This window comes from Bos taurus, chromosome 9 (assembly GCF_002263795.3).
Source record: "Bos taurus isolate L1 Dominette 01449 registration number 42190680 breed Hereford chromosome 9, ARS-UCD2.0, whole genome shotgun sequence".
In the NCBI taxonomy this organism is placed as follows: Eukaryota; Metazoa; Chordata; class Mammalia; order Artiodactyla; family Bovidae; genus Bos; species Bos taurus.
This window is the reverse complement of record NC_037336.1, coordinates 6,825,858-6,970,036: the sequence shown is the minus strand read 5'-3', so window position 1 is coordinate 6,970,036 and position 144,179 is coordinate 6,825,858.

Genomic DNA, 144,179 nt, shown 5'->3' with positions numbered 1-144,179 from the left:
TAAATTTGAATTCAGTGGAGTTGTGTGAAAAAAGGAGAAGGGCAATCCTGACTACACAAATGTTACTAATATCTGCACATTTAGTTCCATGATGCATAGTGCAATGGGGGCCCTACAATTAAGGTGAGCCTGTGTTATTTAGAGTCACAAACACCAGGCAATTAGACCATTGATAGATATTTCCTAAATAGAACATTTCCATAATGTTCATGGGTCTAAAACAATTTATATAAAAAATATAAACCATGACTAACTTGTGTGTGAAGTGTGAAGTTGCACAGTCGTGTCTGACTCTTTGCGACCCCATGGACTGTAGCTTATCAGGCTCCTCTGTCCATGGGATTTTCCAGGTAAGAGTGCTGGAGTGGATTGCCATTTCCTTCTCCAGGGGATCTTCCCGACCAAGGAATCGAACCTAGGTCTCCCGCATTGCGGGCAGACGCTTTACTGTCTGAGCCACCAGGGAAGCCCATGACTAACTTACCCAATGACTAACTTACCCAATTGATATCTTGTTTTGCTGCATCCTACAGGCCTCATGAGAAATCTGTATGCAGGTCAGGAAGCCACAATTAGAACTGGGCATGGAACAACAGATTGGTTCCAAGTTGGAAAACGAGTTCATTAAAGCTATATATTGTCACCCTGCTTATTTAACTTCCATGCAGAGTACATCATGAGAAATGCTGGGCTGGTGGAAGCAGACGCTGGAATCAAGAATGCCAGGAGAAATCTCAATAACCTCAGATATGCAGATGACACCACCCTTATGTCAGAAAGTGAAGAGGAACTAAAGAACCTCTTGATGAAAGTGAAAGAGAAGAGTAAAAAAGTTGACTTAAAACTCAACATTCAGAAAACTAAGATCATGGCATCTGGTCCCATCACTTCATGGGAAATAGATGGGGAAACAGTGGAAACAGCGTCAGACTTTATTTTTGGGGGCTCCAAAATCACTGCAGATGTTTATTGCAGCCATGAAATTAAAAGACGCTTACTCCTTGGAAGGAAAGTTATGACCAACCTAGATAGCATATTGAAAAACAGAGACATTACTTTGCCAACAAAGGTCCGTCTAGTCAAGGCTATGGTTTTTCCTGTGGTCATGTTGGATGTGAGAGTTGGACTGTGAAGAAAGCTGAGGGCTGAATAATTGATGCTTTTGAGCTGTGGTGTTGGAGAAGACTCTTGAGAGTCCCTTGGACTGCAAGGAGATCCAACCAGTCCATTCTAAAGGAGATCAGTCCTGGGTGTTCATTGGAAGGACTGATGCTAAAGCTGAAACTCCAATACTTTGGCCACCTCATTGAGAGTTGACTCATTGGAAAAGACCCTGATGCTGGGAGGCATTTGGGGCAGGAGGAGAAGGGGATGACAGAGGATGAGATGGCTGGATGGCATCACCAACTCGATGGACATGAGTTTGAGTGAACTCCGGGATTTGGTGATGCACAGGGAGGCCTGGCGTGCTGCGATTCATGGGGTCACAGAGTCGGACACGACTGAGTGACTGAACTGAACTGATTTTTAGCACCTAATCCAAAAAACCTGGTAATACATTAGCCTGTGGCATAATGTAATTAATGTTTCTAGTCATTTTACTTTAATTTAGTTAGAGATCCTGGATGATCTGGATGGACCCAATATAGACACAAAGATTTTAAAAGTAGAAGTGAAAATTGGGAGAGTGAGCAGAGAGAGAGAGAGAGAAATATGAGAGTGACTTGGATAATGTTGCTGGCTTTGGAGCTGGGAAGGAGTTATGAGCCAGACATGGAAATTGGTGGCCCAGAAAAAGGAAAGAAAACCGTTCCTACTTCAAGGATACATAAAAGGGCACAGGTATGCTATGACTTCATTTGAGCCTGGTGAAACTTATGTTGATATTCTGATCTTGAGCATAGTAATATGATAAATTTGCATTAAGACACTAAACTTGTGGTAAGTCAGTATGACAGCAAGGAGAAATGAGTACATACTTTGGTGTCTGCACTTGATCTTAGCCAAAAGTCTGAGAAGCAATGTACTTTGGTGTCTGAAATTGAGCTGTAATAAATACCTAAACTGTGAAAGTGAGTTTGCAATTGGTCAATGGACAGAGGCTAGAAAAAAATGAAGGAGCACAATAGCAAAAGCTCAGATTGCCTTAAATTTACTGTTAGTATAAATTTGGATAACAATGTCTCTGCTAGGGAGGACTCAGAACTAAAGACTATGCTAGATAAAACATTTGTTGCCTTACAGAATGTTTAAGTTGTCTTGTTGACTATTGGTAAACAATGTCAAAGGTGCTGCTGGAGAAGTCTCAAAAGGATTTGAGAGGTTGTTATTGGAAACTGGAGGAATAGACATCTTTGTTATCTAGTGGCTGAATCTTAGCACAATTATATCCTGCAGTTATATGGAATGTCGAATTTATAAGTGATAAAACTGAACATTGTCTGAGAAGATATGTAAGTGAAGGATTACAATATATCTTAGCTTCTTTTTTAGTTTCTTTTTTCTAATTTATTTTTTATTGAAGGATAATTGCTTTACAGAATTTTGCTGTTTTCTGTTGAACCTCAACATGAACCAGCCATAGGTATACATATATCCCCTCCCTTTTGAACCTCCCTCCCATCTCCCTCCCCATCCCATTGAAAAAGACACATGTATCCTATTGTTCATTAGCTTCTTTTTTATGCTTAAGTAAAAGATAAAAGAAATAATTGGAAGAATAACTTTTAAACAAAATAGAACCATATCTGGATGATATGAGGAAAGCATGTCCAGTCTGCAAAAGATGCTAGAATTAAGAAGTTCAATGCTGAAAAAGTAGGCTCTAGGGGAAAAAAAGCCAAGTGCATGGATAGGCAATCTTTCATTAATACCTCAGAAAGATTAAGAGTTTATAGTGTGATTTTGCATTAAGAGCTCTGAAAACATCAAATGTATGATTCAGAGTCCCTCAACCATATCAGAAGAAGGCAATGTTAGAGACTGAGTTATCCACAAAGATCTCTTGTCTAAAGGAGTAACAAGGCCTTGACAGGTCTAGGTGTCAGTCAGTGGAATGGCATATCCTTGGTTCTCTGGTCTCTTAACAAGCAGCAGCATAGTGATACAGAGAACTGTGCTGAAATCTTCCTAAGATGTTTGGCTCATTGCTCACATTCTATGCTGATACTACCTCTGGTCCTTGTTTGATCTTTGTATCTTCACATTTGAGAAATGAGTTACCCTACACATGGCCAATCTTATGCTTATCTGATTAAAATATTGTATAACTCAATATGGCAGGAACTAGCAAAGTTGTAACAGAGAAGGCAATGGCAACCCACTCCAGTACTCTTGCCTGGCATTCCCATGGATGGAAGAGCCTGGCATGCTGCAGTCCATGGGGTTGCTAGGAGTCAGACAGGACTGAGCGGCTTCACTTTCACTTTTCACTTTCATCCATTGGAGAAGGAAATGGCAACCCACTCCAGTGTTCTTGCCTGGAGAATCCAGGGATGGGGGAGCCTGGTGGGCTGCCTTCTCTGGGGTCGCACAGAGTCAGACACGACTGAAGCGACGCAGCAGCAGCAGTAGCAGCAGCAGCAGCAGCAGCAGCAGCAAAGTTGTAAGATGTTAGAGCTTCCTATATATCGTGAGAGTATGATAACTACACTTCCTAAGCAGATCTTTCCCTCTGAGGAAGTTCTGGCAGGGGACAGTTTTACATCTGGCAAACAATGGTGCCTTTCACATGGTGATGATGAAATCTTTCTCCAGTTTCCACTGTCCTATATTTTACCAGTGGAGGAATGACGGCATCTTATACTTTACAAGAATTAAACATGCTGTCATTTGAGGGTTTTGTGAAACTCATTTTAGCTTTATGATTCTGAATTCATACTCATGAATATAATATCTAGTCCTCATGACCAGGCTTTCTACTCCTGGATTTGAAAGCACATAACACATTATAAATAATTTTTCAGTGCAGATATAGCCCAAGAGCATTGCTTATAGTCTTTTCCCAATATAATCTGATTTAGTGGTGAATAGAGAAGTGTCTACACAATAATTGAAGGAAATCAATCTAATTTGGTCAAGATGATAGAGAGAGCTGACATGATATTTTAACTGTAACAGTAGGAAACTAAAGATCAAAAGGTGTTTTTATCTGTACAAAGAATTGAAAAATTTTTTTCTTACATATTATTGCTGTTGCTAAGTTGTGTCTGACACTTTGTGACCCCATGGACTGTAGCACACCAGGCTTTACTGTCCTTCACTCTTTCCCAAAGTTTGCTCAAACTCATGTCCATTGAGTGAGTGATGCCATCCAACCAGTTCATCTTCTGTCATCCCCCTCTCCTCCCTTCAATCTTTCCCAGCATCAGTGTCTTTTCCAATGAGTTGACTCTTTGCATCAGGTGGCCAAACTATTGGAGCTTCAGCATCAATCCTTCCAATGAATATTCAGGGTTGATTCCCTTTAGGATTGACTGGTTTTGGAATTGAGAATTCCTTGCTGGAATTGAGAGTTCTTTACTGTCCAAGGGAATCTCAAGAGTCTTCTCCAACACCACAGATTGAAAGCATTAACTGTTCAGTGCTCAGCCTTCTTTATGATCCAACTCTCACATCCATACATGACTACTGGAAAAACCATAGCTTTGACTATATGAACCTTTGTGTGGCAAACTGATGTCTCTGCTTTTTAATGCACTGTCTAGGTTTGTCATAGCTTTTCTTCCAAGGAAGAAAAGTGTCTTTTAACTTCATGGCAACAGTCACCATTCACAGTGATTTTGGAGCCCCCCAAAATAAAATTTGCTACTGTTTTCACCCCCCCCCCATCTATTTGCCATGAAGTGATGGTGCTGGATGCCATGGTCTTAGTTTTTGAACGTAGAATTTTAATCCAGCTTTTTTGTTCTCCTCTTCCACCTTCATCAAGAGGCTCTTTTGTTCCTCATCAATTTCTGCCGTTGAAGTGGTGTCATCTGCATATCTGATGCTGTTGTTATTCCTCCCACCAATCTTGATTCCAGCTTGTGATTTATCTAGCTTGACATTTTGCATGATGTGCTCTGCATATAAGTTAAATAAACAGGGTGACAATATATAGCCTTGACGTACTTCTTTCCCAATTTGGAACCAGTCCATTGTTCCATGTCTGGTTCTGTTGCTATCTGACCTGAAAGCATTCTAAGGAGACAGATAAGGTGGTCAGATATTCCCAATGAATCGTCAATCTAGGTTCGATGCACGATACAGGGTGCTCAGGGCTGGTGCAGTGGGATGACCCAGAGGGATGGGATGGGGAGGGAGGTGGAAGGTGGGTTCAGGATGGGGAACACATTTACACCCGCAGTGGATTCATGTCAATGTATGGCAAAACCAATACAATATTGTAAAGTAATTAGCCTCCAATTAAAATAAATAAATTTATATAAAATAAAATAAAAGCAGAGTATGAAAAAAAAAGACAAAAGTAATCTTAAAAAAAATAAAAAATAATTTTCCACAGAAAATTTCAACCAAATTCCACAATTTTATTGTGATCCACACAGACAAAGGCTTTCATGTAGTCAATGAAGCAGAGTAGATGTTTTTCCGGAATTCCCTTGCTTTTTCTATGATCCAGCAGCTGTTGGCAATTTGGTCTCTGGTTCCTTTGTCTTTTCTAATCCAGCTTTTACATCTGGAAATTCTCAGTTCCTGTACTGTTGAAGCACATGAATGTTGTGTTCACATACTGTTGAATACATACTTACATATTAACTTTCATTAAATTATTGTTTCACTATGTTCAATTCAATAAATTCCAAAGAAAAGACACATTGTAGTTACTATATCAGAGCAGAACTTTTAAAATGTTTTACATTTTCCTAGTATTTGGGCTTAAGTCCTCCCTTAATGCTGCATATTTTTTGTAAACTTTATGAAAGATTAATGATAAATCTTTGTTACATGATTTTGGGTGATATAGTATCTTTAAATATGCAAAACATGGAGGGTAAAGTCCAAGTTATTAATTTATAAGAGCCAGAGTCCTCTGATGCTTCTCCCATGTGCTGTCATTTCTATTAGAATTGAAAATATAGCTTTCTTTCCTTTGGATGTGAAGTGCTGCTTCTAATAAAAGGGCATTTTGGAAAATAGAGATCACATCTCTCAGATTTTCACAGAGTTCTCAAACCAAGTGGTTATTTTATGGAACAGGCACTCTGGATGCAGTATACTTTTCAACTACCTGAAAAGCCCTGCTGGGCAATCATTCCTTACATCTGGAAACAACAGCAACTATCTCTTATGGTCTTAGATGTTCTTGTACCTGTAAACATGTATACACAGATGCAGTAGAGATCCTGTCATACTAAGAAATCTCTTTCTCCCTGCACTTCAATCTATTTCTTACATATTTATGTTCCTGAGTCCTTTCTTCAACCATAGTGGTTTTGGAAACAGCAACCAGGATTGGGTTTCATAAGGTATAGTATACAAAAATAGAGTGAAGCTAAAGCAAGTTATACTCCACAATACCTGCTCATATCCCTTAATTTATTAATGGTTAGCATCTTAGCTTTTGACCTTTAGGATCCCACTGCTGCTAGGAATATACAAATACCATTGTAAACATTAGAACATTAGCTAGCTCTTGGCTTCCTTATACACCACAAATTGACAGACATTTATGTTATAATGGGAACGACTGAAATTAAAATGTCCCACCTTATTCTACAAATGACAAGATACAGCACAATTATTATAGTATACTGAATGTTATACTACAATAAAATATGTCTTTTAAAGGTAATCTTTAGTTCTTCTAAAGCAATTTAAATTTCTAGGGACACTGGAGAGTGTTGAAAGGTAGTCATGTAATAAAGAATGTATTAAATAGTAACTTTTTTTTTTGAGAGGGGAATACAATATGGAATATGAATCAATATATTTGGTTTAAAAGGCTTAATTTAACAATTTCATCATTTTCTTCATATATATAAACACCTGAGTAAAACATTAAAAGTCATTCAGTTGAGTCTGACTCTTTGTGACCCCATGGACTGTAGGCCACCAAGCTCCCCCATCCATGGGATTTTCCAGGTAAGAATACTGGAATGGGTTTCAATTTCCTTCTCCAGGGGGTCTTCCTGACCAGGGATCGAACCTGGGTCTCCCACATTGTGGGCAGACTCTTTGCCATCTGAGCCACAAGGGAAGCCTTTTATATTAACATTAGTAAAACTCTATAACATTAATATAACATTATAGCATTATGTATACATAATGTTATATTATATTATGTTAATGTTACATTAATATGACACATATTATTTAATATAGATTGACATAACACATATATTACATTTAATATACAGTTTAATATATATTAACATTTAATATACATTAACATAACATTTACATTACATTTAATATAACATAACATTATGCTACATGTAGTATAATGTTAAGTTACATGAATGTTACATTAATATATCATTAATGTGTAACATTTATAAAACGCTATTATGCTATTTTACCAGAAAAAAGAGAAGATACTGCTGTTTTTCTTTTTACAGTTTAAGAAACCAAGATTCAAAGAGGCTAAGTTCCACAAATTACATCTTGAAAATATTCCATTTTGAATTCCAAAACTACCAGCTGCCTCCCGCTTTAAGGGACACTATGGTAAGGAAAAAAGGAAAAAAAGAAAGGCCAAATGGACTTATGGTGTCAGTAATCATTAACACCTTCAGATTTTTCCTTCAGGTAAAATATACTTAAAAGGCTTCAAATTCTCACTAGTTGAATTGCCTCTGAAAATCTTACTAATTTAACGTGTTACTTACCTCACTCTAATCCTGTGACATTTCTACTGCACCCATCTGTCAGGATAAACATATGTAAGTATTATGTGATTTCCTCCAACTCTGGAAATATCTGTATAGAAAACTGACAGTTTTTCGTTTAGTAGCAATTGCATTTTATTGATTCTAAATGTTAAGTTCTTGTAATTTTAGATTTTTGGCACTGCAGCTATAGATGACTTTAACTTTCAAAGCAATGACCAAAATCCATTCATTTCTATAACAATCTTATACTTCCATAAAACATTCCTATTTACAAACAAACAAAACAACAGCAACAACAAAAATCAAAAGGAAGAATAACCACTGGTGACTTTGTTCAAATTATTTGACTTATTAACAGGCTAGTCCTGGGAGGTCCTTTGCGCTTCCAGTAGTCTTCATTCTCCTTTCTAAACTCTAGGCTGTCACCTCGTGTTTCTAAAAGGGCACATTTAGGTATCTTTTGAGTTGAGCCGGGATGGGTTTAAGAAATTGCTTTCTGTTCTGTGACCACTTCATCACATCTTCTTAGGGCTTGCACCCCTGGACACAGAACATCTTCTCCCATGAATATGGTTTAAAGGGTTTGTAATGAGAGCTTCTGTTTTAGTAGCAGGTTCTGGATCATCAGGGGGCAAACCATTAGGAGGCATGAGGATGAGAATCTTTGTAATGTCCTTGGAGTCCAACTTGTTACCTCCTATTTGCATAGGGATGACCAAACAGGCCCTTTGGTTCTTTAAATAAAGATAAAAGACACATTTTTCATAGTCACCAAGAACTTTATTGAACAATGTATTCACCAGTTTGGTCTACTACCTTCGGCCATTTTTAGGCAACTTTATAATTCCATCTTCCCCAAATTTTTAATCTTCTTGACAAAGAACTCTTCCAGGAACCTGTTAAGGTCTTCCAAGGAATTGAAATCTTTTCCATTAAGAGAATTTTGTAGACTGAAATAAATGGGAACCCAAAGGTGGAATGCCTGATGAATATGGCTGATGAATCAGAACTTCCCAGCCAAGTTGTAACAGTTTTTGCTTGGTCATCAAAGAACCATGAGCCCTTGAGATATCCTGATTGAAGATTATGTGTTTTCTGTTGGCTAACTCCCAATGCTTTTTTTAAAAATTTATATTTATTTATTTTAATTGGAGGTTAATTACTTTACAATATTGTATTGTCTTTGCCATACATCAACATGAATCTGCCACAGGTATACACATGTTCCCCATCCTGGAGGCCTCCCTGTACCATCCCTCTGGGTCATCCCAGTGCACCAGCCCCTAGCATCCAGTATCATGCATCAAAACTGGACTGGCGACTCATTTCATATATGATATTATACATGTTTTTTGTCAAGTGCTGCTTTCAGTTGGTCTATCGGTAGCAGTATTTGGAATTATTTGTTTGGTTTTCCAGAAGCAGCTCATAATAGATGACTCCCTTCCATTCCCACCATACTTTCCAATCCCACAGCATCACCTACTTTGAATGAAGATGGGCCTTTGGCATGGTTGGGTGGTTCATTTCTTTTTTTTCCATGATCTCATCCATTCAACACTGTTGTACAGTATCCACTTTTAATCATCTGTCACAATTTGTTTTAAAAGTGGAATCTTTTAATGTTAATATACTAATCTACTAATGTTAATCTACTAATGTTTAAGTAGATAATCAAATGTGGAAATACAATCAAGGAATTTTTTTTTCCCACTTAACTTATGTGTAATATAAATATCAAAGCTATGGACGTAAGTAAGATGATGTAAATATTTTTTGAAACTTGATTCAGATATTTTGAGTATGTTGGCTGTCTCTTGCATGGTATAACATTGATGGTTCTCAATTAATGTCTCAATTTGGTCACCATAGCTTCCACTAGTCTATCTGACCATGGAAACATCATCCAATGAGACATCTCTTGCACAAAGTTTGCACATTCAGTCATAGCACCTTCTCTGTACACTGTACAAGCTTTTTTTTTTTTTTTTTTTTGCATTTCAATTGTTTTTCTTACCTTTGTTGAAATAGTAGAGCATAATATGCTGAAACATTGCTTTTTTCTTCCATATTCAATATTAAAATGGCTACACAAAAATTCACCAATTTTTATGTTTCTATTTTAAATGCAGACCTATCTGCCAAATGTCAGTATCTAAAAAATTGTTTCAAATGACATTAAATAAAATTTAGTGTTACTAGAGCCATCTTCAGAGAAGGCAATGGCACCCCACTCCAGTACTCTTTTTTTTTTTTAATTAATTTTATTTTTAAACTTTACATAATTGTATTAGTTTTGCCAAATATCAAAATGAATCCGCCACAGGTATACATGTGTTCCCCATCCTGAACCCTCCTCCCTCCTCCCTCCCCATACCATCCCTCTGGGTCGTCCCAGTGCACCAGCCCCAAGCATCCAGTATCGTGCATCGAACCTGGAATGGCATCTCGTTTCATACATGATATTTTACATGTTTCAATGCCATTCTCCCAAATCTTCCCACCCTCTCCCTCTCCCACAGAGTCCATAAGACTGTTCTATACATCAGTGTCTCTTTTGCTGTTTCGTACACAGGGTTATTGTTACCATCTTTCTAAATTCCATATATATGCGTTAGTATACTGTATTGGTGTTTTTCCTTCTGGCTTACTTCACTCCAGTACTCTTGCCTGGAAAATCCCATGGATGGAGGAGCCTGGTAGGCTGCAGTCCATGGGGGTCGCTAAAAGTAGGACACGACTGACTGACTTCACTTTCACTTTTCACTTTCCTGCATTGCAGAAGGAAATGGCAACCCACCCCAGTGTTCTTACCTGGAGAATCCCAGGGACGGGGGAGCCTGGTGAGCTGCCGTCTATGGGGTCACACAGAGTCGGACACGACTGAAGTGACTTAGCAGCATCAGCAGCAGCAGAGCCATCTTACAAAAAAAAAAAAAAAGAATGAACACTTTGGCCAACTCATCTTTAGTTTTTGAAAGAATCTTGAGCAGTAGGAAATAAGATAAAATATATGCATATTCAGCCATTGCTAAATCATGTCTTAAATGGAAACTTTTTGAGGGAAAAATTGAGCCCTCAAGAATATAAACAGAAAATAATAAACCTATAACATTCTTCATGGAGCACAGTTAGGAAAGAAAACTCTAAAGATACATATAGGTAATATGTTCTACTTGATTTTATGCAGACAATATGCAGATAGAATTTTCTTTCTTTATTTGCTACTTTCCCCCACATTCTGATTCTGAGTCCTATTTAAAAAAAAAAAAAATAACCACCTGTTAGTAATTAAATACAATCTATAAGACAGATTCAGACATTTGTCCAGAAGCATTAATCTTAAAGGAAATCAATCCTGAATATTCACTGAAAGGACTGATGCTGAAGCTGAAGCTCCAATACTTTGGCCACCTGATGAGAGGAGCTGACTCATTAGAAAAGATTCTGATGCTGGGAAAGATTGAAGGCAGGAGGACAAGGGGGCAGCAGAGGATGAGATGGTTGGGTGGCAGCACTGACTCAATGGACATGAGTTTGAGCAAGCTTCAGGAGATGGTGAAGGACAGGGAAGTCTGGCGTGCTGCAGTTCATGGGGTCACAAACAGTCAGACACAACTGAGCCACTAAACAACAACAAATCTTTAAAACCCAAAGAAATTAGAATATTTTACATCAGTAATTTTAATTTCATATTTATAAATTTTTCATGCATTTAAGATAATTGGATGCTTCTTCAGTATTCAAGTTTGTTCATTTACATATTGAATTTTACTAATACTTAAAGACCATAACAGATTAAGAAATTGGAAGGAAAGTGATAAAAAATATAACCTTAATTCTTGAAATATCAATTACATTTTAATTTTATGCTATCTTTAGGTTCTATTTCCAAATAATAATTGTGCATAAGATGAACAATGTCTTTTACATGTGATAAAGTTTTAATTTGTCAATTAGTACATTTTGTCATTTATTCATAATTTAATTAGAAAAAAATGTGTTTTATTACACCCAGGTTCAGAAAAAATATCAATGTTCAGATTTTGACTTCTACTTCTGTGGTGATAAAATATAATTTAAAATCATACTTTATGCTATAAATTAATACTCTAAACTCTGATATTAGATAACCATTAATTAAAAGCATATACTTACACTAATGTAAAGTTACCTGTGCTTGCTCAGTCTTTCAGTTATGTCTGACTCTTTGCAACACCATGGACTGTAATCCACCAGGATCCTCTGTCCATAGGATTCTTCAGAGTAGAGTGCTGGAATTTCCTACTACAGGGCATCAAACCTGTATCTCCTATGTCTCCAGCATTGGAAGGTATATTCTTTACCACTGAGCCACCAGAGAGGCTCATATCACAGAATATCAGTTCAGTCAGTCTGTCATGTCTGACTCTTTATAACCCCATGGACTGCAGCATACCAGGCTTCCCTGTCCATCACCAACTCCAGGACCTTGCACAAATTCATGTCCATGGAGTCTTTGATGCGATCCAACCATCTCATCCTCTGTGGTCCCCTTCTCCTCCTGCCTTCAATTTTCCCCAGACTCAGGGTCTTTCCCAATGAGTCAGTTCTTTGCATCAGATATTCATAGTATTGGAGCTTCAGATTCACCATCAGTCCTTCCAATGAATATTCAGGACTGATTTCTTTAGGATTGATTGCTTTGATCTCCTTGCAGTCCAAGAGACTCTCAAGAGTGTTCTCCAATGCCACAGTTCAAAAGCATCAATTCTTCAGTGCTCAGCCTTCTTCACAGTCCAACTCTCACATCCATACATGACCACAGGAAAAACCATAGCCTTGACCAGACAAACCTTTGTTGGCAAAGTAATGTCTCTGCTTTTTAATATGCTGCCTAGGTTGGTCATAGCTATTCTTCCAAGGAAAAAGTGTCTTTTAATTTCATGGCTGCAGTTACCATCTGCAGTGATTTTGGAGCCCAAGAAAATAAAATTCATCACTCTTTCCCCATCTATTTGCCATGAAGTGATGGGACCAGATGCCATGATCTTAGTTTTCTGAATGTTGAAATTTAAGCCAACTTTTTCACTCTTCTCTTTCACTTTCATCAAGAGGTTCTTTAGTTTTTCATTTACTGCCATAAGAGTGGTGTTATTTGCATATCTGAGGTTATTGATATTTCTCCTGGCAATCTTGACTCCAGCTTGTGCTTCATCCAGCCTGACATTTTGTGTGATATATTCTGCATATAAGTTAAATAAGCAGGGTGACAATATACAGCCTTGACATACTCCTTTCCCAGTTTGGAACCAGTATGTTGTTCCATGTCTGGTTCTAACTGTTGCTTCTTGACCTGCATACAGATTTCTCAGGACACAGGTAAGGTGGTCTCAGAATATACCACTTATTAATAACATATATGTTATTGCCTCCTACTACCATTTCCTTCATGTTCTAGTGTCTGGACTCAGGGGAAAATATACTGGTAAATCCTAGATATTTGTGAAGTCATGACGACTTTGATCATTATCCCACATGCTTTCTGAAGCTAGTTTTAGCCTCAGGATTATCAGTAGGATTCTTTTCTAATCTGGATATATGGAATAATGTAATTTTGTGGGAATAAAGTACCTTTCTGCTAAGATATATGACCCTGCCAGCCTGACGTAAATCTATTTTCCCAACATCCTCCACATCTTCCTGACAATGGAGGTGGAGAGGGCTTCTTTAGATCATTATTGAGCATTGTCTGAACTCCCTGTATCTGTATCATAAAGATTTTTGACTCAAATTTTGTAACAAATCCAAATATTGTGACCAATTATGGTGGCCCAGGGAAAGTTTAGGAGATCCAACCAGTCCATTCTGAAGGAGATCAGCCCTGGTATTCCTTTGGAAGGAATGATGCTAAAGCTGAAACTCCAGTACTTTGGCCACCTCATGCAAAGAGTTGACTCATTGGAAGAGACTCTGATGCTGGGAGGGATTGGGGGCAGGAGGAGAAGGGGATGACAGAGGATGAGATGGCTGGATGGCATCACTGACTCGATGGACGTGAGTTTGAGTGAACTCCGGGAGTTGGTGATGGACAGGGAGGCCTGGCGTGCTGTGATTCATGGGGTCGCAAAGAGTCAGACACGACTGAGCGACTGAACTGAACTGAGGGAAAGTTTATTGCAGACTGTCTCAAACTATACAATATTGATATTGGCACTAACTGCCAATCCTATGCAATCTGTATGCTTATCAATGGAGATGGGGGTTCCCCAAAAGGAATTTAGGATGCTATTACTGTGAAAGATAGTTGTCACTTATAGTGAGACTAAGTATACTGAGTCAGATATACCTCTGCTAGCCCATAGTGCATGAGGTGAGGCAGAAAGAACCATCATATGCTGATGTCCAATAAACTAAGCTGCGACCGGCGCACTAAGCATGGCCGAGAGGAGCTACCCAATGTCTGGAGTCAAGGGCAGAAGCTGGGAGGACACCATGCCCAAAGGGCAGCGGCCAAGAGGAGTTACCCCATGTCCGAGGTCAGGGGCAGCGGCTGAGAGTGCCAGGTTGCGATGGTGCAGGAACGGCAGAGAGGAGCTACCCAAGTCCGAGGTAAGGGGCAGCGGCCGGGAGGAGCTACCCCACACCCGAGGCCAGGGGCGGCGGCCGGGAGGACTAACCCCACTTCCAAGGAGCAGTGGCTGCACGGGCGCAGGAGGGCCCAGAGGAATTATCCCACGTTGAAGGTCAGGAAGGGCGGCGGTGAGGAGGTACCCCTCGTCCAAGGTAAAGAACAGCAGCTGCGCTTTGCTGGAGAAGCCGTGAAGAGATACCCCACGCCCAAGGTAAGAGAAACCCAAGTAAGAGGGTAGGTGTTGCAAGAGAGCATCAGAGGGCAGACACACTGAAAATATAATCACAGAAAACTAGTCAATCTAATCACACTAGGACCACAGTTTGTCTAACTCAATGAAACTAAGCCATGCCTGTGGGGCAACCCAAGATGGGCAGGTCATGGTGGAGAGATCTGACAGAATGTGGTCCACTGGAGAAGGGAATGGCAAACCACTTCAGTATTCTTGCCTTGAGAACCCCATGAACAGTATGAAAAGGCAAAATGATAGGATACTGAAAGAGGAACTCCCCAGGTAAGTAGTAACCAATATGCTACTGGAGATCAGTGGAGAAATAACTCCAGAAAAAATGAAGGGAAGGAGCCAAAGCAAAAAGAATACCCAGCTGTGGATGTGACTGGTGATAGAAGCAAGGTCCGGTGCTGTAAAGAGCAATATTGCATAGGAACCTAGAATGTCAGGTCCATGAATCAAGGCAAATTGGAAGTGGTCAAACAAGAGATGGCAAGAGTGAATGTTGACAGTCTAGGAATCAGTGAACTAAAATGGACTGGAATGGGTGAATTTAACTCAGATGACCATTATATCTACTACTGTGGGCAGGAATCCCTCAGAAGAAATGGAGTAGCCATCATGGTCAACAAAAGAGTCTGAAATGCAGTACTTGGATGTAATCTCAAAAACAACAGAATGATCTCTGTTCGTTTCCAAGGCAAACCATTCAATATCAAAGTAATCCAAGTCTATGCCCCAACCAGTAATGGTGAAGAAACTGAAGTTGAATGGTTCTATGAAGACCTACCAGACCTTTTAGAACTAGCATCCAAAAAAGATGTCCTTTTCATTATAGGGGATTGGAAGGCAAAAGTAGGAAGTCAAGAAACACCTGGAGTAACAGGCAAATTTGGCCTCGGAATATGGAATGAAGCAGGGCAAAGACTAATAGAGTTTTTCCAAGAGAATGCACTGGTCATAGCAAACACCCTCTTCCAACAACACAAGAGAAGACTCTACACAAGGACATCACCAGATGGTCAACACCGAAATCAGATTGATTATATTCTTTGCAGCCAAAGATGGAGAAGCTCTATACAGTGAACAAAAACAAGACCAGTAGCTGACTGTGGCTCAGATCATGAAACCCTTATTACCAAATTCAGACTTAAATTGAAGAAAGTAGGGAAAACCACTAGACCATTCAGGTATGACCTAAATCAATTCCCTTATGATTATAGAGTGGAAGTGAGAAATAGATTTAAGGGCCTGGATCTGATAGATAGAGTGCTTGATGAACTATGGAAAGAAATGCAAAAAAGCAAAATGGCTGTCTGGGAAGGCCTTACAAATAGTTGTGAAAAGAAGAGAAGTGAAAAGCAAAGAAGAAAAGGAAAGATATAAGCATCTGAATGCAGAGTTCCAAAGACTAGCAAGAAGAGATAAGAAAGCCTTCCTCAGCGATCAATGCAAAGAAATAGAGGAAAACAACAGAATGGGAAAGACTAGAGATCTTTTCAAGAAAATTAGAGATACCAAGGGAACATTTCATGCAAAGATGGGCTCGATAAAGGACAGAAATGGTATGGACATAACAGAAGCAGAAGATATTAAGAAGAGGTGGCAAGAATACACAGAACTGTACAAAAAAGATCTTCACGTCCCAGATAATCATGATGGTGTGATCACTGACCTAGAGCCAGACATCCTGGAATGTGAAGTCAAGTGGGCCTTAGAAAGCGTCACTATGAACAAAGCTAGTGGAGATGATGGAATTCCAGTGGAGCTATTTCAAATCCTGAAAGATGATGCTGTGAAAGTGCTGCACTCAATATGCCAGCAAATTTGGAAAACTCAGCAGTGGCTACAGGACTGGAAAAGGTCAATTTTCATTCCAATCCCAAAGAAAGCCAATGCCAAAGAATGCTCAAACTACAGCACAATTGCACTCATGTCACATGCTAGTAAAGTAATGCTCAAAATTGTCCAAGTCAGGCTTCAGCAATACGTGAACCGTGAACTTCCTGATGTTCAAGCTAGTTTTAGAAAAGGCAGAGGAACCAGAGATCAAATTGCCAACATCTGCTGGATCATGTAAAAAGCAAGAGAGTTCCAGAAAAACAGCTATTTCTGCTTTATTGACTATGCCAAAGCCTTTGACTGTGTGGATCATAATAAACTATGGACAATTCTGAAAGAGATGGGAATACCAGACCACCTGACCTGCCTCTTGAGAAACGTGTATGCAGGTCAGGAAGCAACAGTTAGAACTGGACATGGAACAACAGACTGGTTCCAAATAGGAAAAGGAGTACGTCAAGGCTGTATACTGTCACCCTGCTTATTTAAGTTATATGCAGAGTACATCATGAGAAACGCTGGACTCGAGGAAACACAAGCTGGAATCAAGATTGCTGGGAGAAATATCAATAACCTCAGATATGCAGATGACACCACCCTTATGGCAGAAAGTGAAGAGGAACTAAAAGGCCTTTTGATGAAATTGAGAGTGGAGAGTGAAAAAAGTTGGCTTAAAGCTCAACATTCAGAAAACAAAGATCATGGCATCCGGTCCCATCACTTCATGGGAAATAGATGGGGAAACAGTGGAAACAGCGTCAGACTTTATTTTTTTGAGCTCCAAAATCATTGCAGATGGTGACTGCAGCCATTAAATTAAAAGACACTTATTCCTTGGAAGGAAAGTTACGACCAACCTAGATAGCATATTCAAAAGCAGAGACATTACTTTGCCAACAAAGGTCCGTCTAGTGAAGGCTATGGTTTTTCCTTTGGTCATGTATGGATGTGAGAGTTGGACTGTGAAGAAGGCTGAGCACCAACAAATTGATGCTTTTGAACTGTGGTGTTGGAGAAGACTCTTGAGAGTCCCTTGGACTGCAAGGAGCTCCAACCAGTCCATTCTGAAGGAGATCAGCCCTGGGATTTCTTTGGAAGGAATGATGCTGAAGCTGAAACTGCAGTACTTTGGCCACCTCATGTGAAGAGTTGACTCATTGGCAAAGACTGTGATGCTGGGAAGGATTGCAGGCAGGAGGAGAAGGGGAGGACAGAGGATGAGATGGCTGGATGGCATCACTGACTTGATGGACGTGAGTCTGAGTGAACTCCGGGAGTTGGTGATGGACAGGGAGGCCTGGTGTGCTGCGATTCATGGGGTCGCAAAGAGTCGGACACGACTGAGCAACTGAACTGAACTGATACCTCTGCTTGTATTTTTGGAAAAGAACAGCATGGGCCAAAGATATTAGTCTCAGAAAAGTAAAAATGCCTGATTTTCTGAAACATTTGTGTGTTTGCAAAATGAATAAAGAATACATCTGGACTTTTCTACCTAGGAGTCTCCCTTCAGCATCTTCTGGTTTAACTCTTCTCAAAGGTTCTTCCAAGGTCTACACCTTTCAAAATGAAGCCCAGAATAGCTGCAGCATTTTTTGTAGCATTATTTTCAAAAATAAGCTAAAACAAGAAAGTGAGAAGCCATCTAGGAGAGAGAGAAAGAAGGAGAGAATTAAAGGAGTCTGACACTTTCCTTTAGAGATTTACCTCTAATCTGATATGTAATAAATATACCAGGTATTTTATATATTGGTCCCTGTGTCTTGATGCCATCTTTTATTCCATTATAAGAAAAAAGTTCTATACATTTCAGAGAAGATAAGTACTTAGCTCTGTAGATTTTAATTTACTTTTGGGACGAAATCCAAATTTCTTAAGCTTTTGCTGCTGCGTACTTACTCATTCTCCGTGTCTTACACTTAATCTCTGAGTTTATCATACTCTAGCTACCAGATATTCTTTCCATTTCTTCAAGATTTTTGCAAGAAAATACAAATGCCTAATCTGTTATGTGGCCTGTGGATGGTCTTCTCTCCTCATGCTCTTCACCTGAGTTATCCCTGAAATTTGAAGACATCGTCTTAAATACTTCACTCCCTCCCGTCTCCTTTCCTTTCTTCCTTCCCTTCTTCATTCTCTCCCTTCTTATATTTTCTCTCTCTACTTTCCTTTCCTTTTCTTTCATTCATCCACTCTTTCTTTAGCTATTCAAAGAAGCTTTTTTCAACAACTTGTTTCAGTTCCTTTGGGTCATGCTTCCAAATCCCCCTATACACATGCTTCCTAAAATTGATCCTGAATGAATTTTTAAAAACAGTTTTATTGATGTAAAATTGACATATAGTAAAGTATACATGCTAAAACTATAAAATTTTATATGTTTTGACATTTGTATATACCTGTGAAACCATCAACACAATTAAAATAATGTATATATAGGTATATACTTATCTCAATATAGATACATTTCTTCAAATGTTATCATCTCTTCCTCCTGAACTTCCCTGTCTCTCTCCTCCACCCCTTAGGAGGTAAACACTGATCTGTCTCTTGGTACTATACATTATCTTTAATTTTCTTTCATTTTTTTAAACATATTTTTAAAAATTATTATTGGAAAGCAAGTTGAAAAAAGTAGTGCAGAGAAGTCCCTTATATTCAATATTCAGCTTTCCCTAATGACAACAACTTACATATAAAACTAGAGTAAATTATGAAAGCCAGAAATTGATATTGGCAAAATGCAGTGAACTACATTACAGGCCTGACTTGAGTGTCATAAGGAAGTTACAGGATTTCCAGTCTGTGAGATCTTTTACATTCATTTCTCCTCACCAAGTTTCACATGGTAATAGAGGTGTACATAAAAGCAGTAAATAGCCTTTGACTAAGTGGTTTCATCTTGGCATCTGTAGTTATGACCCCTGCTCCTGGGTCCATCCTGCAATTACAGATCACTCCTGACAAAGATGGGGACTGGCAGAAATGTTCTTAGAGGGTAATGTCAATTAACCACTCTCATTTTTGAGGAGAATTCATGTAAAATGCAACAAGCCTGAAAACTGGGAAAGAAAACCGAGAGAGGAGTTCTTCTATATAATAGGAAATTAAAGGACAGGCACAGTGTAAGAAACGTGAGAGAATTTTTTGCAGATTGGACAGAGAAGACTGTATAGTGAAAATCTCTAGAACCACCACCAAGTAAATGAAATTGGAGAAATATGGAGAAGTAATTTTGAGAAATGTTACATTTGGTAAAAAAATAATATTCTCTATCATTTTTCTGGAGATACTACAAAGATAGCCCTTTTTAATTACTCATGACTTTACATATGTGCACCTATGAAAGTTATTCAGTATAAAAGATCGATCATGTGGAGTGCTGAGACTTTTTTATGATATCACTGAATTCATTCATCACAAAAACCAAGATCATACCACCAGCACCACCACTGTTAAAGTATGCATCCTTCTATGTTCCTGATAGTGGTGAAAACCATTAACATCTGTCTAGATGAGGTAAAACTTACATATAATATTATATTAGCTTGAGATTTACAACATAATTTGATAAAAAATGATCATCACAGTAAATTTTGTAAACGTCTAACACCACATATAGCTACTTTTTTGTTTTCTTGCAATGAGAAGTTTAAAAATATATTTATTTGTTTTGCTTGCACTGGGTGTTCACTGCTACATGCAGGCTTTTCTCTAGTTGTGGTGACTGGTGGCTAGTTGAGGTGCAAGTCTTCTCTAGTTATGGTGCATGGGTTTCTCTCTGTGGTAGCTTCTCTTGTTGTGGAGCGCAGGTTCTAGAGCACACTGAGCTGCAGTAGTTGTGGTGCATAGGCTTAGTTGTGCTTGGCATGTGGAATTTTCAGGACCCAAATCAGACATGTGTCCTTTGCATTGCGAGGTAGATTCTTATCCCCTGAACTGCCAGGGGAGCCTGTAATGAGAAGTTTCAAGATCTACTGTGTTTCAGTTCAGTTACTTAGCTGTGTTCAACTCTTTGTGACCCCATGTACTGCAGCATGCCAGACTTCCCTGTCCATCACCAACTCCCAAAGTTTGATCAAACTCATGTCCATCCAGTCAGTGATGCCATCCAACCATCTCATCCTCTGTCATCCCCTTCTCTTCCTGCCTTCAATCTTTCCCAGCATCAGGGTCTTTTCCAATGAGTCAATTCTTTGCATCAGGTGGCCAAAGTATTGGAGTTTCAGCTTTAGCATCGGTCCTTCAGATGGATATTTTTTTCCTTTTCCCCTTTGCCTTTAGCTTGTCAATCACTGCAGATTGTGACTGCAGCCATGAAATTAAAAGACGCTTACTCCTTGGAAGGAAAGTTATGACCAACCTAGACAGCATATTCAAAAGCAGAGCCATTACTTTGCCAACAAAGGTCCGTCTAGTCAAGACTATGGTTTTTCCGGTGGTCATGTATGGATGTGAGAGTTGGACTGTGAAGAAGGCTGAGCGCCGAAGAATTGATGCTTTTGAACTGTGGTGTTGGAGAAGACTCTTGAGAGTCCCTTGGACTGCAAGGAGATCCAACCAGTCCATTCTGAAGGAGACCAGCCCTGGGATTTCTTTGGAAGGAATGATGCTGAAGCTGAAACTCCCGTACTTTGGCCACCTCATGCGAAGTCCACTAAATATCTGTTTGTCAAGTCCACTAAATATCCATATGGGATTTGATTTAGAAACCGTATAATCATAAATGATTTGCTTTCTATTTTCTTAGAAACTTTCAAATATGTAGTACAGTTCTGTATTACTAACTATACTCACCATGTCATTCATTGCTTTCTCAGGACTTAAAACATAGAAGTTTATAACTTGATCACCTTCACCTATTTCACCCACCCCTACCCCTTGTCTCTTGCAACTGCCAATCTGTTTCTATATCTATGAATTAATTAAAAATATATATATTCCACACATAAGCGAGATCATATAGCATCATGCCAACACTGAAATATTTCTATCCTTGTACCTTGTCTCATGATCTCTAATCCATTCTTTACACTGAAGTTAGTGTGATCTTGGGGGCTTCCCTGGTGGCTCAATTTTAAAGAATTCACCTGAAATGCAGAGACATTGGTTCCAGCTCTGGATCAGGGATGTCCCCTGGAGAATAAAATGACAACCCACTCCAGTATTCTTGCCTAAGAAATCCCCTGGATAGAGGAAACTGGTGGCCTACAGTCCAGGGGTTGCAAAAGATCTGAGCACACTTAGCAATTAAACAAACATGATCTTGCTAGAATACATATCTAATGATGAGATTCTATTGTTCCAAAATATTTCAGTGATTTCCTGTTCCTTGGAAGGAGCCCAAACTCCTTTCAATTTGAAGCCTCATATCTTACTATTCCCCATCTCAGCCTCTTAACTCTTTGACACACCAAACATTTACTTTCATCCTCTTGACATGCTCTCTCCAGCCTGTAAGACATTGTCCTCTTTACAGACATGCAGTTTCATTTCTCTCTGCTCTGTGCCTGGCGTACCTGGGCTTGCTCCTCCCTGTCTTTCAGATTCACCCTTAGGATTCACCTTTATTCTCTTCTCTCCAGTTTTGATGGAGAATATGGAATTCATCCATATCTTCTTCTCTCCAGTTTTGATCATGTGCTCTTTCTCTGTCCTCTGAGAGCTCCCCTATCCTCCATGTGTTAGAATGTACTAGAAAAATTAGAAAGACTAAGTGTTCTTCACAAGACTGAAAGCTCTGTAAGAACACAGATTATGCATTTCTTATTAACTTGTCAACAACAATAACAAGAACAAAAACTCTGTGGTCACTGGCTCATATAACACTCAATAAACATACACTGAGGTAAAATTAAACTTCAAGCATTGTATCTTTCTATACAATAGTAAATATATTGAATGTTAGGTAAAATGCATCTATTGCTTCTACCAAGAAATTAATTGAGATGGAGATTATTTTACTTTATTGTTGATGTGTCTCAGGACATAAAACAATTAGGCTTCCCACTAAATGTTTGATAAATACATATATGTAGTGCTGGCACTTAGTAGGCACTAAATAATAATTACTTTGAAAGGAGTTACACAAAAGAATATTTTTAAAATTAATTCATTAGTAGTAGCATAAGATTTATCAAATGTGTATAGACAAAAAATTTATAAATAATTTTTAAGAATAAAAATTTTCCTCAGTAACAGTTACACTTGCCCATTCTAGGTTTCCATTTTTCCAAGATCTTTTATGATTTACTGTGAGAGTAAATGGACTGTAATAATGCTAATATAATTTTATAATCAGTGTCATTATAAACTGACACTAGCTGGCATCAGTTAGCAGACAGTTGCAATATAGACTGGCTATTTAATAAATAATATTATCCAAATAGGTTTATGTATTACTTTTAGGATTTTTTTAAAATAAGTGATTTGCAATATTCTGTTAGTTTCAGGTATACAGTACAGTGATTCAGTTGTATATGAAATCATTTTAAGTTTCTTTTCCCTTATAGGTTATTACAAAATATTGAATATCGGTTCAGTTCAGTTCAGTTGCTCAGTTGTGTCCGAATCTTTGCGACCTCATGAATCCCAGCACTCCAGGCCTCCCTGTCCATCACCAACTCCCGGAGTTCACTTAGACTCGCGTCCATCAAGTCAGTGATGCTATCCAGCCATCTCATCCTCTGTTGTCCCCTTCTGCTCCTGCCCCCAATCCCTCCCAGCATCAGAGTCCTTTCCAATGAGTCAACTCTTCATATGAGGTGGCCAAAGTACTGGAGTTTCAGCTTTAGCATCATTCCTTCCAAAGAAATCCCAGGGCTGATCTCCTTCTGAATGGACTGGTTGGAGTCTCCTTGCAGTCCAAGGGACTCTCAAGAGTCTTCTGCAATACCACAGTTCAAAAGCATCAATTCTTCAGCACTCAGCTTTCTTCACAGTCCAACTCTCACATCCACACATGACCACTGGAAAAACCATAGCCTTGGCTAGACAGATCTTTGTTGGCAAAGTAATGCCTTTGCTTTTGAATATGCTATCTAGGTTGGTCATTACTTTCCTTCCAAGGAGTAAGCGTCTTTTAATTTCATGGCTGCAGTAACCATCTGCAATGATTTTGGAGCCCAGAAAAATAAAGTCTGACACTGTTTCCACTGTTTCTCCATCTATTTCCCATGAAGTGATGGGACCAGATGCCGTGATCTTAGTTTTATGAATGTTGAGCTTTAAGCCAACTTTTCCACTCTCCTCTTTCACTTTCATCAAGAGGCCTTTTAGTTCCTCTTCACTTTCTGCCATAAGGGTGGTGTCATCTGCATATCTGAGGTTATTGAGATTTCTCCTGGCAATCTTGATTCCAGCTTGTGCTTCTTCCAGCCCAGCGTTTCTCATGATGTACTCTGCATAGAAGTTAAATAAGCAGGGTGACAGTATATAGCCTTGACGTACTCCTTTTCCTATTTGGAACCAGTCTGTTGTTCCATGTCCAGTTCTAACTGTTGCTTCCTGACCTGCATATAGGTTTCTCAAGAGGCGGGTCAGGTGGCCTGGTATTCCCATCTCTTTCAAAATTTTCCACAATTTATTGTGATCCACAGAGTCAAAGGCTTTGGCATAGCCAATAAAGCAGAAATAGATGTTTTTCTGGAATTCTCTTGCTTTTTTGATGATCCAGTGGATGTTGGCAATTGATCTATGATTCCTCTGCCTTTTGTAAAACCAGCTTGAACATCTGGAAGGTCACAGTTCACGTATATTATATATATATGTGTGTGTGTGTGTGTGTGTGTGTGTATGAATTTCCCAATTCACCTCATCCCCCTGCCCCCCTTGTTATCTATAGGTTGGTTCTGTATGTATTTGTGTATTTCTGCTTTGTGAATCAGTTTTTCTGGACCATTTTTCTAGGTTCCACATATAAGCAAATATTATATGATAGTTGTTTTTCTCCTTCTGACTTACTTAACTCTGTATGACAATCTCTACATCCATCCATATCTCTGAGAATGACACAATTTTGTTCCTTCTTATGGCTAAGTAATATTCCATTGTGCATATGTACCACATCTTCTTTATTCATTTCTCAGTTGATGGACATTTAGGTTGCTTCATGTCCTGGCTTTTGTAAATAGTGCGCCAAAAAATATTAGGGTGTATGTGACTTTCTGAATTGTGGTTTCCTCTGGGCATATGCCCAGGAGTGGGATTGCTGGATCATATGGTAACTCAAGCTTTAATTTTTAAATGAACTTCTGTACTGCTCTCCATAGTGACTGAACCAATTTATGCTCCACCAACAGTTAAGAGGGCTCCCTTTTCTCCACATCCTCTTCAGCATTTGTTATTTGTAGATTTTTTGATGTATTTTAGACTTGTGAACATAACTTCAGGACTTTCAAATATCAAATATAAGTTTTGTCTTCTATTTGTGTCATGTGCCATTGCATTCATTACTTGAATGTGGCTGCCTGAAATATCAGATGCTGTTATTAATTTTTGTTTTTCTTCATGTTATATATGGGAGAATAATCATATGGGTAATGAAGATAATCATTGTCTTCATCAATCCGTTAAAAATTAAAAAAATAAAATGAACATGGATTACCAGAAAATGAGACATATTTTGATGACTGAGTTCAGTTTTTCAAGCTTTTATTGAAGTATAATATATATGCATACACATAAAATAAGATATAATTAACACTCACAATTAGTTTTCAGATTTTACGTAGCTGTGTGAAAGTAAAAGTATCAAGATCACAAAACAGAACCTTACGGTCCCATCATAAGACCCTCCTCCCATGGTTTGTTTTAGGCAATAAACTCCTCCTCCACCCTGGCCAAGGTTAACCACTTTCCTGACTTCAAGCACAATTATTTCATTTAGTTTTTTTAAATTTGCATAATTAATCATATAGTATGTACTCTTTTGTCCTTTTTTTCACTCAATATTATGTTAATGAAACATTTTCTTTAGTTGCATTGCATATTTTTTATTGTCTTTTCTACATGATTTTGCATTATTTGCATATAATACGATTTATTTTTCCACTCTACTATTGATAAACTTTTGGGAATTTATAGATTTTGGCCACATATTATGAACATATGTGTATTTCTGCTAGTTGTAGCCCAGAGTGTAATTCTAGGTTGTGGGATATACCCATATATCTAACTTTTAAACACACAAAGAATCATTTTCCAAAGAGGATTTTTGCCAGTTTGCTCACCAACAGGAAGGGTATGAGAGTTCTGGTTTTACCACATCTTTGCTAATATTTGCCATCATGTTATTATTATTATTTAAGCTTCAGCGATCTGGCTGTGTGGACTAGAGGTACATTCTAAATTGCATTTCTATGATGGGTATTCATTTATGTGAAGTGTCTATTCAGGGTTTTTGACTAATTTTTATTAGTTTTAATAGTATTTACATACAGATTTGTAGAAGCTCTATATTCTTTTTTGAATTCAAGTACTACAAATATCTTTTAAACACTGTTGATTTCATTTTTTCTCTCTGGTGTTTTTTGATAAGCATAATTGTATAACTTGAAATAGACTGATATATTAAGTTTTTTAACATTACAGTTAACATGAATATTCATTTCCAAAAGCTTAATTTCAAAATTAAATATTTTAAAATATATCTTTACAAAGTAGAGTTCCCTGGTGGCTCAGAGGATAAAGCATCTGTCTGCCATGTGGGAGACCTGGGTTCGATCCCTGGGTTGGGAAGATCCCCTGGAGAAGGAAATGGCAACCCACTCTAGTATTCTTGCCTGGAGAATCCCATGGACAGAGGATCCTGGCGGGCTATAGTCCACAGGGTTGCAAAAAGTCGGACAAGACTGAACGAGTTCACTTCAGCATTTGAACCCTGGGACCTATTTTGTGGTCTGGATTTCTGAGTATGGCATAATCTTAGGTAAGAAGTTCAATTTCTCCTTGCCTGTATTTCCTCATTGTAAAAATAGAAATGAGGAAAACAATAATATATATTTTTGAACTAAAAGATGCAAACATAAAATAAGATATATAATGATAGTTAAACATCTTCATGAACGACAAAGCATGCTCAATGATTTAAAAAAAGCTACTTGATTTTCTCATTAAAGGCCTTACAGATGTTATAACCCCTTATTTATGCCATAACTTTCAGTTAATGTTCAATAGCAGAAATAATTAACAGGCTGGTAAATCAGAGTATATTTAATCAATCAAAAGATACCTCTAATACTACTAATTTGAGTGAATAACTTGAATTATAAGATCAATTAGTTCTTTTCTATATAACCAAATAGAATGAAATTTTGTAATAGTCTTATGGTTCTTGATTGGCACTCACCACAAAAAACTGTGTGTGCTAGAGTACATCAATTCATATGTCCACTGCAAACGTGTAAACTATGCAATAATTCAATCATGAATTATTATAATTTTGTAGAATCGTATTTTCAAATATTTTAACATTTATGAACCTATGAAATATGTCTGCTAATTTGTACATTTAAATAACATTTTTTAATCAAAAAAATGGGTCAAAGAACTAAACAGACATTTCTCCAAAGAAGGCATACAGATGGCTAACACATGAAAAGATGCTCAAAATCGCTCATTATCAGAGAAATGCAAATCTAAACCACAATGAGGTACCATTTCACACCAGTCAGAATGGCTGCTATCCAAAAGTCTACAGACAATAAATGCTGGAGAGGGTGTGGAGAAAAGAGAATCCTCTTACACTGTCGGTGGGAATGTAAACTAGTACAGCCACTATGGAGAACAGTGTGGAGATTCCTTAAAAAACTGGAAATAGAACTGCCATATGACTCAGCAATCTCACTCCTGGGCATACACACCAAGGAAACCAGAATTGAAAGAAACACGTTTACCCCAATGTTCATCACAGCACTGTTTATAGTAGCCAGGACATGGAAGCAACCTAGATGTCCATCAGCAGATGAATGGATAAGAAAGCTGTGGTACATATACACAATGGAATATTACTCAGCAGTCAAAAAGAACGCTTTTGAATCAGCTCTAATGAGGTGGATTAAACAGGAACCTATTATACACAGTGAAGTAAGCCAGAAGGAAAACACCAATAAAGTATACTAACACATATATATGGAATTTAGAAAGATAGTAATGATAATCCTATATGCAAGACAGCAAAAGAGACACAGATGTACAGAACAGTCTTTTGCACTCTGTGGGAGAGTGCAAGGGTAGGATGATTTGGGAGAATGGCATAGAAACATATATATTATCATATGTGAAACAGATCGCCAATCCAGGTTCAATTCATGGGACAGGGTGTTCAGGGCTGGTGCACTGGAATGACCCAGAGGGATGGGATGGATAGGGAGGTGGAAGAGGGTTCAGGATGGGAAACACATGTACACCCGTGGCTGATCATGGCAATGTATGGCAAAACCACTACAATATTGTAAAGTAATTAGCCTTCAATTAAAATGAATAAATTTATTTAAAAATTTATTGCCAACCTAAGTTAATATTAGGATAGGGTTATAATTCTTCATAAAAATAATTATAACTTTTTACTAGCCTAAAAATATCAAGATTATTTTTCAATCATGTTACACATCCATCTCAAGTGCGTTGTTGTCTCTAACTTATGTTGTTCTCATTCTGTTTTTAAGATGAAGGATCAGATACCATGTAGGGCATTATTAGTTGTGTACCCAAATTCTTAGAAGTATTTATGTTCTGCAAGAAAAGTTTGTGTTTTAACATAGTTGGAGCACAAAGTAAATGAGGGAAATAGCAAGAAAGAAAGCTGGAAAGCTAGAAAAGGTAGATATTATGGAGAGATTTATATGCCAGAAAACTGAGTAGAGGTTTTATGTTTATAAACAGGGCAACACCAAAAGGATTTGAAAATGAGGGAGATGTTAACAACATTTTTTGTTTGTTTTAGAAGGAACTTTTTGATCCTAGGTAGAGAATTCATAGGTAGCATAAAAATGAACTCAAAGACTTCAGTTAGAGTAGAAGCCTGAGAAAAAGTAGATTAGCCAACATGGATAAAAAGATAATATTTGTGTAATGTAAAGAATAAAATATGGAATGTTTTTGGGGTATTAATAGCATAGTCAGTAGACTATGTGGTATTGATGAAGCATAGTATTGATGATAATTATGTGAGTCAGCATTAATCAGTCAGGTGAAGCATAGGACTCTGAATAAAGCCCTATCAAAAGAGGGATGAATAAGGGGATTAGTAAAGAAAGATAAGGAAAACTTTAAGAAGCAACAGAGAGGGACAAATTACAATGAGGGCAAACTTAAAGCCAAATGATGCAGAAAATTTTCAGCACATTTAAGGAAGTTCAGAGTACTTGTGAAAGGATGACAAAAACCAAAGCAAGCAAAATTTCTCTGGGGATTAAGAAACTAATATCTATACAAATACAGTTTTAGACTTAGGGATGAGAAGTGGAGGGGATTCGTATTTGATAGCCTAAATTTATGCAGTATAATTTTTAAAAAGCTAGCTCAAAAGCCAAGGGGAAAGGATGATAGTCTAGATACAATTTGTATAATAAATATGACAGATCCCATATAATTCAGAAATCCTACCTCTGTGTGTGTATCCAAACAAAATGAAATTACTGTGTCAAAGAGATATCTGTACCCCTATGTTCATTGCAGTATTATTCACAATTGCAAGGTATTGATACAATCTAAGTATGCATGGATGGATGAATGGATAAGGAGAATGGTGTAGATGTATAAAGGGGCTTCCGTGGTGGCTTATGTGGTAAAGAATCAACCTGCAATGAAGGAGAGCTAGGTTCAATCCCTGGGTCAGGAAGATTCCCTGGAGAAGGGAATGGCTACCCACTCCAGTATTCTTGCCTAGAGAATCGAATAACCAGAGGAGGTACAGTTCATGGGGTTGCAAAGAGTCAAGACAGAATGAATTACTAACACACACACACACACACACACACACACACACACACACACACGTAATGAAATACTATTCAGCCACAGAAAATAATGAGATTTTGTTATTTGGGACAAAATTTTTGGACTTCAAAGCATTATACTAAGTGAAATAGGTCAGACAGAGAAAGAAAAATATGATCTCACTTATACATGGAATCTTTAAAAACCAACCAAACAAGCACCTAGATACAGATTAGTGGCCTCCAGAAGTGGGGGTGGTGATGGTGGGGAAAATCAGGAAAAGCAGTTAAAAGGATAAATTTTCATTTGTATAATAAATAAGTCATGGGGGATGTGTGGGTAGCATGGTGACTATAGTTAATAATACCATATTGCATATTTGAAAGTTGCTGAGAATAAGTCTGAATTGGCAATAAGGAGTTCATGATCTGAGCCACAGTCAGCTCCTGGTCTTGTTTTTGCTGTCTAGAGCTTCTCCATCTTTGGCTGCAAAGAATATAATCAATCTGATTTTGGTGTTGACCATCTGGTGATGTTCATGTGTAGAGTCTTCTTCTGTGTTGTTGGAAGAGGGTGTTTACTATGACCAGTGCATTCTCTTGGCAAAACTCTAGTAGCCTTTGCCCTGCTTCATTCCGTATTCCAAGGCCAAATTTGCCTGTTACTCCAGGTGTTTCTTGACTTCCTACTTTTGCATTCTAGTCCCCTATAATGAAAACGACATCTTTTTGGGGTGTTATTTCTAAAAGGTCTTGTAGGTCTTCATAGAATCGTTCAACTTCAGCTTCTTCAGTGTTACTTGTTGGGGCATAGACTTGGATTACTTTGATATTGAATGGTTTGCCTTGGAAACGAACAGAGGTCATTCTGTTGTTTTTGAGATTGCATCCAAGTACTGCATTTCAGACTCTTTTGTTGACCATAATGGCTACTCCATTTCTTCTGAGGGATTCCTGCCCACAGTAGTAAATATAATGGTCATCTGAGTTAAATTCATCCATTCCAGTCTATTTTAGTTCGCTGATTCCTAGAATGTCAACGTTCACTCCTGTTTGACCACTTCCAATTTGCCTTGATTCATGGACCTGACATTTCAGATTCCTATGCAATATTGCTCTTTACAGCATTGGACCTTGCTTCTATCACTAGTAACATCCACAACTGGATATTGTTTTTGCTTTGGCTCCACACTTCATTCTTTCTGGAGTGATTTCTCCATTGATCTCCAGTAGCATATTGGGCACTTATCAACCTGGGGAGTTCCTCTTTCAGTATCCTATCATTTTGCCTTTTCATACTGTTCATGGGGTTCTCAAGGCAAGAATACTGAAGTGGTTTGCCAATCCCTTCTCAAGTGGACCACATTCTGTCAGACCTCTCCACCATGACCCACCCGTATTGGGTGGCCCCATAGGGCATGGCTTAGTTTCATTGAGTTAGACAAGGTTGTGGTCCTAGTGTGATTAGATTGACCAGTTTTCTGTGATGATGGTTTCAGTGTGTCTGCCCTCTGATGCCCTCTTGATACACCTACCGTCCGACTTGGGTTTCTCTTACCTTGGACATGGGCTATCTCTTTACAGCTGCTACAGCAAAGCACAGCTGCTGCTCCTTACCTTGGATGAGGGGTATCTCCTCAATGCCGCCCCTCCTGACCTTGAACATGGAGTAGCTCCTCTCGGCCCTCCTGCGCCCGCCCAGCCACTACTCCTTGGATCTGATAGGTAACAGTGCCTGATGAACTATGGACAGAGGTTCGTGACATTGTACAGGAGACAGGGATCAAGACCATCCCCATGGAAAAGAAATGCAAAAAAGTCAAAATGGCTGTCCGAAGAGGCCTTACAAATAGCTGTGAAAAGAAGAGAAGCAAAAAGCAAAGGAGAAAATGAAAGATATAAGCATCTGAATGCAGAGTTCCAAAGAATAACAAGGAGAGATAAGAAAGCCTTCTTCAGCAATCAATGCAAAGAAATAGAGGAAAACAACAGAATGGGAAAGACTAGAGATCACTTCAAGAAAATTAGAGATACCAAGGGAACATTTCATGCAAAGATGGGCTCGATAAAGGACAGAAGAGGTATGGACCTAACAGAAGCAGAAGATATTAAGAAGAGGTGGCAAGAATACACAGACCTGTACAAAAAAGATCTTCACGACCAAGATAATCATGATGGTGTGATCACTCACTTAGAGCCAGACATCCTGGAATGTGAAGTCAAGTGAGCCTTAGAAAGCATCACTATGAACAAAGCTAGTGGAGGTGATGGAATTCCAGTTGAGATCTTTTAAATCCTGAAATATAATGCTGTGAAAGTGCTGCACTCAATATGCCAGCAAATTTGGAAAACTCAGCAGTGGCTACAGGACTGGAAATGCTCAGTTTTCATTTCAATCCCAAAGAAAGGCAATGTAAAAGAATGGTCAAACTACCACACAATTGCACTCATCTCACATGCTAGTAAAGTAATGCTCAAAATTCTCCAAGCCAGGCTTCGCAATACATGAACCGTGAAATTCCAGATGTTCAAGCTGGTTTTAAAAAAGTCAGAGGAACCAGAGATCAAATTGCCAACATCCGCTGGATCATCATAAAAGCAAGAGAGTTCCAAAAAACATCTCTTTCTGCTTTATTGACTATGCCAAATCCTTTTACAGTGTAGATCAAAATAAACTGTGGAAAATTTTGAAAGAGATGGGAATCCCAGACCACCTGACCTGCCTCTTGAGAAACCTATATGCAGATCAGGAAGCAACAGTTAGAACTGGACATGGAACAACAGATTGGTTCCAAATAGGAAAAGGAGTATGTCAAGGCTGTATATTGTCACCCTGCTTATTCAACCTCTATGCAGAGTACATCATAAGAAACCTTGGGCTGGAAGAAGCACAAGCTGGAATCAAGATTGCCAAGAGAAATCTCAATAACCTTAGATATGCAGATGACACCACCCTTATGGCAGAAAGTGAAGAGGAACTCAAAAGCCTTTTGATGAAAGTGAAAGAGGACAGTGAAAAGTTGGCTTAAAGCTCAACATTCAGAAAACGAAGATCACAGCATCCAGTCCCATCACTTCATGGGAAATAGATGAGGAAAAAGTGGAAACAGTGTCAGACTTTATTGTTTTTGGTCTCCAAAATCACTGCAGATGGTGACTGTAGCCATGAAATTAAAATACGCTTACTCCTTGGAAGGAAAGTTATGACCAACCTAGATAGCATATTCAAAAGCAGAGACATTACTTTGCCAACAAAGGTCCGTCTAGTCAAGACTGTGGTTTTTCCAGTGGTCATGTATGGATGTGAGAGTTGGACTGTGAAGAAAGCTGAGCATCGAAGCATTGATGCTTTTGAACCATGGTGTTGGAGAAGACTCTTGAGAGTCCCTTGGACTGCAAGGAGATCCAACCAGTCCATTCTAAAGGAGATGGGTCCTGGGTGTTCTTTGGAAGGAATGATGCTAAAGTTGAAACTCCAGTTTTGGCCACCTCATGCGAAGAGTTGACTCATTGGAAAAGACTCTGATGCTCCTATGTATTGGGGGAAAGAGGAAAAGGGGATGACAGAAGATGAGATGGCTGGATGGCATCACCGACTTGATGGACGTGGGTTTGGGTGAACTCTGGGAGTTGGTAATGGACAGGGAGGCCTGGCGTGCTGCAATTCATGGGGTCGCCAAGAGTTGGACACGACTGAGCGACTGAACTGAACTGAGAGTAAGTCTTAAAAGTTCTCAAATCAAAAAATATTTTTTAAACTATGTATGGTGGAAAATATTTATTATCTTATTTTGATGATCATTTTGCAATATATACAAATATTCAATCATTAGTCTATATACTGAAAAGTAGTAAAATGTTCTATGTCAATTATCCTCAATTAAAAATAAGTTGAACATACAGCAACAGAGAATAGAATTGTGGGTGCTAGTGGTTGCTTGTTAAGGAAATTGGAAGAGATTGGTCAAAACGCATATGATTTTAACTATAAGAAGAATACTTTCTGGGAGTTTAATGTACATCATGGTTGTCATAGTTAATGTTACTGCACTGCATATTTGAAATTTGATAAGAGCATAGATTGTCCTCATGCTCACCAGAAAAAAAACAAAAAAAGCAACTAACTATATGAGGTGATGAATGTGTTAATTAACTTGATTAAGAGACTCATTTCTCAATGTAAATTTATCATCATTATTACATTGGATCCTTTAGATATATAAAATTTTATTTGTCAAAATAATTAAAAGAAAGCAAGTAGAAAAAAGCTTAAGAAGTGCAGAATTTCTAGAGAAGTTAATACAGGACTCTAGAGAAATAGAAGTGTCTATATTAGGATGTGGCTCATAGGTGTCATAGGGAAATAGAATATTTGCCACTATTATTTAAGTAATATATATGTCTATTTGAGAATGTAACAAATTTGAGAGAGGAGATATTTTAAAAATCTATTTCATTCATTAAAATACGTCAGTACTCTCATTTTTATTGAAAACTATTCTAGTAGTTCAGCTATTAAAAGAATAGATGATTTAGGAGGATAATCAATTATAATTTAGAATAACTTGTATGATTAATCCTTGAGTTTTTTCTGTTTTTCATTAATTTTGGGGATGGGAATGGACAATGACTTGTATTTTTAAAAATAAAGGTGTGACTTATAGGTATTTCCATCATTTTCTTCAAATTATTGAAAGTCACAGTTAAGGATTCACAGAGTAGAAAGCTCAGTTGATCCTGTCTTCTTTGTCCTCTTGTGTGTGCCAATAATGGCAGCCATTGGATCTTTTTTCTGTTTGATATAAAGTAATATTGATTTGTTTCTTTATTTCATTATTCTAATGCTGGCCTCTAGTTATTGATTGGTGTCAACAAAGTCTTAGGATGTAGAAAGAACAAAAAAGGAAGCTGACTACAAATAAATGTTCATCCAATGTTTACTGATGGGAAATTACAAAACCAAACCAAAACAACACAAAAATGCCAACAAGAATAAAATAAAATAAGTCACAGCTGAACACTTACAATATGTCATCTACTATGCAAAGCACTTGCCACTTAATAGTTCAGTTCAGTTCAGTCGCTCAGTCGTGTCCAACTCTTTGTGACCCCATGAATTGCAGCACGCCAGGCCTCTCTGTCCATCACCAACTCCTGGAGTTCACTCAGACTCATGTCCATCGAGTCAGTGATGCCATACAGCCATCTCATCCTCTGTCATCCCCTGTCCTCCTTCCCCCAATCCATAGCAGCATCAGAGTCTTTTCCAATGAGTCAACTTTTCACATGAGGTGACCAAAGTACTGGAGTTTCAACTTTAGCATCATTCCTTCCAAAGAACACCCAGGACCCATCTCCTTTAGAATGGACTGGTTGGATCTCTTTGCAGTCCAAGGGACTCTCAAGAGTCTTCTCCAACATCATGGTTCAAAAGCATCAATTCTTTGGCGCTTAGCTTTCTTCACAGTTCAACTCTCACATCCATACATGACCACTGGAGAAACCACAGCCTTGACTAGACGGACCTTTGTTGGCAAAGTAATATTTCTGCTTTTCAATATGCTATCTAGATTGGTTATAACTTTCCTTCCAAGGAGTAAGTGTCTTTTAATTTCATAGCTGCAATCACCATCTGCAGTGATTTTGGAACCCCCCCAAAATAGTCTTACACTGTTTCCACTGTTTCCCCATAAAGCAGTCTATAAACCAGGCTATATGGATTGTTATAATTCACAGGTCAGGATATTTAAAATTAGAGTGGTAAACTAAACTAAACCCTCAGTATTAAAAAGTTATAAAAGCAAGACTTGAATCCTGTTACATACACATTCTTATAAACAACACAGTCTTTCACTTTATAAGATTAGGACTGAAAACAAAACTGAATGCCTTATCCTCACTCACAAGATCCAGCGTTCAAACTTGCAAATTGATTGTGGATATTTCTATCACAAAAGTTTTGTTATAAAGAAGATTTTCTGATAACAGTCTTCATTTTTACAAGATGTGGTACAGTTGATGATGAAAAGACAATTTTTTAAAAATATAAATTTATTTATAGACATTTCTCCAAAGAAATCATACAGATGGCTAACAAACACATGAAAAGATGCTCAACATCACTCATTATCAGAGAAATGCGAATCAAAACCACCATGAGGTACCATTTCACGCCAGTCAGAATGGCTGCGATCCAAAAGTCTACGAGCAATAAATGCTGGAGAGGGTGTGGAGAAAAGGGAACCCTCTTACACTATTGGTTGGAATGCAAACTAGTACAGCCACTATGGAGTGCAGTGTGGATATTCCTTAAAAAACTGGAAATGGAACTGCCTTATAACCCAGCAATCCCACTGCTGGGCATACACACTGAGGAAACCAGAATTGAAAGAGACACGTGTACCCCAATGTTCAACACAGCATTGTTTATAATAGCCAGGACATGGAAGCAACCTAGATGTCCATCAGCAGATGAATGGATAAGGAAGCAGTTTGGAGTATTACTCAGCTGTTAAAAAGAATACATTTGAATCAGTTCTAATGAGGTGGATGAAACTGGAGCCTATTATACAGAGTGAAGTAAGCCAGAAAGAAAAACACCAATATAGTATACTAACGTATATATATGGAATTTAGAAAGATGGTAACAATAACCCTGTATATGAGACAGCAAAAGAGACACTGATGTATAGAACAGTCTTTTGGACTCTGTGGGAGAGGGAGAGGCTGGGAAGATTTAGGAGAAAGGCATTGAAACATATAATATCATTTATGAAACGAGTTGCCAGTCCAGGTTCGATGCACGATACTGGATGCTTGGGGCTGGTGCACTGGGACGACCCAGAGGGATGGTACAGGGAGAGAGGAGGGAGGAGGGTTCAGGATGGGGAACACATGTATACCTGTGGTGGATTCATGTTGATATATGGCAAAACCAATACAATATTGTAAAGTTAAAAAATAAAATAAAATAAAAATGAAAAAAAAATATTTATTTTAATTGGAGTTTAATTACTTTACAAAATTGTACTGGTTTTTCCATACATCAACTTGAATCCGCCACAGGTATACACGTGTTCCCCATCCTATTTAAACAGAGAGTAATTTTATACTTCTGGAATTAGACCAGGAATAGTGCTCTCAGCAGAAATTCATCTCAGGAATCTTAAGTAACTTAACCTCTCTGAATCTAAATTTTTACCTGTTAAATGTATTAATATTATGTATATTTGAGACATCAAGGTAGGCTAATTATTAACAGGTTTCTCATCTCAAGCTAGCTTGAATGCCATGTGACTCATATACTTTTCTTATTCTAAATAAAGAGCAAAATGGAAAATAAAAATTCAATATAGTTATTTAGTTCTTAAGTATAACTTGAATGTAATACAGACAATGAAAATCACCAAGAGATAAATTATTCTAAAAAGTTTCCTACTTCTGGAGGGAAGAAAATGAATATTGCTCTGTTTTTTAATTTAGTCTTATTGATCAAATTATAATAAAGTGACTTTGTAGTGATTTTTATACCTCATTATCATGCTCCATTTGCTAGCCTAGATTTTGTTAAAAAATTGAATGGGTAAAATTGAAAGTGTTCTTAGAATGTGTTTCCATAAGCCATTTACACTGTGTTTAGTACATAGAAGTAGAAAGTAATTATGAGGTGACTTATTTCTGTCTGGTGGTTCTATTATGAAAACTTTCAAAGTTATTAAAATATTACTTTAAAAGTTTCAGTTCAGTTCAGTCACTCAGTTGTGTCCCACTCTTTACAACCCCATGGACTGCAGCACACCAGGCTTCCCTGTCCATCACCAACTCCTGGAACTTGCTCAAACTCATGTCCATCGAGTCGGTGATGCCATCCAACCATCTCATCCTCTGTCGTCCCCTTCTCCTCCTGCCTTCAGTCTTTCCTAGCATAAGGGTCTTTTCAAATGAGTCAGTCTTCACATAGATGGCCAAAGTATTGGACCTTCAGCTTCAGCATCAGTCCTTCTAATGAATATTCAGGACTGATTTCCTTTAGGATGGACTGGTTGGATCTCCTTGCAGTCCAAGAGACTCTCAAGAGTCTTCTTCAACACCACAGTTCAAAAGCATCAGTTTTTCAGTGCTCAGCTTTCTTTATGGTCCAACTCTTACATCCATACATGACTACTGGAAAAACCATAGCTTTGACTACATGGACATTTGTCTGTAAAGTAATGTCTCTGCTTTTTATTTTTGTCAAAGTAATGGTTCTGCTTTTTATTTATTATTTTTTTAATTTATTTATTTTAATTAGAGGCTAATTACTTTACAATATTGTATTGGTTTTGTCATACATCAACATGAATCCACCACAGGTGTACACGTGTTCCCAATCCTGAACCCCCCTCCCATGTCCCTCCCCATACCATCCCTCTGGGTCATCCCAGGGCACCAGCCCCAAGCTTCCTGTATCCTGCATCAAACCTGGACTGGTGATTCGTAGTCATCATTGTTTCTGCTTTTTAATATGCTATCTAGGTTGATCATAGCTTTTCTTCCAAGGAGCAAGCGTCTTTTAATTTCATGGCTGAAGTCACCATCTGCAGTGATTTTGAAAATAAAGTCTGTCACTGTTTCCATTGTTTCCCCATCTATTTGCCATGAAGTAATGGGAACAGATGTCATGATCTTCGTTTTTTGAATGTTGAGCTTTAAGCCAGCTTTTTCACTCTCCTCTTTCACTTGCAACAAGAGGTTCTTTAGTTCCTCTTCACTTTCTTCCATAAGGGTGGTGTCATCTGTATATCTCAGGTTATTTATATTTTCCCCAAAATCTTGACTCCAGCTTGTGCTTCATCCAGCCTGGCATTTGAGTGATGTACTCTGCATATAAGTTAAATAAACGGGGTGACAATATGCAGCCTTGATGTACTCCTTTCCCAATTTGGAACTAGTCCATTGTTCCAATACTGGAATGGGTAGCTGTTCCCTTCTCCAGGGGATCTTCCCCACCCAGGGCTAGAACACAGGTCTCCCACATTGCAGGTGAATTCTTTACCGACTGAGCCACTAGGGAATTCCAAGAATATTGGAGTGGATAATCCATCCCTTATCCAAGGGATCTTTCTGACCCAGGAATAGAATCAGGGTCTCCTGCATTGCAGGCAGATTCTTTAGCAGCTGAACTATAAGGGAAGCCCTTTAAATGTTTGGTTATGCTTTATATTATCTGAACCACAGAGTATTGTTCTGAATATATGTACTTTATGTAGATATATTGTTATTGTTATTCTAGTTACTAACTCGTGTCTCACTCTTTTGTGACTGCATGAACTGTAGCCTTCCAGGCTCCTCTGTGGCATTTCCCAGGCAAGAATACTGGAGTGGGTTGCCATTTCCTTCTCCAGGGGACCTTCCCCACATAGGGATCCAACCTGAATCTCCTGCCTTGGAGGTCAGATTCTTCACCACTGAACCACCATTGAAGCACGTATAGCTGAATTATAAATAACTCCTAATACACACACACACACACACATACACACACACAGACATTTGTTGTTTAGTCGCTAAGCTGTGTCCAGTTGTTTTGTGATCTCATGGACTGCAGCCCTCCAGGCTCCTCTGTCCGTGGGATTTTCCAGGCAAGAATACTGGAGTGGGTTGCCATCATCTTCTCCAGGGGATCTTCCCAACCCAGGAATGGAACTCCCGTCTTCTTCATTGGCAGATTCTTTACCACTGATCAACCAGGGAGCCCACATACAGTCATATGTATACATAAAACTATATTATATAAGTATATACTACATCATTACACATATATAAAATAAAAATTCTCTGATATGTATCTATCTATCTATATATATGTTTAAACTGTAGCAAATATAATTGGACTGTGGCTTTTAATATTTTGTATTAGAATGTGGCCTCATGACATGTATTTGATTGGTTGACTTCAAGTATGCATTTCATAGGCCAAGCACTTGAGGGCACATGGCACTAAGTAATGGCAATCTTTTGTAGCAAGTTCTTTGAACAGAGAGATTTTATGACCTTAAGCTTATAAATTTAAAGACAAAATTAAACAATGTAAATAAAGATTGTTCCTTTAGACAGAAATTTTCAGTCCAAAGGGGGGGGGGGGCGGGAATCTGTTACGTGGATTAAAACTTAATTCTGTTATTTAACATCAGTTGTGTTAGATGAAATAAACCGATTTTCAGAGCTCTCTTCTCTACATATATTTGTGTCTTTTCAGATTGCTATAGCTTAGTATCAGACAGAAATCCTATGCCTTCTTGACAGGTTGCTTAATTGAGGATAGAAGGAAATAACAGTATTCAATTGTTGAGTTAACTTAAAAGATTGAAGAATTGATTAATGTATTTAATGATCAATGTAAATTCTATCATTTCAAGCTGTCTAGTAGCAGAACTTTTAAATGCAGTAAAAATTTAATAAGCATTTGTTGAATTAAAAATAATTCCATTATATTTACTTGAATACAATTATTGGTGCCTTTTAAAAAAATTAAGATATAACACTTCCTAAAAATAAAGAGATATCCAAGTTATAAAATGTAAAATTTTACAAACATGTTGAACAATTGCTAGTAGCTTTTACATTGCTGTGCTGTGCTTAATCGCTCAGTCATACAGACCCTTTGTGACCCCATGGACTGTAGCCTGCCAGGCTCCTCTGTCCATGTGGATTCTACAGGCAAAAATACTTCAGTCAGTTACCGTGCCCTCCTCCAGGGGATCTTCCCAACCCAGGGATCAAACCCAGGTCTTCCCCATTGTAGGTAGATTCTTTACCCTCTGAACCACCAGGAAAGCCCAAGAATACTGGAGTGGGTAGTCTATCCCTTCTCCAGGGGATCTTCCTGGCCCAGGAATTGAATTGGGGTCTTCTGCATTGCAGGCAGATTCTTTATCAGCTGAGCTACCAGGGAAGTCCCAGCTTTTACATTTAAAGTCATGAGAAATGAGAAAATGAACACATATAGAATCACTTTTGTGTGCATTGTTTGATAATATATAGGAATACATGGGAATTATAAATAGCTTAATTATGAATTGGACATTTGAAATATAACTTTCTCTAAGGGTAAAAATGTGGATTATGTTGCTGCAGGTTGTTTTAAATTCTTTTTCAAAAGTGTTTAAGTCACTGTGTTTCTGAACTCTAAGTGAAAAAATAAATCAGATAGACATTTGTCAGCTGTATCTTCTATATGCAACAATTTCCACATGTATCAGAGACTAGAGTAAGAGACTTGGGAAAGATAGTAGACCTTCATCCTTTACTAAGGCCTATGATGTCCATAGAATTTATCCTATGCTTCTGTAAGTTTAACAGTTCCTCTGGTTTCAATAGTTTTGTGCTAATGGGGGAAAAAGCATGCTCAGCTACAGTTTAGTCCAATGATGACCAATGTATTCTCCTGAACTTGCCAACACTGATGTAGAGCAGCTAATGAGACTAAAATCACTGTATTCAAAAGGGGTCTGACTCCATCCTGGCTCTTAGTTGTGTCTGTTTCAGGTAGTTATAGGAGGAGGCACTAATCTTATACCAAGCAGGCTGTCCTTGGTCTTTTCTACATAGTTGCTGACAGTTCCTAGGTATATTTTCTCAAACAGGACAGAGCTCTAAGCCAGAAAGGTTATATAAACAATAATCTGTTTATACTATAACTAATGCTTCTTGAACACTGTATTGATTCTACATGTATTGTGCTTAGGAAACTCAGCAATGATGTTTTATCTCAACCCCTACTAGTTGTATGTTCTAGGTGACTTACTTAAACAATTGAATAATGGTAACTTGTTCCTGTGCTGGTTATGAGAATTTAATAATATTAAATATAATACATTGAACATGATTAGCACAGTATCTCACATAATAAATCCTCAGTAAATATTAGTAATTATCATTCTCAGTATATTGATTCAGTTCAGTTCAGTTCAGTCACTCAGTTGTGTCCGACTCTTTGAGACCCCATGAATTGCAGCACGCCAGGCCTCCCTGTCCATCACCAACTCCCGGAGTTCATCCAAACCCACGTCCATCGAGTGAGTGATGCCATCCAGCCATCTCATCCTCTGTTGTCCCCTTTTCCTCCTGCCCCCAATATCAACAATTTAATTATACTAATTCACTTAACAATATACTGATCCTAATTAGAAGAGTCCATATATGGATACTTTTCTCATGAATGTTTAAAATTATTATTTATGATACTCCAAAGAATGTCATTGAAAAAAACGTCTAAATTTGTCTTTCTTATCATGATTCTGTGATTCTATATTAAGCTTATTGTTAAAAAATAGGAATAAAATAATATTTCTATATGTTTTATTTAAAAAATACAATATGAGAGGTGACCTAACAAGTACCTGAATATTGCTAAAAGTATAATTTTGATGTTACTATATTCAATATCTGTTGAATATCTTCAGTTAGCATGGTGGTGTGACTGAAACAGGCTAAGCATCACAGAAGTTTTTGATCAATTTAAAAAAATTACAATACTTTTTGAAGAAAATACAGGTATGATTATATAATTATGCACTAAACACTGTCCTGTATTTCTCAAAAAACTTGTCTCTGTTCCTCAGCTTTTCAGAAGGTAGAAACATTAGATTGTGGTACAGACATTAATCAAGAAACTGAAAATGGAACTACTATATAATCCAACAATCGCTTTTCTGGGCATATACCTAAAGGAAATAAAATTAGTGCCTCAAAGACATTTCTGAAAATGGAACTACTATATAATCCAACAATCCCTTTTCTGGGTATGTACCTAAAGGAAATAAAATTAGTGCCTCAAAGACATTTCTGCACTCCCATGTCCTTTGCACAATATTCACAATAGTTAAGATGCTATAAGAGCCTAAGTGTCTGTGGACGGATGAATGGATAAAGATGTGTTGTATATATATAATGAAATATTATCCAGCCCTAAAGAAGAAATCCTGCTATTTACGAGGACATGGATGAAACTCAAAGAAATTACCCTTAGTGAAGTAAGCCATAGAAAGAAAAAACTACATTATCTCTCTTATATATAGCATCTAAAAAAGTTGAAAACATAGAAGCAGGGAGGAGAAAGATGGTACCAGTGCTGGGGAGGGGTAGGAAATCGAAGATGTTGGTTAAAAGGTACAAAGTTTCCATTATGCAAGATGAATAAGTCTATTGAGATCTAATGTTCAGTGGGATGATTATAGTTAATTCTACTGTGCTGAATATTGGAAATTGACTAAGAATAAATTTCAGGTGCTCTCATCACACAAAAAAATGGTAACTGTGAGGAAAAGATACATTGATTAACTTGATTGTAATAATTATTTCACTATTTATGTGTACATCAAGTCATTAATTTGAACATCTTAACTCTATACAATGTTTACTTTAAAAAGAAAAAAAAAAACTTGGTTCACTTAGAAGAGCATGGTTCAAGTGGAAAAAAGTTCAGTCCTACTTAAATCTAGGCATAGGTAGTTACTATCCCTATTATTCTGGGTAAAACAACATATTTCCTGCTCCAATATCCTTTCATTTAATGGGATATAATAGAATTTACCTTGTAGGGCTATTGAGTACACCAAGTGAACGGGTGCAAAGGGCGTGACTCATGTTAAGCATTCATTACTCATGAGATTCCTTCATGCTTACCTTTGTATAAATACTCCAATAATTGAAATAGAATTTTCTTTCTTTCATCATCTGAAGGGCAGAGATATAGTGAACAGTCCAGTAATCAATTTCATGCCTCCAAAGTTATCTTCTGAAAGGTAAATCAGGTTGTGCCAATAACCTGCCAAAAAACTTGCAATCTTCTTAAAATGTAGATAAACATTTTGTTATTGCTAACATAGCTCAATATATCCCCACTAATTATTTATTCAAAAAGGTTGCATTTTGCACACCCTCTGTGGCAGTCATATATGGAGCAGTCCCCGTCATTTCCACCTTCCCTCCTCCCTTGTCCTCAAGTGATGGCAGAGTTGGTGACCAATAGAATATAACAAAAAAGTGATGGGTTGTCACTTCTCCAAATAACTTGCATCAAGTAAGTTTCCATTGTGATGGCAGACTCATTCTAAAGTCTTTTCATCCTTGGTGGCTTTGAAGAAGCATGCTGCAATAACTTCTTCAGCTTTAAGAAAATTAATTCTTCTGACAAAGTGAGTGAGTCAAGACCATTATTGAAATTTCACAGAGGACAAGATGAGCATTTCTAGAGGTTCTGATTCACAGAAACCGTAAGATTACATATATGCACACACACACACACACACACACACACACACACATATATATATATATATATATATATATATATACTTTAAACATGGTAATTTGTTATGTGACATAGAGAAGTGAAGCAAATTGTTTACTGGTTAAAAAAGTCTTTCTGTTCCTTTGACACATTGAACTTGTGTACTCCTTGTTTATTTTAGGCTATCTACATGAAGCCCTACCATCTGAAACCTAAGTCATCATCTATTCATTGCCCTGTCTTTTATTTATTGTTCCAATGCTTTAGAAATTAATTCACTTCCAACAAACTAGCTTGCACATCTCATTGATGTAATTGACCATTTGGTTGAATATTTCTAGCAAAATTACTTGTTTAATCATACCCATAAGAAACTAACATGTATAAAGGCAAGATAAAATTGGCATTAATCAGCAGGGCATATAGTCATAAAATATGCAACATTCTTAAAGAAAATAATGTTTTAAATATAAAAGATCACCAAATGCTGAGTTACACAAACATTTCACAATTATTTTTCCCTATAAAAATTCCTTGATGATTGTATTTTTGAGACATAATACTACACATGTCTACATGCTCTGTCACTCATTGTTGTCTGACTTTGTGACACCATGACTGTAGCCCACTAGGCTCCTCTGTCCATGGGATTTTCCTGGCAAGAATACTGGGGTGGGTTGCCATTTCCAGCTCCAGGGTTTTTTTTTTTTCTGACCTAGGGATCAAACCCACATCTCCTGTATCAGCAGGCAGATTCTTTACCACTGAGCCACTTGGGAATCCCAATATTGTAAACTGATTTTCTTAATTATCGTGAGGCTGAATTACATGCTACATACCAGTGCATGATGCAGCTTATCTTCAAAAATCCCCTGATATGCACACATATCATGAAAAGTTTGCTTCATTCATTTTGGGGGAAATTTTAAAATTCTTAACTGGGGAAAGAATGGAGGCACACAACTTTCCCCAGTTAAGAATTATATAGTGAATATACTATTTACTATATATACTATAATAATTTATATACTATATATACTATACTATTATAGTATATTTATAGTACAGTATATATATAATATATACTGTATATACACTATACATATATAATTATATATATTATACTATATATAGTATGTTATATATAATATATTTATTATAGTATAGTAAATTACAGTTATATATATATATGCAGTTATACATATATACATAATACTATATATATATATATATATATATATATAATAGTATATATATATTATAGTATCAGCTCAGTTCAGTCACTCAGTTGTGTCTGACTCTTTGCAACCCCATGAATCGCAGCACGCTAGGCCTCCCTGTCCTTCACCAACTCCCGGAGTTCACTGAGACTCACGTCCATCAAATCAGTGATGCCATCCAGCCATCTCATCCTCTGTTGTCTTCTTGCCCCCAATCCCTCCCAGCATCAGAGACTTTTTCAATGAGTCAACTCTTCACATGATGTGGCCAAAGTACTGGAGTTTCAGCTTTAGCATCATTCCTTCCAAAGAACACCCAGGGCTGATCTCTTCCAGAATGGACTGGTTGGATCTCCTTGCAGTCCAAGGGACTCTCAAGAGTCTTCTCCAACACCACAGTTCAAAAGCATCAATTCTTCAGCACTCAGCTTTCTTCAGAGTCCAAATCTCACACCCATACATGACCGCTGGAAAAACCATAGCCTTGACTAATACACTCAGCATCACACACCAGAGTGCAGGCACCAGTCCCTCTCTCTAGGAAGCCTACACAAGCTTTAGGACCCACCAGAAGCCTCAGAAGCCTCCCCGACTAGGGGACAGGAAACAGAAGCAAAAGGAAATATGACTCTCCAGCCTGTGGAAGGGAGAAAATAAACACAGTAAGTTAGACAAAATGAGATGACAGAAAAACATGTTGCAGACAAAGGAACGAGATAAAAACCTACAAGAACAACTAAATGAAGAGAAGATAAGCAACTTATATGAAAAAGAATTCAGAGTAATGAATGAAAGATGATCCAAGATCTAAGAAACAGAAAGGAAGCACAAACCAAGAACATAAAGAAGTATTTAACAAAGTACTAGAAGAACTAAAGAACAAAGTGGTGTTGGAGAAGACTCTTGAGAGTCCCTTGGACTGCAAGGAGATTCAACCAATCCATTCTGAAGGAGATCAGCCCAGGGTGTTCTTTGGAAGGAATGATGCTAAAGCTGAAACTCCAGTACTTTGGCCACCTCATGTGAAGAGTTGACTCATTGGAAAAGACTCTGATGCTGGGAGGGATTGGGGGCAGGAGGAGAAGGGGACGACAGAGGATGAGATGGCTGGATGGCATCACCGACTTGATGGACATGAGTTTGAGTGAACTCCGGGAGTTGGTGATGGACAGGGAGGCCTGGTGTGCTGTGATTCATGGGGTCACAAAGAGTCAGACATGACTGAGCAACTAAACTGAACTGAACTGAAAGAACAAAGTGATGAACAACACAAAAACTGAAATGAAAAATACACTAGAAGGAATCAATAGAATGGGGGAAATGGCTGCTGAGGAGCATAATAAAGGAAAAAGAATGAAAGGAAATGAGAATTCCAGATGAATGAGACATCTGGGATAACATTAAATCCACCAACATTCAAACTACAGAGACCCCAGAATAAGAAGAGAAAGATAAAGTGTCTGAAAAAATATTCAAAGGGATTTTAATGGAAAACTTTCATGACATGGGAAATGAAATAGTTAATCAAGTCCAAGAAACACAAAGGGCCCTGTACAGGACAAACCCAAGGAGGAACATGTCAAGACACATATTAATAAAACTAAAAAATTTAAATATAAAGGAAAAATATTAAAAATAGCAAAGGTTGATGTATGGCAAAACCAATACAATATTGTAAAGTGAAATAAATAAATAAATTTTTAAAAAAGGAAAAAAAAAGTAGCAAGGGAAAATAAACAAATAACATACAAAGAAATCCCCATGAGGTTAATAGGTGATTTTTCAGCAGAAATTTGCAGGAAGGCCAGAAGAGGAGTCAGCATATCTGAAGTAATCAAAGGGGGAAACCTCAAAAGAAAATTTTGCCTATTGACGACTTGTAATTGTATGCTATCTACTAGAGACCCACTTCAGACCTAGAGACATATACAGACTGAAAGTGAGGGGATGAAAAGATATGACATGCAAATGAAAATTATAAGAAACCTGGAGAGCTAGGCATCCTAGAATGTGAAGTCAAGTGAGCCTTAGGAAGCATCACTACAAGCAAAGCTAGTGGAAGTGAGGGAATTCCATCTGAGTTACTTCAAATCCTAAAAGATGATGCTATGAAAGTGCTGCACTAAATATGACAGCAAATTTGGAAAACTCAGCAGTGGACACAGGACTGGAAAAGGTCAGTTTTCATTCCAATCCCAAAGAAAGGCAATGCCAAAGAATGCTCAAACTACCGCACAACTCATGTCCTCATCTCACATGCTAGCAAATTAATCCTCAAAATTCTCCAAGCAAGGCTTCAACAGTACGTGAGCCATGAACTTCCAGATGTTCAAACTGCATTTAGAAAAAGCAAAGGAACCGAAGATCAAATTGCCAACATCCGTTGGATCATTGAAAAATCAAGAGAGATCCAGAAAAACATCTACTTGGGCTTTATTCACTATACCAAAGCCCTTGATTGTGTGGATCACAACAAACTGTAGAAAATTCTTAAAGAGATGGGAATACCAGACCACCTTACCTGCTTCCTAGGAAATCCATATGGAGGTCAAGAAGCAACAGTTAGAACTGGATATGCAACATCAGACTGGTTCCAAATTGGGAAAGGAGTATGGAAAGGCTGTATATTGCAACCTACTTATTTAACTTCAATGTAGAGTACATCATGCAAAATGCCAGGCTGGATGAAGCACAAGCTGGAATTAAGATGCTGGGAGAAATATCAGCAACCTCAGATATGCAGATGACACCACTCTTATGGCAGAAAGTGAAGAAGAATTAAAAAGCCTTTTGATGAAAGTGAAAGAAGAGAGTGAAAAAGCTGGCTTAAAACTCAATTTTCAGAAAACTAATATCATGGCATCTGCTCCCATTACTTCAAGGCAAATAGACAGGGAAAAAATGGAAACAGTGACAGGCTTTACTTTCTTGTGCTCCCAAATCACTGCAGATGGTGACTGCAGCCATGAAATTAAAAGACCCTTGTCCCTTGGAAGAAAAGCTATGACCAACCTAGACAATGTATTAAAAAGCAGAGACATTGCTTTTCCAACAAAGGTCCAATTAAAACAGGCTTAATTGATATTTATAGGACCTTGCCATTGAAAATATCAGAAATCATCTTCTTTTAAAGTACACACAGAACATTCTCCAGGACTGACCACATCCTGGGTCACTAATAAAAACTTTGTAAACTGAAGAAAATTAAAATCTTAATAAGCATATTTTCTGACCACACTACATGAAATTAGAAATCAATTGCAAGAAAAATATGTAAAGAAACACTAACACATGGATACTAAAAAAATTCTAATAAATAACCAAGATATTACATAAGAAATCAAAGAGAAAATGAATTAAAAAAAAAAAAAAACCCTAGAAACAAATGACAACAAAAACATGATTGATCAAAACCTATGGGATTCATAAATGCGGTTCTAAGACTGAAGTGGATAGCAATAAAATCTCACCTCAAAAAGTAAGAAAAAACACAAACAACTTAATGTTAAACCAAAAGCAATTAGATCAAGAGGAACAAATCAAACACTAAGTTAATAGAAGGAAAAAGCTCATACAGATCAGAGCAGAAATAAATGAAATAGAAGTGAAGAAAACAATAGCAAATTCAATGAAACTAAAAGCTGGTTCCTTGAAAAGATAAACAAAATTGATAAAGCTTTAGCTAGACTCATCAAAACAAAAAGAGAGCTGAAATCAATAAAAGTAGAAAAAATGAATAAATTACAACTGACAAAGTCTTTCAGGAACAAAAGTCCAGGACAAAATGACTTCATGGGTGAATTATATCAAATATTTAGAGAAAAACTAACACCACAAATTTTTTCAAAAAATTGCAGAAGGAGGAACACTCTCAAACTCATTTTCCTTGGCCACCATCACCCTGAACCTAAAATCAGACAAAGATACCACACAAAAAAGAAAGTTACAGGCCAAAATAACTGATTAACATAGACGTAAAAATCCTCAACAAAATGCTAGTAAACCTAAATCAACACATTAAAAAGATCATAAAACATGATCAAGTGGGATTAATCCCAGGGATGCAATAGCTCATTGATATATGCAAGTCAATCTATGTGATAAATCATATTAAAAAAATGAAGAATAAAAACCATGTGATCATCTCAATAGATACAGAAAAAGCTATGATAAAATTCAATATGCATTCATGATAAAATCTCTCCAGAAAGTAGGCATAAAGGGAAACAGTAGGAAAAGGGTATGACAGAGGATGGGATTGTTGGATGGCATCACCAACTCAATGGACACGAGTTTGAGCAAATTCCAGGAGATAGTGAAGGATAGGGAAACCTGGCATGCTGCAGTCCTTGGGGTCACAAAGAGTCAGACACAACTGAGTAGCGAACACTTTCACTTTCATACATAGGAAATCCTAAAGATGCCGCCAGAAAACTACTAGAGTTTATCAATAAATTTGTTGAATTTGCAGGGCACAAAATTAATTTGCAGAAATCCTTTGCATTCCTATAAATTAATAACAAAACAAAAAGAAATTAAATAAATAATCCCGTGTACCTTTGCAACAAAAAAGACTAAAATATCTCAGCATAAACCTACCTAAAATGTTAAAGATCTGTAGTCAGAAAAATATAAGATACTGATGAAAGAGATCAAAGATGACACAAACAGATAGAGCAATAGGTCATGTTCTTTGATTAGAGGAATCAGTATTATGAAAATGGCTATACTACCCAAAGCAATATACATAATCAATGCAGTCCCTATCAGATTTCCAATGACATTTTTCAAAGAATCAGGAAGAAAAAATTTACAATTTGTGTGGAGACACAATAGATCCTGAATAGCCAAAGCAAACTTGAATAAGGAAAATGGAGCAGGAGAAATCAGGCTTTCTTACTTCAGACTATATTACAAAACTACAGTAATTAAAACAGTGTGGCATTGGCCCCAAAACAGAAATACAAGACAATGGAGCAAAATAGAAAGCTCATAGATAAATCCAAGGACCCATGGCTACCTGTTGTTGTTCAGTCACTAAGGCATGTCTGACTCTTTGCCATCTCATGGAGTGTAGAGCATGCAGGGTCCTCTGTCCTCCACTAATGGTCACTTCAGACCAGATCAGATCAGTCACTCAGTCGTGTCTGACTCTTTGCGACCCCATGAATCTCAGCACACCAGGCCTCCCTGTCCATCACCAACTCCCAGAGTTCACTCAGACTCACGTCCATCGAGTCAGTGATGCCATCCAGCCATCTCATCCTCTGTCGTCCCCTTCTCCTCTTGCCCCCAATCCCTCCCAGCATCAGAGTATTTTCCAATGAGTCAGCTCTTTGCATGAGGTGGCCAAAGTACTGGAGTTTCAGCTTTAGCATCATTCCTTCCAAAGAAATCCCAGGGCTAATCTCCTTCAGAATGGACTGATTGGATCTCCTTGCAGTCCAAGGGACTCTCAAGAGTCTTCTCCAACACCACAGTTCAAAAGCATCAATTCTTTGGTGCTCAGCCTTCTTCACAGTCCAACTCTCACATCCATACATGACTATAGGAAAAACCATAGCCTTGACTAGACGAAACTTTGTTGGCAAAGTAATGTCTCTGCTTTTGAATATGCTATCTAGGTTGGTCATAACTTGCCTTCTTAGTCTATTACAAAGGAGACAAAACTGTGCAATGGAGAAAAAGTAGTATTTTCAACAAGTGGTATTGGGAAAACTGGACAGCTACAATGTAAAAGAATTACATTAGAATATGCCCTAACACCGTATGCAAAAATAAAATCAAATGGATTAAAGAATGGGCAATATAAAACTCTCAGAGGAAAACATAGACAGAACACTCATTGACATAAATCACAGCAAGATCTTTTTAGAAACACCTCTTTACATTAATGGAAATATAAATGAAAATAAATGGGACCTAATTAAGCTTAAAAGTTTTTGCACAGCAAAGAAAACCATAACCAAGATGAAAATGAAAGCATCAGAATGGGAGAAAAATTTGCATATGAGTCACTGACAAATAATTTATGTCCAAAATATATAAGCAACTCCTGCAGCTCAATATCCAAAAAGCAAACAACCCAGTCAAAAAATGGGTTGAAAAATTAAATAGATGTTTCTCCAAAGAAGACATACTGATGGCCAAAAAATACATGAAAAGATGCTCAACATCACTAATTATTAGCAAAATGAAAATCAAAACTACAATGAGATATCACCTCACATCATTCAGAATGGCCATCATCAAAAAATCTACAACCAACAAAAGCTTGAGAGGGTATGGAGAAAAGGGATCTATTTTGCACTGTTGGTGGGAATATAAATCAATACATTCTCCAGGGACAACAGCGTGGATACTCCTTAAAAAAATTAAAAATAGCACTAACAAATCCCACTCCTGGACATATGTTCGAAGAAAACCATAAAAAAAAGACATATGCGCACCTGTGTTCATCGCTGAACTAATTAAAATGGCTAAATGTCCATTGATAGAGGAATGGATAAAGAAGTGGTTTGTACACACAATGGAATATTACTCAACAATAAAAAGGAATACATTTGGGTCATTTGCAAAGATGCTGGATGGAGACTTTCATACACAGTGATGTATGTCAGGAAAAAAAAGCAAATATTGTATGTTAACATGAACATGTGGAATCTAGAAAAATGGCATAAATTATTTTATTTACAAAGCAGAAATTGATACACAGACATATAAAACAAACATAGGGATACCAACGGGGAATGTGAGAACTGGGAAGAATTATGCCTTGCAACTAGTAACCACTAACTTTTTTCTACACTGTGAATCTGTTTTTTAAACTTGCTTGTTGTATTTTTATTTTTCAAATATAAATTATATCATACAGTATTTGTCTGTTTCTGTCTGACATTTCAGTAAGCAGATGAAAGGTTGTTGTTGAATGAAAAAAGATGCCGGGATTCTTGGCCCCTGGAGGAGACGAATTCAATCTGGGGCCAGAGACAAGGCTTGATCACTCAGAACTTTTGTGTAATAAAGTTTTATTAAAGTATAAAGGAGATAGAGAAAGCTTCTGACATAGGCATCAGAAGCGGGCAGAAAGAGTGCCCCCCTGCTAGTCTTCAGCCAGATGTTATATAGTCACTAGCAGTCTGTTAATGAAAGAAAGGAATGTCTTAAAACTCAGAATGGGACCAGGCCCTCACCCATAAGATGCATTTTGGGATAATCTTGGCACCAAGTGGTTCATCCTGGGCCATAAAATGATTAACTTGAATTTTGTAGAAGGGCAGATCACCATACAAATGGTTTTGTTTACATAGATTAGGGGAACAATATCTGAGTATGTTATACTGATATATACATACCAGTATGTTATACTGATATGTCAAGTAGGTTCTGAGCCATTAGGTGGAACCCACTTGAAGACAGAGTTTGGAGTAAATGCATAGTGCATTAACATAGCTTAAGACAGACATTTCCATAAGAAAAATGCAGTGGTTAGCTCAAGGTTTGAGAATAGTTAACTTCAGGTGAAACCAGGTGTCATTATGGCAACACAGTATTTTAAAAGAAACCTCCTTTTAAATTTGTATAGAGAAGGAAAAAAATATCGCTAGTTTGACTCCTTCTGCTGCTTAAGAGAGATAAAAATATCTGACACTTGCAGGCTATTTCCTCTGTTTGGAGACCCCTGGCCTGTGCAAATAGTAAAATTTCATCCAATTTTGTGACTAATATTCTATTGTGTGTGTGTGTGAACACACTTCCTGATGTTCAAGCTAGTTTTAGAAAAGGCAGAGGAACCAGAGTTCAAATTGCCAACATCCACTGGATCATAGAAAAAGCAAGAGAGTTCCAGAAAAACAGCTATTTCTGCTTTATTGACTATGCCAAAGCCTTTGACTGTGTGGATCATAATAAACTGTGGAAAATTCTTTATGAGATGGGAATACCAGACCACCTGACCTGCCTCTTCATAAACCTATATGCAGGTCAGGAAGCAACAGTTAGAACTGGACATGGGACAACAGACTGGTTCCAAATAGGAAAAGGAGTTTGTCAGGGCTGTATATTGTCACCCTGTTTATTTAACTTATATGCAGAGTACATCATGAGAAACCCTGGGCTGGAAGAAGCACAATCTGGAATCAAGATTGCCAGGAGAAATATCAATAACCTCAGATATGCAGATGACACCACCCTTATGGCAGAAAGTGAAGAGGAACTAAAAAGCCTCTTGATGAAAGTGAAAGTGGAGAGTGAAAAAGTTGGCTTAAAGATCAACATTCAGAAAACGAAGATCATGGCATCTTGTCCCACCACTTCATGGGAAATAGATGGGGAAACAGTGGAAACAGTGTCAGACTTTATTTTTCTGGGCTCCAAAATCACTACAGATGGTGACTGTGGCCATGAAATTAAAAGACACTTACTCCTTGGAAGGAAAATTATGACCAGCCTAGATAGCATTTTCAAAAGCAGAGACATTACTTTGCCAACAAAGGTCCGTCTAGTCAGGGCTATGGTTTTTCCTGTGGTCATGCATGTATGGATGTGAGAGTTGGACTGTGAATAAGGCCCAAGAGTTGATGCTTTTGAACTGTGGTGTTGGAGAAGACTCTTGAGAGTCCCTTGGACTGCAAGGACATCTAATCAGTCCATTCAGAAGGAGATCAGCCTTGGGATTTCTTTGGAAGGAATGATGCTAAAGCTGAAACTCCAGTACTTCGGCCATCTCATACGAAGTGCTGAGTCACTGGAAAAGACTCTGATGCTGAGAGGGATTGGGGCCAGGAGGAAAAGGAGACGACAGAGGATGAGACGGCTGAATGGCATCCCTGACTCGATGGACGTGAGTTTGAGTGAACTCTGGGAGTTGGTGATGGACAGGGAGGCCTGGTGTGCTGCGATTCATGGGGTTGCAAACAGTCGGACACGACTGAGTGACTGAACTGAACTGAAAGTTTTTCTTTGTTTAGTTCTTTTGCTGCTAAGTCACTGCAGTTGTGTCCGACTCTGTGCGACCCCAGAGATGGCAGCCCACCAGGCTCCGCCATCCCTGGGACTCTCAAGGCAAGAACACTGGAATGGGTTGCCATTTCCTTCTCCAATGCATGAAAGTGAAAAGGGAAAGTGAAGTCGCTCAGTCCTGCCCAACTCCTAGTGATCCCATGGACTGCAGCCTACCAGGCTCCTCCGTCCATGGGATTTTCCAGGCAGGGGTACTGGAGTGGGTTGCCATTGCCTTCTCCTAGTTCTTTTGAGGAGCCCCCATACTGCTCTCCATTGTGTTTGCACCAATTTGTATCCCCACCAACAGTGTACAAGCACTGTTTTATACACAATTTCACCAACACTTGTTATTTATTTATTTTTTTTACTTGTAGCTTTTTATTTGGTTCACAAAGCAGTTTTCAGAAAACAGTGATGTACGAGCCCCTGTCTGGCACAGTAAACAACAGAACATCTTTTATCTCTCAGTTGGTGTTAGTATGCTCACTTAACCAGCCATTGTTGTTTTTTTTTTTAATTTTATTTTATTTTTAAACTTTACATAATTGTATTAGTTTTGCAAATATCAAAATGAATCTATCACAGGTATACATGTGCTTCCCATCCTGAACCCTCCTCCCTCCTCCCTCCCCATACCATCCCTCTGGGTCGTCCCAGTGCACTAGCCCCAAGCATCCAGTATCGTGCATTGAACCTTGACTGGCATCTCGTTTCCTACATGATATTTTACATGTTTCAATGCCATTCTCCCAAATCTTCCCACCCTCTCCCTCTCCCACAGAGTCCGTAAGACTGTTCCATACATCAGTGTCTCTTTTGCTGTCTCGTACACAGGGTTATTGTTATCATCTTTCTAAATTCCATATATATGCGTTAGTATACTGTATTGGTGTTTTTCCTTATGGCTTACTTCACTCTGTATAATAGGCTTCAGTTTCATCCACCTCATTAGAACTGATTCAAATGTATTCTTTTTAATGGCTGAGTAATACTCCATTGTGTATATGTACCACAGCTTTCTTATCCATTCATCTGCTGATGGACATCTAGGTTGCTTCCATGTCCTGGCTATTATAAACAGTGCTGCAATGAACATTGGGGTACACGTGTATACACTTGTTATTTTTAGAATTTTGATGACAGCTATTCTGACAGATGTGTAATGATATCTCATTGTGGTTTTAATTTGAATTTTCCTGGTGATTACGGGTCTAGTGCCTGTTGGGCATCTTATTTCTCTTCAGAAAAATGTCCATTCACCTCTTATGCCTGTTTTTAATCAGATTGTTTGCTTTTCGATGACATATTTTAAGAGCAATTTATATTTCTTCAGATAGTAACCCTATATTGGTCATTTTATATGCAAATAGTTTCTCCTATTCAGTAAGTTGTCTTTTTGTTTTGTCAATGGTTTCTTCCTCTTTGGAAAACCTCTTAAATTTCATTAGGTTTCATTTGTTTATTTTCATTTTATTTCTTTTTTCTTAGGAGATAGATTATATATATATAACACATTATATAATATATATATAATATATATATAATATAAATTATATATATATATATATATATATATATATATATAATATATTATATATATATATATTACTACAAGTTATGCCAAAGACAGTTCTATGTTTTCCTCTAGGAGTCTGATAGTGTCTAGTGGTACATTTAGACATTTATTACATTTTGAGCTTATTTTTGTATATGGTATTAGAGAATGTTCTAAATTCATTTTTGAATATGTGTTAATAGTTGTCCAGTTTCCCAAGCACAACTTAATGAAGAGACTGCAGTTTCTTCATTGAATAGTCTTGACTCCTTTGTCATAGATTAGTTGACCATAATTGTATAGGTTATTTCTGGGATACTGTTTTGTAAACTAGTTTCTCAGTCTTCTTGAGGACTGGGAGGTTCATATTTCCAGTTTTGTTCTTTTTTCTCAAGGTGGCTTTAGCTATTCAGATATTTTGTGATTTCATACACATTTTTAGGATTATTTGTTCTAAGTTTGTGGAAAACATCTTTTTTTTTTTGGGTAGAGATTGCATTAAATCTTTCGTTTGCTTTGGATATTATGGATATTTTAACAATGTGAACTCTTCCATTTTATTAACATGGGATAAATTTCCATTTATTTACATCAAATTCTTTCATCAAAGTTTTATAGTTTTCAGTGTATAGATATTTCACTTCCTTGGTTAAGTTTAGTTCTATGTTCTACATATTTTATTGTTTGTGAACATTTTTAAATGGAAATTTTGTATTGCTTTCTATTTCTAATAATTTATTGGTAATATATTGAAATGCAATAAAATTCTATATGTTAATCTTGTATGCTGTTTATTGAATATATTTATTAGTTCTAATAGATTTTGCCAAAACCTTTAAGATTTTCTATGTATAGTGTCATGTCACTAGAAATAAAATGACAATCTTTCCTTTCTAATTTTTCTATTTCTTTTGATGTCTGAGTGTTATGGCCAGGACTTCAAATTCTATTTTAAATAGAAGTGAGAGTGGCTTCCATGTCTTGTTCCCAATTTTAAAAGAAAAGGTTTTAGCTTGTCATCATTGTATATTATGTTATGAATTCATCATAAACAGCCTTTTTTTTTTGTTTGCTTTGTTTTGAACTTTTTTATTTTGTATTGATGTATAGCCAATTAACAATGCTGTGGTAGTTTCTGGTGAACAGAAAAGGGACTCAGCCATATATATACATTCATCCATTCTCCTGCAAGGCCCCTCCTATCCAGACTGGCACATAACATTGAGCAGAGTTCCATGTGCTACACAGTAGGTCTTTTTTGCTTGTCTATTTGAAATATAGCAGTGTGTATATGGCCATCCCCAAATTCCTAACTATCCCTTCCCCCTGGCAACCAAGAGTTCATTTTGTAAATCTGTGATTCTGTTTCTGTTTTTAAGTAAGTACATTAGTATGATTTCTTATTAGATTTCATGTATAAGAGATGTCATACAATATTTCTCCTTCTCTCTGACTTCTTGACTTTTAGTATGGCACTGTCTAGTTCCATCTATGTTGTTTCAAATGGCATTATGTCATTCTTTTGAATGGCTGAGTTATATTCCATTGTATATATGTGCCACATCTTCTTTATCCATTCCTTTGTCAACATACATTTAGGTTCCTTTCAGGTCTTGGGTAGTGTAAACAGTGCTGCGATGAACAATGTGGTGCATGATCCTTTAGGATCATGTTTTTCTCTGGATATATGCCCAGGAGTGGGATTGCATGGTTATATGGTAACTCTAATTTTAGGTTTTTAAGAAATTTCCATACTCTTCTCCATATTGGCTATTCCAAGATACATTCCCACCAATAGTGTAGGAGGGATCCCTTCTGTCCACACCCTGTTCAGCATTTATTGTTTGTGGAGTTTTTGATATAGCCACTTGGCTGGTTTGAGGTGATATTTCATTGCAGTTTTGTTTTGCATTTCTCTAGTAAGTAGTGATGTTAAATATCTTTTCATAAGCCTATTGGCTACTTGTATGTCTTCTTTGGGGGAAATGTTTGTTTAGGTCTCATGCCCACTTTTTGTTGTTTTGATGCTGTTATGCATAATAAGTTGTTTGTAAATTTGGGGGACTTTTATACCTTATTGATTACATCATTAAAATATTTTTTCCCAATCTATGGGTTATCTTTTAATTTTTTTAAAATTGTTTCCTTTGAACTTAAGTAGCACCCATTTGCCTGTTTTTGTTTTTATATACATTATTCTGGGAAACAGATCAACAAAAGATGTTGCTGTGATTTATCTCAGAGTGTTTTCTGCCCACTTTCCCCTAGGAATTTTATACTGTCCAGTCTCATATTTAGGTCTTTAATCCACTTTGGACTTATTTTTTGTGTATGGAGTTAAAGAATGATCTAATTTCATTTTTTGAACATGTGACTGTCCAGTTTTCCCATTATCATTTGTTGAAGAGACTGTCTTTCTAACCTTGAGTAGTCTTGCCTTTTTGCATTGACTGATCATAGGAGAATGGGTTTATTTCTGGGTTTTCTATCCTGTTCCATTGATCCATATTTCTGTTTTGGTGCCGATATCATAACGTTTTGATAACTCTAGTTTTGTAGAATAGTCAGGATTCAGAGAGTCTAATTTCTCTGATTCTGTTTTTATTTTTCAACTTTGTGCTGGCTATTCAGAATCTTTGTGTCTCTACACAAATTTTAAGATTTTTGTTGTTGTTGTTCTAGTTCTGTTAAAAATGCCATTGGTAGTTTGACTGGAATTGCATTGAATCTGTAGATTGCCTTGGGTAATATAGTCATTTTGAAAATATTGAGACTTCCAATCCACGAACATGGTATATGTTTCCATCTGCTTATGTATTCAACTCCTTTCATTAGGATCCTATAATTTTTGGAGTACAGATACTTGGTTTCATTATATAGGCTTATTTCTAGGTATTTCAACTTTTGATGCAATGGTAAATGTAATTGTTTATTGAATTTATCTTTTGTTATTAGTGTATAGAAATACAACAGATTTCTCTCTCTCTCTTTTTGGCAATGGATTTATTGGTCTTAATTTTGTAACCTGCAATGTTACCAAATTCATTGATGAATTCTAGAAGTTTTTCAGTAGTATCTTTAAGATCTTCCATGAATAGTTTCATGTCATCTGTAAAGAGTGACTGTTTAACTTCTTTTCCAAATTAGATTTCTTTTATTTACTTCTTTTTCTTCTCTGATTTCTATAGCTAGGACTTCCATAACTATATTGTCAGAACTAAAAGCAGTAAGAGTGTATATTCTTGTCTTCTTCCTAATTTTAGAGGGAATGCTTTCAACTTTTCACCATTGAATATGATGCTACCTGTACATTTGTCATATATGGCCTTTATTGTGTTGAGATATGTACACTCTATGCTCACATTCTGGACAATTTTTATCATAATATAATATTTTATATAACCGTTTTAGTATATTATGTATAATGTAATTTATTATTAATAATAAATGTGTGTATAAATATAAATGGGCGCTGAATTTTGTCAAAAGCTGTTTCAACATCTGTTTAGATGATCATAGAGTTTTTTTTCTTCAACTTGTTGATGTGCTATGTCACATTGATTGATTTATGGATGTTGAAAAAAGCCTTACATTCCTGGGATAAATCCCACTTGATCATGATGTATGACCTTTTTAATATACTGTAGGTACAGATTCCTAGTATTTTGTTGAGGAATTTTGCATCTGTGTTCATCAGTGATATGTCCTATAATTTTCATTTTTTGTGGTATCTTTGTCTGGTTTTGGTATCAGAGTGATGATTGGTTCATAAAATGAGTTGAGGTTTTCCTTCCTCTGAAAATTTTTAAAACAGTTTCAGAAGGATAAGTGTTGACTGTTCTCTCTAAGTTGATAAAATTTGTGTGGCGTCATCAGGTCCTAACTTTTGGTTATTGAAAAGTTTTTAATCACAGTTTCAATTTCAAAGCTTATGATTGGTCTGCTCATATTTTCTATTTCTTCCTTGGGAGACTATACCTTTCTAAGAATTTGTCTATTTCTTTCAGGTTGTCCATTTTATTGGCATATAGTTGCTCATAGTAGTCTTTTATGATCCTTAGTATTTCTGTGGGGTTAGTTGTAATGTCTGCTTTCTTATTTCTAATTTTATTGATCTGAATTCTTTTTTTTTAAATGCAAACCACATTTTATTGAATTCCAAAATCTCAAAAATTTAATGTATCACCAAGAAAAAAAATTAACCAGTTATAAAATGCCATCAATTGTAAAATACATTCAATTTTAGAGATGCAGCTCTAAAAGTTTTTAAACCATATTAGAATTGTTAAAATATGGTAACATATTGGTGTTCCATCCGAATTAGAAGCTTATCCAGGTAGTATATGCTATTCTTATTTCTCAGGAGAAAACCAAGCATAGCACAACACTCAACAGCTTTGATTAGTTTCATTTGTTGGTTTTACTATAGTAAGTTTATTGTATAGGTCATGATTCTATAGTATTTGTTTTGTAAAAATCCATTTATATTCTGTACACTTTTGCATATTTAAAAAACTAAGTAATTTGTTTTAACTGAAGGCTAATTACTTGACAATATTGTGATGGTTTTGCCATATATTGACGTGAATCAGCCACCAGTGTACATATGTCCCTCATTCTGAAACCCCCTCTCACCTCCCTCCTCATCCCATCCCTCTGGGTTGTCCCAGTGAGCTTTGAGTGCCCTGTTTCATGCATCGAACTTGGACAGGTCATCTGTTTTACATATGATAATATACATGTTTCAGTGTTATTCTCTCTATCATCCTACCCTCGCCTTCTCCCACAAAGTCCAAAAGTCTGTTCTTTATATTTGTGTCTCTTTTGTTGTCTTGCATGTAGTGTCATCATTACCATCCTTCTAAATTAAATACATATGTGTTAATACACTCTATTGGCGTTTTTTGTTTTTGTTTTTTTCTGGCTTAGTTCACTCAGTATAATAGGCTCCAGTTTCATCCACGTCATTAGAACTGATTCAAATGTGTTGTTTTTAATAGATGAATAATATTCCATTATGTATATATACCAAAATTTTCTTACCCATTCATCTACCAATGGACAATTAGATTGCTTCCATGACTGAGCTATTGTAAACAGTGCTGCAATGAACATTGGGGTACACAAGTCTCTTTAAATTCTGGTTTCCTCAGTGTGTATGCCCAGCAGTGGGATTGCAGGGGTGTATGGCAGTTCTAAGTTTTTAAGGAATCTCCACACTGTTCTCCATAGTAGCTGTACTAGTTTGTATTCCCACTAACATTGAAAGAGAGTTCCATTTTCTCCACACCCCCTCCAGCATTTATTATTTGTAGACTTTTTGATAGGAGCCATTCTGACCCTTGTGAGATGGTACCTCATTGTGGTTTTCATTTGCATTTCTCTGATAATCAGTGATGTTGAGTATCTTTTCATGTTTGTTAGCCATCTGTAAGTGTTCAGATAAAAGTCTCTTTAGTTTTTGGGCCATTTTTTGACTGGGTATTTTATTTTTCTGGTATTGAGCTGAATGAGCTGTTTTTATATTTTTGAGATTAATTCTTTGTCAGTTGCTTCATTTGCTATTATTTTCTCCCACTCTGAAGGTTGTCTTTTTACCTTGCTTATAGGTTCCTTCATTGTGTAATTGCTTTTAAGTTAAATTAGGTTCTATTTGTTTATTACTGCTTTTGTTTCCATTACTCTGGGGGGTGGGTCAAAGAGGATTCTGCTGTGATTTATGTCAGAGAGTGTTTTGCCTATGTTATCCTCTAGGAGTTTTATAGTTTCTGGCCTTATATTTAGATCTTTAACCCATTTTGAGTTTATTTTTGTGTATGGTGTTAGAAAGTGTTCTAGTTTCATTATTTTACAGGTGGTGGACCAGTTTTCTCAGCATCACTTGTTAAAGAGATTGTCTTTTCTCCCTTTTATATTCTTGCCTCCTTTGTCAAAGATAAGGTGTCCATATGTGCATGGATTTATCTATTGGGCTTTCTATTTTCTTCCATTGTCAACATTTCTGTTTTAGTACCAGTATAATACTGTCTTGATGACTAGCTTTGTAGTATAGTCTGAAGTCAGGCAGGTTGTTTCTTTCAGTTCCCTTCTTCTTTTTCAAGATTGCCTTGGCTATATGAGGTTTTTTTCCATTTCCATACAAACTGTGAAATCATTTGTTCTATTTCTGTGAAAAATACCGTTAGTAGCTTGATAGGGATTGCATTGAATCTATAGATTTCTTTGGGTAGCATACTCATTTTCACTATATTGATTCTTCTGATCCATGAACATGGTATATCTCTTCATCTATTTGTGTCGTCTTTGATTTCTTTCATCAGTGTTTTATAGTTTTCAATATAGAGTTCTTTTGTTTCTTTAGCTAGATTTATTCCAAAGTGCTTTATTATTTTCATTACAATGGTGAATGGGATTGTTTCCTTAATTTCTTTTCTGTTTTCTCATTGTTAGTGTATAGGAATGCAATGTGTAGGATTTCTGTGTATTAATTTTATATCCTACAATTTTGCTATATTCATTGATTAGCACTAGTAATTTTACGGTGGTGTTTTTAGGGTTTTCTATGTAGAGGATCATGTCATCTACAAACAGTGAGAGTTTTACTTCTTTTCCAATCTGGATTCCTTTTATGTCTTTTTCTTCTCTGATTGTTGTGGCTAATACTTCCCAAACTATGTTGAATAGTAGTGGTGAGAGTGGGCACCCTTGTCTTGTTCCTGACTTTAAGTGAAATGCTTTCAATTTTTTACCATTAAGGGTAATGTTTGCTGTGAATTTATCATATATTGCTTTTATTATGTTGAGGTATGTTCCTTCTAGCGTGTGAGATGAATGCAATTGTGCAGTAGTTTGAGCATTCTTTGGCATTGCCTTTCTTTGGGATGGGAATGAAAGCTGATCGTTTCCAGTCCTGTGGACACTGCTGAGTTTTCCAAATTGGCTGGCATATTGAGTGCAGAACTTTCACAGCATCATCTTTCAGGATTTGGAATAGCTCAATGGGAATTCCATCACCTCCACTAGCTTTGTTTGTAGTGATGCTTTCTAAGGCGCACTTAACTTCACATTCCAGGATGTCTGGCTCTAGGTCAGTGATCACACCATTGTGATTATCTGGGTTGTGGAGGTCTTTTTTGTACAGTTCTTCTGTGTATTCTTGCCACCTCTTCTTAATATCTTCTGCTTCTGTTGGTCCATACCATTTCTGCCCTTTATTGAGCCCATCTTTGCATGAAATGTTCCCTTGATATCTCTAATTTTCTTGAAGAGATCTCTAGTCTTTCCCATTCTGTTGTTTTCCTCTATTTCTTTGCATTGATCGCTGAGGAAGGCTTTCTTATCTCTTCTTGTTCTTCTTTGGAACTCTGCATTCAGATGCTTATATCTTTCCTTTTCTCCTTTGCTTTTTGCTTCTCTTCTTTTCACAGCTATTTGTAAGGCCTCCTCAGACAACCATTTTGCTTTTTTGCATTTCTTTTCCATGGGGATTGTCTTGATCCCTGCCTCCTGTTCAATGTCACGAAGCTCCATCCATAGTTCATCAGGCACTCTATCTATCAGATCTAGTCCCTTAAATCTATTTCTCACTTCCACTGTATAATCATAAGGGATTTGATTTAGGTCATACCTGAATGGTCTAGTGGTTTTCCCTACTTTCTTCAATTTAAGTCTGAATTTGGCAATAAGGAGTTCATGATCTGAGCCACAGTCAGCTCGCGGTCTTGTTTTGCCGACTATATAGAGCTTCTCCATCTTTGGCTACAAAGAATATAATCAATCTGATTTTGGTGTTGACCATCTGGTGATGTCCATGTGTAGAGTCTTCTCTTGTGTTGTTTGGAAGAGAGTGTTTGCTATGACCAGTGCGTTCTCTTGGCAAAACTCTATTAGCCTTTTCCCTGCTTCATTCTGTATTCCAAGGCCAAATTTGCCTGTTACTCCAGGTATTTCTTGACTTTGTACTTTTGACACCACCCTTATGGCAGAAAGTGTAGAGTAACTCAAAAGCCTCTTGATGAAAGTGGAAGTGGTGAGTGAAAAAGTTGGCTTAAAGCACAACATTCAGAAAATGAAGATCATGGCATCTGGTCCCATCACTTCATGGGAAATTGATGGGGAAACAGTGGAAACAGTGTTAGTATTTTTTTGGGGGGGGGGGAGGGGGCTCCAAAATCACTGCAGATTGTGACTGCAGCCATGAAATTCAAAGACGCTTACTCCTTGGAAGGAGAGTTATGACCAATCTAGACAGCATATTGAAAAGCAGAGACATTACTTTGCCAACAAAGGTCCGTCTAGTCAGGGCTATGGTTTTTCCTGTGGTCATGTATGGATGTGAGAGTTGGACTGTGAAGAAGGCCCAAGAGTTGATGCTTTTGAACTGTGGTGTTGGAGAAAACTCTTGAGAGTCCCTTGGACTGCAAGGAGATCCAACCAGTCCATTCTGAAGGAGATCAGCCCTGGCTGTTCTTTGGAAGGAATGATGCTAAAGCTGAAACTCAAGTACTTTGGCCACCTCATGTGAAGAGTTGACTCACTGGAAAATACTCTGATGCTGGGAGGGATTGGGGGCAGGAGGAAAAGGGGATGACAGAGGATGAGATGGCTGGATGATAGCACCGACTCAATGGACATGAGTTTGAGTGAACTCCGGGAGTTGGTGATGGACAGGGAGGCCTGGTGTGCTGTGATTCATGAGGTCACAGAGTCTGACACGACTGAGTGACTGAACTGAACTGATGTTCCTTTTATGCGTGCTTCTGGAGAGCTTTTATCATAAATGGATGTTGAATTTTGTGAAAGCCTTTCTCTGCATCTATTGAGAAAATCAGATGGTTATTATCCCTCAATTTGTTAAAGTGATATATCACATTGATTGATTTACAAATATTGCAGAATCCTTGCATCCCTGGGATAAAATCCACTTAGTCATTATGTGTGATATTTTGAATTTATTCTTGGATTCTGCTTGCTAGGATTTGGTTGAGGAATTTGTACATGTTCGTCAGTGATATTGGCCTGTAGCTTTGTGTGTGTGTGTGTGTGTGTGTGTGTGTGTGTGTGTGTGTGTGTGGCGGGGGGCATCTTTTTCTGGTTTAGGTATAGGGTAATAGTGACCTCATAGAATAAGTTTGGGAGTTTACCTTTTTCTGCAGTTTTCTGGAAGATTTTGAGTAGGATAGGTGTTAGCTCTTCTCCAAATTTTAGGTAGAAATCACCTGTGAAGCCATCCGGTCCTGGGCTTTTTTTGTTGGAAGATTTTTGATTACAGTTTCTATTTCCCTGCTTGTGATGAGTCTGTTAAGATTTTATATTTCTTGCTGTTTCAGTTATGAAAGATTATACTTGTCTAAGAATCTGTCCATTTCTTCCAAGTTTTCCATGTTACTGTCATTTTTTGCTGATAATAGTCTCTTATGATCCTTTGTATTTCTCTGTTGTTGTCTTTTGTGATTTCTCTATTTTCATTTCCAATTTTGTTGATTTGATTCTTCTCCCTTTTTTTCTGGATGAGTCTGGCTAATGGTTTCTCTATTTTATTTATCTTCTAAAAGAACCAGCTTCTAGTTTTGTTGATTTTTGCTGTCATTCTCCTTTGTTTTATTTTCCTTTATTTCTTCCCTAAATTTCATGATTTCTTTCCTTCCACTAACTCTAGGGTTCTTCATTTCTTCTTCCTCTAGTTGCTTAAAGTGTAAAGTGAGGTTATTTGTGTGATTTTTGTCTTGTTTCTTGAAGTAAGCTTGTAATGCTATGAACCATCCCCTTAGCACTGCTTTTACTGAATCCCATTTTGGATTGTCATGTTTTCATTTTCATTTGTTTCTATGCATATTTTTATTTCCTTTTTTATTTATTCCATGATTTGTTGGTTATTCAGAAGCGGGTTATTTAGCCTCCATATGTTTGAATTTTTAATCGTTTTTTTTTTCCCCCCTGTAGTTGATATCTAATCTAATCACATTGTGATCAGCAAAAAAATGCTTGAAATGATTTCAACTGCTTTGAATTTTCTAAGGCTAGATTTATGTTCCGGGACATGATCTATCCTTGCGAATGTTCCATATGCATTTGAGAAAAATGTGAAATTCATTGTTTTGGCTTGAAATTTCCTATAGATATCAATTAGGTCTAACTGGTTTATTGTATTACTTAAAGTTTGTGTTTCCTTGCTTATTTTCTGTTTGGTTGATCTATCCATAGGTGTGAGTAGAGTATTAAAGTCTCCCACTACTGTGTTACTGTTAATTTTCCCTTTCATACTTGCTCACATTTGCCTTATGTTGAGGTGCTTCTATATTGGGTGCATATGTATTTATGATTGTTGTATCTTCTTCTTGGATTGATCCTTTGATCATTATGCAGTGTCCTTCTTTGTCTCTCTTCACGGACTTTATTTCAAAGTCCAGTTTATCTGATATGAGTATTGCTATTCCTGCTCTCTTTTGGCTTCCATTTGCATGAGATATCTTTTTCCAGTCATTCGCTTTCAGTCTGTATGTGTCCCTTGATTTCAGGTCGGTCTCTTGTAGACAGCATATATAGGGGTCCTGTTTTTGTATCCATTCAGACAGTTCTTTGTCTTTTGGTTGGGGCATTCCACCCATTTACATTTAAAGTAATTATTGAAACGTATGATCCCATTGCCATTTACTTTGTTGTTCTGGGTTCAAGTTTATAAACCTTTTCTGTATTTCCTGTATAGAGAAGATGCTTTAGCATTTGTTGAAGAGTTGGTTTGGTGGTGCTGAATTCTCTCAGCTTTTGCTTGTCTGTAAAGGTTTTTTCCAGTAGTCATGTATGGATGTGAGAGTTGGATGGTGAAGAAAGCTGAGCACTTAAGAATTGATGCTTTTGAACTGTGGTGTTGGGGAAGACTCTTGAGAATCCCCTGGACTGCAGGAAGATCCAACCAGTCCATCCTAAAGAAGATCAGTCCTGGGTGTTCATTGGAAGGACTGATGTTGAAGCTGAAACTCCAATACTTTGTCCACCTCATGTGAAGAGTTAACACATTGGAAAAGACCCTAATGCTGGGAAGGATTGGGGCAGGGGGAGAGGGGGACGACAGAGGATGAGATGGCTGGATGGCATCACTGACTCCATGGACATGGGTTTGGGTAGATTCCGGGAGTTAGTGATGGACAGGGAGGCCTGGTGTGCTGCGATTCATGGAGTCACAAAGAGTCAGACACAACTGAGCGACTGAACTGAACTGAACTGAAAGGTTTTGATTTCTCCTTCATATTTGAATGAGATCTTTGCTGGTTATAGTAATCTGCATTGTAGGTTTTTCTCTTTCATCACTTTAAGTATGTCCTGCAATTCCCTTCTGACCTGAAGAGTTTCTATTGAAAGATCAGCTGTTATCCTTATGGGGATCTACTTTTGCGTTATTTGTTGCTTTTCCCTTTTAATGTTTTAATATTTTCTCTATGTGTTTCATCTCCATTAATTTGATTAATATGTGTATTGGGGTGTTTTGCATTGGGTTTATTCTGTTCGAGACTCTGGGTTTCTTGCACTTGGGTGGCTATTTCTTTCCCCATTTTAGGGAAGTCTTCAAGTATTTTTTCATGCCCTTTTTTCTTGTCTTCTTCTTCTGGGACTACCATGATTCGAATACTGGGACATTTAACATTGTGACAGAGGTCTATGAGGTTGTCTGCATTTCTTTTAATTCTTTTTTTCCTCTCTGCTTCATTTATTTCCACCACTCGACCTTCCACCTCACTTATCCTATCTCGTGCCACAGTTATTCTACTGTTGGTTCCCTCCTGAGTGCTTTTAATTTCAGTTATTGCATTATTCATTATGGATTGACTCTTTTTTTTTTATTTCTTCTAGGTCCTTGTTAAACATTTGTGGCATTTTCTCAATGCTTGTCTCTAATCTATTTACCTGTAACTCCATTTTGTTTTCAAGATTTTGGATCATCTTTACTATCATTATTCCAAATTCTTTTTCAGGTAGACTCCAGAATTCCTCTGCTTTTGTTTGATTTAGTGGGCATTTATTATGTTCCTTTATATGCTAAATATTTCTCTGCCTTTTCATTTCCTTTAGAATGCTGTGTTTGGGGTGCCCTTTCTGTATACTGGAAGTTTGTGGTTCCTCTTTATGTTGGAGCCTGTTCCCTGTGGGTGGGGTTGGACTGGTGGATTGTCAAGGTTTCCTGGTTAGGGGAGCTTGTGTCTGTGTTCTGGTGGGTGCAGCTGGATCTCTTCTCTCTAGAGTGCAATTAAGGGTCCAGTAGTGAGTCTTGGGGTGTCTATGGGTTTGGCATGGCTTTGGGCAACCTGTCTTTTAATGCTCAGGGCTGTGTTCTTGCTTTGCTGGAGAATTAGCATGGTATGTCTTGCTCTGGCACTTGTTGACTCTTGGGTGGAACTTGGTTTCATTGTAGGTATGGAGGCTTTTGGATGAGCTCTGGTCTATTAATGTTCCCTGAAATTAGTTCTCTGATGTTCTCAAGTTTTGAAGTTAATTCTACTGCCTCTGGCTTTCAGTCTTATTCTTAATAGCCTCAAGACTTCTCTATCCATACAACACTGATGATAAAACATCTAAGTTAAATGTAAAACAATTCTCCACAGTGAAGGACACCAAGAGAGATTCACAGAGTTAAGTAGAGAAGAGAAGGTGGGGGGAGGAGATAGAAGTGACCTGTGGAGAAAGGGAGAGTCAAAAGGGGAGAGAGCAATCAAACCAGTAATCACACCCCAAAGTGAAAATAGGTACTGAAGATTGGATTCTTAAAGGTACAAAATTGATAATAAATACCAAAAAGCAAAGATTAAAAATCTAGAGGGCAGATTAGACTCTCAAGAATACAATATTAAAAATCCAAAAATATCAATCACAAATTATAAAATTTATATATGTAATTTGCTTTAAAAATAGGGTCTTTTTTTTTTGCTAGGTAATAGTAAGACAAATGAAAATTAAAGGAGTAATAAAGAACTTAAAAAAATTAAAAAGTGGTAATAGTAAAATATATATCTAGGAATGTCTCTGGAGCTGTTGTGGGTAGTGTGGGGTCAGTTCAGTTTCAGATAGCTTCTTGTTTCAGCTTGTACTTGTTCTCAAGGTCTATAGGCCCCCTCCAATGCTTAGTCAGTTAACTACAGGATTTTAACCTGTTGCAGCTGTCACTTCCAGAGTGTTTCTCTCTTTGTTTATTTTGGCTTCTTCTATTTGCAAGTCTCTTCAGTGTCTAATTTCTGCCCTGACACAAGAGGGGCGAAGGTGGTCACTTATTTAGGCTCACTTGTTCAGTTGTGTTGTGGGGAGGAATGAAGACAGCAAACAGATATTGCTGGCAATGTGTGGGCAGTGCTCGCAGTGTGTGGACCACCCTGGGTTTGCCCCAGCTCACAGTGGTGTGTCCTTTCTGGGTCTACACTGCTCAGACTCAGGGGTGCTCTGTAGGGCACTGTCCAAAGCAGGCCCTGTGTTTTGTATACTTCCCAGGTCTAAGCCATTCAGGTTCAGGTTCTCGAGTACATTGCAAGGGCACAGACTTGGTTGGGCATAAGTTAGGTGCCTTTCCCAGGTCTGAGTAGCTCAGGTGACCAGCTGCTTGGTGAGTGCACTATCCCAGATGAACCGTGCGTCCTAATTACCTCCCTGGTCCCAGCTGCTCGGTTTCCCCGGTGTACCAGAAGAACACAGTCCCAGGTGTGCTGTGTGACTCCTCTGGGGAGATGATCTCAGGCTGGGATCCTCCTGGCAGATGCCAACTGTCCAGGATCCCAGGAAGAGGTGGTTAGCAAGTGGAAGCCTGGTCACCATTTGGTGGAGGATGCCTGTCTCTGGGGCTGAGACTGGAGCAACCCCTTGACTTCCAGCTTTGGCTGTCACATGCCTGCCTCTCTGCCTCCAATGGGGAAGAGGGACCTGTATGCAGCTGGCTTGCTCTCTTTGATATTCGCTCAATCATTTTTTTCTGTGAGCAAGCCATGCTGTGAGTTAGAGCCTTCCGTAGGAAAGTTCTCTCTCTTTTTCTTTTTTCCCCCTCTCTGGTGATCCCACAGTTTGGATTGCTATCTCATGTTAGCTCCTTTAGATTGTCCTTTGGTGTTCAGGCCCAGTCCTTACCCTAAGGACCAATGATACCACCCACACCTCCCTGTCCAGCCCCTGCTCGCTGGTGGAAGATGTGAGTGTCTGGGCTACCTCTTTGCTGGCAGTTGCAGTTAGGTGCCTGTTCTTTGTGTGTGTGTGTTTCCTCACAGTTATGTTGCCCTCTGAGATTCCAAATCTCCCCACAGATCTGCCTGTGAGAGGGTTTCCTGCTCCTCCTTCACAACTCTCTCTCCAGGTCAGGTCTCCATCCCTAACTCTTTTGTCTTTCTTTTTGTCTTTTATATTTTGTCCTACCTCCTTTCAAAGAGAATGGACAGCCTTTCTAAGTGCCTGGTGTCCTCCTCCAGCATTCAGAAATTGTTTTGTGGAAGTTTCTCAGCATTCAAATGATCTTTTGATGAGTTTGTGGGGAAGAAAGTGGTCTCCCGGTCCTATTCCTCTGCCATCTTGGGACCTGATTTGAATTCTTTCTCCTCCTCCCCATCTTTTCTTTATGATGATTTTGGCCAAAGGATTATCAATTTCATTTACGTTTTCAAACCACCAGCTTTTGGTGTCATTAATCTTTGCATTTGTTTTCTTTGTTTCTATTTCATTACTTTCTGCTCTGATCTTTATGTTTTCTTTCCTTCTGCTAACTTTAGGTTTCATTTTTTTTTCTTTCTCTGATTGACTTATGTGTAAGTTTAGGTTGTTTATTTAAGATTTTTCTTATTCCTTGAGGTAAGATTGTATTGTTATCAACTTCCCTCCTAGAATTGCTTTGCTGCATTCCTAAGTTTTGGGCCATTGTGCTTTCACGTTTATTTGTCTCTAGGTAGTTTTTGTTATTTCCTCTTTGATTTCTTCAGTGATCTGATGGTTGTTTAGTAGCATATTGCTTAACTGAACTGCCATGTGTTTGTGTTTTAGAGTTTTTTTTTTTTTTTCCTTGAAGTTTATTTCTAATCTCATTGCACTGGGGTCAGAAAAGTTCCTTGATATGATTTTGATTTCCTTAAACTTATCTAGACTCAATATGTGGTCAATCGTAGAGAATGTCCTTGGTGTACTTGAGAAGAATATGTAGTCTGCTACTTTTGGAAGGATTGCTCTATAAATATCAATTATGTCCAATTCATCTAAAGTGTCATTTAAGGCCTGTGCTTTTTAAATTAATTTTCTGTTGAGATGATCTGTCTATTGATGAAAGTGGAGTCTTAAAATTCCCCACTATATTGTGTTACTGTCAGTTTCTCTCTTTATGAGTGTTAGCATTTGCCTTACATATTAAGTTGATCCTATGTTGAGTGCATAGATAGTTATAATTTCTTCTTTGATTGAGCCCTTGATTATTATATAGTGTCATTCTTTGTCTCTTCTAACAGTCTTTGTATTAAATTCTATTTTGAATAATACAAGTGTTGATACTCCAGCTTTCTTGATTTCCATTTGTGTGGAATTCCTACTTCCATCCCCTTATTTTCAGTCTGTAAGTGTCCCTAGGTCTGATATGGGTTTCTTGTAGACAATATAAGCAGTCTTGTTTTTGTATTCACCAATCAGCCTATGTCTTTTGGCTACTACATTTAATCTGTTTGCATTTAAGGTAATTATTGACATGTATGATCTTATTCGGGCTTCCCTGATGGCTCAGAGGTTAAAGCGTCTGCCTGAAATGCGAGAGACCCAGGTTCGATCCCTGGGTCGGGAAGATCCCCTGGAGAAGGAAATGGTAACCCACTCCAGTATTCTTTCCTGGAGAATCCCATGGATGGAAAAGCCTTGTAGGCTACAGTCCATGGGGTCGCAAAGGGTCGGACATGACAGAGCGACTTTACTTCACTTCACGTCATGATCTTATTCACGAGAAATGCCAGGCTGGATGAATTACAAAATGGGATCAAGATAAGTGGGAGAAGCATCAACAACCTCAGATATGTGGATGATACCACTCTAATGGCAGAAAGCAAAGAGGAACTAAAGAACCTCTTGATGAAGATGAAGGAGGAGAGTGAAAGAGTTGGCTTAAGACTAAATATTAAAAAATCTAAGATAATGGCATCCAGTCACATTACTGCATGGAAAATAGAAGGGGAAAATGTGGAAGTGGTGAAAGATTTCTTCTTTTGGGGCTCCAAAATCACAGCAGATGGTGACTGCAGCCATAAAATCAGACAACGATTGCTTTCTGGCAAGAACGTGATGACAAACCTAGACAGTATATTGAAAAGCAGAGACATTAGTCTGCCGACAAAAGTTTGTATAGTCAAGGCTATGGTCTTCCCATTGGTCATGCACGGTTGTGATAGCTGGACCACAAAGAATGCAGAATGACAAAAATTGATGCCTTTGAAATACCGTGTTGAGGAAGACTCCTTAAAGTCCCTTGGACAGCAAGGAGATCAAACCAGTCAATCTTAAGGGACATCAACCCTGAATACTCATTGGAAAGACTGATGTTGAAACTTAAGTATTTTGGACATCTGATGCAAACAGATGACTCATTGGAAAAGTCTCTGCTGCTGGGAAATATTGAAGGCAGAAGAAGAAGGAGAAGAGGGTGTCAGAGGTTGAGATGGGTGGATTACATCACTGATGCAATCAAAATGAACTTGGGCAAACTCTGGGAGATGGTGAAGGACAGGGAGGCCTGGTGTGCTGCTGTTCATGAGGTCTCAGAGTAGCACACAACTGGGTGACTGAACAGTAACAGCAATGATCCTATTACTAGTTTTTTAATTGTTTTGGGTTAATTTTATGTAGGTCTTTTCCTTGTCATGTTTCCTGCCTAGAGATGTTCCTTTATTAATTGTTATACAGTTGGTTTAGTGATGCCAGATTCTCTTAAATTTTGTTTAGCTCTAAAAATTTTGATTTCTCTATCAAATCTGTTTTAGAATCTTGCTCAGTAGATTATGTATGTAGGTTCTTTGCTGTCATCAGTTTGAATATATTATGCCATTGCCTTCTGCCTTGAAGCATTTCTATTGAGAAGTCAACTTATTGCATTTTAGGAGTTCCTTTGTAAACTATTTGTTGCTTTTCCCTTGTTGTTTTTAGTATTTCATCTGTGTATTTAATTTGTGTCAGTTTGATTGCTATGTATTTCAGTGTGTCCCTCCTTGCATTTATCCTCCCTGGGTCTCTCTGTGTTATCTGGACTTGGTTGGAATTTTTCAGCTTTTATATATCCAAATATTTTTTTGGGTCCTCTCTCTCTCAAGATCTTGTCATTCTCAGTTCAGTTCAGTTCAGTCACTCAGTCGTGTCCGACTCTTTGTGACCCCATGAACGGCAGCACACCAGGCCTCCCTGTTCATGGCCAACTCCTGGAGTCCACCCAAATTCATGTCCATTGAGTCAATGATGCCATCCAACCATCTCATCCTGTGTAATCCCCTTCTCCTCCTGCCCTCAATCTTTCCCAGCATGAGGGTCTTTTCCAATGAGTCAGCTCTTGACATCAGGTGGCCAAAGTGTTGGAGTTTCAGCTTCAATATCAGTCCTTCCAATGAACACCCAGGACTGATCTCCTTTAGGGTGGACAGGTAGGATCTCCTTGCAGGCCAAGGGACTCTCAGGAGTCTACTTCAACACCACAGTTCAAAAGCATCAAGTCTTCTGTGCTCAGCTTTCTTTATAGTCCAGCTCTCACATCCATACATGACTACTGGAAAAATCATAGCCTTGACTAGACAGACCTTTGTTGGCAAAGTAATGTCTCTGCCTTTTAATATGCTCTCTAGGTTGGTCATAACTTTCCTTCCAAGGAGTAAGCGTCTTTTAATTTCATGGCTGCAATCACCATCTGCAGTGATTTTGGAGCCCAGAAAAATAAAATCAGCCATTGTTTCCACTGTTTCCCCATTTATTTGCCATGAAGTAATGGGACTGGATTCCATGATCTTAGTTTTCTGAATGTTGAGCTTTAAGCCAACTTTTCCACTCTCCTCTTTCACTTTCATCAAGAGGTTCTTTAGTTCTTCTTCACTTTCTGCCATAAGAGGGTGTCATCTGCATATCTGAGGTTATTTATATTTCTCCTGGCAATCTTGATTCCAGCTTGCTCTTCCTCCAGCCCAGAGTTTCTCATGATGTACTCTGCATATAGGTTAAATAAGTAGGGTGACAATACACAGCCTTGATGTACTCCCTTTCCTATTTGGAACCAATCTGTTGTTCCATGTCCAGTTCTTACTGTTGCTTCCTGACTTGTATACAGATTTTTCAAGAGGCAAGTCAGGTGGTCTGGTATTTCCATCTCCTTAAGAATTTTCTACAGTTTATTGTGATCCACACAGTCAAAGGCTTTGGCATAGTCAATAAAGCAGAAATAGATGTCTTTCTGGAACTCTCTTGCTTTTTTGATGATCCAGCAGATGTTGGCAATTTGATCTCTGGTTCCTCTGCCTTTTCTAAAACCAGCTTGAACATCTGGAAGTTCATGGTTCATGTATTGCTGAAGCCTGGCTTGGAAAATTTTAAGCATTACTTGTCCTTCTAGGACCCCTAAAATGCGAATGTTGGTGTGTTTAATGTTGTCCAGAGGGCCCTTAGACTGTTTTCATTTCATCCTTTTATCTATATTGTATCTTGTGGCAGAAATTTCCACCATTCTTTTTTGCATGTCACTTATCTTTTCTTAAGTCTCAGCTATTCTTCTATCGATTCCTTGTGTTTTGTTCATATCTCTTTTTTTGTTCTTCAGTGATCCTGAATCATTTGCAATATCATTATTCTGAATTATTTTTCTGGAAGATTGCTTATCTCCACTTCATTTAGTTGTTTTTCTGGGGATTTATCTTGTCCCTTCCCCTGGGAAATAATCCCATTCCTTTTCCTTTTGATTGTTGTTTGATTGTTGATCTATGATTGTAGTTTTTGTTCTAGAGGATACAGTACTATAGTTCTTCTTGCTTCTTCTGTCTTCTCTCTGGTGGATAAGGCTAAAAGACTTGTGTCCGTTTCCTGATGGATGGAACTGGCAGTGTGGAAAACTCAGTCTTGCTCTGTTCAGTAGAACTGTAGTCAAGAAAAATTTAATCCAATTGTCTGTGAATGGGTGGGGCTGCCCTACCTCCCTAGTGATTGTTTTGTGTGAGGTGAACCAGGCTTGGACTCTACAGGCTCTGTGGTAGATCTAAAGGTGATCTCCAGGAGGGCTCATACCAAGGGGTGTCTTCCAGGACAGCTGCTGCAAGTGCCCCTATCCGCGTGGTCATCCACTGCTGACTCATGCCTTGGCAGGTGACCTCCAATTCTCACAGGTATATCTGGCTCAGTGTTCTATGTTCCTTTCCCCTGAGTCCTGGTAAACACAAGGTTTAGTTTGAGCCCTCCAACAGTGGAGTTTCTGTTTTCCCCAGTTCTGTGTTTCTGCAATCAAGTTCCACTGGCCTGCGTAGTTAAATTTTCTTATGATCATAGTCCCTTTGCCAGATCCCCAGGCGGGGAAGCCTGGTGTGGGGCCCAGAACCTTCAATACAGTGCAAAAACTTTGTTGTTATTCTGGTTCTCCAGTTTGTGGGTCACCAGTCCAGCAAGAATGGGATTTGATTTTATCATAATCTTGCCCCTCCTACTGTCTCATTTTTGCTTCTCCTTTGTCCTTGGACTTGGAATGTCTTTTTATGGTGGGTTCCAGTATCTTCCTGACAATGGTTGTTCATCAGCTAGTTGCAATTTTGGTGCTTTCATGTGAGAAGATGCACACACATTAAACAACCTTTATTATTTTGAAATATATCCCCTCTATATTCATTTTGATGAGAGGTTTTTTTTTTTTATTTTAACTTGAATGGATGTTGAATTTTGTTTATTGACAAGATCATGTGATTTTTTAAATATAAATTTATTTATTTTAATTGGAGTTTGATTTTTATGCTTCCTTTTGTTAATATCATGTATCACATTGATTGATTTGCAAATATTTAACCATCCTTTCATCCCTGAAATAAATCCTGATTTATTATGGTGTTTATTCTTTTTAAATATTGCTTAATATTGATTACCAATATTTTGTCTAGGATTTTTGCATTTGTATTCATCAAAGATTTTGGCCTATATTCCTTAGTAATTTGCTTTTTTGTAGTGTCTTTGTCTTATGTTGAAGCTGAAACTCCAATACTTTGGTGACCTGATGCGAAGAGCTGACTCATTTGAAAAGACCCTGATGCTGGAAAAGACTGAGGGCAGGAGTAGAAGGGGACGACAGAGGATCAGATGGTTGGATGGCATCACCGACTCAATGGACATGGGTTTGGGGGGACTCCGGGAGTTGGTGATGGACAGGGAGGCCTGGAGTACTGCGGTTCATGGGGTCGCAAAGAGTCGGACATGACTGAATGACTGAACTGAACTGAAATGTCTTATTTTGGTGTCCAGGTAATTAGGGCCTCATAGAATGAATTTCAGCATATTTTATCACCTTCAATTTTTTGTAATACTTTTAAAAGGGTGAGTATTTGCTCTTCTTTATATGTTTAGTAGAATTCTCCCTTAAAACAATTAAGTCCTGTACTTTTATTTCCTAGAAGTTGTTTTTCATTACAAATTCAATTTCACTACTCATAATTATTCTATTGTGATTGTTTATACATTCCTGTTTCAGTCTTGTCAGTTTGAATATATCTAGAAATTTGCCCATTTTTTTTTTCTAGGTTGTCCAATTTGTTAACATACAACTGTTCATAGTATTTTTTTTTTTCCCTATGTGTATGTGTGGCATTTTTGTGTTTCTTTAATATTGTTTCAGCTTTCCTGTAGCTCAGTGTAAAGAATCTACCTGTGATGAAGGAACCTCAGGAAACATGGGTTAGATCCCTGGATTGTGAAGATCCCTTGGATGAGGGAATGGTAAACTATTCCAGAACCTGGCAGGATACAGTCTATAAGGTTGCAAAGAGTTGTTCATGACTGAAGCAATTTAGCCCACATGCATGCAGTACTATTACTTCTCTTCTTTCATTTCATTTTTTGTTTATTTGTGTCCACTCTCTTCTCCTTAATGAGCCTCCCTCAAGGCCTATCAACATTTTCTTCTTCGAAAAAGAGATCTTGGTTTCATTTATCTTTTCTACTTTTTTGTCTCTATTTTATTTCTTCTGTGATATTTATTACTTTCTTCATTTGCTCACTTGACAATTTGTTCCTTAAAAAAAAAAAAAATTCCATTAGAAGACAGGTCAGATTGTTTATTTGAAAAATTTCTCTGCTTCTTGAGGTTGGCCTGAATGGCTGTAAGCTTTCCTCTGAGAACTACTTTTGCTACATCCCAGCTTCCTTGGTGGCTCAGATGGTAGAGAATCTTCTTGCAATGTGGGAGACCCTGGTTTGATCCCTGAGTCAGGAAGATCCCCTGGAGAAGAAAATGGCAACCCCCTCCAGTATTCTTGCCCGAAGAATTCCATGGACAGAGGAACCTGGTGGGTTATGATCCATAGGATTCCCAAGAGTCAAACACAACTGAGTGAATAGCACGTTCATTTTCTTTCATAGATTTTGGAAAGTTGTGTTTCCATTTTAATTTGTCTCGATGTGTTTTCTAAATTTCTCCTTGACTTATTGCTTTTGTACTAACATTTATTTTGGCTCAGTGAGTTCATGCCTTTCCCATTTTTCTTTCTGTAATTGATTTCTACCTTGTTTTGTACCATTATGTCTGGGGAAATGCTTGATATAACTTTATCTTCTTAATTTAGTTGAGATTTGTTTTGTGGCCTAGGATGTGATTTATCTGGGGAAATTTCCACCTGCACTTGAAAAAAATACATATTATATTATTTTGGGATGGAATTTTCTTTGGATTTCTACACACACAATCAGTCTATTATGTCATTTAAGATCACTGTTGCCTTTGATCTTTCCACTGACATGAAGTTTTAAAATATCCCACTGATACTGTTTTAATTGACAATTTTCCTCTTTATGTCTGTTAATATTTGCCTTACAAAGTTAGGTGCTCCTGTATTAGGTTCATCTATGCCAGAAAATATATTATCCTTTTCTTGTGCTAATTTCTTCATCATTTAAAAAAACGTGCTTCTTTGTCTTTTGTTATAGACCTTGTTTTAAAGTCTAGTTTCTCAAATATGACTATTGATAATTCTGCTTTCTGTTTTCATTTGCATGGAATATTGTTTTTCATTTCACTTTCAGTCTATGTTTCTTTAGCTTTGAAGTGAGTCTATTTTAAGAAGCATGTTATTGAATCATATTTTTAATCCAATCAACACCCTGTGTCTTTCAATTGGAGCATTGACATTTAAAGTAATTATTGATACATATATACTTATAATTTTACTTGTTTTTCAATTGTATTTGTTATTCTCCTCTGTTCATTTCTTCTTTTAGTTTCTTCCTTTTATAACAGGATGGTTTTCTTCAGTGATTTGTTTGTGTCACTTTCTTTTTGTTTTTATTTATCTGTCATAGGTTTTACTTTGTGATTCTATGTGGTAAATATATGCTAATGTATGACAATATTTACTTGGTTTAAACTTGTAGTAATTTAAGTTCAATCACATTCTAAAAAAACCTACATTATTTTACTCCAATCTCCCACATTTTGATGTCAATTTATTTCTTCATGATTATTGCTTCACTTCTTACTGTATACTTGGTTCTTACGATTATTTTCTCTTTTTGTCTTTGTATTAGCTTATTTATGTGATTGAACCTCAACCTTTACTGTATATTTGCCTTTGCTTATGGGGATTTTTCCTTTCCTATATATTCTTACTTCTTCATATAGCCTTTTCTATTTCACTTGCAGACATCCCTTGAACATTTTCTTTTGGGTCAATTTAATATTGATGATGTCTTCCAGTTTTTAATTCTCTCAGAAGTTTTTTTTTTTTTTTTTTTAAATTCTCTATTTACTTTAGAAGATAATTTTACGTAGACTGTTCTAGGCTGCAGGTTTTTCTCTTTTAGCCTTTTACTTTATCATGCCACTCATCCCTGTCCTGCAAAATCACAAACACACCCTTGGTCTGCAGAAAAATCAGCTAGTAGCCTTTGAGAGTTCCCTTTTAAATAACTTAGTTTTTCTCTTGCTGCCTTAATAAGTTTCTATTTTTTTTCCTTTTCCTTTTGTCATTTTAATTACTTTGTCTTGATATAGGCCATTTTGGTTCATCTTGTTTGGGATTCTATGTGCTTCCTATACTTGGATATTTGTTTTCTTTTAAATAATTGGGAGGTTTTTCAGGCATAATTTCAAGAAATATATTTTTATTTCTTTTGTCTCTCTCTTGTCATTCTGGGACCCCCATTATATGAATGTTGGTATCCTAGATGGTACCTCACACATCTTTTAAATTGTTCTTAAATTTTCTTTTTTCATTTTATTTTTCTTTTTGCCTTTGGATTTGGTGCATTGGAGAAGACTCTTGAGAGTCCCTTGGACTGCAAGGAGATCCAACCAGTCCATTCTGAAGGAGATCAGCCCTGGGATTTCTTTGGAAGGAATGATGCTAAAGCTGAAACTCCAGTACTTTGGCCACTTCATGCGAAGAGTTCACTCATTGGAAAAGACTCTGATGCTGGGAGGGATTGGGGGCAGGAGGAGAAGGGGACGACAGAGGATGAGATGGCTGGATTGCATCATTGACTCAATGGATGTGAGTCTCAGTGAACTCCGGGAGTTGGTGATGGACAGGGAGGCCTGGCATGCTGCCATTCATGGGGTCACAAAGAGTCGGACACAACTGAGCAACTGATCTGATCTCATCTGATGCTGATATATCCTTTTCCCTAATTCAATTATCATTCTTATTACTAATGTTTTGAATTCTTGATCTGGTAAATTTGTTTCAGTTCAGTTCAGTTGCTCAGTAGTGTCTGACTCTTTGTGACCCCATGAATCGCAGCACGCCAGGCCTCCCTGTCCATCACCAACCCCCGGAGTTCACTGAGACTCACGTCCATCGAGTCAGGGATGCCATCCAGCCATCTCATCCTCTGTCGTCCCCTTCTCCTCCTGCCCCCAATCCCTTCCAGCATCAGAATCTTTTCCAATGAGTCAACTCTTCGCATGCGGTGGCCAAAGTACTGGAGTTTCAGCTTTAGCATCATTCCTTCCAGAGAAATCCCAGGGCTGATCTCCTTCAGAATGGACTGATTGGATCTCCTTGCTGTCCAAGGGACTCTCAAGAGTCTTCTCCAACACCACAGTTCTAAAGCATCGTTTCTTAGGTGCTTAGCCTTCTTCACAGTCCAACTCTCACATCCATATATGACCACAGGAAAAACCATAGCCATGACTAGACAGACCTTTGTTGGCAAAGTAATGCCTCTGCTTTTGAAAATGCTATCTAGGCTGGTCATAACTTTCCTTCCAAGGAGTAAGCGTCTTTTAATTTCATGGCTGCAGTCACAATCTGTAGTGATTTTGGAGCCCCCCCCCCCCCCAAAAAATAAAGCTTTTTTATATATATGGGGAAACTGCTTTCGCTGTTTCCCCATCTATTTCCCATGAAGTGATGGGACTGGATGCCATGATCTTCACTTTCTGAATGTTGAGCTTTAAGCCAACTTTTTCACTCTCCACTTTCACTTTCATCAAGAGGCTTTTTAATTCCTCTTCACTTTCTGTCATAAGGATGGTGTCATCTTCATATCTGAGGTTATTGATATTTCTCCCGGCAATTTTGATTCCAGTTTGTGTTTCTTCCAGTCCAGCATTTCTCATGATGTACTCTGCATATAAGTTAAATAAGCAGGGCGACAATATACAGCCTTGTGGCACTGCTTTTCCTATTTGGAACCAGTTTGTTGTTCCATGTCCAGTTCTAACTGTCGCTTCCTGACTTGCATAGAAATTTCTCAAGAGGCAGATCATGTGATCCGGTATTCCCATCTCTTGAAGAGTTTCCCACAGTTTATTGTGATCCACACAGTCAAAGGCTTTGGCATAGTCAATAAAGCAGAAATAGATGTCTTTCTGGAACTCTCTTGCTTTTTCCATGATCCAGCAGATGTTGGCAATTTGATCTCTGGTTCCTCTGCCTTTTCTAAAACCAGCTTGAACATCAGGAAGTTGCTGAAGCCTGGCTTGGAGAATTTTGAGCATTACTTTACTAGCATGTGACATGAGTGCAATTGTGCGGTAGTTTGAGCATTCTTTGGCATTGCCTTTCTTTGGGATTGGAATGAAAACCGACCTTTTCCAGTCCTGTGGCCACTGCTGACTTTTCCAAACTGGCTGGCATATTGAATGCAGCACTTTCACAGCAGCATCTTTCAGGATTTGAAAGAGCTCAACTGGAATTCCATCACCTCCACTAGCTTTATTTGTAGTGATGCTTTCTAAAGCCCACTTGACTTCACATTCCAGGATATCTGGCTCTAGGTCAGTGATCACACCATTGTGATTTTTGGGTCGTGGAGATCTTTTTTGTACAGAGAGTTCTTCTGTGTATTCTTGCCACCTTTTCTTAATATCTTCTGCTTCTGTTAGGTCCCTACCATTTCTGTCCTTTATCGAGCCTATCTTTGCATGTAATGTTCCCTTAGTATCTCTAATTTTCTTGAAGAGATCCCTAGTCTTTCCCATTCTTTTTTTTCCCCCTATATTTCTTTGCATTGATCACCGAGGAAGGCTTTCTTATCTCTTCTTGCTATTCTTTGGAACACTGCATTCAGATGCTTATATCTTTCCTTTTCTCCTTTGCTTTTCACTTCTCTTCTTTTCACAGCTATTTGTAAGGCTTCCCCAGACAGCCATTTTGCTTTTTTGCATTTCTTTTCCATGGGGATGGTCTTGATCCCTGTCTCCTGTACAATGTCACGAACCTCTGTCCATAGTTCATCAGGCACTCTATCTATCAGATCTAGTGCCTTAAATCTATTCCTCACTTCCACTGTATAATCATAAGGGATTTGATTTAGGTCATACCTGAATGGTCTAGTGGTTTTCCCTACTTTCTTCAATTTAAGTCTGAATTTGGCAATAAGGAGTTCATGATCTGAGCCACAGTCAGCTCCCGGTCTTGTTTTGCTGACTGTATAGAGCTTCTCCATCTTTGTCTGTGAAGAATATAATCAATCTGATTTCAGTGTCGCCCATCTGGTGATGTCCATGTGTAGAGTCTTCTCTTGTGTTGTATTTCTGTTTTACTACTTTTTTCTTTTTTTCAGGAGCTTTTCTTGCTTTTGCAAATGAGGTCAATTCTCTGTCATCTCACTTTGCCTAAATTTCTGTCTCTATGAAATTTGGTGAAACAATTACCTACTGTGGTCTCGAAGGGATATCATTATCTGAGAGCTTCCCTATACAATCTGCATGTGCCCTATGGCTTTGGTGGGAGGCTGAATTTAACATGAGCACTAGTCACATCTTTCCCCTGGGTTTGTTGGCAGCTGTCACCTTGGTAGGAAGTGGGACTAAGATGAAACTTCTAGAGCCAGGTGTAAACTGGAGCTTCTCATTGTCACTTCCCTATCATGGTTGGGGGTTGCATCCCAAGTTTCTGTGGCAGAAGCCCTGAGTGTCAGGTTTGAGCTGGCTTTGTTCCCTTCATGTGTGAGCTTTCCCTCCTCCCAACACTGGCACCCTGGCCCCAAAGGTAGTGATAAGCCAAGAGGGGTCAGTGTGTACCCTGGGCATATGACAGGTCTCAGACTGTGGTGGTTCGGCCTCAGTCAGGGGTCGGGGAGGATTCTTACATGGTATCTACTTAAGTGCCAGGAATATTACTCCACATTACTCAGATGCTGCTCCAAGTCTGAGCCTCTTCTTTTCTCAAGGCTGAATTCTTTCCTAGGTCACAGCTGAGCCTCCTCTTTCTCCAGTGTGGAACTGTGATATAAAGCACATGAGGCTGGAGTGTTCACTCAGCTCATGCTGGTACATATGCCAGTGTGGCCATAGGAAACTGGTCAGCCACGTGGTAATTCAGTCTGCTCTCTCTTTCCTGAGTTGGGAGCCAGTGAGAATATGCATTTTTCTTCTAAATGGAGGCCAGGCTATCCATAGTCTTCTGTTAGCCTCAGTGGCTCTCCATCCAGCCCTGGTGGCTCATGTTCCCTGTATTGGACCCCAAGACTGGGGTCCCAATATGTGACTCAAAATGTTCATCCTCAGAGAGAGTCTCTATCCATGTAACTCCCCTACTCTTCTGTGTCCTCCCTACAGGCAAAGGTCCTGACCTAACCAGGTCTGTTTTCTTCCTATGCAATTCTGTATGGATCTTTCCTGAATCTTTGGTTTTATAGGAGTCATTATGTCAGTTTACAATTTGTTTTGAGTGTGACAATGTTAAGCACCCCAACATTTGAATCATAGGGATCCCAGAAGAAGAAGACAAATGGAAAAGGCATGAGAAAATATTTGAGGAGATAATAGTCAAAAAGTTTCCTAAAATGGGTAAGGAAATGACCACTCAAGTCCAAGAACCCCAGAACGGTCCATACAGGGTAGACCCAAGTAGTAATACATCAAGACACATATTAATCAAACTCACAAAAATTAAACACAAACAACAAATATTAAAAGCAGTAAGGGAAAAGCAACAAATAGCATACAAAGGGATCCCAGTAAGAATAACAGCTGATTTTTCAACAGAAACTCTGCAGGCTGGAAGGGAATGGCAGAGCATACTTAAAGTGATGAAAGGGGAGGAAAAAAAAAAATATCTACAGCCAAGGTTACCCTACCCAGCAAGGATCTTATTCAGCTTCAAAGGAGAAATCAAAAGCTTTACAGACAAGCAAAAGCTGAGAGTATTCAGCACCACCAAGCCAGCTCTTCAACAAATGCTAAAGGATCTTCTCTAGACAGGAAACACAGAAAAGTTTTATGAAAATGAACCCAAAACAATAAAGCAAATGGTGACAGGTTCGTACTTATCAATAATTAACTTAAATGGGAATAGGCTAAATGCTCCAACCAAAAGACAAAGAACTGTCTGAATGGATACAAAAACAAGACCCCTGTACATACTGTCTACTCAAACCTAGGGACACATACAGACTGAAAGTGAGGGGCTGGAAAAAGATATTTCATGTAAATGGAGATTAAAAAAAAAAGGCAGGAGTAACAATATTCATATCAGATGAAGTAGACTTTATAAGAGACAAAGAAGGACACTACATAATGAACAAGGAATCAACCCAAGAAGAAGATAATACAATTATAAATATATATGCACCCAACATAGGAGCACCTAAATACTTAAGGCAAATGTTAGCAACTATTAAAGAGTAAATTGACTGTAACACAATAATAGTGGGGGACTTTAATACACCATTCACATCAATGGACCAGTCATCTGGACAGAAAATTAGCAAGGAAAAACAAGCTTTAAATGATACATTGGGCCAGTTAGACCTAATTGATATCTTTTTGGCATTTACCCCAAAACAATGGATTTCACTTTTTCCTCAAGTGTGCATGGGGCATTCTCCAGGATAAATCACATCCTGGGCCACAAATATATCCTTAGTAAATTAATAATAAAAAAATTGAAGTCATTTCAAGCATCTTTTCTGATTACAATGTTGTAAGATTAGACATCAAGTACAGGAAAAAAACAAACAAAAAAAAAATCTATAAAAAACACAAACATATGGAGGCTAAGCAACATACTCCTAAATTACCAAGCAGATCATTGAAGAAATAAAAAAGGAAATAAAAATATGCATGAAACAAATGATAATGCATTTCATTTTTGCAAGATACATCATCATCCCAGACCTCTGCCTGTAGCTCCAGGCAGGAGCAGTTGGAGCTCTCATATGCATATGCATACATCAATACTTACATGTGTACACATACATGCACAGAAAGTGTGTATATCTCCACGTACGTTTTTGTATGTGTATATTCACACAATAGAAAATAGGATAAAATCAGAATAAATCTAGGTGAGAAATGTCTGTGATTGCTCATATGAGAATTTTAAGATCTAGCTAATTTAGCTCAGAGAGGGCAATGGCACCCCACTTCAGTACTCTTGCCTGGAAAATCCCATGGATGGAGGAGCATGGTAGGCTGCAGACCATGGGGTCGCTAGGAGTCCGACACGACTGAGCGACTTCCCTTTCACTTTTCACTTTCATGCATTGGAGAAGGAAATGGCAACCCACTCCAGTGTTCTTGCCTGGAGAATCCCAGGGATGGCAGAGCCTGGTGGGCTGCCGTCTGTGGGGTCGCACAGAGTCGGACGCGACTGAAGCGACTTAGCAGCAGCAGCAGCAGCAGCAGCAGCTAATTTAGCTACCCACCAGTCTATTTAAACAAGTACAATGGTTAAGAGAAATCAACTCTTGTTTAGAGATGGGATAAGAATCGAGCTAAACTGAGGTTCTTAAAGATATTTTTAGTCAATCCAAGATTACCTTTTACCCTCTGTCAAATTGAATGAATATTTATCCAATGCATTAAAATCTACATAACAAATACTTTAAATTCTGTTATTTAAAATAGCTTCGATACCTACTTTGCCCTCAATGCAAGATGTTCCTTGTGATAGCATGTTTTCTTTATCACCATCACTTTAAAACATATGAGAAAACAAAATTTTGGATTAACAAACGACAACATGCCATGCAATACTGTAAAAGATGGATATACTTTTGTTTCAATGTGTTTGATACAAATATTAAGAGCACTTTATATAACCATTAAATATGTATTTCTGCTATGGTTTTCCCTAGTGGCTCATATGATAAAGAACCCGCCTGCTAATGCAGGAGATGTAGGAGACGTAAGAGGTCACAAAGAGTCAGACACAACTGAGTGACTAACACTTCACTTCACTTTATACAATATATGCTGAAAGCATGAATTTGAATTCTGTTCAAGTCTCCACTGATTTTTACTGTGAGAAAGATAATTCACACAAATAGCCCTCAATCCCTTCATCTTTAAAACACATAAATTATTACAATCTATAACTAATGCTGGAAATTAATATTGTTTGTCCAGTGACAGCATGTAATAGATATTGCTTTGTTTTTAAATCACAAGCTTCTAAATAAAACCCATTATATAAAATTAAAATAAAAATTTTGTATTGTCTAATTTCTAATGCCATATGCTTCTTTGTTTATCTTTAAGAAAATAAACCTCGAGGACCAGAACAGCATACTGCATATTTAGTTCTCTGTCAATGTTACACAATTGTAAATACAGCCACATTTTTCCTTTGAAGAGTAAAAGCATTCTCCCAGTGGCAGTATGCCTTTCCCTTAACTGCCAAGCACTGCTCATTGACCCATTATTCCTTAACTTCTAAATATACGTTTGTAGACTACGTGAATTATTATGTGCTTCTTTTCTCTGAGTTACAACATATGCTTGCCCATGGAGGTTTGCAAACCTCTTTTAATATTAATGACACAGTTTGAGGCATAGGTATTCCAGAGAACAAACTTTGCCTTCATGGGCTGTGCTGCATCTCCTCATTAAATGTGGGCAATCTTCCTTTTGCATTTAGTTTCAGACACCTAAATAATATTTTTTTTCACTTTGCAAGCTAAGGTTTTTAAGCACTAAAGAAGGAAAATAAAAGTCATTTTTCTTTCTCAGTAACATTTCTTTCTCACTCTTAAACACACAGTACTGTCAACCAGCTGTAAGTGACTCATTGGTCAGAAAGAACATTACAAACTCTTTTGAAAATGATAAATGATTTAAAACTCATGATCTGAAATAGAACTTGATCCCTGAGGGTTTATAGGAGGGCCTATCTGTAACAGCTCACAAAAAGCAATATACTGTTGGTGAGGCACTCTTCAAGCAGGTCTATTCCAGGGTCCAGGTAACTCTGGGCTTTTATACATTATTAACTCTTCAGGGAATCCAGATTCTATTTGAGGTAGTGAAAATGACATTAATAAGACATAACCCATGGCTTTGTTTAGTAAGCAATTGTCTCACTGAATTCACAAGTTTTCTAAGATCAACTATACTCACAAAATCTGGCCAATTATTTTTCTCATCTCTTTCTGTCTTCTCCATTTCATTCCCCTTGAAAATTAGCCAGAGCTCTCCCCACTCATTTTATACACTCAGACTTACTTTTACTAACAGGTGAGAGACATTTCTCAGCTTCTTTAACCTGTAATATTTTACTTATATGGAAAATTAGGGAAGAAAGAGGAGAAGCTAATGTTTATTGAAGGTCTTTACTTTAATCATAGAATTCAAAAAAAGCCATCAATGTTAATATCATCCTACCATCTTATGAGTGAGAGAATTTGGCCCAGAGAAATCAATTAGCCTGCTGAAGATCACACTGATCAAGATAATGATGGATTGTAACTCAAGTCTGAAGCCAGCGTTCATGCTGCTTTTCATGAAGAACACCTCATTTTTGCCAAGGCTAAGCGTCTTTCTGCCTGTGTACCCTATCCAGTTCTGGCTTATCTAGGGACATGTTTATCTAGTTTCTACTTTTCCTAAATACATTCTAAAACCTTTTCTCAACTGACTGTTTTAAAGGTAAACTTGCTCTTGCCTTGCAGAGTGAAAAACACATCAAATAAAAAGCTATAACTGCTATATACTTTCAGTACAATCAAGTTTTTTCTTCAAGCCTCACTATTTGAAAGAGAAATTTATACTTGTGACCTTCGCTGTTTAATAAACCACTTTCTTTCTAATTCTTTGCAGTCTGGCTCCCACTTCCACCCCTTTTATGAAGTGTTCTTCACCAGGTCATCAACTGTACAGCATTTATGTGTTTAAATGCTTCCCTGTGATTTTTGAAACATTCTTGATTTTTGGCTTATTCAGTGACATAATTTGTTTCTCATTATGAAAATAATAACTACAACACATTTTGTTTTGCTGGCTATGCTAGGATTCCAAATCTCTATTACACTTACCCCTTATGACAGTCGTTCAGGTTAAAAATTATTCATTATTTCAGACCAGGAAAATAAGGTTCTTCCAGCATAAGCCATGAGCCATGCCGTGTTAGGGCCACCCAAGACATAAGGATCATGGTGGAGAGTTCTGACAAACTGTGGTACACTGGAGAAGGAAATGACAAACCACTTCAGTATTCTTGCCTTGAGAACCCATGAACAGTATGAAAAGACAAAAAGATGGGACACTGAAAGATGAACTCCCCAGGTCGGTAGGTACCCAATATGCTACTGGAGATCAGTGGTGAACTAACCCCAGAAAGAATGACGAGGCGGAGCCAAAACAAAAACAACACCCAGTTGTGGATGTGACTGGTGATAGAAGCAAAGTCCAATGCTGTAAAGAGCACTATTGCATAGGAAAATGGAATGTTAGGTTCATGAATCAAGACAAATTGGAAATGGTCAAACAGGAGATAGCAATAGTGAACGTTGACATTTTAGGAATCAGAAAATAAAAATGGACTGGAATGGGTGAATTTAACTCAAATGACCATTGTATCTACTACTGTGGACAAGAATCCCTTAGAAGAAATGGAGTAGCCATCACAGTCAACAAAAGAGTCTGAAATGCAGTACTTGGATGCAATCCCAGAAACGACAGAATGATCTTGGTTCATTTCCAAGGCAAACCATTCAATATCTTGGTAATCCAAGTCTATGCCCCGACCAGGAATGCTTAAGAAGCTGAAGTTGAACGGTTCTACGAAGACCTACAAGACCTTCTAGAACTAACACCCAAATTAGGTGTCATTTCCATTATAGGGGACTGGAATGTAAAAGTAGGAAGTAAAAAAATACCTAGAGTAACAGGCAAAGTTGGCTTGAAGTACAGCATGAAGCAGGGCAAAGGTTAATAGAGTTTTTTCAAGAGAATGCACTGTCCATAGCAAACACCCTCTTCCAACAACACAAGAGAAGACTGTACACATGGACATCATCAGATGCTCAACACCGAAATCAGATTGATTATATCCTTTGCAGCCAAAGATGGAAAAGCTCTATACAGTCATCAAAAATAAGACCAGCAGCTGACTGTGGCTTGGATCATGAACTCCTTATAGCCAAATTCAGACTTAATGAAGAAAGTAGGGAAAACAATTAGACCATTCAGGTATGATTTAAATCACATCCCTTATCATTATTCAGTGGAAGTGTGAAATAGATTCAAGAGAATAGATCTGATAGACAGAGTGCCTGATGAACTATGGATGGAGGTTCATGACATTGTACAGGAGACAAGGATCAATACCATCCCCAAGGGAAAAAAAAAAATGGAGAAAAGCAAAATGACTGTCTGAGGAGGCCTTACAAATAGCTGTGAAAAGAAGATAAGTGAAAAGCACAGGGGAAAAGGAAAGATATACTCATTTGAATGCAGAGTTCCAAAGAATCATGAGGAGAGATAAGAAAGCCTTCTTCAGTGATCAGTGCTAGAAAGAGGAAAATAACAGAATAAGAAAGACTAGAGATCTGTTCAAGAAAATTAGAGATATCAAGGAAACATTTCATATAAAAATGGGCTCAAAAAGGACAGAAATGGTATGGACTTAACAGAAGTAGAAGATATTAAGAAGAAGTGAAAGGAATACATAGAAGAACTATACAGAAAAATCTTTATGATCCAGATAATCAAACAGTATGATCACTCACCTAGAGCCAGACATCCATGAATGAAAGTCAAGTGGGCATTAGGAAGCATCACTATGAACAAAGCTCATGGAGGTGATGGAATTCCAGTTGAGCTATTTCAAATTCTAAAAGATGCTGTGAAAGTACTGTACTTATTATGCCAAAAATTTGGAAAACTCAGCAATGGCCACAGGACTGGAAAAGGTCAGTTTTCATTCCAATCCCAAAGAAAGGCAATGCCAAAGAATTCTCAAACTACTGCACAATTGCATTCATCTCACATACTAGTAGAGTAATGCTCAAAATTTTCCAAATTAGCCTTCAACAGTACATGAACTGTGAACTCCAGATGTTCAAGCTGGTTTTTGAAAAGGCAGAGCAACTAGAGATCAATCCAACATCTGTTGGATTATCAAAAGAGCAAGAGAGTTCCAGAAAAATGTCTATTTCTGCTTTATTGACTAAGCCAAAGCCTTTGACAGGGTGGATCAAACTGTGAAAAATTCTGAAAGAGATGGGAATACCAGACCACCTGATCTGCTTCTTGAGAAATCTGTATGCAGGTCAGGAAGCAACAGTTAGAACTGGATATGGAACAACAGTCTGGTTCCAAATAAGGAAAGGAGTATGTCAAGGCTGTATATTGATTGTCACCCTGCTTATTTAACTTATATGCAGAGTACATCACAGGAAACGCTGGGCTGGATGAAGCACAAGATGGAATCAAGATTGCCAGGAAAAATATCAATAACCTCAGATATGCAGATGACACCACCCTTACGGCAGAAAGTGAAGAACTAAGGACCCTCTTGATGAAAGTGAAAGAGGAGAGTGAAAAAGTTGGCTTAAAGCTCAACATTTAGAATACTAAGATCATGGCATCCGGTCCCATCACTTCATGGCAAATAGATGGGGAAAGAATGGAAACAGTGACAGACTTTATTTTTTGGGCTCCAAAATCACTGCTGATGGTGACTGCAGCCATGAAATTAAAAGATGCTTACTGCTTGAAAGAAAAGTTATGACCAACTTAGACAGCACATTAAAAATCAGAGACATTACTTTGCCAACAAAGGTCCCTCTAGTCAAGGCTGGTTTTTCCTGTGGTCATGTATGGATGTGAGAGTTGGACTATAAAGAAAGCTAAGCACTGAAGAATTAATGCTTTTGAACTGTGGTGTTGGAGAAGGCTTTTGAGAGTCCCTTGGACCACAAGAAGATCCAGCCAGGCCATCCTAAATGAAACTGGTCCTGAATATTCATTGGAAGGACTGATACTGAAGCTGAAGTTCCAATACTTTGGCCATCTGATGAGAAAATCTGACTGATTGGTAAAGACCCTGATTGATTGAAAGACCCTGAAAGATTGAAGGCAGGAGGAGGAGGGGATGACAGAGGCTGAGATGGTTATAAGGGATCATCGACTAAATGGCATGAGTTTGAGTAAACTCCACGTGTTGGTGATGGACAGGGAGACCTGGCATGCTGCAATCCATGGAGTCACCAAGAGTGAACACGACCAAACAACTGAATTCAACTGAACTTGAGCATAAGTCAATTCACCAAGATGATATAGTTATAGGAAAATTGGAATGTGATCCCAAAACTACTTATTCCAGGACCTTCTTTACTGACATTGTTTATTTTTATATTGGGTTGGCAAAAGTTCTTTTTTTTTTTTTTTTATTTCTCTTTAAATGGCTTTAGTAGCATCTAGTTGTCTTTTACTGTGCATTAAAATAAAAAAAGAAAAACTTAACAAAGCATATATGTTTGTGTAGCCACTTTAATATTTAAAAGGGAAGAAAAAAACATTTCACCTTTCATTATATATAATTTAAAGAAATGTAAAAACCCAAATGAAATACAAAAGAAAAAAAAAGAGAGAAAGATAGGTGCAGTGTATGGAGAAGGTCATATGACTGATCAAACCTGGGAAAAGTGCTTTGCAAAATTTTCTACTGGAGATTTCTTGCTTGGACAATACTCTACAGTGTGGTTGACCAGTTGAAGTTGGTAACAATCAAACTGAGACATAAATTGAGGCATTAACTGAGAACAATCAATGTTATGCCATTCAGGAGGTAACGGACATACTCAAAATATCCAAACCAAGTAGTAAAAATCACTGGCACCCACTTGGTTATGCTAATTGCTCTGATGTTAAGCAAAGAAAACCTTTGTATATGGTGAAATAGGAAGGGATACCTCTTTATGAGCTACTTTCTGAGTACCGCTTCTAATTACACCAAATGAAAACAGAGGTTAGTTAAAAGCTTCCAGAATAGTCAACAGAAAATGCATAATCTTCCATTGGGATAATGCAAGACTGCATGTTATTTTGATGACCAGGCAAAAAATTTTACAGTTTGACTGGGAAGTTCTGATTCATTCAGTGTATTCACCAGCAACTTTGGATGTCTATTTATTTCAGTTTTACAAAATTCTCTTAATAGAAAAAAAAAAATCACTTCTCTGGAAGATGGTAAAGGCATCAAGAACAGCTCTTTGTTCAAAAAAATGAAAAGTTTGGGAAGACGGAATTATTTTTGTTTTTCAGTCACTCAATCATGTCTAACTCTGCAACCCCATGGACTGCAGCACACCAGGCTTCCCTGTCTTTCACCATCTCCTAGAACTTGCTCAAGCTCATATCCATTGAGTCAGTGATGCCGTCCAACCTCATCCTCTGTCATCCCCTTTTCCTGCCTTCAATCTTTCCCAGCATCAGGCTCTTTGCTATTGAATTGGCTCTTCGTATCAAGTGGCCAAATTATTAGAGATTCAGCTTCAGCATCAGTCCTTCCAATAAATATTCAGGACTGATTTCCTTCAGGATTGACTGGTTTGATATCCTTGTTGTCCAAGACTCTCAAGAATCTTCTCCAACACTGTAATTCAAAACCATCAATTCATAGGCACTCACCTTTCTTTAACCCACTCCAGTGTTCTTGCCTGGAGAATCCCAGGGATAGAGGAGGCTGGTGGGTTGCTATCTATGAGGTCGCACAGAGTCAGACATGACTGAAGCAACTTAGCAGCAGCAGCAGCATCCTTCTTTATGGTCCAACTCTCACATCCACACATGGCCACTGGAAAAGCCATAAGTTTGACTATACAGATCTTTGTTGGCAAGTAATGTCTCTGCCTTTTAATACACCATCTGGGTTTGTCATAGCTTTCCTTCTAAGGAGCAAGTGTCTTTTAGTTTCATGGCTGCAGTCATCATCTGAAGTGATTTTGAAATTAAGAAGTTAGTTATAAAGTGGCAGAAGATAGTGGATGAAGGCAGTGAATACATTATTCAATAAAATTCTTGGTAAAATGAACAATGTGTCTTTTATTATTACCTAAAAACTGAAGGATGTTTTTGCCCAACCCAGTGTTTCACATAGTATGGTATTTATTGTGATTTCATGACAGTCTCTTCTCCCTCTTCATTAGCTTCTGTTCTCTGAAAATGACATCTGCCGTGTCAACCACCTTCACCAGATAGACTGACTTAAACATGAGCTCCCTGGCTTTATCTCTGGCATTCTCTTCCCTCCTCTGTCCACATGTCCCACCCAAATAATGTCACTTTCTCATTCCTGTCACCCGTGCCCAACACCCACAGCTATTTAGTATTGAAAATCAACACACTCTGATACCCTACTCCACAGTTGTCCTGCTGTAGTTTTGCTCATGACTAGTTCTCTTTAACATTGTCTGCTTTCCATTGGTGCCGGGGACCAGCCTTGGCTGAACCAGGGTATTCGAAGGAGAGACGGCGTAGGCGAAGATCAGGAAACAATTGCTTAATTAAACGTTAATTAAGGATATAAAGAGTAATGGAATAAGGATAGCTCAGTAAGGAAATTCAGTGGAGAAAAGAGGCTGAAATAAGGATAGCTCAGTGAGGAAATTCAGTGGAGAAAAGAGGCTGAAATAAGGATAGCTCAGTGAGGAAATTCAGTGGAGAAAAGAGGCTGAATAATTCAGCCAGAAGGTAAGAGAAAGAACGACATGGTGAGACCAAGTTTCGGTGAACAAGGCCCGCACTTTATTTTCCAAAGTAGTTTTTATACCTTAAGTTATGCATAGAGGATAATGGGGGAAGGGGTAGAGTCAGGCAGCAAGCCAGGCTTTCTTCCTGCAAACTTATCATATGCAAAAGCTTAGGTGATTTGCATCATCTTTTGGCCCGGAGGCCTGTTAACATTTTAAGACCTTTTCTTCAGAAAACTTAATTTTCTCTAAAGGTGATTGGTCAGGAGCCACCCTCCAAAAGCATTAGATAAAGTTGCATTCCTACAGCGCAAAGGTGTGGTGGGCCATAACAAGAAAAAGAATTAACTCAAGGGTCCCAGGTTACAAACATTAAAGCTACTACTTACACCAATTATATTAATCAATACACTGCCAGGGACACAGCAGGTAAGGGATATGGAAACTTAGCAGCAAACATTGGCCCAACAAGTGAAAATCCCTTCACCAATACAATTTCTAATCAATCTTTTAACTATTCAAAAGAATCTGTGTTTACACAGTTTAGAACATCTCCTGCCTCTCACAGTTGGGAGGCTCTGAGCAATCACATGTGGCCGGAAAAACCTATTCAGGCAGGCTAGAGGATTTCCAAAGGAGTTTGTAGGTTAAACACTGTCACACCCAGGAATTATTAACTGGAGCTGTAAGCTAACTTTTTTCAGAGAGGTAGTGGGGGACAGCCCCCCGTAAAGTCAGAGGTGTAGGTGAAAGCACAAAGCAGAAAGTAGGCAGACTCTGGTTTTGGGGGTAGATTGCTCGAGAATTTCCAGGGAGACTCCTGAGGCTTGATCCCGCCTTTGCGTATGCCAAGCCTCCTTCCTCATGACCTTTGCCAGAGGCGGAGCTCGCTCCCCGCACATTGGTACATCTATGAAGTAAATCAAGACTTCGTTTCATTTGCCTAGGCTTCATCAATAGCTCATTATATGATTATCATGTTTTGTACTAAATGTCGAATAAATCTTCCTAACATATATCTTGCTTCATAACACTTTCTTGCTCATGAACTACCACAATATTTCTGCTCTTAAGCCTGGTAAATAATTTTCCTTTATGGACCCAAAATTCGCCACTACCATCAAACTTTCCATAAGTTATCTGGAATTAAGTCAACAGAATTAAGAAAACTGAAATTACTCACTTATATACATTTATTTACGGCTTATAAGATAAAATCAATTTTCTTTCATACATCTTTTCATATGTAAATCTTATTTATTGATTGTATTAAATTATAATTTTAAAGCAAGAACAAAGATGTTACACTTGTGTATTTATACTGATATATATGTGTGTCTGCATGTTTGTGTATGTGTTACACCAAAGTGTATGGTCATTGTTTTAAACACACTTGCCATCCTCTATTTTGGAAATTTGTTATTTTTCAGAATTACAAATTCTTTTATAAAGAATTCAAAAGTGAAAAAATAAAGAATTCAAAAGTGGAAGATTAGTGAGTAGAAAATATCTCTCTCTAAGCATACATATTATACATATGATGTCCCTAGATAAGAAAATGGCAACCCACTCAAATCTTCTTGCCTGGGAAATCCCATGGATAGAGGAGCCTGGCAAGCTATAGTCCATGAAGCTTTTAAGTGTCAGACATGACCAAGTGTACACACGCATGCACACACACACACACACACACACAATGTACACATATAACTGCAGTGTATATGTAGATATATACATACATACATATGTGGATGTGTAATATGTATGTCTATTAATATGCCGTTAGTTAATCATTCATTTAGATTTGAGAATATTATTTAAGCTGAGATAAATTCATATACTTCTAATTGACTGGTTTGAGGGTTCTCCCCATATTAAAAAAAAAATTATTTACTTACTTGACTGCCTTGGATCTTAGTTGCAGCTTGTGAGATCTTTCTTTGTGGTGCATGGGCTGTCTAGCTGTGGTACCCAGGCTTAGTTGCCCCAAGGTATGTGGGATTTTATTCCTCCACCAGATATCAAACCCCTGTCCCTTGCACAGCAAGGCAGATTCTTAACCACTGAAACTACCAAGAAAGTCCCTCCTCATTTTTAATGTATCATTTTTCAGTAAGCATTTATATTCCCCATGAAAAGTCATTCTGTTCCTGTATATCCAAGTTTTGAAGTCTAATATACATAATTAGAAAATAATAGAGCAAAATGGTGATTAAGAAAAAAAGTCATAAGTTCTTATGTTTTAAAATGCTGGTTTTTAAAAAAGATTTATTTATTTATTTTTGGCTGTGCTGTTTGTTTTTTTTTTCTTTTGCTGTGGTGTGCAGGCTTCTCATTGCAGTGGCTTCTCCTGTTGCAGGGCATGGGTTCTAGATGCACAGGCTTCAGTAGTTGTGGTACATAGGCTCAGTAGTATCCTTTTGCAGGCTCTCAAGCACTGTCTCAGTAGTTATGGTGCACAAGCTTAGTTTCCTAACATCATATAGGATCTTCCCAGACCAGGGGTAGAATCCCTGCATTGGCAGATGGATTCTTAACCACTGGAACACCAGGAAAGTCTTATTATTGGACTTTATATATATATATATATATATATATATATATAATTTGATTTATTACATTTATTTCCTAATTGTCAAATTCTTTTTGATATATGCACCTGTAGATAGTAGGGTGGAATTATATTTGCTAAGAAATTACAACAAATTATAAAGATAATTTGATGTTTAGTACATCTTATAAAGTAATACATTTAATTTGTGAAATTATTTTAATTGAAATCAGATGATAATGTTTCTTCGTGTTCCATAGCTCTTGTTGTTTCACTTTGCACACAGCTTCTTCAAACAGTCCTAGCAGATTGACAAGACTTACCCAGATATAGATTGAAATATATTTTGAAAGCTAATATCCATGCTACTAAATACTTCTTTCTAATAGCATTAAACATATGCCTTTAATGCATCCAGTTGGGAGGAAATTAAATTTATTGGCTTTCAGAATAATGCATGCCATTTCCAGGCTGACACATGACACAATTCTCCAGTCATTTTCCTCTTGTGTGGCAAGTAAAGAGGTTACATAGTCTAAAACATGCAGCCATAGATGGTGACACTTCTGTCAATCTGGCCCTTAAGAGACCATAGGAACATGGACATCCTCCTCCCAGCATCTCATACAACCACTGCCTTAGAATGTGGTGCAAGAAAATTTCAATGTTTGTTCTCATAAGCCACCAGAATTCTGGGATTTAATTGGTTAGTTCAAATATAACATTGCTGTACTAGTAAATACACTATCAATGCCTTTATTTGCCTGCTGTTTTAGATAAATATTGCTGCTTTATTATAACACTGCATACCATTTCTCACTCAGAAAATAGGTCTTATATATAAAGAGTATTATTCTGAAAATAATATGAATGTTAAAGCAAACTCCAAAGAGAATTTTACTAAGCACTTCTTTTTACATGATACCTGGTAGTGTTCAAAGTTTAAATATTTTGATCATTTAATGCTTCCCAAATCCAAAATCATAGCATTTATTCAAAATACTTTGTTGTATATTCTTTATTTTAGCCATCACATAACTATCAAAACACAAAAACAATAATTAGCCCAATGAGACATTCAAATATATCCAATAAATGGCCCAGGAACCAAAAGCATCCACTTGACTTTGCTCCAACAAAATATAAAACACTGAACAGGGGCCCATATGACTTAATATATTTTATTTAAAAATTGTGTATGCATTGCTGTATTTTGTAAAGTCAACCTTACTATAAGATACTGTTGAAAAAACACTTTCATTTCTTTTTCTATTTTTTTAATTTAAATTTAAACATTTTACAATGTTCTGTTGGTTTCTGCCACACAGCAATGCACATCAGCCATACTTATACATACATTCCCTCCCTCCATAGCATCCCTCTCCTCCCCTTATCCTATCCCTCCAGGTCATCACAGAGCACCAGACTTGGCTTCCTGTGCTTATATAGTATATATGGTTTGGCTTTATATACCTTAGGTGGCAAACTGTGCTATAAGTCTGTGAGAATTAAGGGACTAGCTTCCATTATAGGTTGGAAGGATATACACTGGCTTTCTCTTAACACCTGGCATGTGGAATGCTGGCTAGTTACTTAACTGAGCCAATTCAACACACCTACCTGAAATCTGAACTCTAGCTCAGGAACACAAAAATATAGAAGTTAGATTAGAATATATTATGATAGTAGCTACATTCATACTGTAGAAGTCTTGGTTGCAAGCAGAGTTCTTCAGTAACCTGGTTGATTCTTGCCTTCCTTCTGGTAGCTGTCCAATCATTTCCATTTCTTGTCCCAGTAACCTGCATCATTTTCTGTTGTTTGAGACCAAGAACACTGACAAATTCATCTTTGCAGATGCTATAATGCACTTTCTCTCTACTTGTCTATGGATGCATACTGCTAAAAAACTTCCACAGAACTAAAATATATTGCATTTGTTTTCTTTTGCTACAAGTCTTAGGAAAGATCCAAAAGCAGCATAATCACCCAACAGCTGCCATAGAGTTAAAAAAAAAAAAAAAAAACTTTGTAAACATTGTAACAGGATGAAGTACAGTCTGTTCTTTAGTTCTTAAGTCAAGTTAGTCCACTGAATTTTAATGAGTGCTTCATTCCAGATACTTTTTTTTTTTTAATCTCAGGTATGTGCATTGATTTAAATGAATAAATTATACATTTTAGAATGTACATTTGAAAAAAGGATTTCAATTGATTCCATGAGGGGAAAATGACAGTAATGGAATAAACTCTATCTATAAACAAAACTGGCAGAAAAGCTATTATATAGAAATTATTTTTAAATTGATAAAGGGAAATATAATGTTCCATAATGTTCCATTATGTTCCATAATCCACAATTATATTATAATGAATTACATTCTATATAAGGTAAAAAAAAAAAAAAAGGTTGACAAGTTTGATGTAATTCTTTTTTCCTTTTATACCTGAAACCCATTTTAAAGTCTGTCAAAAAAGATTCTTCAAATCTCTTGAGTAACAATTATTATTTACTATAGACTCTCCACCAAATAGCTCAGGAAACTCAAACAGGGGCTCTGTATCAACCGAGAGGGATGGGATGGGTAGGGAGATGGGAGAGAATTTCAAAAAGAAGGGGATATATATGTACCTGTGGCTGATTCATGTTGAGGTTTGACAGAAAGCAGCAAAATTCTGTAAAGCAATTATCCTTCAATAAAAAAGTAAATTAATTTAAAAAAAGTAATGTAGTGGTTAATGTAAATTCTTGTTAACTATGATTAGGTTCAGAGAAGGCAATGGCACCCCACTCCAGTACTCTTGCCTGGAAAATCCCATGGATGGAGGAGCCTGGTAGACTGCAGTCCATGGGGTCACTAAGAGTCGGACACAACTGAGCGACTTCACTTTCACTTTTCACTTGCATGCATTGGAGGAGGAAATGGCAACCCACTCCAGTGTTCTTGCCTAAAGAATCCCAGGGACCGCGGGGCCTGATGGGCTGCCATCTATGGGGTCGCATAGAGTCGGACACGACTGAAGCGACTTAAGCAGCAGCAGCATGATTAGTTTGGGCCTGATTTTGGAAAGCATATTTGAAAGCAGAGACATTACTTTGCCAACAAAGCTCTGTCTAGTCAAGGCTATGGTTTTTCCAGTGGTCATGTATGGATGTGAGAGTTGGACTGTGAAGAAAGCAGCGCACTGAAAAATTGATGCTTTTGAACTGTGGTGTTGGACTCTCCTTCAGAGTCCCTTGGACTGCAAGGAGATCCAATCAGTCCATTCTAAAGGAGATTGGTCCTGGGTGTTCTTTGGAAGGAATTATGCTAAATTTGAAACTCCAGTCCTTTGGCCACCTCATGCAAAGAGTTGACTCCTTGGAAAAGACTCTGATGCTGGGAGGGATTGGGGCAGGAGGAGAAGGGGACGACAGAGGATGAGATGGCTGGATGGCATCACTGACTCAATGGACATGAGTTTGAGTGAACTCCGGGAGTGGGTGATGGACAGGGAGGCCTGGTATGTTGCAATTCACAGGGTCGCAAAGAGTCGGACACGACTGAGCGACTGTACTGAACGGAACTGATTTTGGATATATTCATTAAGATTCCCCTACCTTATCTTACCCCTTCATGGATTACACCCTTGTCATTGGCAAGTGGCTTGCATAACTCAGTGAAGCTATGAGCCATGACATGCATGGCCACCCAAGATGAATGGGTCATAGTGAAGAGTTTTAACAAACATTATTTGCTGGAGGAGGAAATGGCAACCCACTCCAGTATTCTTGTCAGTAGATCCTCATGAACAGTATGAAAAAGGCAAAAAGATATGACACTGAAAGATGAACTGTCCACACAGTAGGCGCCCAATATGCTACTTGGGAAGAGAATAAGGTAAACTAATAGCTCAGGAAAGACAGAAGCAGCTAGGCCAAAGAAAAACGATGCCCAGTGTGTCTGGTGGTGAAAGCAAAGTCCAATACTATAAAAAACAATATTTCATAGGAACCTGGAATGTTAGGTCCATGAACCAAGGTAAATTTGATATGGTCAAACAAGGGATGGCAAGAGTGAATATCAACATTTTCAGAATCAGTGAACTAAAATGGACTGGAATGGGTGAATTTAATTCATATGATCAGTATATCTACTACTGTGGACAAGAATCCCTTAGAAGAAATGGAGTAGCTCTTTAAGTTAATGAAAGAGTCCAAAACATAGTACTTGGGTACATTCTCAAAAACAACAGAGTGATGTTGGTTCATTTTTAAGGCAAACCATTCAACATCACAGCAATCCAAGTCTACACCACAACCAAAGATGCTGAAGAAGCTGAAGTTGACCAGTTCTATGAAGACCTACAACACCTTCTAGAACTAACACCAAAAGAAGGCGTCCTTTTCATCATAGGAGGTTGGAATGCAAAAGTAGGGAGTCAAGAGATATGCACAATAACAGGCAAGTTTGGCCTTGGAGTATAAAAAACAAAGGTGAATAAAGGCTAACAGAGTTTTGTCAAGAGAATATGCTAGTCATAGAAAACACCTATTTCCAACAACCCAGGAGACAGCTCTACACAGGAACATCACCAGGTTGTCAATACTGAAATCAGATTGATTGTGTTCTTTGCAGCTAAAGATGAAGAAGCTCTATACAGTCAGTAAAAACAAGACCTGAAGGGGACTGTGGCTCAGATCATGAACTCTTTACTGTAAATTTTAGGCTTACATTGAAGAAAGTAGAGAAAATCACTAGGCCAGTCAGGTATTACCTAAATAAAACCCCTTGTGATTATACAGTCAAAGTGACAGATAGATTCAAGGGATTAGATCTGGTAGGCAGAGTGCCTGAAGAACTATACACAGAAGTTAGTAACATTGAACAGGAGGCAGCAACCAGAATCATCCCCCAAATAAAGAAATGCAAAAAGGCAAAGTGATTGTCTTAGGAGGCTTTACAAATAGCTGAGGAAAGAAGAGAAGTGAAAAGTAAAAAAAGTAAAAAGGAAGAAAGGGAAAAATACACCCAACTAAATGCAGAGTTCCAGAGAATAGCAAGGAGACTTAAAAAGGCCTTCTTAAACAAAGAATATAAAGAAACAGAAAAACAATAGAATGGGAAAGACTAGATATCTCTTCAAGAAAATTGGAAAGATTGAGGGAACACTTCATGCAAGGATGGACATGAGAGTCAGAAATGGGTAGGACCTAACAGAAGCAGAAGAGATAAAGAAGTGGTGGCAAGAATACACAGAAGAATTGTACGAAAAAGGTCTTAGTGACCCATTTAGCCACAATCGTGTGGTCACTTACCTAGTGAAAACATCCTGGAATATGAAGTCAAGTGGGTCTTAGGATGCATTACTGAAAGCAAAGTTAGTGGGAGATGACAGATTTTTAGCTAGTTATTTCAAATTCTAAAAGAAGATGCTGTTAAATTGCTGCACTCAATTATGCTGTTATTGTTCAATCACTAAGTCATGTTCAACTCTGCAATCACATGGACTGCAGCAAGCCAAGCATTGTAGTTCTTCACTGTCTCCTGGAGTTTTCTCAAACTCACGTCCATTGAATTGGTGATGTCATCCCACCATCTCACCCTCATCACCCCCTTCTATTCCTGCCCTCAATCTTTTCCAGCATCAGTCTTTTCCAATTAGTTGGTTCTTTCATCAGGTGGCAAATCTTTGCAGCTTCAGTCCTTACAAAAAAGAAAAAAAAAGTCGGGGGCTTCCCTGGTGGCTCAGCTGGTAAAGAATACACCTGCAATGCAGGAGACCTGGGTTTGATACCTGGGTTGTGAAGATCCCCTGGAGAAGGGAACAGCTGCCCACTCTAGTATTCTGGCCTGGAGAATTCCATGGATGCTACAGTCCATGGGGTCACAAAGAGTCGGACATGATTGAGCAACTTTTGCTTTTATTTTTCCAAAAATTATTCAGGGTTGATTTCCTTTCAATTGGCTGCTTTGATCTCCTTGCATTGCAAGGGACTCTCAAGAGTCTTCTCCAACACCACAGTTCAAAAGCATCAATTGTTTGGTGCTCAAGCTTCTTTATGGTCGAACTCTTACATCAGTACATGACTACTGGAAAAACCACAGCTTTGATTATACAGATCTTTGCCAGCAAAGTGATGGCTTTTATTTCCAGTATGCTGTCTAGGTTTGTCAGAGTTTTTCTTCAAAGGAGCAAGCATCTTCTAATTTCTTGGCTGCATTCACTGTCCACAAGTGACTTTGGAGTCCAAGAAAATAAAATCTGTGAATGTTTCCAGATTTCCCCCATCTATTTGCCAGGAAGTGATGGGACCAGATGTCATGATCTTAGTTTTTTGAATGTTGAGTTTTAAGCCAGCTTTCTCACTCTCCTCTTTCAACCTCATCAAGAAACTCTTGTTTCTCTTCATTTTCTCCTCTTAGGGTTAGTATCATCTGCATATCTGATGTGGCTGATATTTCTCCTAGCATTCTTGATTTCAGCTTCTGAGTCATCCAGCCCAGCATTTCACATGATGTACTCTGCATAGAAGTTAAATAGCAGGGTGACAATATACAGCCTTGATGTACTCCTTTCCCGATTTGGAACCAGTCTGTTGTTCCATGTCCAGTTCTAATTGTTGCTTCTTGACCTGCATACAGGTTTCTCAGCAGGCAAGTAAACTGGTTTTGTATTCCCATCTCTTGAAGAATTTTCCGCAGTTTGTTGTGATCCACACGATCAAAGGCTTTGGTGTAGTCAATGAATCAGAATATATCAATAAATTTGAAAACTCAGCAGTGACCACAGGACTGGAAAATATTAGTTTTCATTGTAGTCTCAAAGAAGGGCAAAGAATGTACAAACTACTGTACAGTTACTAGATATTACTCATTTCACATGCTAGATAGGTTAAGCTAAAAATCCTTCAAGCTAAGCTTCAGCAATACATGAACCAGGAATTTCTAGATTTACAAGCTTGGTTTTAAGAAAGCAGAGGACCTAGAGATCAAATTGTTAACCATTGTTGAATCAAGGAGAAAGCAATGGAATTACAGAAGAAACACCTATTAATACTTCTGGTTCATTGATTAATCTTAAGCCTTTGACTTTATGAATCATAACAAACTCTGAAAATTGTTAAAGAGACGGGAATGCCAGAGCACTTTATCTGCCTCCTGAGAAACTTGTATGAAGGTCAAGAAGCAATAGTTAAAACCCATCCATTGATCCAAATCAGGAAAGGAGTAGGTCAATGGTATATATTGTCACCCTGCATTATTTAACTTCTATGCAGACTATATCATGTGAAATGCCAAGCTGGATGAAGCTCAAGCTGAAATAAAGAGAACTGGGAGAAATATTAGCAACTTCAGAGATTCAGATGATACCATTCTAATGGCAGAAAGTGAAGAGGAACAGAAGAGCCTCTTGATGAGAGTGAACAGGCTGACTTAAAACTCAATATTCATAAGACTGTTCTATACATCAGTGTCTCTTTTGCTGTCTTGTTCTCTGTGGGAGAGGGAGAGGGTGGGAAGATTTGGGAGAATGGCAATGAAACATGTAAAATATCATGTAGGAAATGAGTTGCCAGTCCATGTTCGATGTACGATGCTGGATGCTTGGGGCTGGTGCACTGGGATGGCCCAGAGGGATGGTATGGGGAGGGAGGAGGGAGGAGGGTTCGGGAAGGGGAACACGTGTATACCTGTGGCGGATTCATTTTGATATTTGGCAAAACTAATACAATTATGTAAAGTTTAAAAATAAAATAAAATTAGAAAAAAAAAAAACAAAACTCAATATTCAAAAAACTAAGATCATGGCATCTGGTCCTATCACTTCCTGGCAAATAGATTGGAAAAATGTGGAAATAGTCACAGATTTTATTTTCTTGGGCTCCAAAATCACTGTGGACAGTGACTGTAGCCAAGAAATTAAAAGATGCTCCTTGGAAGAAAAACTCTGACAAACCTAGACAGCATATTAAAAAGCTGAGACATCACTTTGCTTACAAAGGTCCATAGTGTCAAACTGTGATTTGTCCAGTAGTCTTGTACTAATGTACAAGAATTGACAGTTTCAAAGTGTGGTGTTAGAGAAGATTCTTGAGTGTCCCTTGCACTGCAAGGAGATCAAACCAGTCAATCCTAAAGGAAATGAACCCTGAATATTTTTTGTAAGAACTTATGCTGAAGCTCCAGTACTTTGACCACCTGATGTGAAGAGCCAACCTATTGGAAAAGACTGATATTGGGAAAGATTGAGGGCAGGAATAGAGGGGGTGATGAGAATGAGGTGGTGGGATGGCATCACTCAGTGGCATCAATGGCATCAGTGGATGGACATTAGTTTGAGCAAACTCTGGGAGACAGTGAAGGACAGGGAAGCCTGGCATGCTACAGTCCATGGGATTGCAGAGTCAGACATCACTGGGCAACTGAACAACAGCAAAGGCTCTCTTCATCCTTCAACTCCAGTTAACCATTCAGATTACTGGAAAGCAACTGAAAAGCCTCACACCTATCTCCACTTACTCTCAATGCATACCATAATTGTACAGTCTGGTTTCTTTTATCAATATGGGCAGAGTTGAAACTCAAAACTTATCAAGCATTGGAACTTATTAGAGTTTTGTCTGTGTCCTTTTTGTCCTTACACCCTTTTAGAAATGGCAATGTTCAGCTTTATGCCTGAGTATCACATGCCAACTTTCTAAAGGGAACTTGTCCACTTTCCTGGAAAGTCAAACTCTACTCATCCTCTCCTTACCACCCTCTCCCAAAAGTAATTGATTTTTCTTGTTCAAACAAATTTAAGCCCTTTATGCTGAATTAAAAATATTTTCCTTCTGTTCTTCTCTCAGTGATATTGTTTCTTCAGTGATTCTTATAAGAATGGGAAATAGGGAAGTAGTTGGAGAAACAAGTTGGAGAGGGGAACAGTGCTTTCTTTGTCTCAGATTAGTTAAAATTCTCAGTTCTTTGGAAATTTTCCCATTTGCCTTATTTTTCAAAAGTTATTCATCTTGGCAGCCCTTTGCAAAACCTTTTCACAATTTTACACTTTTCATTCTATATCTGAATTCTTCATTTCCTCTTCTGCCAAATTAAACATTACTTTTTGTAAGTTACTTCCAAAACAATTATTTAAAGGGGATATTTAAGAATAAACATTTCTTAGAGCTTTTATGTGCAAATTAAATAGCCATACTATGATGAGCTTACATTATAGAAGTGTATATATTAATCTCCACAATTCTATGGATGAAGAGAGATTTCAAGAGGAAAAAATACAGGGCTTACTTCCAAAGTTTATTAGATATTTAAAAAAAATTCATTACTGGAAAAATATAATAAGTGGCATGATCAAACCTTTGCCTTTCTTGTGCATTATTGAAATTTATCTAGATGACTGTGTTTTTATATAACAATTCTGTTATTTTTGTCTTTTTCAAACCTTACAGATTCAGGATTTTTTTTTTTCATTTTATCATCACTATTAATAATAAACTTCCATTTCAGAATTCACAAAAGTGTAAGTATTTACTGACCTTTATTCATGAGAAATGCTGGATTGGATGAAGCATAAGCTGGAATCAAGTTAAAAGGAAGAAGTTTCAGTAACATCAGGTCAGCTTACACCACGCTTATGGCATAAAGCGAAGAGGAACTAAAGAGCCTCTTGATGAAAGTGAAAGAGGAGATTGAAAAAGCTGACTTAAAACTCAACATTCAAAAAAGTGACATCATGGCATCCAGTCCCAGCACTTCATGGTTAATAAATGGGAAAACAATGGAAATAGTGACAAATTTTATTTTTTTGGGCTCCCAAATCACTGCAGATGGTTGTTGCAGCCATGGAATTAAAAGATGCTTGCTCCTTGAAAGAGAAAAAAAAAAAAAAACTATGCCCAACTTAGACAGCATATTAAAAGCAGAGACCTTACTGATGCTATAGCTTTTCCACTGTCATGTATGGATGTAAGAATTGGACCATAAAGAAAGCTGAATGCTGAAGAATTGATGCTTTTAACTATGGTGTTGGAGAAGACTGTTGAGAGTCCGTTGGACTGGAAGGAGATCCAACCAGTTAATCCTAAAGGATTATCCTAAAGTTTTGAATATTCATCGGAAGGACTGGTGCTGAAGCTGAAGCTCCAGTACTTTGGTTACTTGATGTGAAGAACTGACTCACTGGAAAAGACCCTGATGCTGGGAAAGAATGAAGGAAGGAGGAGAAAGGGAAAACAGAGGATGAAAAGGTTGGATGGTATCAACAACTCGATGGACATGAGTTTGAGCAAGTTCTGGGAGTTGATGATGGACAGAGAAGTTTGGCAAGCTGCTGTCCATGGTGTCACAATGTGTCGGACCCGACTGAGCAACTGAACTGAACTGAACTGATGTTTATTCCAAGTATTAACAATTAATCTTTAGGTCAGTGATCCTATAATGGATGGAAAAATAATGTTTAAGTATATATGAACATGGGACTGACTTCTACAGAATATAAGAATGTTATTGTCTTACTGATACTAGTTTATTGCTGTTATCTAGGTACAATTGTCTAATATTTTTCTATTATTTAGATTACTTTATACTCTGTGTTGTGGTCTATTTGATGTCATATTAATTTTCTGGCAATTCCTCTGTGTTTTTTTTTTTTTTTCCTATCACCAGGGCTGTTGTTTAAGTCTAAGTCCAGTTAAGTTAAATCATTTAAGTGGAACTAAGCGAATATATAAAGATGACAGTTCCTCTTATAAATACTTTCAGACTAATCATGTGACTTATGTGGCTTAGCAACATTCATTGCTATTTGTATAACGTATTTCAGGGGAAACCTAGCTGGCTACTTAGGCAGGTCTCCCAGGATTACAATATGTTAGTATTATCACTATGTAACAGGATTTACTTCTGCTAATGAACATCTGTAAGTCTTAAATATTTGATTCATTTAGTTAAGCCAGAAGCAATGAACTTATTTTAATAAATAATTTATAGCATGTATTTATTGACAATCTTAAATAACTATACTTTACTGACAGAGAACATAGTGTACGTGTGTGTGTTAGTCACTTAGTCGAGTCCAGCCCTTTGTGACCCCATGGACTGTAGCCCACCAGCCCAGGCTCTTCTGTCCATTGAATTTTCCAGGCAAGGATACTGTACTGGGTTGCCATTTCCATCTCCAGGGGATCTTCCCAGCCTAGGGATAGAACCCAGGTCTCCTGCATTGCAGACGGATGCTTTACTGACTGAGCTACTAGGGAAGCCCTGAGCTATATAGTAATTCAAATTATCATCTTAAGGTTTCATCTGTATGGAATTTATTAAGGGAATATATGAAATGCTATTCATGTCCATTGTATTTTGTTTATTAAAAAAACACTGAAGTCTCCATTTCTACTGACAGGTTTAGCAGCCCCTTGAACTAGATACTTAGTAACATGTTTAGTACTGCTTCTATTAATATTATTACAACTTCTATGACTCTATTCCACAAATTCTATTAGTTATTCATGGTATTTCCAAGGAAGGATGGTCATTGTAGTGCCTCCTTGACATCTGTCTTCTCCTGCACTCTGTTCCTGTATTTAAGTGAAATTTGCTCAGTCATATCTGACTCTTTGCAACTCCACAGATTACACAGTCCATGGAACTCCAGGCCAGAATACTGAAGTGGGTAGCCTTTCCCTTCCCTAGGGTATCTCCTCAACCCAGGGATCGAAACCAGGTCTCCTGCATTGCAGATGGATTCTTTACCAGCTGAGCCACAAGGGGAACTTATAGTGGAGTGACTTTATTTGATTGGTAGGTTTGGAAAGAAAAGGCTAGCATGTCTAGATCAATGGTACCCTCTTTTTTGTCTTTCTCTTGGGAATTCTGAGCACAGACAACAAGCATGCTTCTTCCTTTCTTTGTGCTGCAAAAGAAATCTCACATTTACCAGAAGTGAGCATCTCACATGGAGGAGGCTTGCTAAATCTTGTGCTGCTGTTACTGGTTGCAAAATTCTGCCTAAATCTGGGATTCAGTAGTTTTACCTCTACTCATCTATAGATATAAACTATAATCTGTCAGATTCAGCTTGATCCATAGTAATGTAATTTTATTCTACGTCTGCCTTACTCCGCCTTATTTCTAATTTGTTTTAAAAATTTAAACAAAGAAGAGGTGTATTGTCTGTTGTCACTTTTATACTCCTTAATGCTTGCTACTGTTCACAGGGTATGCGATAAATGCAGTAATGTTATTCATAAATGATATGTCTACTCTTATCATCACCAGTTGATAGATCTGAACACTGAAAGCTTGAGAAATTAAGTAGTTTATTAATGGTCATGGGCATGTATTAGTTATTCACAGCTACATAACAACTTCCTCCAAAACTTTGTGACTTAACACCAAATCCTGCACAATTTCTCTGGGTCAGGAATTCTATATCTTGGGTAAACCCTCTACCTCAGTAAGTCTCAAAAGGGTACAATGAAGGTGTTGACCCAAGAACTGCAATCTCATTTCAAAGCTTAACTGGAGAAGTATTTATTTGAAAAGGATCAACTGGAATTGCATTACCTCCACTAGCTTGCTCATAGTGATACTTCCTAAGGCCCACTTGACTTCACATTCTCAGGATCTGGCTCTAGGTGAGTGATCACACCATCATGTAAAATTAGGTATAAAATTTTAAAAAGAGGAAAAAATATTCCTTTGATGGAAATTTTCCTTAGGATTCAGTCTCTTAACAACTTTCTTATATAGCATATATCAGTGTTTATTATACTTATCATGTTACACATTACATCCCTAGCACTTATTTATCTTATAACTGGAAGCTTACAAGTTTTGAGCATCTTCATCCAGTAATGCCGCACCCTCTGTAATGATCATTATTCTGATATATTTTTCTATGTTTTTTTTTTTTTTTGTCTTTGACATATAGTTGACCTACATCACTATTTAGCAACATATAGATCACATATTTCTATATATTTCAAAATGATCACCACAATAAATCTAATAATCACTTTTCATCATACATACATATTATATAGCTATTGATGATGTTTCCTTACACTGTACATTTCATACCCATGGGTTATTTATTTTGCACCTGTAAGTTTGTGTCTTCTAATTTACCTCACCTATTACTTTGCTCTCCCTACTCCCTCCCCTCTGACAGGCACCTCTTTGTTCTCGGTATCTAGGTATCTATCAGTCTGCTTTATTATGTGTATTCATTTGTTCTGCTTTTTAGATTCGATATATAAGTGAAATTGTATAGTATCTCTGCTTCTCTCTCTGTATTATTTCACTTAGCAGAGGCAAACTTCCATTCTTCTTGTGGCTGGGTAATATCCCATTGTACATATAAATCACATACTTATCCACTCATCTATTGATGAGCATTTAGGTTGCTCCCTTGCTGCTGCTAAGTCACTTCAGTCATGTCCGACTCTGTATGACCCCACAGAAGGCAGCCCACCAGGATCCCCCATCCTTGGGATTATCCAGGCAAGAACACAGGAGTGGGTTGCCATTTCCTTCTCCAATGCATGAAAGTGGAAAGTGAAAGTGAAGTTGTTCAGTCGTGTCTGACTCTTAGCGACCCCATGGACTGCAGCCCACCAAGCTCCTCTGTCCATGGGATTTTCTAGGCAAGAGTACTGAAGTAGAGTGCCATTGCCTTCTCTGAGGTTGCTTCCTTATTTGGAGGTAAATGTATCTTTTATAATTAGTGATTTTGCATGTGGGTAAATAGCCAGGGTGACATTTCTGGGTTATAAAATATTCTATTTAAAATTTTTGAGTTCTCTCCATACTGTTCTCCCTGGCGGCTACACCAACTTGCATTCTCACCAACAGTGCACAAAGGTTCCCTTTTCCCCACATTCTTGTCAAACCTTGTTACTTCTTGTCTTTTTGATAATCAAGTGTGAGGTGATATCTCACTGTAGTTTTGATATGCATTTCTCTAATGATTAGTGATGTTGAACATCATTTTGCATTCCTGTTTACCATCTGATAAGAAATGGACAAATCAGTTAGAACTGGACATGAAACAACAGACAGATTCCAAATTGGGAAAGGAGTAGTTCAAGGCTGTATGTTGTCACCCTGCATTATTTAACATATATTCAGAGTACAACATGAGAAACACTGAGCTGGAGGAAGCACAAGCTGGAATCAAGATTTCCAGGAGAAATATCAACAACTTCAGATATGTAGACGACACCACCCTTATGGCTGAAATCAAAGAGGAACTGAAAAGCCTCTTGATGAAAGTGAAAGGGGAGACTGAAAAAGTTGGCTTAAAGCTCAACATTCAGAAAAATAAGATCATGGAATCTGGTCCCATTGCTTCATGGGAAATAGATGAGGAAACAATGACAGACTTTATTTTTTGCAGCTCCAAAATAACTGCAGATGATTTTTGGGGGGGGGCTGCAGATGATGACTGCAGCCATGAAATTAAAAGACCCTTACTCCTTGGAAGAAAAGTTATGACCAAACTAGACAGCACATTAAAAAGCAGAGACATTACTTTGCCGACAAAAGTCCATCTAGTCAAGGCTACAGTTTTTCCAGTAGTCATGTATTGGTGTTAGAGTTGGACTATAAAGAAAGCTGAGTGCCGAAGAATTGATGCTTTTGAACTGTGGTGTTGGAGAAGACTCTTGAGATTCCCTTGGACAGCAAGGAGATAAAACCAGTCCATCCTAAAGGAAATTAGTTCTGAATATTCATTGGAAAGACATGCTGAAGCTGAACCTCCAATACTTTGGCCACTTGATGCAAAGAACTGACTCACTTGAAAAGACCCTGAAGCTGAGAAAGATTGAAGGCCAGAGGAGAAGGAGACAACAGAAAATGAGATGATTGGACGGCATAACTACCTCAATGGATGTGAGTTTGAGTAAACTGCGGGATTTGGCAATGGACAGGGAGGCCTGTCGTGCTGCAGTCCATGGAGTGGCAACGAGTCAGACACGACTGAACGACCACTGAAATGAACTTACTATCTGATTGTCTTCTTTGGGAAAATGGTTATTCATGTCCTCTTGCCCATTTTTAAATTAGGTTGCATTTTGGATTGCATTTTTGAATTGTCAAGTTATATACATTTTAAAAAATATATTTTGAATATCAACCCCTTATAGAATATGCATGCACTCATGGTCATTCACTTTATCCATGTCCGGCTCTTTGTGACCCTGTGAACTGTAGCCCACTGGGCTCCTCTTTCCATGAGATTCTTCAGTCAAGAATACTGGGTTGGGTTTCCATGCCATCCTCCAGGGGATCTTTCTGACCCAGGGACAAAATTCATATCTCCTGCATCTCCTGGATTTCAGGTAGAGTCTTTATGGCTGAGTCACAGGGGAAGTTCATTATAGAATATATCATTTGCAAATATTTTCACTCATACAGTATGTTGCCTTTTTGTTTCCTTGATAGTTTCCTTCACAGTGTGAAATCTTTTTAGTTTGAATCATTTACTTCATCTTTTCAAATGAGAATTCATTTGGAATAATCCAGCTTTTCAAGCTCAGCACCCCTATAAAATATGTGTTAGGTACATTATGGCCATACTTGTTTTTGAAACTTTAAAAACTGTTCCTCATTTCAAACCAACAAAGGTTTAATTTGGGTCAAGAGAACATTAAGTTCTTTTTACAATGACCATTTATGATGTTATCCCACTGCTACATTCAGAACCTGCCATATGGTAATGAAAAGCTATTCAGGAAACACATAATGAAAGCATTCCTGATTCCATCTTTTACTGTCAGTATATACTAAGCTTATCCTGCACCAAATAGTAGGGCTGTTTGTGGAATTTTTTCCTCTTACTTCTTTGGATACAAGATACATTTACTACTGAGTCTAAATGTGAGGAACATATTTGGAAATATGTGAACTCATGAAGAAAGGAATATGCAGCTAGCCTTGAAAACGATTTAAATCTTTTTGTAGTAGGAATTAATATTATGAACATGATTATTTATGCATTATAAAAATGAAAGATTAAATGATAATTTTTAATGAGAGATTGATCTTTATGATTACTGTTACAGTATTAGCTATTTGGGGGCTTCTTTCTGTGAATTCTTACAGTTGAGAAAACAGGGATATATCAAAATTTAACAAATTAAGCCACAATTTGAGAAACAAAATGTCTTTTGAACTAATAGAACTTCTAGGTTGAAGCTTGATGGGTAGTGTTACTAAAATACAATATGTCACAGAAAGTAAGTGCGATAAGCCCCTTCCCCAAAGATGCCAATGTGCTATATTACCTGAAAACAGGACATTACAATTGCAGGTGGAATTAAAGTTGTTAATCAGCTGGCTTTTTGACAGGAAGATTATCCTGAATTGTGCAGTATGCCTAAAGCCATCACAGGCATCCTTAAAAATGGAAAAAGGAGGCAAAAGAGGGGATCGCAATACTACAGTGTGAAAAGGCTTTGACTTGCTAATCCTTGTTTTGAAGGAGGAGGAGTAGGGTCATGGACTAAAAAAATGCAGTGGCATTTAGAAGCTGGAGAAGACAAAGAATGCAGTCTTGCAGACACCATGATTTTAACCCCAATAAGGCACATTTCAGAATTCTCATATATAGAACTATAAAATAATGAATTTGTGTAATTTTAACCATGAAATTTATAATTATTTTTATAGCAGCAAATAAACAAAATTAAAACAGATAAAACACTCATGTGGATCAAGGAACTAGAAGTAGTCGATGTGTAGGATTTACTCCAAGGAAGAGAAAGAGGTTATCTGGAGCATGTGTTTTGCAGGCATTAATGAGATGCTTGTTCTTTCAATGTGGAGACAATCCAAGTTGTTTTCAAATATCAATGGAGACTTTCTTTTCTTCATTTTCTCTTTTTGTTCCCTTTCCTTTGCTTCCTGTTCCTCCTTCCTTCCTTCCATCCACTTTTCTCTTTTATTTTGTTTCCCATTCATTCTCAATTAACCAATGAATCCTTAATGGCTAATGGTGATGGAATTCCAAATGAGCTATTTCAAATCCTAAAAGATGATGCTGTTAAAGTGTTGCACTCAATATACCAGCGTATTTGGAAAACTCAGCAGTGGCCACAGGATTGGAAAAAGTCAGTTTTCATCCAATCCCAAGGAAATTCAATACCATAGAATGTTCAAACTGCTGAACAGCTGCACTCATCTCACACACTAGCAAAGTAATGCTCAAAATTCTCCAAGCCAGGCTTCAACAGTATGTGAATTGTGAACTTCCAGATATTCAAGCTGGGTTTAGAAAAGGCAGAGGAACCAAAGATCAAATTGCCAACATCAATTGGATCATTGACAAAGCAAGAGATCCAGTAAACATCTATTTCTGCTTTAATGACTATGCCAAAGCCTTTGACTGTGTATATCACAACAAACTGTGAAGAGACTGGAATACCAGCCATCTTGTCTACCTCCTGAGAAATCTGTATGCAGGTCAAGAGGCAACAGTTAGAACCAGAATTGGAACAACAGGCTGGTTTCAAAATGGGAAAGGAGTAACTCAAGGCTGTATATTGTGACCCTGCTCATTTAACTTCTATGCAGAGTACATCATGTGAAATACCAGGCTGGATGAAGCACAAACTGGCATCAAGTTTTCTGGGAGAAATATCAATAACCTCAAATATGCAGATGACACCACCACCCTAATGGCAGAAAGTGAAGACCTAAAGAGCCTATTGATGAAAATGAAAGAGGAGAGTGAAAAAGTTGGCTTAAAACTCAACATTCATAAAACTAAGATCATGGCATCTGGTCCCATCACTTCATGGAAAATAGGTGGGGAGACAGTGGATACAGTGAAATACATTTTTTTTTTTTTTTTTTTGTCAGTCTACCAAATCACTACAGATGGTGCTTGCAGGCATGGAATTAAATGACGCTTGCTCTTTAGAAGAAAAGTTATGACCAACCTAGACCACATATTCAAAAGCAGAGACATTACTTTGCTGACAAAGGTCGGTCTAGTCAAAGCTATGATTTTTCCAGTAGTCATGTATGGATGTGAGAGTTGGACTATAAAGAGAACTGAGTGCCAAAGAATTGATGCTGTTGCACTGTTTATAATAGCCAGGACATGGAAGCAACCTAGATGCCCATCAGCAGATGAATGGATAAGAAAGCTGTGGTACATATACACAATGGAGTATTACTCAGCCATTAAAGAGAATACATTTGAATCAGTTCTAATGAGATGGATGAAACTGGAATCTATTATACAGAGTGAAGTAAGCCAGAAATAAAAACACCAATACAGTATACTAATGCATATATATGGAATGTAGAAAGATGGTAACAATAACCCTGTGTATGAGACAGCAAAAGAGACACTGATGTATAGATCAGTCTTATGGACTCTGTGGGAGAGGGAGAGGGTGGGGAGATTTGGGAGACTGGCATTGAAACATGTATAATATCATGTATGAAACGAGATGCCAGTCCAGGTTCGATGCACGATACTGGATGCTTGGGGCTGGTGCACTGGGACGACCCAGAGGGAGGGTATGGGGAGGGAGGAGGGAGGAGGGTTCAGGATCGGGAACGCAGGTATACCTGTGGCGGATCCATTTCGATATTTGGCAAAACTAATACAATATTGTAAAGTTTAAAAATAAAATAAAATAAAATAATTGATGCTGTTGAACTGTGATGTTGGAGAAGACTCTTGAGAGTCCCTTGGACAGCAAGGAGATCCAACCAGTCCATCATAAAGGAAATCAGTCCTGAATATTCATTGGAAGGACCTACACTGAAGCTTAAACTCCAATACTTTGGCCACCTGATCCAAAGAATTGACTCATTTGAAAAGACCCTGATGCTGAGCAAGATTGAAGGTGGGAGGAGAAGGGGACTACAGAGGATGAGATGGCTGGATGGCATCATCAACTTGAATAACATGAATTTGAGAAAGCTTTGGGAGTTGATGATAGACAGAGAAGCCTGGTGTGCTGTGGTCCATGGGGTTGCAAAGAGTCAGACATGACTGAATGACTGAACTGAGCTGAAATGTTCCTTGTAATTTATCTGATGATGAGGAGCTAGTTTTCCTTTAAATAATGAATTTTTTTAATGAAACATTTTCTGTTAGATTATATGTTGTGTCATGTATTCCATTGATCTTTGATAGTATCAGGTGAACAGAATTATAGTACATATAGAAAATATTAGGAATACATTGAGGAGATATTTTCTGCAAATAGTTGTTTCTCTTTCTAATATTGTACTTCTAATTTTTGTGGTTATAATTAACACAAACATTTTTGTATTGTAGGGTGATTCAAAATAGGAATGGCATGAATGGGATAAATTGGAATTAGTATGCCATGCAATCTGATATTTAGCTGGGCCTAAATTCTTTTTAGTTATATGTTATAATAAACGCTTATTATCAATCAGAATGACTGATTCAACCTTTTCTATTTTTCCCTCTGGTGGAGTGACTGTTGAATGGAAAAATGAGCAAAGAATGACCAATTGAAGTAGGTCAGGACTCATGAGAAGTCACCTGTGATTCATGGCAGAAATCATTGTCATCTCAACATCCCATGGGATGTATTTACTGGGCACCTGCACCATTCAGGCTGTACTGGGTTCTGTGCATTGAAAGAGGACCAGTAACTGCATCCATGCTCTCCACCAGCCAGAGTTTCCTGATCATTTACTTTGTATTCTGTACATGCGTCTCTACTTCTTACTACTGTTTGATAGTAAGGAATGATACTTTTTGAGATCTCCAGCCCTCTTAAACATAATTTGTTCATAAATTCTGCCAAGGTTCTTCTCTGTTATTCAGAATAATTTTCCCTTACATCCTACACTCTTCTCCTGTTCATTCCAAGAGTCAGTTGGTCCAGAGCCCATATATTTCACCTCCTCCGATGGTTCCTCAGTATTAATGACACTGAAATCCAGATGTTACCAATTCCATTCCTACTTCTACCATCTAAGAAATAAAATAACCATCAGGTCAAATTAAATAAGTGTCAGATTGAGTGTAAGGCCTTTACTCTCTTTATAGCAAATCTTCCTATAGTAGGGGTCTATTATTGTTAAACTGTTTAAAATTATTATTCATTTGACCTGTAAATATTAAATGCCAAATAGTTTCCTGTCATTAAGTTGAAACTTTCTATTTTATATTTGGTATAAAAGGAGACTCCTTTCCTATTGACAGCTTAAATTAACATGACTTATTTTTAGTCAAATGTGCACAAAAAGCTAAAATTGGTGCATATTTCTTTGAATAAAAATAAAGGTTTATTTGTGTTTGTTTTCTGTTTTGTAGATATGCCCAGAGGTATTGAATACATTTTTGTAAATGAAGAGTAAATCTGTGGGCTGTTGATAACAAACAATACTATTGGCAGCCTCACCATGTGCAACTGCTAGGAGGGGTGGTTTTTCTTTAACTGTAGACTTCTTCTGGTTTACTTAAAAATAAAAGTAAACCCTTAATATTTCTATCTGAGAAATTGCATATTTGCATATTAAACTGAATTCATAAAGTTAAATTGTAAAAATTTGTTGAATAATATGCCTAAAATATTGATTTTTATTCAACCTCAAATCCTAGCAGAAAAAAAAAAAAAAATAGCCCTAGGTAAAATGTGAAATTCTTTAAACGTTTTTATAAAGACCTTAAATATTTCTAGCTAAATATCTTGCGTTTCCAATTAAATATGGGCTTCTTTGACTTACAATGGACAAAGCTTAATTCATTTGGCTTTTAAGTTTATTCGTAACTGAGGAAACATAAAGGTATCAAATTATCATAGGTAGTGAGAATGAGCCTTTATGAAATCTATTGTTCATTTGTTTTGTGGCTGAAATACCTTAAATCTTAGATCAAAAAAAAATTTTTTTTAGTAACTTGATCCCAATGGTAGAGACATTTTGTAAATCATTAGAAATATTGAGAATATCTACTACTTAAAGCAACATTACACATGAAAGACTAAACAAAGCACTTGCACCATGCTTTGTTCAGTTCTTACAGTGGAATCATTGGAAAGTGTTCTCTGAGAAAGATAAATAACACTTTCTTCCCTGAAGTGTGCCTTTAGAAGCCATTCACAAAACTATACAACTGTATCTCATGGTTAGTCACAATTAAGGTTTCTGATGGCCAGTGTCGGGAACCCAGCTGGATGACTGACCGAGCTCCTCTACCACAAATAGAAAATAAACAAGAAATTGTGATGTCAGGAACACTGGAGTGATCTCGATATAACTTTATTTATTTTATTTTTTTCATGCAATGCTGCTGAGAAGTAGAAATTTTGAATTTGAATCTATAGGATAAAAATGGAGTGACAACTTTCCAAGATGTGTGTGTAGTTTTAAGGGTTTGGAATAATGTGCTGATCAAAATAAGAGTAGAGGAGTAGGTGCTAACAAAAGATTAACTTTGAAGATAGAACACCAGTTTTCAAGGTGATTCACTGTGACTCAGTTTGTATGAGGAATGGCACTCACAGTTCCCAAGGGACAAATCTATGATGTTCTGGTTCAGAGAGTATGACCAGGAAAATTAGGCAGTAAGAACAGATCTAGGTTTGGCAGTGACAAAAGATGACTTTTTATTCAATTTGCCCTTTGAACCCAGAATATCAGTGACATATATGTTGTTTTATGGTATATGGGTCACATACCCCTGCCCTAGGATTAATTATTTCTATATGCTATATATTAACAGCAATAGTTCTGCCCATCAAAAGTTAGTCATTGAGGCAGTTATTCTATTTCCCTTTATATGACAAGCTTTAGAATATTTTGATTTTTTCCCCAAATATGGATATATGTAGAGAATCTCAAAAATGGCCACTTGGGGCCAGAGTCATGAATAAAGATTGTCTCTTATTGTTCAATACATCACAGAAAATAATGCAATGGGTTTCAATAGCATTTTCCTTTTTGTGCTGCTAACATTAATTTTCTTGTCCTCCTTCTGCAAATTCCTTATTTCAATTGTTCCTTAGTTTTTAAGTTAGTCAAGTCTGGTATAATGAAAAATGCTCCAGAGAATATGAGTCTATTATTCTCAGGAAGGTTTATGTTCAGACATAGGATTTATTTGTGATCCTGGCATAAGAAAGCCATTATTTTCATCGTCCACTATTTTATTTGTAAGCTTTCAAGAATTCTATCATATAATCAGAAAATAGTAAAATCTTTTTTTTTGGCATCATGGTATGATAAAAATTATTATAATAAACTAAATGTACATACAAGTTGAAGGAATTTTACAAAGTATATCCATGAAGAAATCAAGTAGATTTTATGATTATCATTTTACAGTACTTGTTTTACCACATTTATTTTATCCATCAATTAGTCCACCTTGGCTAGTTTATGCATCACAAATAATAAGTTGCAGGCATAGTATACTTAGCTTTAAACATGTCAACAAGTACATCACTGAAATCTTTATTGTTTCTTTACAGAAATCCTGTTTTCTCAGCAACTTGTTATTTTAAAATAATTTTTAATTGTTTCTCTTACAGTTATTTTTTTCCTTTAGAATATTGTTCCAAAATCTTTAAAGAATTTAAGACTAGTTTTTAATATTTGAAATGGAAAAGTAACATATAAATGAGTTCCCCCCTGCCACACTCAGAGATCTCTTAGATACTCCAAACAAAGTCTAGGTGATTGCACCTTAAAGTGATTTATCAGCATTCTCTGTGAGGATTCCCCCTTCAATACTTGCTTACTTTGAACTCCACTTTGGGAGTAAAAGCAATGTGCACACAACCAATTTAACAGAACTCACTCATCCTCTCTCCATAAATACAGTTACTTGTAGTTGCCAAGAAGTCAGGGAAGTTTATTCTTGATTTCTGTGTAACTCTTCCTATCTGTGTTATGAGTGGGAAAAATATAAATTAGATCTAAATAGCATATAATTGAAAACAAGAATGATGCACATCCAGGAAATGAGTGCTCTGTTATTTACTGTTTTGCTTGAGATTCTTTCATTTTATAATAAGAATTTTTTTCTTTTTATTTTTTTATTGAAGTATAATTGATTTACAAAATTTTGTTGTTTTCTGTCAAACCTCATCATGAATCAGCCATAGGTAAACATATATGACCTCCCTTTTGAACCTCCCTCCCATCTCCCTCCCCATCCCACCCCACCAGGTTGATACAGAGCCCCTGTTTGAGTTTCCTGAGCCATAGAGCAAAATCCCGTTGGCTATCTATTTTACATATGGTAATGTAAGTTTCTATGTTACTCTTTCCATACATCTTAACTTCTCCTCCCCTCTGCCCATGTCTATAAGTCTAGCTATGTCTGTTTCTCCATTGCTGCTCTGTAGAGAAAGTCTTCAGTACCATTTTTCTAGATTCTGTATATATGCATTAGAATACAATATTTATCTTTCCCTTTCTGACTCACTTCATTCTGTATAATAGGTTCTACATTCATCCACCTCATCAGAACTAACTCAGATGTGTTTCTTTACATGGCTGAATAATATTCCATTGTGTATATGTACCACAACTCTTTTATCCATTCATCTGTAGATGGACATCTAGGTTGCTTCCATATTCTAGCTATTGTAAATAGTGCTGCAATGAACAATGGGATGCATGTGTATTTTTCAATTTTGGATTCCTCAAGGTATATGCCTAGGAGTGGGATTGCTGGGTCATATGGTGGTTTTATTCCTAGTTTTTAAAGAAATCCCCATACCATCTTCCATAGTGACTGTATCAATTTACATTCCCACCAACAGTGCAAGACCGTTCCCTTTCTCTACACCCTCTCCAGCATTTTATTGTTTGTAGACTTTTTAATGATGGCCATTCTGATAGGTGTGAGGTGATATATCATTGTGGGTTTGATTTGCATTTCTCTAATGAGTGATGTTGAGCATCTTTTCATGTGTTTGTTAGCCATCTGTATGTCTTCTTTGGAGAAATGTATATTTAGGTCTTTTTCCCACTTTTTGATTGGGTTGTTTGTTTTTCTGGCATTGAGTTGCATAAGCTGCTTATATATTTTGGAAATTAATCCTTTGTCAGTTGTTGCATTTGCTATTATTTTCTCACATTCTGAGTGCTGTCTTTTCACCTTGCTTATAGTTTCCTTTGTTCTGCAAAAGCTTTTAAGTTTAATCAGGTCCCACTTGCTTAGTTTTGTTTTTATTTCCATTACTCTAGGAGGTGGGTCATAGAGGATCTTGCTTTGATTTATGTCATCAAGTGTTCTGCCTATGTTTTCCTCCAGGAGTTTTATAGTTTCTGGTCTTCCACTTAGGTCTTTAATCCATTTTGAGGTTTTCTTTGTGTATGGTGTTAGGAAATGTTTTAATTTCATTTTTTTGCATGTAGCTGTCCAGTTTTCCCAGCACCGTTTATTGAAGAAGCTGTCTTTACCCCATTGTATATTCTTGCCTCCTTTGTTAAAAATAAAGTACCCATAGGTGCATGGATTTATTTCTCAACTTTTTATCTTGTTCCATTGGCCTAAATTTCTGTTTTTGTGCCAGTACCATATTGTTTTGATGACTATAGCTTTGTAGTATAATCTGAAGTCAGGAAGGTTGATTCCTCCAGCTCCATTCTTCTTTTTCAAGACTGCTTTGGCTATTCGGGGTCTTTTGTGTTTCTATATGAATTAGGAAGTTTTTAGTTTTAGTTCTGTGAAAAATGCAGTTAGTAATTTGATAGGGATCACATTGAATCAGTAGATTGTATTTAGTAGTATAGTTATTTTCACAATATTGTTTCTTCCTACCCAGGAACGTGGAATATCTCTCCATCTGTTTATGTCACTTTTGATTTCTTTAATCAATGTCTTATGCTTTTCTGTGTATAGTTCTTTTTTCTCCTTGCTGCTGCTGCTGCTGCTAAGTCGCTTCAGTCGTGTCTGACTCTGTGCAACCCCATAGAAGGCAGCCCACCAAGCTCCCCCATCCCTGGGAGTCTCCTTAGGTAAGTTTATTCCTAGATATTTATTTTAAATTTAATTTCCTCCTAAGTTCACTATACAAAATGTAGCATCAAAGTCTATTATATTTTCTTAAGGAAAAGGCATATTAATATCTTTACATTTTTCAAGTTTGCTTTAAATACCATAAAAAAGGATCCAGTTTTAAGTTGCTTAAAATAAAAGTTTTATTTCATTTCAAAATTCACCAAAAACTGCAAATGGATTAGAACACTTCCTATTTAAATCTCAAAATTGTCACTTAAAAAACTATCTCTAAGAACTGCCATGAATAAAAATATATATGCGTATAGTTACACACATAGAAATATATATATATATATATATATATAAAGCTTTTAACAGAGAAGAAAGCAATACATTTTAGTTTGAACAGCATTTAATCTTAAAGAATAAAAATGTTCTCTTTAATTTTGTTAAAATTTCTTTTTGCCATATTCCCTATATATTTTCTAGTTCTTTGTTGCAAGATTATATAATGGATCAAATAAGTATTGAAGACAAATTTAGTAAATAAAGAACAAAGCAGAGTATTTAAACCTATACTAAATTGCTTACCTTGTTACTGTTTTCCATGTAACAGTTCAAATACTATAATGTTTTCATCCAATGATTTGCAAAGTGAAAAATATTATACATATACAAAGTTGATATTTTAGGAAAGATTTTAATCCTATATACTCTACATTATATCAATACTCTTCTAAGGGGAATTATTCTCTAAAACTCAGAATATTCATTTATTATTTTAAAATATCATTTAAGAAAACTTTGAATAATCACTCTTACATATAATGGGAAAAATAAAGCAAAACATAACCAGTCTCTCTGGCTCACCTCCCTAACACATGGGGACATATGGAAATCCAAATAAAAATTTAAGAGTTAATCCTTATTATGCATACTTTTAATTTTTAAAAGGACATTCCTGGTGGAAAAATCTGAAGTAAGTCAATTCCAACCATTAGTTTCACAGATGTGTTAAACTGCCAGTAAACTCTGTCCTCTCATTCTGATTTTAAAAACATTCTGATTCTCACTCAAGGTTGAGATAAAATCTACATTAGTCTCTGTCTTCAAAGATGCTTATATTTCTGTTCTTTTTGAAGCTGACATTAGGGGTATTTGTGCTAGATTCTCTTAGTTTAGACCCGGAGTTGACTCACATACATTAAGGAGGCAGTCAGGGAAAAATGAAGGGAGCAACAACAAAATGTTTGGATAATCTCTGTACAGTAAAAACAGACCCGTGCTCCACCCTTGCTGCTGCTGTAACATCCCTCCCATTTTTTCTAAATCCTTGGAAATGTTTCCACAGTCATCTTATGTAGCAATAGTTCTTTCTTCGTGACATATTTAGCAAATAGTCCAAAAGATGAAGCCAGGCACATTGCACACTAATGAATAAAAATGTTTAGTCCCTCAGTAACTTTCTCTGACTTTGCATTGTTTCACCAGAGTAAACTGTGGGTTTTTCTGTGAGAGTTATTTTCCTTTAATTCATGTAAACTGAAAGTGTTAGTTGCTCAGTTATGTCTGACTCTTTGTGACTCCATGAACTGTAGCCCACAGGCTCCTCTGTCCATGCGATTGTCCAGTCGAGGATAGGGCTGCCATGCGCTACTCCAGGGAAGAATCGAACCTGGGTCTCCCACATTGCAGGAAGATTCTTTACCATCTGAGCCACCAGGGAAGCCTTAACTCATACAGGTTTCCTCCATCTAGAGACACAACTCATGTAGATTATTCTGGTGCACTCTATATACTATAAGGCAGTTTATTGAAACATTTATTGAAAAACACAGAAAATATTATTTAAAATATCTCCTTTTCTGCCACTATTTAGAACTAAGAATAGTTTACACTCTGGAAGGTTGTGACATCCATTCAGTAATATTTATGTGTTTCTTTATATTAAATATTTACTATACAATATGAACATCATATAAAGTCAATAGTCGCCAAAGATTAAAAATATCTGCCTTTCCAGGTGTTATGTATCCTTGGTCACAGTGCCAGAATCTTGAGGCTTGAAATCTTGAAGCACATTTCATAAAATGTGCTTCAAAATCTGAAAACCAGTGATAGAACTATTTTCAGGTCTTGCGTTTTTTTTTTTTTTTTAATCTTTTGATTTGTTTAACGTAATAAGGAACATGCATATCTTGCAGTTTTACTACCTTCATGGTCTAAGAAATCACATGCTCCCAGTGGAATAAATCCCAGACTACTGGCCTCCTTATGGAGTGTTCTCAGACAATGAATCCACTACTCATTTGACTCCATAGCACGGTGTGGTTTATGCCCTTAAGTCATTCAATCAGACCTGGTGCTCAGATGGCTAACCAAGAATTCAACAGACTAACCATGCTCTTCAGCTTTCTCTCTAAACATATGTCTCTCAGAGGAAACATATTTTTGAGGAATAAAATACTCTGTTAGTTTCTAAATAGCTGCATTAAAACCTTTATTATCTCTTCTTCCTCTGAGCATGAAAACATATCCTGTAGGTCAGACCCCCTGAAGGGTGACTTTTTGTAAGACAACTACAGAATGAAATGCAGTTACAAGTAGTTTTAAACATCTCCATTTAGATCATATTTGTACATCCCTTAATCCCATCTTAGACCAGAAGTAGTTGAAGCCACAGAAAGGTTAAATGGTCATTCAAAATTACATGTGGTAACGGATGTCGGCAAACCCACAGGAGTGTTCTCAAATTAATACCAAGTGTCTGCTTCAGATAACTGTGTGTAATACCATTCTTTATGACACTGTATTTAAATCACTTTTATTAACATGCTCCTAAAAGGGCCATCATAATATTACTTATTCCTCATCTCAAAAATTTTATGAATACTCTATTATGTACATAAATTTTCCTGTACCTCAGTAAGATGCAATACATACTGTAGCACTTTCTTTTTCTATTGAGCAATTGAAGGAAACATGTTGAGGCAATAGCTGAATCCATATTTTTCATACTTAATATGTGAAGATATGACTCATACCTGATAATGGAACACATATGAGAAAAGTTATTCAAATCAAAACAGATCTAAAACCTTTCAGGAGTTTTATCAGTTTCTTCATTAAAAGAATTAGAAATGAAAATTGGAACAAGGAAGCTCGTGTGAAGTATATGTTATATAACACTGCTTACATTTACTGAGGGAAGGGATTGTATCCACTCTCATCTGATCGAGTGTCCTCTCCAAGACTGAGGGTCATGCTTACCTAGCTTTTAGAGAGCATCTAGCTGCCTTGCCAAGGTCAAACTTCCTTCCCATGGGCTGTGGCATCCACTGACTGGCCATGCAAAAGACGGTCAAGTTCCACTGCCTGATAGAGACCTAGCCATCTTCTCAGAGTTTATTTTTGAGAAGCTCATTTATGACAGCATTCTGTACTAGAAATGAAGCCCAGAGACAGTACACTGTGGGTTCTAAGAAAATAACTTGCAGAATGAAAAATACTGAATATAAATATAAACTGTACATGGAGGGAGACTCACACACTGAGTTATTTTCATTTTGACTCTCAGAGTTCATAAAAGGTTTCAGGTAGATAATATAATTGGATGCAGCAGGATTAGTTTTAATCAAAGTAATTTTGCTCTTCTTCCTTTTGTATGTTTAGCTAAAGTAAGATTGATCCCTTGATTAGAGGGAAGTGGGAACATTTGAGGAGCTTAGTCACACTAAGGAATAAAACAAATGTAAAAATATGGTGAACTCTCATTCTAATTGCCACTAGAACTTAAGATCAAATTACACTTAACTTAAAAGGAAAGAAAGAACTAACATGCAAGCAATTCCAGATATGAAGGTGGTATATCTAAACGCTTATTCATTTTCTGATAGTGATATTGTAAAGCTTTAGAAATGACAGCCAACTTCAATTAATCACAATAACTTTGTGAAATTAAAGTATTTTTTAATGAAATAGTTTAAATTTGAGGTTGAACATTCATTTCAGGATATTATTGATGTTTCATAAGACATTCTGTTCTGGAGTTAAATTTTCCTGAAAGTAAAAGATGAACCTCCAGGTGTAACATCTGTTACCCTGAATATAATAACATTCCCATTCAGCAGGAACAGCTGCAGCAGCTGCCAGTTCTCTCTGGAGGAAACCAGCCTGGGAAAAGAAAGACCCTGTAGAATTATCACCAGCTAACACAAAGCAGAAACGTGAACCTGCTCAATGACTGTGTGTATATGCAACAAAAGTTTGATTTTGTTAAGTTTATATTTAGTTTCCTGACATCTACAGATTTCTGAAAGTAAAAGTTTTCTGATTACATGTTAAACTAATATATGGAATTTTAATGATGTGTGTACATGTTCTTAATTATTGTACTTTTGCTATTGTCCTTACATTGTGCAACATCATTCCCAAAATTACTTTATAGAATTAATGATGCCATTTGCAACAATATGGGTTGATCTAGAAATTATTGTATTAACTGAATTAAGTCAGAAAAAGAAAGACAAATACCATATGATATCATTTATATGTGGAACTTAAAATATTATGCAAATGAATTTAATTACAAAACAGAAACATAATCACAGACAGAGAAAACAGATTTATGGTTGCCAAGGTGGGAGAGGAATGGGGGAAGGATGGATTGGGAATTTGGGATTAGTGGATGCAAACTATTATATATAGACTTAATAATCAACAAAGTTCCACTATAGTCAACATCATGTTAATAAACAATAATGGAAAAGAATGTTTACATATATATATATATGTGTGTGTGTGTGTGTGTGTGTGTGTGTGCAACTGATTTACCTTGCTGTACAACAAAAATTTATACACTGAATAAAATAAATTAAAAATTGCTTTATACCATGTCTTTCAGATTTAGAATACAATATTCACTACCACAAAGTTATATTTGCAATAATACAAAACAAAATATTTCGTAGCAATGTGAAATTGGAAAAACTGCTGGTTACTCAGTATATTGTGTATTTTTCATGGAGGTTTTTAAAAAAATTAATTTATTTAATTTTTAAATTAAATAATTTGTAAAGTAATTGAGGCTAATTACTTTACAAAATTGGGGTAGTTTTCGCCACACATCAACATGAATCAGCCATGGGTGTACATGTGTCCCACCATCCTGAACCCTTCTCCTACCTCCCTCCCCACCCCATCCCTATGGTTTTCCCAGAGCACCCGCTTTGAGTGCCCTGATTCATGCATCAAATTTACACTGACCATCAATTTTACATATGGTAATATACATGTTTCAATGCTATTTTTCATATTGTGCTGCTCTTGCCTTCTCCCATATAGTCCAAAAGTCTGTTCTTTACATCTATGTCTCTTTTGCTGTTTTGTATATGGAGTCATCATTACCGTCTTTCTAAATTTCATACATATGCATTGATATACAGTATTGGTTTCTCTTTCTGGCTTATTTCACTCTGTATAATAGGCTCCAGTTTCATCCACCTCATTAGAACTGACTCAAAGGAGTTCTTTAGAGCTGAGTAATATTCCATTGTGTATAGGTACTACAACTTCCTTATCCATGTGTCTGCCAACGGGCATTTTGGTTGCTTCCATGTCCTAGCTATTGTAAACAGTGCTGAGATGAACTGTTCATTGGGACACACGTGTTTCTTTCAATTCTGATTCCTCAATGTGTATGCCCAGCAGTGGGATTGCTGGGTCATATGGCATCTGTATTTCTAGTTTTTTAAGGAATCTCCACAATGTTCTCCATAGTGGCTGTACTAGTTTAAATTCCCACTAACAGTAAAGCTGAAACTCCAGCACTTTGGCCACCTCATGCGAAGAGTTGACTCATTAGAAAAGACTCTGATGCTGGGAGGGATTGGGGGCAGGAGGAGAAGGGGACGACAGAGGATGAGATGGCTGGATGGCATCACCGACTCGATGGAAGTGAGTCTGAGTGAACTCCGGGAGTTGGTGATGGACAGGGAGGCCTGGTGTGCTGCTATTCATGGGGTCACAAAGAGTCAGAGACGACTGAGTGACTGAATTGAACTGAACTGTACTGAAGAGTGTAAGAGGATTCCCTTTTCGATACACACACTCTAGCATTTATTGTTTGTATACTTTTTAATGGCAGCCATTCTGACCTGGTGGTTCAGATAGTAAAGTGTCTGCCTACAATGCAGGAGATCCAGGTTCAATCCCTGGTTTGGGAAGATCCCCTGGAGAAGGAAATGGCAATCCACTCCAGTACTATTACCTGGAAAATCCCGTGGACAGAGGCGCCTGGTAGGCTACAGTCCATGGGGTCGCAAAGAGTTGGACATGACTGAGCGACTTCACTTTCACTTTCTTTATTCTGACCTGTGTGAGATGGTACCTCATTGTGGCTTTGATTTGCATTTCTCTGATAGTCAGTGATGTTGAGCATCTCTTCATGTGTTTGTTAGCCATCTGTATGTCTTCTTTGGAGAAATATCTTTTTTGTGTGGTTTGTTTTATTAAAAAAATTTTTTTATTATTAGTTTTTTTTTTTACTTTACAATATTGTATTGATTTTGCCATACATCAACATGCATCCACCACGGGTGTACACGTGTTCCCCATCCTGAACCCCCCTTTCACCTCCCTCCCTATACCATCCCTCTAGGTCATCCCAGTGCACCAGCCCCAAGCTTCCTGTATCCTGTATTGAACCTGGACTGCTGATTCGTTTCTTATATGATATTGTACAACCTTCAGAATGGGAGAAAATAATAGCAAATGAAGCAATGGACAAACAACTAGTGTCAAAAATATACAAGCAACTCCTGCAGCTCAATTCCAGAAAAATAAACAACCCAATCAAAAAATGCGCCAAAGAACTAAATAGACATTTCTCCAAAGAAGACATACAGATGGCTAACAAACACATGAAACGATGCTCAATATCACTCATTATCAGAGAAATGCAAATCAAAACCACTATGAGGTACCATTTCACGCCAGTCAGAATACAAGCAATAAATGCTGGAGAGGATGTGGAGAAAAGGGAACCCTCTTACACTGTTGGTGGGAATGCAAACTAGTACAGCCATTATGGAGAACAGTGTGGAGATTCCTTAAAAAACTGGAAAAAGAACTGCCATATGACCCAGCAATCCCACTGCTGGACATATACACCAAGGAAGCCAGAATTGAAAGAGACACGTGTAACCCCAATGTTCATTGCAGCACTGTTTATAATAGCCAGGACATGGAAGCAACCTAGATGTCCATCAGCAGATGAATGGATAAGAAAGCTGTGGTACATATACACAGTGGAGTATTACTCAGCCATTAAAAAGAATACATTTGAATCAGTTCTAATGAGATGGATGAAACTGGAGCCTATTATACAGAGTGAAGTAAGCCAGAAAGAAAAACACCAATATGGTATACTAACGCATATATATATATATATATAAAACACCGTATTGGTGTTTTTAGATACATTTAGATATATTGGTGTCTTTAGATAGGTGGTAACTACAACCCTGTGTGCGAGACAGCAAAAGAAATATCTGTTTAGTTCTTTGACCCATTTTTTGATTGGTTCATTTATTTTTCTGGAATTGAGCTGCATGTGCTGCTTAAACATTTTTGAGATTAATTCTTTGTGAGTTGCTTCGTTGCTATTATTTTCTCCCATTCTGAAAATTTCTGTATAATTTTCTTCATTGCACAAAAGGTTAAAAGTTTAATTAGGTCCTGTTTGTTTATTTTTGCTTTCATTTCCATTACTCTAGTAGGTGGATCATAGAGGATCTTGCTGTGATTTATGTCAGAGAGCATTTTGCCTATGTTTTCTTCTAGATGTTTTATAGTTTCCGGTCTTACATTTAGATTTAATCCATTTTGAGTTTATTTTTGTGTATGGTGTTAGAAAGTGTTCTTGTTTCATCCTTTTATGGGTGGTTGACCAATTTCCCAGCACCACTTGTTAAGGATATTGCCTTTATTTTGTATATTTTTGCCTCCTTTGTCAAAGATAAGTTGTCCATAGATGCGTGGATTTATCTACGGGCTTGCAATTTTGTTCCATTGATCTATATTTCTGTCTTTGTGCCAGTACCATACTGTCTTGATGACTGTAGCTTTGGAGTACAGTCTGAAGTCAGGCAGGTTTATTCTTCCAGTTCCATCCTTCTTCCTCAAGATTGCTTTGGCTATTAGAGATTTTTTTTTTTTTTTTTGTATTTCCATACAAACTGTGAAATTATTTGTTCTAGTTCTCTGAAAAATACCTTTGGTAGCTTGATAGGGATTGCATTGAATCTATAGATTGCTTTGGGTAGTGTACTCATTTTCACTCTATGTATTCTTCCGATCAATGAACATGGTATATTTCTCCATCTATTTGTGTCAGCTTTGATTTCTTTCATCAGTGTTTTATAGTTTACTATATATAGGTCTTTTGTTTATTTAGGTAGATATATTCCTAAGTACTTTATTCTTTTTGTCTCAATAGTAATGGTATTGTTTCCTTAATTTCTCTATTTTCTTATTGCTAGTGTATAGAAATGCAAAGGATTTCTGTGTATTAATTTTGTATCCTACAACTTTACTATATTCATTGATTAGCTCTAGTAATTTTCTGGTGGTGTCTTTAGGGTTTTCTCTGTAGGGAATCATATCATCTGCAAAAGAGTGAGTTTTACTTCATCTTTTCCAATCTCAGTTCAGTTCAGTTCAGTCACAGTCGTGTCCGACTCTTTGCAACCCCATGGACTGCAGCACTCCAGGAGTCCCTGTCCATCACCTCCTCCCAGAGTTTACCCAAACTCATGTTCATTGAGTTGGTGATGCCATCCAATCATCTCATCCTCCGTCGTCCACTTCTCCTCCTGCCCTCAATCTTTCCCAGCATCAGGGTCTTTTCCAGTGAGTCAGCTCTTCACATCAGGTGGCCAAAATATTGGTGTTTCAGCTTCAACATAAGTCCTTCCAATGAACACCCATGACTGATCTCCTTTAGGATGGACTGGTTGCATCTCCTTGCAGTCCAAGGGACTCTAAAGAGTCTTCTCCAATACCACAGTTCAAAAGCATCAATTCTTCAGCGTCCAGCTTTCTTTATAGTCCAGCTCTTACATCCGTACATGCCTACTGGAAAAACCTTAGCCCTGACTGGACATATCTTGTTTTCCAATCTGTATTCATTTTATTTCTTTTTATTCTCTGATTACTCTGGCTAGGGCTTCCAAAATTCTGTTGAATAGTAGTGGTTGAGTGGGCACCCTTGTCTTGTTCCTGATTTTAGAGCAAATGTTTTCAATTTTTTTTGCCATTGAGGGTAATGTTTGCTGTAGGTTTGCCATAGATGGCTTTTATTATGTTGAGGTATATTCCTCCTGTGCCTACTTTCTGGTTAGTTTTTATCATAAATGGGTGTTGAATTTTGTCAAAGGCTTTCTCTGCATCTTTTGAGATAGTCTTCCTTTTATTAATACAGTGTATCACATTGACTGATTTGCAAATTTTGAAGAATCCTTGCATCCCTGGGATAAAGCCTACTTGGTCATGATGCATGATCTTTTTAGTATGCTGAGGATTCTGTTTCCTGGAATTTTACTGCGGTTTTTGGCATCTGTGTTCATCAGTGATATTGCCCTTTAGTTTTCTTTTCTTGAGTAGCTTTGTCCCTTAGGGTGATGGTAGCCTCATAGAATGAATTTGGGAGTTTGCCTTCCTTTGTAATTTTCTGAAAGAATTTGAGTAGAATAGGTGTTAGGTCTTCTATAAATTTTTTGTAGAAGTTACCTATGAAGCCATCTGGTCCTGGGCTTTGTTTGTTGGATGATTTTTTATTATAGCTTCAATTTCCATGCTTGTGATGTGCCTGTTAAGATTTTGTATATTTTTTTTCTGGTTTAGTTATAGAAAGTTATACTTTTCTAAGGATTCGTCCAGTTTTTCCATGTTGTCCATTTTATTGACATATAATAGTTCTTAGTAGTCTTTTATGATTTTTTGTATTTCTGTGTTGTCTGTTTTGATTTCTCCATTTTAATTTTATTGATTTGATTCTTCTCTTTTTTTCTGATGAATCTGTCTAATGTTTTGCCTATTTTATTTATCATCTCACAGAATAAGCTTTTAGTTATACTGATTTTAGCTATGGTCTCCTTTGTTTATTTTTCATTTATGTCTTCTCTGGTTTTTGTGATATTTCCTTCTACTAACTTTGGTGTTCTCTTTTTCTTCTTTTTCTGGTTCCTTTAGATATAAAGTTAGTTTGCTTATTTGATGTTTCTTTTGTTTCTTAATTTAGGGTTTTATGGCTATGAATCTCCCTCTTAGCAATGCTTTTACTGAATTCCATAGGTTTTGAGTTGTCATGTTTTCATCTTCAGGTTTTTGTATTCATATTTTGATTTCCCTTTTGATTTCTTCCATGATCTGTTGGTTATTCAGAAGCATGTTGTTTTGACTCCTTATGTTTGTATTTTTAATAGTTCTATTTTTTTTTCTGTTGTTTACATCTAATCTTTCCACATTGTGATCAGAAAAGATGCTTGAAATGATTTCAATAATTTTAAATTTACCAAGGCTAAATTTATGACCCAAGATATGATCTGTCCTAGAGAATGCTCTGTGTCTACTTAAGAAAAAGATGAATTCCATTGTTTTGGGGTGAACTTCCCTATAGTTATCAATTAGGTCTAACCGGTGCACTGTAGCATTTAAAGCTTGTGTTCAGTTCAGTTCAGTCTCTCAATCGTGTCCAACTCTTTGCGACCCCATGAATCGCAGGATGCCAAGCCTCCCTGTCCATCACCAACTCCCAGAGTTCACTCAAACTCACGTCCATCTAGTTGGTGATGCCATCCAGCCATCTCATCCTCTGTCGTTCCTTTCTCCTCCTGCCCCCAATCCCTCCCAGCATCAGTCTCTTCCAATAAAGTCAACACTTTGCATGAGGTGGCCAAAGTATTGGAGTTTTAGCCTCAGGATCAGTCCTTCCAAAGAACAGCCAGGAATGATCTCATTTAGGATAGACTGGTTGGATCTCCTTGCAGTCCAAGGGACTCTCAAGAGTCTTCCCCAACACCACAGTTCAAAGCATCAATTCTTCGGCACTCAGCTTTCTTCACAGTGCAACTCTTATATCCATACATGACTACTGGAAAAACCATAGCCTTGACTAGACGGAACTTTGTTGGCAAAATAATGTCTCTCTTTTTCAATATGCTATCTAGGTTGGTCATAACTTTCCTTCCAAGGAGTAAGCGTCTTTTAATTTCATGGCTGCAGTCACCATCTGCAGTGATTCTGGAGCCCCCCAAAATAAACTCTGACACTGTTCCCACTGTTTCCCCATCTATTTGCCATGAAGTGATGGGTCCAGATACCATGATCTTAGTTTTCTGAATGTTGAGCTTTCAGTCAACTTTTTCAGTCTCCTCTTTCACTTTCATCAAGAGGCTTTTTAGTTCCTCTTCACTTTCTGCCATAAGGGTGGTGTCTTCTGCATATCTGAGGTTACTGATATTTCTCCCAGCAATCTTGATTCCAGCTTGTGCTTCTTCCAGTCCAGCGTTTCTCATGATGTACTCTGCATATAACTTAAATAAGCAGGGTGACAATATACAGCTTTGATGTACTCCTTTTCCTATTTGGAACCAGTCTGTTGTTCCATGTCCAGTTCTAACTGTTGCTTCCTGACCTGCATACAAATTTCTAATAAACAGGTCAGATGGTCTGGTATTCCCATCTCCTTCAGAATTTTCTACGGTTTATTGTGATCCACACAGGCAAAGGCTTTGGTATAGTCAATAAAGCAGAAATAGATTTTTTTCTGGAACTCTCTTGCTTTTTCCATGATCCAGTGGATGTTGGCAATTTGATCTCTGGTTCCTCTGTCTTTTCTAAAACCAGCTTGAACATCAGGAAGTTCACGGTTCACATATTGCTGAAGCCTGGCTTGCAGAATTTTGAGCATTACTTTACTAGCATGTGAGATGAGTGCAGTTGTGGGGGTAGTTTGAGCATTCTTTGGCATTGCCTTTCTTTGGGATTGGAATGAAAACTGACCTTTTCCAGTCCTATCTATGGCCACTGCTGAGTTTTCCAAATTTGCTGGCATATTGAATGCAATACTTTCACAGCATCATCTTTCAGGATTTGGAATAGCTCAACTGGAATCCCATCACCTCCACCAGCTTTGTTCTTAGTGATGCTTCCTAAGGCCCACTTGACTTCACATTCCAGGATGTCTGGCTCTAGGTCAGTGATCACACCATCGTGATTATCTGGGTCGTGAAGACCTTTTTTGTACAGTTCTTCTGTGTATTCTTGCCACCTCTTCTTAATATCTTCTGCTTCTGTTAGGTCCATACCATTTCTGTCCTTTATCATGCCCATCTTTGCCTGAAATGTTCCTTTGGTATCTCTTGATTTTCTTGAAGAGATCCCTAGTCTTTCCCATTCTGTTGTTTTCCTCTATTTCTTTGCATTGATAGCTGAGGAAGGCTTTCTTATCTCTTCTTGCTATTCTTTGGAACTCTGCATTCACATGTTTATATCTTTCCTTTTCTCCTTTGCTTTTCACTTCTCTTATTTTCACAGCTATTTGTAAGGCCTCCCCAGACAGCCATTTTGCTTTTTTGCATTTCTTTTCCATGGGATGGTCTTGATCCCTGTCTCCTGTACAATTCCACGAACCTCATTCCATAGTTCATCAGGCACTCTATCTATCAGATGTAGTCCCTTAAATCTATTTCTCACTTCCACTGTATAATCATAAGGGATTTGATTTAGGTCATACCTGAATGGTCTAGTGGTTTTCCCTACTTTCTTCAATTTAAGTCTGAATTTGGCAATAAAGAGTTCATGGTCTGAGCCACAGTCAGCTCCTGGTCTTGTTTTTGCTGACTGTATAGAGCTTCTCCATCTTTGGCTGCAAAGAATATAATCAATCTTATTTTGGTGTTGACCATCTGGTGATGTCTATGTGTAGAGTCTTCTCTTGTGTTATTGTAAGATGGTGTTTGCTATGACCAGTGTGTTCTCTTGGCAAAACTCTATTAGCCTTTGCCCTGCTTCATTCCATATTCCAAAGCCAAATATGCCTGTTACTGCAGGTGTTTCTTGACTTCCTACTTTTGCATTCCAGTCCCCTATAATGAAAAGGACATCTTTTTTGGGTGTTAGTTCTAAAAGGTCTTGTAGGTCTTCATAGAATTGTTCAACTTCAGCTTCTTCAGCATTACTGGTTGGGGCATAGTCTTGTGTATATATAAAGCTTGTGTATCTTTGTTAATTTTCTGTTTTGTTATCTATCCATAGGTGTGAGTGGGGTATTAAATTACTCCATTATTATTGTGTTACTGTTAATTTCCCCCTTCATACTTGCTAGCATTTGCCTTACTTATTGTGGTGCTTTTATTTTGGGTGTATATATGTTCATAATTGTTATATCTTTTTCTTGGATTGATACTTTGATCATTATGTAGTGTCCTTGTTTGTCTTTTATCATGGTCTTCATTTCAAAATCTATTTCATCTGATATGAGGGGTTCTATTGAAAAATCAGTTCTTATCCATATGGGGATCTCCTTGTGTGTTATTTGTTGCTTTCCCTTTGCTGCTTTTAATATTTGCTCATTTCATTTGATGTTTGTTAGTTTGATGAATATGTATCTTGGGGTGTTTTGCCTTGGGTTTGTCCCGTTTGGGACTTTCTGGGTTTCTTGGGTTTGGTGGCTATTTCCTTCCCCATATTATGGAATTTTTCAATTTTTATCTCCTCAAGTATTTTCTGATGCCCCTTCTTTTTGTCTTCTTCTGGTATACCTATGATTCAAATGTTGGGGCATTTAACATTGTCTCATAGGTCTCTCAGATTGTCATCATTTCTTTAATTCTTTTTTTATTTTTCTCTTTCTGCTTCATTTATTTCCACCATTCTGTCTTTCACCTCACTTATCCTCCCTTTTGCCTCAATCATTCTACTGTTGATTCCCTCCAGAGTGCTTTTAACTTCAGTTATCTCTTATTCATTATTGACTGATTCCTTATTGCTTCTAGGTCCTTGTTAAATATTTCTTACATCTTCTCAATCCTTGTCTCTAGCCTATTTATATGTAGCTCCATTTTGCTTTCAAGATTTTGGATCATTGTTTACCATAATTATTCTGAATTATTTTTCATTTAGACTCAGTATCTCCTCCTCTTTTGCTTGGTTTGGTGGGTTTTTATCACGTTCCTTAACCTGCTGAATATTTCTCTTCATTTTCATTTTGTTTAGGTTGCTGTGTTTGGGGTACCCTTTCTGCAGGGTGGACATTTGTGGTTCCTTTAAGTGTGGAGTCTGCTCCCTGTGGGTTGGTTGGACTAATGGCTTGTCAAGGTTTCCTTGTTGGGGTAGCCTGTGTCTGTGTTCTGTTGTGTGGAACTTGATTTCTTCTCTCTGGAGTGCAATAAAGTGTCTGTTAGTGAGTTTTGGGGTATCTGTGGGTTTAGCATGACTTTGGGCAGCCCGCCTTTTAATGTTCAGCATTGTGTTCCTGTTTTGCTGGAGAAATATCACAGTTTGTTAATTTGCACTGCATCTTGTTGGCTCTTGGATGGAGCTTGGTTTTAATGTAGGTATGGAGGCTTTTGGGTGAGCTCTTGTCTACTAATATTATATGGAGTCAGGAATTCTCTGTTCTTCTAAAGTTTTGGATTTAAAGTTCCTGCCTCTGGCTTTCAGTCCTTCTATTATAGTAGCCTCAAGACTTCTCCATCCATACAGCATAGAAGTTAAAACCTATAGGTTTATTGGTGTAACAATTCTCCACAGCCAGGAACACCCAGAGTGTTTCGCAGATTTATATAGAGAAGATAAGAGGGAAGAGGGAGATAGGGGTGACTAGGAGGCAAAAAGTGGGAGTCAAAAGTGGAGAGAGCAATCTAGCCATCAATCTAACCCCTAAATATTCTGTACAGCCTGGATCACCTGGAGATATTCACAGGGTTATGTAGAGAAGAAGAAAGGGTGGAAGGAGATTGAGGTGACCTGGAGGAAAAAAGGGAGAGTCAAAAGATGAGAGAGTAATCAAGTCGGTAATCAAACCCCTCCTTTTGAAAAGATTGGCTGCCTTTCTCTGTGCCTGGCATCATCCAGCAATGTTCAGAAGTTGTTTCGTGGAAGTCCCTCATCAATCAATGATCTTTTGATGAATGTGGGGAATAAAGTCCTTCATGGAGCTTTAATTTAAATTTTTATAGCTTGAGATAGAGACTTCCAATATTTTTGTACATCCAGTTCTCCTTTCTTGCTAGGTGAAAGAGCGAGCTTTATTCTCATGCTTTTCTTTTTCAATTAGATAGAGACTTGGCTATTTCTTACGTAATGTGCTTTGAGCAAAAGTAACATATATCACTTTCAGGACAAAGAATTTAACTGAAGGTGTCAGACCCCATAGTGCTCCTTTTCCTGCTGCATTTTAAGATACCACATAACGCAGCTAGTGAAGCAGCAGGATGGTGGAGCCGCCACTGACTCAAGAATTCTGAGAAGCCACAGGGAAGATAAGTATCCTGGGAAGACTTTCAGACACAACAAAGACTTTGACAAGGGGGAAATCAATTTTGGATATGTTAAATTAGTGAGGTTTTGTGGTTGTGTGTTACATCATAATCTATCCTACTTTGACTTTGATTTAGCTAAATTATATTAGCCAAATGTTATTTAAATTTCACAAGAATGTATACTTAACTGTACTGTTCCCCCCCCCCATTTGAAATGTTCATGATTTAATGCACAATCCAAAAACACACTTCCTAAAAATAGGACAGTTTTTATTTTTAATTAAAAAAAATTAAATTGAAGGATAATTGGTTTACATAATTTTCTGGTTTTCTGTCATACATCAACAAGAGTCAGCCATAGGTACACCCATGTTCCCTCCCTCTGAGACCTCCCTCCCCACCCTATCCTTCAGCATGTTGCAGAGCCCCTGTTTGAGTTCCCTGAATCATACAGCAAATTCCCATTGGCTATCTGTTTTACATACGATATTGTAAATTTCTATATTGCTTTCTCCATACATCTCCCCTTCTCACTCCTCTACTCCCACCTTGTCCATAGGTCTGTTCTCTATGTCTGATTATCCAGTGTTTCCCTGAGAATAAATTCATCAGTGCCATCTCTCAGATTCCAAATATATGTGTCAGTATACAATATTCATATTTCTCTTCTGACTTCCTTCACTCTGTATAATGGACTCTAGTTTCGTTCACCTCATTAGAAAACATTCAAATGCATTCCTTTTTATGGTTGAGTAGTATTCCATTGTATATATGTACCATGGTATATATATATATATATATATATATATATATATATAGTCATCTTTTGATGGACATCTAGGTCGCTTCCATGTTCTAGCTATTGTAAATAGTACTGCAGTGAACATCAGGATAGATGTGTATTTTTCAGCTTTGATGTATTTAGGGTATATGACTAGGATTGGGATTCCTGGGTCATATAGTGGCTTTATGCCTAGCGTTTTAAGGATTCTCCATACCGTCTTCCATATTGGCTGTATCAGGTTACATTCCCACCAGCAATGCAAGAGTGTTCCCTTTTCTCCACACCCTCTCCAGTATTTATTGATTGTAGACTTTTTGATGATGGCTGTTCTGACTGGTATGAGGTGGTATCTCATTGTAGTTTTGATTTGTATTTCTCTGGTAATGAGTGATGTTGAGCATCTTTTCACATGCTTCTTAGCCATCTGTATGTCTTGTGTATTTTGAAAATTAATTCTTTATCAGTGGTTCCCCTTGCTATTATTCTCTCCCATTCTGAGGGTTGTCTTTTCACCTTGTTTGTAGTTTCTTTTGCTGTGCAATAGCTTTTAAGTTTTATTAGGTTTCCTTGTTTATTTTTGCTTTTATTTCATTATTCTAGGAGGTGGGTCATAGAAGATCTTGCTTTGATTTATGTTATCGAGTGTTCTGCCTATGTTCTCCATTATGCATTTAATAATTTCTGGTTTTCCATTAGGTCTTTAATCCATTTTGACTTTCTCTTTGTCTAGGGTGTTAGGTAGTGATCTAATTTCATTCTTTTGCATCTAGCTGTCCAATTTTCCCAGAACCACTTATTTAAGAGGCTGACTTTGCCCCATTGAATATTCTTACCTCCTCTGTCAAAAATAAAGTACCCATAGGTGCATGGAATTATTTCTGGGCTTTCTATCTTGTTCCATTGGTCTATATATCCACTTTTGTGCCAGTACCATACTCTCTTGAGGACTGTTGCTGCTGCTGGTGCTAAGTCACTTCAGTCGTGTCCAACTCTGTATGACCCCATAGATGGCAGCCCACCAGGCTGCCCCATCCCTGGGATTCTCCAGGTAAGAACGCTGGAGTGGGTTGCCATTTCCTTCTCCAATGCATGAAAAAGAAAAGTGAAAGTGAAGTCGCTCAGTCATGTCCGACTCTTAGCAACTCCATAGACTGTAGCCCACCAGGCTCCTCTGTCCATGGGATTTTCCAGGCAAGAGTACTGGAGTAGGGTGCCATTGCCTTCTCCACTTGATGACTGTAGCTTTGTAGTATAATCTGAAGTCAAGAAGGTTGATTCCTCCAGCTCCATTCTTCTTTTTCAAGACTACTTTGGCTATTCGGGGTCTTTTCTGTTTCCATAAGAATTGGGAAATTTTTAGTTCTAGTTCTGTTAAAAATGCCATTGGTAATTTGATAGGGATCACATTGAATCTGAAGGTTGTGTTTGGTAGTATGGCCATTTTCACAATATTTATTCTTCTTACCCAGGAACATGGAATGTCTCTCCATCTGTTAATGTCATTTTTTATTTCTTTCATCAGTGTTTTAAAATAGTTTTCCATATACAGGTCTTTTGTTTCCTTATGTAGGTTTATTCCTAGATATTTTATTCTTTTTGTTGCAATGGTAAATGGTATTGAATCCTTAATTTATCCTTCTGATTTGTCATTGTTAGTATATAGGAGTGCAAGTAATTTATGTGTATTGAGCTTGTATCCTGTGACTTTGCTGAATTTGCTGATTAGCTATAGTAATTTTCTGATAGCTTCTTTTGCATTTTCTATGTATAGTATCATGTCATCTGCAAACAGTGAGAGCTTTACTTCCTTTCCTATATGGATTCCTTTCATTCTATTTCTTCTCTGATTGCTGTAGATAGGACTTCCAAAACTATGTTGAATAAAGTGGTAAGAGTGGACCCCTCCATCTTGTTCCCAATCTTAGAGGGAAAGTTTTTATTTTTCACCATTGAGAATATTTATTGTGGGCTTTTACTATATGGCCTTTATTATGTTGATGTAGGTTCCTTCCATGCCCATTGTTTGAAGCATTTTTATTATAAATGGATGCTGGATATTCTCAAAAGCTTTTTCTGCATATATTGAGATGATCATATGGTTTTTTGTTGTTGTTTGAATAATTTATTTCAATTGGAGGCAAATTACTTTACAATATTGTAGTGGTTTTTGCCATATGTGTTCCCCATCCTGAAGCCCCCTCCCACATTGCTCCCCATCCCATTCCTCAGGGTCATCTCAGTACACCAGCCCTGTACATGTTTCAAGGCTATTCTCTCAAGTCATGCCACCCTTGCCTTCTTCCACAGAGTCCAAAAGTCTGTTTTTGACATCTGTGTCTCTTTTGCTGTCTTGCATATAGTGTCATGGTTACCATCTTTCTAAATTCCATATATATGTGTTAATATATTGTATTGGTGTTTTTCTTTCTGACTTACTTCACTCTGTATAATAGGCTCCAGTTTCATCCACCTCATTAGAACTGATTCAAATACATTCTCTTTAATAGTTGAGTAATATTCCATTGTGTATATATACCAGTTTTCATATCAATTCCTATGCCGATGGGCATGTAAGTTGCTTCCATGTGCAAGCTATTGTTAACGATGCTGTGATGAACATTGGGGTACATGTGTCTCTTTCAATTCTGGTTCTTCGGTGTGTATGCCCAGCAGTGGGATTGCTGGGTCATATGCCAATTCTATTTCCAGTTTTTTAAGGAATCTCTACACTGTTCTCCATAGTGGCTGTACTAGTTTGCATTCCCACTAACAGTGTAAGAGGGTTCCCTTTTCCCCCTACCCTCTCCAGCATTTATTATTTGTAGACTTTTTGGTAGCAGCCATTCTGACTGGTGTGAGATGGTACCTCATTGTGGTTTTGAATTACATTTCTCTGATAATAAGTGATGTTGAGCATCTTTTCATGTGTTTGTTAGCCATCTGTATGTCTTCTTTGGAGAAATGTCTGTTTAATTCTTTGGCCCATTTTTTGATTGGGTAATTTATTTTTCTGGAATTGAGCTGCATGAGCTGTTTGTATATTTTGGAGATTAATTCTTTGTCAATTGCTTCATTTGCTATTATTTGCTCTCATTCTGAAGTCTGTCTTTTCACCTTGCTTATAGTTTCCTTCGTTGTGCAAAAGGTTTTAAGTGTGATTACGTCCCATTTGTTTATTTTTGCTTTTATTTCCAATATTCTGGGAGGTGGGTCATAGAGGATCCTGCTGTGATTTATGTTAGAGAGTGTTTTGCCTATGTGTTCCTCTAGGAGTTTTACAGTTTCTGGCCTTATATTTAGACCTTTAATTCACTTAAGTTTATTTTTGTGTATGGTGTAGGAAAGTGTTCTAGTTTCATCCTTTTACAAGTGGTTGACCAGTTTTCCCAGCACCACTTGTTAAAGAGATTGTCTTTAATCCATTGTATATTCTTGCCTCCTTTGCCAAACATAAATTATTCATAGATGCGTGGATTTGTCTCTGGGCTTTCTATTTTGTTCCATTGATCTATATTTCTGTCTTTGTGCCAGTACCTTCCTGTCTTGATGACTGTAGCTTTATAGTATAGTTTGAAGCCATATAGGTTGATTCCTTCAGTTCCATCCTTCTTTCTCAAGATTGCTTTGGCTATTCAAGATTTTTTGTATTTCCATACAAATTGTGAAATTATTTGTTCTAGTTCTCTGAAAATTACAGTTGGTAGCTTGATAGGGATTGCATTGAATCTATAGATTGCTTTGAGTAGTATACTCATCTTCACTATATTTATTCTTCCTATCAATGAACATGGTATATTTCTCCATCTATTTGTGTCAGCTTTGATTTCTTTCATCAGTGTTTTATAGTTTTCTATATATAGGTCTTTTGTTTAGTTAAGTAGATTTATTCCTAAGTATTTTATTCTTTTCATTGCAATGGTGAATGGAACTGTTTCCTTAATTTTTCTTAACTTTATATCCTGCAATTTACTATATTCATTGATTAGCTCTAGTAATTTTCTGGTGGTGTCTTTAGGGTTTTCTATGTAGAGGATCATGTCATCTGCAAACAGTGAGAGTTTTGCTTCTTCTTTTTCAGTCTGGATTCCTTTTATTTCTTTTTCTTCTCTGATTCCTGTGGCTAAAACTTCCAAAACTATGTTGAATAGTAGTGGTGAGAGTTGGCACCCTTGTCTTGTTCCTGACTTCAGGGGAAATGCTTTCGATTTTTCTCCATTAAGCATAATGTTTTCTGTGGGCTTATCATATATGGCTTTTATTTTGTTGAAGGCATGTTCCTTCTATGCCTGCTTTCTGGAGAGTTTTTATCATAAATGGATGTTGAATTTTGTAAAAGATTTTTGTGCATCTATTGAGATAATCATATGGTTTTTATCTTTCAATTTGTTAATGTGGTGTATAACATTGATTTGCAAATATTGAAGAATCCTTGCATCCCTGGGATAAAGCCCACTTGGTCATGATGATGATCTTTTTAATATGTTGTTAGATTCCCTTTGCTAGTACTTTGTTAGGGGTTTTTGCATCTATGCTCATCAGTTATATTGGCCTATAGTTTTTTTGTTTGTTTGTTTTTGTTTCTTTGTGGCATCTTTGTCTGGTTTTGATATTAGGGTGATAGTGGCCTCATTTAAGGAGTTTGACAGTTTACCTTCCTCTGCAATTTTATGGAAGAGTTTGAGTAGCATAGGTGTTAGCTCTTCTCTAAAAGTTTGGTAGAATTCGCCCATGAGGCCATCTGGTCCAGGGTTTTTATTTGTTGAAAGGTTTTTGATTACAATTTCTTTTTCCATGTTTGTAATGGGTCTGTTAAGATTTTCCATTTCTTCCTGGTTCAATTTTGGAAGGTTATACTTTTCTAAGAATTTGTCCGTTCCTTCCAAGTTGTACATTTTATTGGCATATAGTTGCTGATAGTAGTCTCTTATGATCCTTTGTACTTCTGTGCTGTCTGTTGGATTTCTCCATTTTCATTTCTAATTTTGTTGATTTGTCTCTTCTTCCTTTTTTTGTTGTTGAGTCTGGCTAATGGTTTGTCTATTTTATTTATCATCTTAAAGAACCAGCTTTTAGTTTTGTTGATTTTTGCTATAGTCTCCTTTGTTTCTTTTTCATTCATTTCTGATGAATGAATGATTTATGATTTCTTTCCTTCTACTAACCCTGGGGTTCTTCATTTCTTCTTTTTCTAGTTGCTTTAGGTGTAGAGTTAGATTATTTATTTGTTTTTCCTCTGCTTTCTTGAGGTAGGCTTGTATTGCTTTGAACCTTCCCATTAGCACTGCTTTTACCGAATCCCATAGGTTTTGGGTTGTTGTGTTTTCATTTTCATTCATTTCTATGCATATTTTTATTTCTTTTTTTGATTTCTTCTGTGATTTGTTGGTTATTCAGAAGCATGTTGTTTAGCCTCCATATGTTTGTATTTTTAATAGTTTTTTTTCCCCATGTAGTTGACATCTAATCTTACTGCATTGTGATCAGAAAAGATGCTTAAGATGATTTCAATTAAAAAAAAAAAATTACCAAGGCTACATTTATGGCCCAGGATGTTATCTATACTGGAGAATGTTCTGTGTGCTCTTGAGAAAAAGGTGAAATTCATTGTTTTGGGGTGAAATGTCCTATAGATATCATTTAGGTCTAACTGGTCCATTATATCATTTTGAGCTTGTGCTTCCTTGTCTATTTCTGTTTAGTTGATCTATCCATAAGTGTGAGTGGGGTGTTAAAGTCTCACACTATTATTGTGTTACTGTTCATTTCCCCTTTCATTCTTGTTAGCATTTACCTTACATATTGTATGCTTCTATGTTGGGTGCATATATATTTACAGGTGTTATATCTTCTTCGTTTGATCCTTGATCATTTTGTAGTGTCCTTCTTTGTCTCTTTATTTCAAAGTCTGTTTTATCTGATACGAGTATTGCTACTTTTGCTTTCTTTTGGTCTCCATTTGCATGAAATATCTTTTTCCAGCCCTTCACCTTCAGTCTGTATGTGTCCCTTGGTTTACAGTGGGTCTCTTGAGGACAACATATATAAGGATCTTGTTTTTGTATCCATTCAGCCAGTCTTTGTCTTTTGGTTGGGGTATTCAACCTATTTACTTTTGTTTTTTTTTTTTTTTAATTTTATTTTATTTTTAAACTTTACATAATTGTATTAGTTTTGCCAAATATCAAAATGAATCCGCCACAGGTATACATGTGTTCCCCATCCTGAACCCTCCTCCCTCCTCCCTCCCCATACCATCCCCCTGGGTCGTCCCAGTGCACTAGCCCCAAGCAACCAGTATCGTGCATCGAACCTGGACTGGCAACTCGTTTCTTACATGATATTTTACATGTTTCAATGTCATTCTCCCAAATCTTCCCACCCTCTCCCTCTCCCACAGAGTCCATAAGACTGTTCTATACATCAGTGTCTCTTTTGCTATCTCGTACACCGGGTTATTTTTAAGGTAATTATTGATAAGTACGATGCCATTGAACTTTGTTGTTTTGGGTTTGAGTTTATAAACCTTTTCTGTTTTTCCTGTCTAGAGAAGATTCTTTAGCATTTGTCAAATACCTTGTTTGGTGGTGCTGAGTTCTCTCAGCTTTTGCTTGTCTGTAAAGCTCTTTATATCTCCTTCATATTTGAATAAGATCCTTGCTGGGTATAGTAATCTGAGTTGTAGGTTTTTCTCTTTCATCACTTTAAGTATGTCCTGCCATTGCCTTCTGGCTTGAAGAGTTTCTATTGAAAGATCAGCTGCTATCCTTATGGAATCTTGTGTGTTATTTGTTGCTTTTCCCTTGCTGCTTTAGATATTTGCTCTTTGTGTTTGATCTTCATTAATTTGATTAATATGTGTCTTTGGGAGTTTCACCTTGGGTTTATCGTATTTGGGACCCTCTGGGTTTCTTGCACTTGGTTGGCTATTTCCTCCCCTGTTTTAGGGAAGTTTTCAACTATTATCTCCTCAAGTATTTCCTCTTGCCCTTTATTTTTGTTTTCTTCTTCTGGGACTCTTATTATTCAAATGTTGGGGCATTTAACATTGTCCTTCCAGAGGTCACTGAGGTTATCCTCATTTCTTTTAGTTCTTTTTTTTTTTTTTTCTTTTTTTTTTTTTTCCCACTCTGCTTCATTTATTTCCACCATTCGATCTTCTACCTCACTTATCCTATCTCCTGCCTCAGTTATTCTACTATTGTTTCCCTCCAAAGTGCTTTTGATCTGTTATTGCATTACTCATTATTGATTGACTCTTTTATTTCTTCTAGGTCCTTGTTAAAC